General features: G+C 40.8%; 3 protein-coding genes across 4 annotated transcripts; 1 reads left to right on the top strand and 2 right to left on the bottom strand.

Annotated features, from left to right (window-relative positions):
- Nucleotides 1–18,888: 18,888 nt before the first annotated feature.
- Nucleotides 18,889–92,101, bottom strand: NET1 (neuroepithelial cell transforming 1). 2 transcript variants are annotated; one of them, XM_036342212.1, is made up of 12 exons: nt 91,835–91,962; nt 63,825–63,891; nt 49,746–49,805; nt 24,360–24,467; nt 23,763–23,930; nt 23,352–23,414; nt 22,925–23,021; nt 22,711–22,787; nt 21,675–21,932; nt 21,076–21,246; nt 19,989–20,175; nt 18,889–19,524 (listed from the first exon to the last, which is right to left on the bottom strand). In XM_036342212.1, the coding sequence occupies exons 1-12, from the start codon at nt 91,960–91,962 to the stop codon at nt 19,118–19,120; spliced, it is 1,791 nt and encodes a 596-aa protein (XP_036198105.1). In that variant the 3' UTR covers nt 18,889–19,117. The 2 variants fall into 2 exon arrangements, with proteins under 2 accessions (XP_036198105.1, XP_036198106.1); XM_036342213.1 differs by lacking the exon at nt 21,076–21,246 and having other exon boundaries at nt 91,835–92,101.
- Nucleotides 91,303–111,768, top strand: TUBAL3 (tubulin alpha like 3). The gene is made up of 4 exons (XM_036342214.1): nt 91,303–91,545; nt 103,760–104,003; nt 106,911–107,063; nt 108,850–111,768. The coding sequence occupies exons 1-4, from the start codon at nt 91,402–91,404 to the stop codon at nt 109,788–109,790; spliced, it is 1,482 nt and encodes a 493-aa protein (XP_036198107.1). The 5' UTR covers nt 91,303–91,401; the 3' UTR covers nt 109,791–111,768.
- A 3,826-nt stretch (nt 111,769–115,594) lies between these two features.
- Nucleotides 115,595–116,101, bottom strand: UCN3 (urocortin 3). The gene has a single exon (XM_036310003.1). It carries the CDS (start codon nt 116,099–116,101, stop codon nt 115,595–115,597), a length of 507 nt encoding a protein of 168 aa, XP_036165896.1.
- Between the last annotated feature and the right edge of the window lie 28,078 nt (nt 116,102–144,179).

Below are 144,179 nucleotides of genomic sequence, written 5' to 3' on the forward strand. Positions count from 1 at the left end.
GCTAAATTATCCAGGCTGGATTGACTAAGATGACTGTGTTTTCAGGACATTGTTATTGTTTCCTTCTATTCATAGAAAGGGAAGCTTGTTTTCCACTTATAATACTGACATAAAGTGTCATTTCAAACACATTTACTAAATGCAGAATGTGTAGATCAAAAAATAGAGAACAATACAAAAAATGCAACATTGTGATGGTGACTCTCAAGTGACTGGACTTTTGGAAACACGAATGTGACTCAACCTTCCATTATCTTAGGAAGGGCTCACGGCCACAGAGGGATGGCTTGTCCAAAGTTCCAGGAGAGAAAACAGGGTGTGATGGGGACGGGTGTAAGAGAGCTGGAGAATGGGAGAGACAGAGAGCAGAACAGAGAGTGACACAGGCAGAGAATTTCACCCGTGGAGACTCTCCCAGGGAGAAGCCTGCAGCCAGCACAGGGTGGAGGGTGAGGAGCGCAGTCACTCTGGACCCGCAGTGGCCTTCCCTCCTATGGCTCTTGCATCTCAGGAAAGGGCACAGCACTGGTCACCTCCTCTTCCTTTCTCAAGCCCAGTGGGGGCTCAGGACCAAAATCTAGCTGCAGTCACAGAGGGAACCTTTTAAAAATACAGCTTCCTAATCTAATTTGTTTCACCAAAGGTTTTAAAAAATTCCTGAAGGCCTCAACACTTCTGTTTTTTCACATCAAGAAAAGCATTGTGAGCTGTAGATTTCTATCAGCCCAAAGAGAGGCAGAGGGGCAAGGGACTATTAGAGGGACTGGTACTCTCTGTCCTGAAGGAAGGAAAGAAGAGAGAGCACTTCTTGTCCTTTAGGTCCAGCAAAACTAGAGAATGAAGGTCAAGGTCAGTAACTTTGGGAGAAAGTTGGGATAGACATCCAGGAAATGCTGTTGACATGAATGGATGACAACAGACGGATCATCTGGTAAACCTGCATAGGCTCTAAAGCCAGGGCCTTGAGTTTCTGGAAGTTTCTAGTATATGCAGAAGTCTAGGTAGAAGACTAGTGTGGAAGTGTGGAGGAGAGAGCTTTCCCCAAGATTCTCTGCATCTTATTCTCTCGCCGGACTCCCACCACATGTGGAATCATCGTTGTCAGAGGCTGGCAGACAGCACTGGCTCTGATGAAGCTGTGTCTCCGGAGACTGGAGCAGGAGAAAGGGACATCTCCAAACACTGGGTGGTGGGAATCCTGCCCAGGTCCCCAGGGGGTGGGGTGGAAAGGTATGTAGTTGAGTTTAGTGGTCCTCTGGGTTTACCTGGTAGTTGAGTTTACCTGGTGATAAAACCTGGGGAAGATTATAGAGCTGCCCAGGCTGTTTGGGGCAATGCTACCCAGACTGGACATTGAGTTGGCTCCCAATGAAATGCAAGCACTACCAAAGGGCAGGAATGACAGGCCTGTACCCTGCAGAAGCAAGTTGCCTGCAGCCATAGTCTCTATTACAGACATGTGCCTGCCATTCTGTTCTGAGAAGAGCATCCAGAGAGTGACTTCTGATTTGTGGCTAATATTTTAAGCCCTCGTTGTTATCTCAGTCCATGACATCTTGACGTGTACAGCACATGTGTCCCGAAGACAGTGCCTTTGTGGGGGTGGGGGACTGCTGAGAGTCACTGTCAGTCTCCTTGAGATGTCTGTTACATGCCTGCCCCACTCTCCAAAGTAAATTTCAAGAATGCTTAGCCTATGAGTTTAGGCCAGGCCAATCTAACCCCTACTCTGAGAGTCAGTGAAAATAACTCTCTGGCCATTTTCTTGTGATGCAGTAACAGAAGCAGCTTAATTATATTATGAAAATAAAGTTAATAAGCAGGAGCAATGGGGCATTTTGGGGATGCACAGAATTAAAATTGCAAATGATGCACAATGATTGAGAAACAGCTGTGGTCTTCCAAAACACAGGCTGGCAGGGCCCACTTCACAGCCACTCAATCACAGCGGCCTTCCCATTGTGACCTGGCTCCCACACCTTTGACTATGGGAGAAGGGATGTGTAGCTGGTGGGGGTCCCCATTTGGGATCCCTGCAGCCATTCACACACCTAAGCCCAGGGACTATCTTTCTGATGAGGGTTTGGGGGCATGGGTGGTGTGTGTGTGTGTGTGGGGGGGGGGGGGGATGAGAAGAACATGGACATGTGGGCTGGGCACCTGCAAAGACTGACTGGGCTACAGCCTTGACTTGTAGTTTCCCCCGCTCCCCGCCCCCCGATAGTAGGAGTATGGTTGTATGCAATTGGTGGATACCTAATAAATAGTAGTGCTGGTTGCTTGTGTTACTGAATCATGATGTACACCTGTTCGACAAATCTTGCTTGGTTGTTATGCATCCAGGGTTAAGAAGATCTGGAATGTTTTGTGTGGTAGAGGCAAGGGGAAGGAAGGAAGAAGAGAGAGTGGTAAAGAAGAGAGATGGAGAGGAGGAGGAGGGAGTGAGAGGGTTGATGGAGGGCGGAAAAGAAGAGGAAGAGGAGTAGAAGGGAGTGAGAAGGCTGGTGGGAGGATAAAATGAGAGAGCACCTTGTTCCTTCATTTGCCTGAGGCAGTGCAGCCAAAGCAGAAGAGCTGGAGCCGGTTCTCGGCTCCACTGCCACGCAGCAGCCGTATGGCCATCAACAAGTCAGTCTCGCCCTAACCGGTTTGGCTCAGTGGATGGAGCATCGGCCTGCGAACTCAAGGGTCCCGGGTTCGATTCCAGTCAAGGGCATGTACCTTGGTTGCGGGCACATCCCCAGTAGGGAGTGTGCAGGAGGCAGCTGATCGATGTTTCTCTCTCATCGATGTTTCTAACTCTCTATCCCTCTCCCTTCCTCTCTGTAAAAAAATCAATAAAATATATTTTAAAAAACAACAACAAACGAGTCAGTCTCTGTCCCTCACCCCTACCCGACTCCCATCCCAACCCAGTGAAACCAATGATAGGGGATTTTTGGACTGGAACCCGGATTCTTTGTCTGCCGGAGTTGAGGAATGAATCCAAGGACAGAGGGTAGTATAGCAAAGGTGGAGATTTATTGAAGAACAAGTAGACACCCACGTGGGGAGAGGGGAAGAGTCCCACAGAATGGACTCCCATGTGGGGAGGGGAAAAGGGTCCCACAGACTTCCTGTTTCCATGGTTTATAAAGGCTCCAGTTCCTGTGTCCTGATATCCCCTCTGATTGGTCAATATTCCCTCTTGAATTGGTTACTATAGTGACTCCTGAGGCCCTCCCCCTCATTGTCTTCTGGGCTTTCTTCCTTCTTTATTTTGTAAATATAGACCCTTTTTTTGGCTACTTCCAGTTCCCTTGTCTTATGGAAATATACCTGTTGTTGCTTCCTTGTCTTATGTAAATGCAACTGTTGCTGCTCCCTTGACTTATGGAAATGTAGCTGCACCTGGCTTCCTTGTATTATGGAAATGTACCTTCTCCCAGTCTGTAGCCCTGTATTTTTCCATGGACCCCAATTCTAAAAATTCCCTAAGACTGCCTATATTCCCCTAAAGTTCCTGTTTCACCAAGGGAGGTTGAGTAAGACCAAGGCGTTTAAGATCAGCTTATTTGCTTTGTACACTGGGATATAGGATTCAAGGACAAAGAGCATCAGGCCTCAGAACACAGCCACGCCTGGACAATGTTTGTGTGACCTACTGCTCTGCTTCAGGCCCCTGGAGAGCCTTGGTTTCTCTTCCTGAAATTTACTTCTTATTTGCTCCCTCTGGTTTGGTCCAAATCCCAGAGCACTGAGCTCCTGCTGGCCTGGCTCTCCTGTGACTCTCCCCACAATAGCTACAACCCAGCTGAGTTTTTACGACTTGCATTAGTTATCTATTGCTGCATAAAAATTATATAAAAACATTGTGGCTTAAAACAATAATAAACATGCATCATGTCACTATTTCTCTGGGAGCAGCTTAGCTAGTGGTCCTGGGTCAGCATCTTTGGTGAGGTTGCAGTGAAGCAGCCAGTTGGTGAAACTTCATCCTTGGAAGGCTCCACCTGGGGCAGGTAGATCTGCTCCCCCCAGGGGCTTCCTTACAGGTGGGCAAGCTGGTGTTGGCTGTGGCAGGAGGCTCAACCCCTCTCTGAACCTCTCCACAGGCCAGCTTGAGTGGCCTTAAAACATGGTGTCTGGCAGAGTGAGTAACTAAAGGCAGAGCAAGGCAGAAGGAAGTCACATGTTGTCACATCCATCTTACTCTATTGGTTCTGCAGACCAGCCCTGATACATTGTGGGAAGGAACAGGAGAAGGTGTGAATTCCAGGAGGGGGATCACTGGAGCCCACTGTGGGGCTGGCTACCACAGGATCCCACAGGAGTAAAAGTCTGTGAGTCTTTGACTGAGAAGGCTAAAAGGCTAATTCCAATGTCACCCTGATATTTGGGGGGAGGGGGGATAGCAATCTGAATCTGTGCCAGCAATCTATGTACATTCTTGATAACCTATAATTAAGTCATTGCCCCTTTTTCCATAAACTGGTCTTGTAAGAGCTGTTACTTAAATGCTCTCATTTTACAGAGGCCATAAACCATGACACAGCCCCTGGAGGGGGGTTATCAGCACTGGTGCCAGGCCAGGCCCTTAGGTATGGTCTCAAGACCCCTAACACCTGGGGCTTTTTGCAAAGCCCATGAAAGATCCAGAAGTATAATCCATATTTGGGAGACAAAGACACCAAAAGGGGATAAAAGAGGGGCTTCCACCATATTGGTTTACTCAGATTTTGGAGGTGACTCTGCTGAGATCGCCGGCGTAATAAAGCTGTGTAACTCCATTTCTCTGTTGCTTGGGTTTCTTTGGTCTTCTATAACATGACAAGCCAATTCCCGGTGCCATTGACTCTCACTACCACAGAGCTGAAATAATTTAGCCTTTCTTCCTCATTTGGCAAACATCTTTGAGTACATTCTCTGTGTCAGGAGAAGTGATAATCCTGGGGACACAAAGGCCAATAAAATCACAGACTAGTAGAGAAGGTGACACGCAAACTGGAAAGTGTTGAGTCATGGGCACGAATAGATAGCTGGATGGGATGGGTGGGGACCCAGCAGAAGGAATTGGTCAAAGCGGGGAGTCAGGGAAGGCTCCCTAGAACAGGTGAGGCCTAGCTGGGTCTTGAAGGATGAATAGGAGTTCATGAAGCTGAGGGAGTGAGAAAAGGAGGGAGGAATAGCATTCCAGGTTGGGGACCATGTGGGCAAAACATAGACCGATGTCAGCCTGGCTCATCAGGGGGATTCAAGGTCCTGGGCATTGCTGGGTCAGGATGCCACTTCTCCCAGGTGCTCTGATTTCAGAACCTCCCAGAACCAGTGGAAAGTTTTGCATGCTTTGAACATGTGCCATCAAACAGGCAGATGCCAACTGCTGTGCTTGTTTGCCAGTTACTGCAGCAAAGCAACTCAGTGGAAAGTTCTCGGGACTGTCAGCCCTGGAGGACCTGCTGTAAGTTAGAACAGCAGAGAATGAGAGAAATCGTTTCCATTTGTGGAAAAGATTGTTTCATGCTTCATCCCTGTAGGCAAACAGTTTCATGGTTTCAGGGACCCCTCCCCAGTTGCTCTCAGATGGGGTGTGCAGGAGTGTATATATGTCTGTGTGTCATTTTCCTTTGTTTTGGAAAAGTACGCTCCCCACTAGGATCAGCAGGCATACATAGGCCTGAGAGAACATGTGACTCACAGGCCTGCCCGCACCAGTGAGTTGAAAGGCTGTGTTGAGTTTTCAGCAACATCTGCCACCCCGTAAAATGTGCTATACCTCTGATGCTCTGGAAAAGTAATATGCTAGGTATTTATATGTGTAGTTTGTGAGGTTTGTCCTGTGTGCAGCTTTACTGTCTTCAATGACATATTCCTTTGGGGTAGAGACTGTGCTAAGCCCTCCCTCCTGTCCCGTGCATAGACACTGCACATGAATATCTGAAACATGATAGACACCAGGGGAAGAAAGTGGGGCTGGAGGAAGTAGACCCTAAGGTACCTCCTGCCCTTTGCCTTTCCCTCTTCTTCCTCTCCACAGTCCCTCAAGACTTGTTCCCTCCCCTCCACAGTCACTACAGATTCCATGTGTCCCTCTGGACAGTTGGGTGGGGAGCTGAGGGCTGAGCTCATACCTGGAAATCACCCAAGATGGAGAGAACCTATGTGGGCCCAGCAGGAGGGGGTATGTTGGGGGCTGGAGTGGAGTCTGCCAGGAGAAGACAGACAAGGTCTGTGCTTGATGGTTGGCAAAGGTAAATGATGTCAGATAAGAGACTCTTTTCCAGCCCCGGAGCAGTTTCCAGGTGTGGAAGGGGGCCTGATGCCAACCTTTCAAGTCTTGTTCAACAGACAAGTAGTAGATTGAGCTGCAGAGAGTGGGCCTGGGTGGGAGAGAAGTAATCCAACCAAAGTGGTGTAGCCTGATCCTTCATGATTTCATCACTCAGCCCGGCTGGGAGGAGGACTAGAGCTGCAGCCCTGGGCCAATTTCATGTTGGTAGGGGGGAGGGCCCTGCTTCTGACTCCCACCAGGCTTCCGCAGAAGAGAGAAGGGAGGTGGAAAGGCAGTGGGCCTCAGTCTGGGTTGGTGACTCCAGGTTATCTGATAACAGAGTCCAGGTCAGCTCCTGATTCAACTGGGGTGGACAAGAAGTTAGGAGCTCCCCTCCCCACCCAGACAGGGGTGTTGCTGCTGACACTGTGATGTAGGTGACACTGTCACCTTCTTACCCCAGCCCCCACTTGCTTTGTCCGTACTTGTTAAGAGCTGGCCCTATAGTCACATTCATGCCTTAGATTCTGATTCTTCAGGAGTTGGAGGTGCAGTCTGCTCTGGCCAGCTGGGCCTGGGGTTAGAGGCAGATTCTGACCTCTGTATGCACAATTTCCCTTAAGCAGCTACAATCTGAGAGCGAGAGCTTGTGGCCCAAACATCCAGACAGAAGCTCTGGTCATATTGCTAAGCATCTACATTCAACATTTGTCTGTAGAATGTACGGTATTATTTCAGTTTTGTTCTCTGTAGATATGACTTCAAGGATGTGTACTCCTAATGGCACACATCTTTCTTTCTTTTTCAAAAAACAGACTTTATTTTTTAGAGCATCTTTAGGTTCACAGCTAAATTAGGTAGACAGTATAGAATTCTTATATCTCCCCCGCCCTCCCCCCACCCCCGCCCCCACATAACTTCACCTATTTCTTTTGTCTTTAATTTCTTTATTGGTTAAGGTATTACAAATGTGTCCTCATTCCCCCATTAATCCCCAACCTCCCCCCCCCCCCAACTCATGCTCTCATCCCCCTGTTATCCGTGTCCATTGGTTTGGCTTATATGTATGCATACAAGTCCTTTGGTTGATCTCTTCCCCTTACCCCCACCCTCCCCTACTTTCCTTCCGGGAATTGACAGTCTGATCACTGTTTCTCTGTCTCTGGATCTGTCCCTGTTCATCAGTCTATGTTGTTCTCTATTCCACAAATGGGTGAGATCATGTGGTATTTCTCTTTTTCTGACTGGCTTATTTCACTTAGCATAATGCTCTCCAGTTCCATCCATGCTGTGGCAAATGGCAAGAATTCCTTCTTTTTTACCGCAGCATAGTATTCCATTGTGTAGATGTAGCACAGTTTTTTAATCCACTCAACTGCTGATGGGCACTTAGGTTGTTTCCAAATCTTAGCTATGGTGAATTGTGCTGCTATGAACATAGGGGTGCATATATCCTTTCTGATTGGTGTTTCTGGCTTCTTGGGATATATTCCTAGAAGTGGGATCACTGGGTCAAATGGGAGTTCCATTTTTAGTTTTTTGAGGAAACTCCATACTGTTCTCCACAGTGGCTGCACCAGTCTGCATTCCCACCAGCAGTGCCAAAGGGCTCCTTTTTTTCCACATCCTCTCCAACATTTGTTGTCTGTTAATTTGTTGATGATAGCCATTCTGACAGGTGTGAGATGATACCACATTGTCGTTTTGATTTGCATCTCTAGTATAATTAGTGACTTTGAGCATGTTTTCATATGTCTTTTGGCATTCTGAATGTCCTCTTTTGAAAAGTGTCTATTTAGGTCCTTTGCCCATTTTTTGATTGTTTATCTTCCTTTTGTTAAGTTGTATGAGTTCCCTGTAAATGTTGGAGATTAAACCCCTATTGGTGATATCATTGGCAAATATGTTCTCCCATGCAGTGGGCTTTCTTGTTGTTTTGTTGATGGTTTCCTTTGCTGTGCAAAAGCTTTTTATTTTAATGTAGTCCCATTTGTTTATTTTCTCTCTAGTTTCCATTGCCCTAGGAGCAGTATCATAGAAGAAATTCCTTCGGCATATGTTTGCGATTTCACTGCCTGTGGATTGCTCTAGTATTTTTATGGTTTCCCGTCTTATGTTTAAGTCTTTTATCCATTTTGAGTCTATTTTAGTATATGGTGTGAGTTGGTGGTCTAGTTTCATCTTTTTGCATGTATCTGTCCAATTTTCCCAACACCATTTATTTCAGAGACTGTCTTGACTCCATTGTATGCTCTTGCCTCCTTTGCAAATATTAATTGGGCATAGTGGTTTGGGTCGATTTTTGGTTTCTCTATTCTATTCCATTGACCTATATGTCTGTTCTTGTGCCAGTACCAAGCTGTTTTAAGAACAGTGGCTTTGTAATACAGCTTGATATCTGGTATTGAGATCCCACCTACTTTGTTCTTCTTTCTCAGGATTGCTGCAGCTATTCGAGGTCTTTTTTTATTTTTGGAACGTTAATTTTTGGAACGTTCGTTCTAGATCTGAGAAATATGCCGTTGGTATTTTAATGGGGATTGCATTGAATCTATAGATTGCTTTGGGTAGTATGGACATTTTGATGATGTTGATTCTACCAATCCATGAACACGGTATATTCTCCCATCTGTTTATGTCTTCCTCTATCTCTTTTTTCAGTGTCCTGTAGTTTTTCGCATATAAGTCTTTTACCTCCTTAGTTAAGTTTATTCATAGGTATCTTAATTTTTTTGGTGCGATGGTAAATGGGATTGCTTTTTTAGTCTCTCTTTCTGTAAGTTCACTATTGGTGTAAAGAAATGCCTTAGATTTCTTGGCATTAATTTTGTATCCTGCTATATTACTGAATTCATTTATTAAGTCTAGTAATTTCTTGATGGAGTCTTTATTGTTTTCTATGTACAGTATCATGTCATCTGCAAATAAGGACAGTTTTACTTCTTCTTTTCCAATCTGGATGCCTTTTATTTCTTCTTCTTGTCTGATCACAATGGCTAGTACTTCCAGTACTATGTTGAACAGGAGTGGTGAGAGGGGGCATCCCTGTCTTGTTCCTGTTCTCAGGGGAAATGATTTTAGTTTATGACCACTGAGTATGATGTTGGCTGTGGGTTTGTCATATATGGCTTTTATTATGTTGAGGTATGATCCTTCTATTCTTACCTTGCTGAGAGTTTTTATCAAGATAGGGTGTTGGATTTTGTCAAATTCTTTTTCTGCATCGATATGACTATGTGATTTTTATCTCTCAATTTGTTTATGTGATGTATCACGTTTATTGATTTGCGGATATTGTACCATCCTTGCATCCCCGGGATAAATTCCACTTAGTCATGGTGTATGATTTTTCTTATGTATTGCTGGATCCAATTTGCTAAAATTTTGTTGGGTATTTTGGCATCTATGTTCATGAGGGATATTGGCCTATAATTCTCTTTCCTTGTGTTGTCTTTATCTGGTTTTGGTGTTAGGGTGATGCTGGCTTCATAGAATGAGCTGGGAAGTGTTCCTTCCTCTTGAATTTTTTGGAATAGTCTGAGGAGGATAGGTTTTAGTTCTTCCTTGAATGTTTGGTAAAGCTCCCCTGTGAAGCTGTTTAGGCCCGGGCTTTTGTTTGCTGGGAGCTTTTTGATGACTGCTTCAATTTCTTCCATAGTTATTGACTTATTGAGAATTTTAGAATCTTCCGGATTGAGTTTTGGAAGATTGTATTTTTCTAGGAATATGTCCATTTCCTCCAGGTTGAGTAGAGTTGTTCATAGTATTTTTTAACAATTCTTTGAATTTATGTGGGGTCTGTTGTTATTTTGCCTCTTTCATTTCTGATTTTGTTTATTTGAGTCCTCTCTCTTTGCTTCTTGGTGAGCCTGGCTAGAGGCTCATCAATCTTGTTTATCCTTTCAAAGAACCAGCTTTTGGTTTAATTGATCTTTTGTATTGTTTTTTTGGTCTCTATGTCATTTATTTCTGCTCTGATCTTTATTATCTCCTTCCTTCCTTCTGCTCACTCTGGGCTTTTCTTGTTGCTCTCTTTCTAATTATTTGAGTTGTAGAGTTAGATGATTTACTATCATTTTTTCTTGTTTTTTGAGGTAGGCCTGTAGAGCTATAAACTTCCCTCTCAGGACTTCTTTCATTGTGTCCCATAGATTTTGGATTGTTGTGCTTTTATTGTCATTAGCTTCCAGGGTGTTTTTAATTTCTTCTTTGATCTCATTGGTAACCCAATCATTATTTAGTAGCATGCTATTCAGCTTCCAAGTGTTTGAGTTTTTTGGATTGCTTTTATTGTAGTTTATTTCTAATATTATGGCCTTGTGGTCTGAGAAGATGCTTGGTATGATTTCAGTCTTCTTGAATTTGGGGAGACTTTGCTTGTGACCCAATATGTGGTCTATTTTTGAAAATGTCCCATGTGCACTTGAGAAGAACATATATTCCGTGGCTTTGGGGTGAAATGTTCTGAAGACGTCAATTAAGTCCATCTGATCTAGTGAGTCATTTAGGATTGCTATTTCTTTGCTGATTTTTTGTCTAGAGGATTTATCCAATGATATCAGTGGTGTGTTTAAGTCCCCTACTATGATTGTATTGTTGTCAATCTCGCCCTTGATATCTTCCAGGAGTTGTTTTATGTATTTGGGTGCTTCTGCATTGGGTGCATATATGTTTATCAGGGTTATATCTTCTTGTTGTATAGATCCCCTTAGTATTATGAAGTGGCCTTCCTTATCTCTTGTTATGGCCTTCGCTTTGAGGTCTATTTTGTCAGATATAAGTATTGCCACCCCAGCTTTTTTTCCATTTCCATTTGCCTGAAAGATATTTTTCCATCCCTTCACTTTCAGTCTGTGTGACTCCCTTGTTCTGAGATGGGTCTCTTGTAGACAGCATATATATGGGTCATGTATTTTATCCATTCAGCCACATGATGTCTTTTGATTGGAACATTTAGTCCATTTACGTTTAAAGTTATTATTGAAAGGTACCCGTTTGTAGTCATTTCTATTTTTGTGCCTGTGTTCTTTCTTACCTTTTTATTTCTTCTTTTTACAACATTCCCTTTAGCATTTCTTGCATTGCTGGCTTGGTAGTGATAAACTCCCTTAGCCCTTTATTGTCTGCGAAGCTCCTGATTTCCCCTTCAATTTTGATTGATAGTCTTGCTGGATAGAGTATTCTTGGATTCAGTCCTTTGCTTTGCAACACTTTGTATACCTCCTTCCATTCCCTTCTAGCTTGATGTGTTTCTGTTGAGAAATCATTTGATAATCTGATGGGGGATCCTTTGTAGGTAACTCTTTGTCTCTCTCTTGCAGCCTTCAAGATTCTCTGTTTGTCATGTACATTTGCCATCGTTATTATGACATGTCTTGGTGTGGGTATTTTGGGGTTCATCTTGCTTGGGACTCTGTACTTGTGTAACTTTTTTCTTCCCCATATCTTGGAAGTTTTCTGTCATGATTTCATCAAATAGATTTTATAATCCTTGCTGCCCTTCTTGTCCTTCTGGCAGGCCTATTATGCGTATGTTACTTCATTTCATGTTGTCCCAAAGCTCCCTTAGGCTTTCCTCCTGCTTTTTAATTTTTTTCTCCAGTTGCTGTTCAGATTGAGCTTGTTTCTCTACTTTATCTTCTAACTCACTAATTCGGTCCTCTGCTTCTTCTAGTCTACTGTTGAAACCTTCCATGGTGTTTTTGATTGTAGCTATATCATTTTTCATTTATTCCTGATTCTTGTATAGGTTGTTGATTCTCTCATCCATCCGGTGAATGAATTGTACAACCATTACTCTGAATTCTTTTTCTGTCATGTTGCATGCTTCAATTTCATTAATTTCCTTTCTTGGAGACTCCTCATTTTCTTTCCTCTGGGGATTGTGTCGTCTCTCCATTCTCACTATCTCCAGATGGTTCAAACGTTGAGTTGCATGTTGCGTGGGTCTGGGCCATGTGCAGTGGGAGCTTTGCACCACCCTAGTGTCACTGAAGAGCTCTGACACTAAGATGTGTGGTTGTGGTGGGTTGGTGGGAACCAGGCTCGGTCAGAGTCAGTGTTACCAGCACTCAATGTGGCCTCGTGTGCGCACTTAGAATCAGGTACCCCGCCTGCACCGTGCTGAAACAGAGACTCCCCTGGAGTGTGTTGAAAATCAGAGCCCCCTAGTGTGTGCCAGGAGTCAGAGCTCCCCAAGAACCCAGTATCAGAGTCTCTGTTGTTTCGTGTGGCCTCACATTGAGAATCAGGGTCCCTGTGTGCACATGCACCAAGAATTGGAGTCCCTGGCTCTTAGTGTGAATGCACAAGGAATCAAGGATCCCAGGTGCAGCTGATAAGAAGCACAGTCAGGTCACTGGTGCTTGGTGTTGTCTCCCACCAGGAGAATCGGGGTTCCGGAGCCCCTGTTGTGGGGAACAAGCCCCCAGTGTTCATGCACTTCCAGGCCAAGCCTCCTGCAGCCTGTGCTGCAGGGAACAAGCCCCCAGTGTTCACACACTTCCAGGCTAAGACTCCTGTAGCAGCACTGAGGTCCGGGTGAGGGGTGGGTCTATCAGTTACTATGGCGCTGCCCGCGAGCTTGCAGGGAAGGGGGATGGGCTCTGTTACTCACAGAGATCTGCCGCAGGGATGTCTGGATTCTTGGTGTCCCTGGGTCTGTAGCTGTGGTTGCAGGTCTCTGTCCCCAGTGGCTGCAGGGTCCTGGTTTGTGTCTGAGACCAGACTGGATGGTGCTGAGGCCAGGATCTTAGTCTCAAGCAGCTCTGTTTCTCAAGATGGTGTGGTCTCTGTGCCCACGCTGGAAGCCCAGGAGTGTTGGCGCTGGGAGCGGGGCTCCGCTGTCTAAGACTGCCCGGTTTTGCAGCCCCTTAGAAGACCTATAGAATCTAATTGTCCCTAGCTCATACACATGCACACCACATACGTCCACACACTCCTCTATCACTCCCTCACACCCTCACTCTCTCTCCCTCCCTACCTTCCTGCCGGTCGCCATCTTCCTCTATAACTTCACCTATTATCAACATCCCAAATCAGATACAGTGGAACTTAATTTATCAAACTTAATTTGTTCTGGATGGCTGCTTGGGAAGTGATTTGTTTGAAAACTGAGTCATTTTCCCCCATTAGAAATAATGCAAATTGAATTAATCCTGCCCAGACCCCAAATGATTGTTTTAACCTTTCTTTTATATAGTACATGTCTAATGTACTATCTATATATATAAAAGGCTAAGTAACCGACCGTCTGTCCATCCAACCATCTGACTGACCCACTGGCCAGTACATATGATGTGCATTTGCAATTTAAAAATAAATGTTGACTCGCACGTGTGTGATACATATAAAGGTTTCACTGATGCCAATTGCACTTGTGCGTTTCAATCTGTCATTGTCGATCGTGAATTTGGTTGACACTTCTAATATAGAGAAAGGGCATATAGTGATATTAAAATATTTCTTCCAATTTCCTTTCAATGTGCATGAATCTGTGCACTGGCCCACTAGTTTAATCTACGAATAAACACTTCTTTTAAAAATTTATGGAACCACCCCCTCCTAGCCTTAAACAAATTTTTCATATATCACTGCCACCAAAATACTATCACTGGCTAACTGCTTTTCTTGTATCCAATCAACAATTTTTCTACCTAGTCAATTGCCTGTGATTTTTTTTGAGCACTTTCACACCCTTAGATACATTAGCACTCTTTATGTTTTAAAATTGTGCTAATCATAGATTTAGCCAGCAACAAAAGCATTCTCTCCTTTGTTTGTTGCCTGAGAGATGCTTTTTGTCATGCTGAGGTATCAACATGAAAGGGTGGCCAGGTTAAAACTGAAGATTTGGTTGTCAACCAAGACATTTTTTTCTGTGAACAACTTGGTTGAGAACTGAATTGTTTGAGATGGAAGAAGTTCTAGAAATGAGGTTTGTAACAAATGTCTATTTGTTACAATCGATTCACCCAAAGTCCATAGTTGACATTAGGGTTCACTCTTGGTGTTGTAAATTCTGTGGGTTTGGACAAATGTATGACATGTATCCACCACTAGTGTCATATAGTTTCACTGTCCTAAAAGTCCTCTGTGTTCCACCTATTCATCACTCTCCCACCCTCAATTCCTAACAGCCATTCATGTTTTTACTGTTTCTACAGTCTTGCCTTTTCCAGAATGTCTTATATTTGGAATCATACAGTACATAGCCTTTTCAGATTGGCTGCTTTCACTTAGTAAATGCATTTAAGATTTTTTCATGTATTTTCATGGCTTGCTGGTTCATTTCTTTTTAGCACTGAATAATATTCCATTGTCTGGATGAACCACATTTTATCCATTCACAAAGGACATCTTGTTTGCTTTTAAGTTTGAGTAATTATGCATAAAGCTGCAGGTTTTTGTGTGGACATGTTTTCAACTCCTTTGAGTAAATATCGAAGAGCATGATAGCTAAATCATATGGTAGGTTTTGTAGTTTGGTAAGAAACTGACAAACCGTCTTCCAAGTGGCTGTGCCATTTTGCATTCTCACCAGCAACGAATAAGACTTGTTGCTCCACATCCTCACCAACATTTGGTGTTGACGGTGTTTTGGATTTCAACATTCTGATAGCTCATTGTTGCTTTAATTTGCAATTCCTTAGTGATATGGTGTGGAGCATCTTTCCATGTGCATAATTTGCCATCTGTACTAGTATATCTTCTTTGGCGAGGTGCCCAGGTCTTTTGCCTATTTAAAAAATGGTTTGTTCACTTTACAAATATTTTTTCCCTAGTCTTTGGTAAGTGGGATTTGAATGTTTTCTCACTCTCTTCAGGCAATTTATTTTTTATAATTTTCTGAATTTTACAAATTTTCCATAATACAAATGTATACATTTTAGCATCAGAAAATGTAACTTTTAAAGCGCTAACGTTTTACTTTGATATTTTATTATGGCCTGACTTTTGCATTGGAAAGATCATCTGGCTGTGATATGGTGGTGAGAGTGAAGTGTGGCAGGCAGTTAGGAGGCTCTTGTTGTTTTTAAGACCAGAGCTACTGCAGCTAATACTAACTTGGAATAATGAAAGTGATGGGCAATGGTAGGATTCTAAATTGTGGAAGTGGAGTGACATGGCTTACAGATGTAGTAGTCATGGGGTAAGAGTGAGTTAGAAGAATCAGACTGGATGAATGGTCATGACATTTACTGAGTTAGGAATATTAGGGGAGGAAAGGATTAGGGATGGACAGCAAGTTCTCTTGGGTCAAGTGTGAGATATAGACTTCCCAGTGGGCATGTCAGATAGGCTGCTGGGTAGTGAGTCTGGAGCTCAGGGAGGTGAGAACTAAAGATATAAATTTGGGAGTTGTTGGGTGTTGGTGATGTTCAAGTCATGGGAATGGATCAGATGTCCCAGGAGCTTAAAAAGAAGTCTGGGGACTGAGGCTTGTAGCTTTACAAAATTTAGATCTAGAAGTGAAGTGGCCAAAGGAGAGAAGATGCTAGGAAGGTAGAAGAAGAAGAAACATGGGAGCACAGGAGTTGGAGGAAGTGGTATTTTCAAAAGGGAGGGATGGTGGGTTTAGTCAACTTTTCTTAGAGGAAGTTGGAGAGTTATGATGCAGAATGAGCTGGTACTGCTGGGTAGTAGCATAAACTCAAGATGGTTGGGTCCAAGGTGAAGAACAGACAAGCTCTTCCACCAGAGGTGGATCCCTGAGTGGTGGTAGCCTAAGGTGGGATTGGGGTGTGTGTGGGGGGGATCCTGGGGTGACATGCATGTTTGGTTCAAGAGCTACAATGCAGGGTTGGTACATTTCATCTCAGCTTTGCCACATACCAGCTATGTGACCTTGGGCAAGTCACTTGATGTTTCCTGATTTCAGATGCCTCTGCTGGTAAGGAGGGAATCAGAGTAATGATCAGGTGTAACTTAATTAATCTATCTTTGCTTGCCCTGCTCAGTGAAGGAGGAAAATGAAAATATTTTCACCTGCCCCCAGCAGCAGCTATGGAGAAATCGGAATTCCATGGTAGATTATCAAAATTATTTAAATGCAGCTAATTTTGCCTTACTTTCTGGTCTATTCAACAACACAAACATTACCAGATATTTTAATGCTAGTTCCTTTCTTAAGAGGCAGGAATGTAGTTAACAAAATGGTCTTTACTGGAAATTCTCAGGGTTGGGTTTCATGGAATTACTTCATTGGGTGAACTGGAAACATACCTTTCTCTCTGCTTCATTTTATACAGTTGTGGATCCATGTTTGTGTCAGAGAAAAAAGGGTAGGCAAAGAAAACAAGTAGTGGTAGAGGGAGAGAGACATTGGGAAAAGTAGAGAAAAGGGCGTGTGAATTAAACCAGAGTCGAGATTAGTCTAATACTACTGCCAAGCTGTAATGAAGAGGATGTTGAGTGTCAAATTTAGGCAAAAGGTTTGAGTTTCTGTGAGATGGTGAACAGCAAACAGCAAAGGCAGCTGTGTTTGATCAACATTCCGGCCTTACTTTGGAAAGTGAAGGCTGGGGGCTTGGAAGGTGTTAAGAGGTTGAGAAGTTGAAACTTACTAGATACCTGCAATTCCTTAAGTGCTTTTCCTTTTTTAGTGAAAAGTTTCAAACATATACAAAAAGATATGCAAAGACTATAATGAATTCTCAATATATCTCACCTAGCTTCAGAAATTCTCAGCTTATGGCCAATCTTGTTTCATTTTTAGCTCCAACTATTTTCCTGCCCTGTAATTTTGAAGGGAATCCTAGAAATAATACAATTTTATCAATAAATATTTCAGATTTTGTCTCTAAAGGTAATCAGAGTACTACTGTTAAACAGAAAAATAAAAATACTGAACTTCAAATATCCAGTTAATAGTGGATATTTCTGATTGTCTTGTTAAAAAAGTTTGTTTGATTTAGGTTCCAATTAAGTCCATACATTGCAATTCTTTGATATGTCTCAGGTCATAGTTAGAAACCTGAGATACCTAAATTAGAATCTGAAATTAATCAAATTCATCAGAATGCTTTGCTATTAGCCTTACAATCACATCCACAAAGTGGCCAGATATTCAGCTGTCTTCAACTCAATTGCTGTTTGTATTATACTTCATCCTAAATGGCTTAATAAGATGCACAAAATGACCTAACTAAATCTTTCTCTTATTCATCAATTAATTGCAAAAGTTTATGTATAATTTTTAAAAACTTTTGTGAGGTCTGCCAGTACTTCATCATATCAACATATTCTGGCAAATGTCCCCCAAATATCCACCAGCCAAGAAACCTTTAAGGGTGATTGTTTGTGTGCTTTTTTTAATTGTATAATTCATTTATACAGAGAAATCATTTGGATTGATCTATATACAGTCTTTTTCAATTTTCACTTCCCCTGGCCAATTATAGTTCACATACCAATCAACATTTACTTGAATTGATAACCATTATAAATTTGCCATGACACAGGACATTTAGTTCGCAATTACAGACTAGGATCTCATTTGAACAGGAACACTTTATAATAAAAGATTAATCAGTCTTTTCCCCTCTCTTATGAATAAATTCACCAAAATTGATCTAATATGGTCAAAATTTCAACATATTCCATTGTCTTTTCAAACCCATCATATGCAGGCATTATAAACCAAGGCAAATAAAGTCCACTTCCCCCATGCCTTCTACAACTTACTACACACCCTCAAGTTTAGCTTTTACTATCTCCTTTCACATTCTGGCACAACCAGATAGCTTTCCTTTAAGACAAAACTACTCTCTTTTCCCTCATTTTTTTTTTTTTAATACTTATTACCAGTCAACTGCCTTCCCTCTTGCTTCTCAGACAACACTAAAACTTTCAACAAAATTCATAAGGTGTTTTTTCTTTCAGTAATCTAGTATATACTGTCAGTTCATGTGTGTTCATCGCCTCAAAATGCTACACTTTAAAAATGGCAATTTTCTTAATTGGCTCAAAAACAGTATGGCTTGGTTTCACTTGGTAAAGTTAATATGATTTAAAATATATATATTTATATATATACACATATGCACACAAACACATTTTTAAATCAAGGAAACAAAATACTTTAAAGACATGCCAATCTGAAAGGCATCAAAGTAAAAAAATAAAAGCAAATCCTAAACACTACAATAAAAAAATTAAATAACTGGCAGGTTAAATGAACGAAAATGAGGAATGTATAGTGGAAAAACAAACTAACATAAAGCATTCCAGTTGATAAAATGGAAAACCTATTACGTTTTATGGTTTGTTTTCCAAGGAACTTATGTTTCAATGTAAATTCTGAAATATTACATGTATTCCATGTAAACTTTAGATGCCAAAGTTAAAAATTCAAATTCTGCACACAAAGCTTATCAAAATAACACTGGTAAAATCCTAGTATTTGCAAAATTTTAAGTTTTGGCAAATGCTGTAAATTCCACAATTGGTTAGTATTGAAAAGTCATGATGAATGCAGAATGAAGAGAAAACCCATTTCATAAATATTTCATTTGACTGAAAATATCAGGCTTGAATGTTCTAAATAATTTTGAGAAAATATCTGGGGGGAAAAAAAGGATTGCAGTTTAACAGCAATCTGTGTGTGTGTGTGTGTATATATATATATATATATATATATATATATATATATATATCTTTAGCTGCCTTAACAAAAAAAAACAAAACAAAAAAAACAAAAACAAAAAAAAACAAAAAAAAAGGGAACAACCACCAAAACCAACCAAAAACATAGAAAATGTTAAGACTGGTATTAAGTAACCCTGCAATGCTCCCATGCTCACATTACAAGATAAAACAAACTGTACACATTTATAAATAAACAGTTTCTCCACTAGTTAACACTCTTTATACCAAAGTCTCTTTCCGTTTGCCACTAAAGTGGGCTTTGTCCCTTGATTTTCGGAAGCCGGATTGTGTTCGGTGTGCTTTGACACTCTTAATGTTGTCTGCGGCGTGCACTGGGGAGCCACATTCTGAAGTATCTCCATCAACTTCCACCTGAGTCACACTCGACACCGTAGATGACCTTCTCTGGGCTCTGATATTCCCGGCGGCGGGGTTGTTCTCTTCATACTCCTCATGGAGCTCTGGCAAACCTTGCAGCTCAGGTGAACTAGTAGCCTGCTGGAAAGGGGCAATAGCAGTGCGAATACAATTGAACCACTGCTGTTTGTGGAACACATCATTTGCTTGTAGAGTGTGTGACTGGCCCAGAGAGGGATCTTGGAAGCGAACTCTAAAGATATTTTTAGCTAGAGAAATAAAAATGAAAAAAATAAAATAGCAGCTTTAAATAAATAAAAAGATTATTCTAGATAGCATGGTCCTACTATCTTAATAAGGGTGCTGGTTATCCTATATAATAAAAGGCTAATATGCAAATTATCCCCTTGATTGGGAGTTTGACCAGGGGGTGGGGCCAGGCAACCAAACTCCTGTGTCCCCTCCCTCCAGCTGGACCAGCCCCCTAGTTTATATAATATGCAAATCAATTAGGTAGATACATGATACAAAGTTTATACGTACTTATCAGATACACCTGCAGGTGTTAGAGCAGCAAAGCACTTTACACATTAATGAGTATAATAGTATATATAGGACAATGGAACCTATTTCATTTCTAATTTTTTGTGTAGGAACAGAATTCTTAAAGATTAAAACAAAATATATTTAGATTCTGAGTTTGTTTAAACTGTTTTAAAGCTAGTATTTTTACCTTTATCTGAGTTGCTGAAAGCCCCTCGAAAGGATCCTCCCATTCTCACATCTCCGTCCTGTAGGTCTTCCAAGACCAGCTCTTGGACTGGGATAGGCTGCCGGTAAACCTGGTAAGAGTGACGGTCATTTCGTGTAACAGGCCGGGTCAAAACCAAGATGTCTTGAAACAGGAAAATGTAAAGTTTCTGGAGAAAGGGGAAACAAATGCTTCTTAAGTATGGCACTTGGTGACTGTAGGTGATTACAATCCACTCTTAAAATGACTTGATTTGACATTAATTTCATCACATTAATTTACTAAGATATCCTTACAAATGACCCTATAGAGATGGTTATTCAAGGCTGTGCATATTCTACACAAACAGCTCTTCTAATCTTAGACTACATAAAACCTTTACAATTGGTGTGTAACATTAGATTAAGCAGTAGCTGAGTAAATGCTACTCCCCACAAAGACCTGATTATCAGTAGTAACATGACTAGAAACACCATTACTGTATTCCATAGTTTTCTAACAAAGGAAGAATTAAAAAATGCAAGCTGATAAAAATGTTAATTAATGGTTCTGCTTTGTCACAAATAAAAAATCAGAGATATCACACTTCAACTTTTTCCAAAAAGAACCTCAACTTATAAACTGAGCTTTTGGAAAGCACTTCATGAAACAAAAATACTATCTATCCAAGCTTAAACTTAGTTCTAGCTGGTGCTTTTGTAATTATTTAAAAAATAAGTTTGCTTTCATTCAATCTGCTGCAGAAATGTGTTCAGTACTACTAAGAAAGACTTCTATCACTATAAAATAAACTACATTTTTTGAATATTCTTTCTTATTAAATATTATGAAACTAACAATTTATTTAGAAAGGAATCTCCTAGACAAACAAGTTGATGACTTATGCATCAAAACAAAATATTATTGATTCTCCACTAAGGCATTTAAGTAATTCATGAGAAATCATGTTTGCTTTATCAAATCACATGAAATAAAGACCAGTAACCTTCTTTCATTATGTGATAAATTTAAACAGGGTTGGAAAAGAAAAATAACAGCTCACTTTATATTAGCATTCAAATGCACTCACATGTCCATTTTTGTTCTTCAGTTCCCCGTGACAAAGCAATACTTTGCTTGCCTCAATTCTAGGATCCTTCTGCTTTTCATCCAGATATTCCAGTTTGTCAATGTAATATTGGCATTCTGATTCGCCTTTCTTCAAGTTGATATCAGAGAGAACGCCTTGTATTATCAGTATCTAAAAATTACCAAAACACTGATGGAGCATTTTCAGCTTACTAATTTATCCTGCTCCCCTATAAGGCTAAAACATCTTTTAAAATGATAAAATTTTAAAGCTTACAGAGACCCTAGAAATCAGTAAATTCAATCAGTCCCTTCATTCTATATATAAAAAAACACCCTCAGTCAAATTGGGTGATTTGCCCAAAGTCACACAGCTAGCTAGTGAAAGAGATCAGATTAGAATCCAGTTTTGTGATTAAAATATATTACGTCTCTTTATACTATGCAGTGCACTACAATACTGGGTACTAAAAAACAACAAAAACACTTCACTATGCTGGTGTAATATGCATTAAATTTGTGAGTATCACTGTAAATCTTTCTAAGGCAAGCTAATATATAAATTTGCAAAACATAAGTGTCATGTATTTGACTACTTACAGCTTCTTCCAGAAGCTGGACATCAGGGTGGTCTTTTGGAGTATGTCTAAGAATTTCTTTTAACAGTAAAGGGTATTTGACGAGGCGACTTCGAGGAATATCTAGGAAGCTCCAAAGATCTAGTTTTCGACTGAAGGGAGACTCAAGACATCGCTGGAGAAAGTCCTGGACTCTTGGATCTTGTTTCTTTTGATCAAGAAGAGCTTTGGCTGCCAGCTGGTTACTACAATAGCCTTTGTAGGCATTCAAGCCTGGCAACTACAGAGTAATTAAAGAAAACAAAGTATGGTAAGTTTCTGTTACGATTCAGTCCATTAGTAAGCCTGTGAACACGAAACACAAAAACTACAGCTATTCTTAAAAGTTTTAACAAGCTGTGAAAATTTTCCTGCAGGTGACAATGGGGGAAGGATAGTGTTTTGGGTTGACATCAGAACACCCTATTCTGATAATTTGACTAAATTCAACCAAAGACTCATGACTTCCCCCAAATTCAGTTAGATGCTATTCTTCTGTATTCCCAGGACACCTGAGTGTTCCTCTGGCACATTCGTCACCAACCCTGAGACTTTTATATAGTTGACAGATATTCTTTCACTAGATTTTAAATGTACAAACTGTCTTTCATCACTGAATCTCCTGTGATCCCTCCTAGAACAGTGCCTAGTATCTGGCAGGCACAAATGTTAAGCAAAAGAATGAAACAAGTAATTAATGACATATACTGTGGGGATTCTGTCCAAAGAGGGAATATATATACATATACATATACATACATATATATATACATACATATATATATATATATATATATATATATATATATTTTTTTTTTTTAACTATCATTCATGAAGTATTTGTTTTTTAAACAGAGACTATACTAGTAACTTCTTATAGCTACATAAGTTTGTTCAGTTTTAATGTCTTATCTATTTTTATAATCCAGTTACTGGATCAAATCATCTGATATTCATAAAAAATGACAAGTATAGAAAATATGTAAAAAACTATCTGAAGCAAACAACTCGCTACATACCCAGTTCACAAGAATGTCACCAATCTGCTCTATTGTTCCAGAAGGTTTGGTTGCTTCTCCTAATCTTGCCAACAAATCTGAAGTATAAAAAAGCAGAAATACCAATAGTAGGCTTATTTTTAAAGTACTTCAGCATTAAATTAGTAGTTTAGATGTAAAATTATCTGTGTTACTACTGTTCAGATACTAATAAAAATTAAGGGGCATGTTTTACCTTCATGAAGAGGTATATAAGCATCCAGATCACCAAATATTTGTGTTAGTTCCTCTTCTGACATAATAGACAACTTTAACATGGGGTCATGGTAGGCCTATTAGATAGGAAGAAATGTGTCACACAAAGATATTGAGCAAATCAACACGAGAGGATCTGTATTTGAATGTAATTATTCCTTTTTCAAAAACTAGCAGGGAATCCTATTCGTTACACATAAAAGACATTAAGGTATATATTAATCCCCAAGTAGATGCTCTTACTGATATTCATACTTGAAGAGATGTGTTTAATAAATCTCATCTAAAAAAAGTATTCACTAGTAGGTATTTTCTACTTTTCTTCTTGTAAAGGTTAAGAGAACTATCCTTTAGAATTTGTGAAATATTTTTAAAAACTAGGGCATATAATAAAGTTATTTACTGACCTTTCTTGCAAGCTTGAGATCCTCAATTAAATCCTGTTCACCTCGAGACATTTCATATATTGCCTAAAAAAAGTCCAGCAAACATGAAAGGTCATTCCTTTTTTGAGAAAAGAAAATTATATACAATTGATATTTAGAACAGTGCTTTTTAAAGTGACTCAGTCTGAAATCTATAATTCAGAATGGAATCTCAAATAAGAGGCTGCCATGTTTCATAATTTTACCCTCTCCTTAAGAGTTGTTAAGTTTGATGACCATCACCCATCAAAAAGTGCTACTCAGATACAGAAATGCAAGTTGATTTTGTCACAGGCATTAATTTGCTATTCTTCTTGCAAAACACGTTTAAAAAATAGGGACTATTTTAAAAAATATAAGTCAATAAATATGGCCTACTGGATGCCAGCATACCTCCTGACGTTTAATTTCTTTGGTAGTTAAAGACTCCTTCATGCTGACGTCTAACATCTCTGACCACAATACACTACTTCTCCTTTTAGCAGGTGTTGGGACTGTTGATCTGCTAGACCACTTCTGGGCAGAAGCTGGAGATCTATTGTCACCACGAAGGGTAAATGACTTAAAAGAAAACAAACAAACAAAAAGAGGTGGATAAAAGAGAAAAGATTTGGAAGACACAGTAATTATTCCCTTTTCTTAAAAAACAGACAAATTAATACCAAAGTTCTGAGAATTTCTCTATGCATAAAACAGCCATTTATCCAAGCTTTAATCTATCATTTTAAAGTATTTATCAGCCAAAATTACTTTTTGGGAAGAAAAACAATCCAAGACTAAGATTTGATATAAAATACAAAGTAATAAAATGAAGTCACATTAGTATGCTCTGGTAACAATATTTCTTACCAACATATTCCAAAATGAAAAATTATGTTTAAGTATAATAATATAAACCTGTTTGTACAACTAAAAAAAAATACAAATCTGAGGCTTCTGTAAAATGTCCCTGTCACTGCATTACTGCTCCCCATCCCCTCCCTCACTGACCTGTATTGTTTGACCAAAACGTCTGACTGCTCCATTTCTTACGGGAGAGATTAAATTTGCCAAGGATGTGACCCGAGCTAGAGGTCGAACTCTTTTATTGCTTGGCTCCTGTAAAAAAAAATACAGATTATGTTAAAATACTAAGAATACTTATCTTATATAATAAAAGCCTAATATGCTAAGTGTCCGGTTGACCAGTTGGCTGTTCAACCAATCAAAGCGTAATATGCTAATGATATGCTAAGGCTGCTCAACCGCTCGCTATGACGTGCACTGACCACCGGAGGCAGACACTCCGACTGGTAGGTTAGCTTGCTGCTGGGGTCTGGCCAATTGGGACTGAGCAAGACGGGCCAGACACACCCTAGAGCCCTCCTGCGGTCTCTCCCTGGCTGGCCAACCTCCCACACGTCCCTCCCTGGCCCCAATCGTGCACCGAGGGGTCCCTCAGCCTGGCCTGTGTCCTCTTGCAATCTGGGACCCCTCAGGGGATGTCGGAGAGCCGGTTTTGGCCTGATGGCAGAACAACTGGCCGCTATGACACGCACTGACCAGGGGGCAGACGCTCAACGCAGGAGCTGTCCCCTGGTGACCAGTACACTCCCACAGGGGGGAGCGTCATTCAGCCAGAAGCAAGGCTCACAGCTGGCAAGTGCAGTGGTGGTGGCGGGAGCCTCTCCCACCTCTGCAGCAGTGCTAAGGATGTCCGACTGACGGCTTAGGCCCGCTCCCCTAAGCCGTCCGTCAGACATCCCTCAAGGGCTCCTGGACTGCGAAAGGGCATAAGCCGGGCTGAGTGACGCCCCCCCTCCCCCAAGTGCACAAATTTTGTGCACCAGGCCTCTAATTAAAAAATAAGTGGTATAAAAAGCCAGTCAAATATCTGAATTATCACTGGGCACATGACAAATATCATTAAACAGAAGAAAAACTAAAATTAAAACAAATTAGATTCTAAAACCCTATAGAACTTCTTAGTTTAATATAGAGATTAACTTTTAAAAAACCATAGTATTATGAAAATTATCAAACATACATAAGAATGGAGAATAGTATAATGGATCTCATGTGCTTATCTCTCAGCCTTCAACAGTTTTGGTGGAAAAATTTGTTTCATGTCTGCCCCTACTGGAATATTTTAAAGCAAATCCAAAACTCTGTATCATTTCATTCTTAAATACTTCATTTAGTGACTAGCTTTTAAATGAACATGTATGACACTGGAATGGATCATAGGAGGTGTTCAAGCAGAGGCAAGGGTCAGTGGTTAAGAGCATTCAGGCTCTGAATAAGACTATGCCTAAATCCTGGTTATAGCACTTGCTAGGCAACATTGTGGGCCTCAGTTTTCTTATCTGTTAAATGAAGTTAGTATTAGAACTTCTCTTATAAAGTTGTTATGAAGGTTAAATAAAATATGTTTAAAGGGTTCAGATTAGTGCTTGAAACATACTAAGTTTTAATTATTACTAATATTTTTTTCTCAGAAATATTTCCACTTACTATGTAAATTCTGGGATTTAGAAATATTTAGATCCTCTCTTAATTTATTAACTTAAAGGAAAATATAGAGACATGCAGAAGAAATACTTATTTTTCTACATGTATTATTTAAAAAATAACAGTATATAGCAAACACATCACTTATTCAAGGATCTCAAAAGTTTACTAATTTTACTGCTAGGAAAATGGAGGCATACCATTAGGTGACTCATACAACTATTGAAATAAAGGACAGATCATAAAACAGGCCTATCGTTTATGTCTATGGAGTATAATTATTTGTTTGTATTTGATGCCTTTGACAATTGTGGCATCTTGACAAAATAATTTTGATGGGTATTCAGAAGGATCTATAATTAAAAATTTATATTAAAGTTAGCACTTAAAAATAAAAACTACCATTTAAAAATGATAGATGAAATTTTTTTTTTCTAAAAATTCTTTGATATGACTAAAGTCATACAAAAAAAGTAAGGGCTGTGGAAATTGAGTAAAAATAATCTCTTAAAGTAATTTAAGAATAAATTGACAGAAAGTTAAAATTCTCTGGAAAGAAACTTAAATGATTCAAATAGTCAAAGAAGCAATTAGACTTATTAAAGCTACTACATATATTATTAACCTTTTTCTATATATATATATATATATATATATGAACAATACCTACTAAAGTAAGGAGACTTTGTAGATAATCAATTCAGGCCTTTGAAGGCCTTAAGAGGAACTCTAGACCAACCCTCCCCCACCAAAATAATTAACTCCAAAGTAAAACTTTGACTATAAAGCCACTAATGTGCAAACGTTAAATGAACTGAAAAAGAAACCAAGATATGTTGTAAAATGACACACTGTGTGGCTGAGGACATGTGTGAATGCCTTTACAATATACATCTGTGCAAGACAGAAGTGACACATGCATGGGCAGAAGGTCTAACATAAGGCATTCCTTTCTATTTAGTAAAGACAGAACAAAGAATCTTCTGTTTGAATGGAGATACAATTACCTCACAAAGTAAGATATGCCAACATTAACTAGAAACAAAGCAGATGTCAGAAATTCTGTTCTACTTTTTGGAAAAAGGTTAATTCCTCTTCCTTGTTTAAAACATAACAAATTTGACTTCCTAGTAAATCACAAAATATTTAATTTCAATTTAAAAGTCTATGGAAAGTACTATTCCCAGGAATTTGAAAGGAAAAATTAGTTTAACTAGGAAGAAGATAATATTTGATATCTATTTTATTACATAAGATCAAATTAATGATAAAAAGTCTTTATAGGGTCAGTTTACTATACAACTATTTTCCTGATAACTCAAATTATGTGACATTTAAAACTAAAACTACAGAATTTAGATTTAGATAATTAAATGTAAATATATCAAAAGCATCTTTCTGAAACTACTGTGGATTTTGTTATGCAATAGTCTCTTTAGGGTGGCAGGATATCATGCTAAAGCAGTAATCTGGTGGTTAAAAATGTTCCACAGTCCTTTAGAAACCCATCTATAATCTCACTTTTTCACAAAGGATATATTAGTCTTAAGAGTTTAATCTAATCTAAGATGTCCAGGTAAGACTGCCTAGCTAGCTCAGAGCTAGTCTCAGAGCACGGGACTTAAAATGTCTTGTTAAGAAAGTATGGTACTAAATCAGGAAATGTGGGTGGTGGCAGTGGGGGTAATGGGAGGACACCTTTGTACTTTTCACACATACTTTTGGGGATCCAAGAACATACTGAGTGTTTGACAGAAACAACACAAATATTTAGCATATATATTTCAAAAGTAAAAAAAATTTTAATGAATGACTTGGAAAGTGTGATTGAAATGTGAAGATGTAATACTGAATTATGATTCACTACTAATTTCAGGATATATACACTATTTGAAAAAAATATAATACAAAAACTTTTGTGGAAAAGTGATATGGATTGATTAGGCATTCATGAGTCACCCAGAGGACTGGGATGAAAATTTGTCTTTTAAAATACAGTTTTGGATTTGGCTCATGTGAGCTACAACCAGAAATAGTTTTCTTTAGAGATTCAGATGAACCATATTTAATTCTCATAGATTGGTTAATAAAAACCTAAACATTCACACTGTCGAAAACATATTTTGAAGACAAAGTTTTTCGAGAATTGGTATCAAACCTACCCTTTGCATAGATATCAAACCTACCCTAATGATGCAGGTACAGTGTTTGGAGGTGATGAAGGAAGAGAGGGGGCAGGAGTCTACCTATCTTATCATCACTCAAATTAAGGCTTACATAATGGTTTTGTTGCTGCTGTTGTTTAATTTTATTTGGAGTGCTGTTAACAGCATTATGGTGACTACAAGAAGCTTAAAAAACAGGTACCAGATATTGAAACTATATAGCTCTGCAAAAGACAATCTGAAAATCTATGTGAACAAAGAATACCAAGAAGTTTTACATGCTCAAGGAACTTTCTATCACAGGCAACCTTTCACCAGGGCAAAGTTCACTTAGATGGGGAAAAACATTCAACAACCTCTACCATAAATTTATGTTGTTTATTTAGGTTAGCTTTTAATCAAACTATCTAGTTTAGCTAGGGGAATCTGCCTTGAGACTGAGCTTTTAATCAATCTATTTATTTTACTAATCCACCTGTAGTCGGATTTTATGCTTTAAAATATTTTCTAGATATTTATCTATAAACAGAAAAAAAGTTTTACTGGGATGTACCTTGCACATAAAAGCAACAACATGGAAAACTTCTATTGTGAACTGAGTTTGTGTTCTTTTTTGCGTGTGTTTTTTTTTTGTAAAAAGGTTTCTTCTACTAATGGTGTCAAATGGTGTCATATAAGAGGATATATATTACTAATGAACCCAAAACTGTACTTTATAAATAAAAAGAGTACGGGTTTGGTTCATTAGTTTGGGTTACTGGATAAATAATTTTCTCTTCTACTTGGCAAGAACTTTAAAATAAGAAGAATGAAAAAGTTACTTATAAAAAGATAAAAATGAGTTCAGAGCACATAGGATTTATTCCCTTTCTACTTAGTAATTGAAATAGCCAAATTTAGTTATTTATTTAAGGCTGTGTTGCTAGCACCAAAAACCTGACAATATCCCTGTTGTTTTTAATCTTTGGAATAAAGGTACATCAGAAACATGGCTAGTGTCTGATACCAAACAAAAAAGGTTAGTTTTTTTATGGTCCAAAAGATGATTAGTTTCAGTATTTACACTGGTCACCATGTATGACTTGCTCTAATCAATGAAAATGCTTAGATTATTTTGAGAAAACTGAAACATATAAGCAAAAACCAAACAGAGAAACAAAAACCAAAGTTAAACCACACCAAAAGAAAGCATACCTTCTAAAGATGGCAGCTATTTTAACAACCAAAAGGTGTATGTATGTATGATTCACAGCTTTACTTAACCTTAAGAACTGCACATATTTAAAATATGTAATTCACAAGTTTTGATATTTGTATATAGCCACAAAACTATCACCACAATAAAGTGTATACAGTTAATGAAGTACAGAAACATTAAATATACTGTATTCTGTAGTATAAGTGGAATACTCATGATATTAAATCAACTGTCAACATTAAATAAAATAGCATAAAAATCACAACTTATTTTGATAAATGTTCATACAGATTTCTAAAAACCACACTGACTTCAAACAATTAAAGCCAGGAGGGTGGCTGTAGCTAAATAATAATTCACTGGTTTAAATATTTTAACATATTTTTCTTTCTGAAGAAAAAAAAGTTGCATACAATTAACTTATTAGATGTGGAAAGAAAAATAAAAACCAGCACTAGATCAGATCGCATTTTAGTTGAAGCTTGTTCACTAGTTGGCAGAGGAGTCTTATTTATTCCATAAAGTAGTTTCTAAAACTAGATAACATAAATGTAAGTTAAAAAAATAGTAACTATTTAATAAGCATTAGAAATGTGACCAATTTAACCAAATTGAGCAGCATAACACTTAAAATCTTTTTCTGTTTCAAGTTTGCATACACTCATTATATGCTATGTATAAACCTAACTATAACATAGTTCCTACCTAAACTTTACCAAAGTTCCTGAACACATTTCAAACTTGCATTTTAACACTCAGCAAGATCAAAAGTTAACTTTAAAATTATACTGTTTATAAATTATTAAAAATCTTAAAGTTCTGTGGAATTAGAAGACATCCTTTTGGCTTAATTTTTCTCTAAAAGTCTTACCTCTGGTTCTCTGAAGGACTGATTATTCACATCTAGGACTCGTATAGTCCTTTTAATAGGTAGGAGACCGCCAATCTCATCATGAGCCACCATGCTTCACCAAGTATCCCTTAAAATCCTTAGAGTTAATCCACATCCAAGTCGCCCTATAACCAAGCACTACTCAGACACACAGGCTTTTCTTCTGAGTGCTCAGCCACCCTTGGCAGCCATTTGCCCATGCCTCTTCCTTGTGGTGGAGCTAACTGCCTCTGGGAGCAGCAGTGAAAAAGCACACAGAACTCAAGGCTCTGTGGGAGGGGCTTGCTTCGGACCAGGCTCCAGTGGGCGGGCACCTAACAGACACGTGACTACAGCTAACTGACAGCTGGGCACACCTAGGCTTCTCATTTTTCACTGTGCAAGAGAAAGCTCTTTATCAAGAGGTTTGGAATGTCTACATTAAGACCAGAAGGGAAAAGGAAACTGGGTTAATGTAAGGCTTTTCCTGATTTAAAAGCACTCCCAAAGGGAAATTAATTGCTTATTTAGGTTACTTACTCTAGTACTTAGTCACAGACAGGAATCCTTTTTCTATAAAACCCTATTGCCTAGAAAGAAATTTAGTATGGGCAGGTTGACAACTTTAAGAAAATAATAATTCAGAATTAAATAAGTGTATATACTGAAGGAAAGCCTAATTATCCTGGGACCTTGCCTTTATTTTACTTAAGTATATTCACAATTGTAAAATTATGTAAGTCTTTAGAAACTGGTTCCCACCAAGTTTTCTTCAGACTAACAGAGTAAGTGCAGTAGGCACACTTCAGGTCACTCTGTTCTTGAAATAAATGTGAAGTATAATTGGGCTATCTCACAGTTTAAAGTTCAGTATTTCTTAAGACTTAAAGGCAGATACTTTTTCTTTGTTTTAAAATTTTGATATCTGTGTAATAGATTTTTATAACAAATACACAAAAGGTGATTTCTGTTCTAAAAATGTGTAACAGGGTCCTTCTCTATTCTGAATTAACCTTGATATAGTCCTAATAGGGTCAAAAATCTACATAAAAAGTCTTGCATTTTACAGCTGAAGAAATGAAGTTCACAGAGTTGAAGTGAGGTCACATACTAGTGACAGTCTCTAAATTTCTAGTCTAAATCCTTTCTTCTCTGGAAGAACACTACTTCTGTTGGTTTGGTAGTCCTGCTATGAAACCGATTTTCTTCTTTAACATAAAGTACTGTATTCTATTTTGAAATGCAGGATTTTTATCCTAACTATGGGAGGCACACTGCTGGTAATCTGCAAAAATAATTCCATTCTTAGGATTTATTAGGAGCAGAGAAATCTGAAAAATCTACTGTGTAGAAGGCATTATTCTAGATAATGAGGGTGGTACAAAAAACAGGTTTCATATCTAATCCTAAAGTGCTAATAGGCCACTGTGTAAAGGTAGGGCACATGAAGAGTTAACTAATATAAGACAGCTTCTGAAAATTCGAGAATAACCTATATAGCTAGTAAGTGTTACAGGAGTTCAGAAGGAGAAACCACTGCTGGTAGTTTTCTGAGCTGAGATGAGGAAAGATGCTAGGGAAGAGGCTTTAAGATGTTATTTCATGCCTTGAAGGCCATGTTATGTCTTTCATAGGTCTGAGCAAGGGAAGAGTGCAAGGCTTTCTCAAAGGAACAAAATGAGTTCAGTGCGAGGTCACGGGCTATGGATAAAGACAAAGGAGCAGAGGGTTTTATTGAGCAGATGTGAGAGATAAATGAAAGTTATGTTGTAAAGTGGTGTTGAAGATGGTTTTAAAGATGACTGGAAACAATGCAAAAGTCACAATCAGGTATCAAGAACTCTGTGTAAGGTAGGAAACTATATGCAAGAGACAACATATGCGAGAAGTCTAAGATGCCTATGATTTTCAAGTTCAGAGGGGTAACTGTTAATGCAAATAAAGAAATATGGAGGAATGAGCTTTGAAAGAAAATTCTGAGTATCATTTTAGATGAGTCTGAGGTGGTGGAAGAACATGCAATTGAAAATATTGACCTAGTGCTTGGAAATGCTTGGCAAGGACTTGGAAGAGGTCAGAGGATAGATTTAGACTGGGGAGTCAGACACAAAGAAATCAGAGTTGAAGTTTTGGGAGTGAATGAAACATCTGGGAGAGAAAATCTGGACAAAAAGAACAGGGGTCCAAAGATCTAACTTTGGAGAAATGCTAAGGGAAGAAGAAATTTGCAAAAGGAGCAGTCAGAAAGAAACAAAGCAAGATGCCAAAGGGAGAAAAAGTATTAATTACAGCAAAAAGGTTAAGAAGAGTAAGAAAAGATTAATGGATTTAGTTTAATTGATAAGTTTAATGAGGATTTCAAGTGTGCTAGTTCATTGAAATAAAGACAGAAGATTACAGAGGTTGAAGAGTGAATAGAGCAAATAAGTAGTGAACATAGCCCTAGCTGGTTTGGCTCAGTGGACAGAACGTCAACCTATCAAAATAAAACAAAACAATAAAGTGGGCATAGACTATTCATGATGACAATCTATACAAAACAATTTACTAAGGTTTGCCGGACAATGTTACTTCTTGCAGGAAGAGCCAACACTGCTCTTCTGTAAACACCAATGTGTTTTGTATTCAAGATGATGCTAATAATTCATCTTTCTGTATTGAGGCTTTTTTTTTAATCCTCACCTGAGGATATTTTTCCATTGATTTTTAGAGAGAGTGGAAGAGAGAAGGAAAGACAGAGAGAAATATCAATGTGAGAGAAACACATTGATAGTTGCCTCCTGTAAGAGCCCCAACCAGGGCCCAAACTGCAGAGGAGTCTGCAACCGAGGTAGGTGCCCTAGACCAGAATCAAACCTGGGACCCTTCGGTCCACAGGCCGACACTCTATCCACTTAGCCAAATAGGCTAGGGTGTATTGAGGCTTTTTTAAAAAAAGTAATGGTGATTGGTTATATTTCATCATCTCTCATTTATTACCCAGTCACACCTGAGCTATACGTAATGTGGTTGGCCTTAAGAATGGTTGACTGTAGAAGATAGTTCTATATAGTTTTAAAGTGGGATCACCTTAGAGATAATGAAATCCAGATCCCTAACTTTATAGGTAAGAACACTGATGTGCCCAAGCCCTTAGAGATAGTAAGAAAGTAGATTAGAACCCAGTAGTCTGATTCAGTTAGTTTCTTCAGTTCAAAAATGTAAGGTCAATACTTTATGACTACTTAGCTTCATAAAGGAATAAAGAGCTATGAACAGTGAGAGGAAAGAAACTTCTGGGGCATTCTCATGGGTCTCTTACCTAATGTCTTTCTCCAAACTATGTTCTTCTATACAGTTCTGATACAGGTAAGGCCAAGATAATGAGAGGAAGAGATATCTCTCATTTCTCTCTTGTAGTTGAGGACCCATTAGGTAAAGGTAGAAGTCTTTATATATATAAAAATGAAAAGCCTACAGAATCCAAATAAAGTCTAATAGTGATAGTCACAGCACAAAAATCCTGGCTCACCAACTCTAAAATCATATTTTCATTTGGAATGTTCAGGTTTATGGACTAAATATAGACAATCGTAGATAGCATCAAAAAAAGCAACAATGAACACGGCATGTTCAATTAGTACTCTGAATGATGGGCTTGAGACAGTCTTGACTCTAATAATACTCAATGAAAATCAGAGGGCTGGAAAGGTCCTTTGAGACTGTTAACCCATCCTCTTCAGTTTTCTTAGGAGGAACTTGAAAGATATCGTGAAAAAGAAACGGGAAATTTGAGTTTTTACTCTGTGCTAGAAGCTTTATGCATGCTATCTTATTTAACCAGCTTTATAAAATATGTATTATTACCTCCATTTTGCAGGTGACAAAACCAGATTCAGAAAGTTTAAGAAACTTGTCCGAAGTTGCATGATTAATCAATGGCTGAACAGGTCCAATCTGGTCTATTCAACTCATATTAGAATATAGTGACTTCCAGAGAAGTCACTAAATGTAACACCTTTAGTACATGTTGGGTGCATGCTCAGTGCTCACTGTCATGCTGTGAATCAGGGGCAGAGCTAGATTTAAAACCTTGGTCTCCTAGTCTCAGGCCAATGTTTGTGAATAACTACCAGCATTTTATAGAGAAGGAAACTCCCCAAAAGTTGAGAGATTATCTACTCTCTATCCTTTGTATATCAAGGCAGGTAAGTAAAAAGATAAAATAGTTCCAGCTGCTTAAGTTTTAGAAAAGATCCTATTTCAATTGATGATTTATGTAATGATCATATTATTAATAGCAATTATTTATATAACTTTCTACAAATGACATACTTGAAGAAGACTGGTTATGTGTCTTCTATGTATGTAGAAAATCTAGAATTTATAAACTGAAACCTGAGTTATCTAAAAATAATGCAGCTTTGTAAAGGATATCAAGTTTTGGGTAAATCTGGTTTCCAAAGACCAGGTTTAATTATAGCCTATGCTGCTTTATGGGCCTGTTGATGCTTTCTTTCCTAAAAAATGATTAAGGAGAAAGATAACATTGTTTCCCTTTTCCAAAGAAAAAGAATTGTTATGCTGTACTTAACTTTTTTCTCCCTTTAATGTAAAATTAGACTTCTGGAATTTAGAAACAAATGAGAACTGAAGAATAACCTTTGCTTTTTTTTAGTCTAGATATTATTACCTGTTTCCATTTACTTCTGTCTGGAACAAGTAATTAGAAATTAAGCTAGGAAAGCCATGATAGGTAGAGAAAACTAAATCTAAGCTCTCTGCTGCCCTCTACACGTGATAATGTGAAATGCAACTGCCAACCTGCTTTTTTCAACTTTGTCATTGTTTTTAAGGATCTTATATAGAGGAATACATAAATGATCTTTTTATTCTGTAGAGAAATATCGATGACAGTAAAATTTGTATTTTCAGCCCTTGTGTACTTCTCATGTTTTATATTACTAAATTAAACATATATTTAAAAATATATACAAGTGTATAAAAAGATTCCACAAGTTCACAATAAATATTTTAAGCACTTTTTCTAAATATAAGAAAACTATGTTCCACTTTAAAACACTAGAGGTAAAGATACAAATAACTACTATGTATCTCACTTAAAATAGGTTAGTTAAAAATAGAATTTCAAATCTTACTTAAAAGGAGCACTGATTGAAATATTAACAAAATAGAACTTTTTAGAAACCAGTGTTCCAAACTATCTAGTAATGAGTTAAAACAACAACATCAAAGAAGATGTGATAAAGTTAATATGTGGATTTGAGTTTTTAGAAATCATCTAGAATAAAAATTTGATTGTTTCCAAGCTTTACTAAGAATTTGGTTTGGGAAACGATAATTCAGATAAATTAAATACTAAAAAAGACTACAAAAAGAATAGATGAAGACTAAGAAGTCTGATATTACTGAAAACATGGTTCTTTTTACAATTTTAATACAAATAGCAAAGAAAATGGGGTAGTGGTGCTGGCTGTTAGTGGTGACTTTTTACCTCAAGTACACAGGATAACAATAATTTCCAGTATAATAACGTAAAATCACTTATGTTCATGTAACAGGGTGTTGAGTGGGACTTCCCCTTGAAACTAAGGTAAGGCCAGTGCTCAGCCTCCTATTTTCGTATCCCACTTTTTACTTCAGTCAGTTGTTGCTCCAGCAGCTACCAGCTCCAGGACAACTTGCCTCAGCTGCAACATGTATCTCTTGCTTTCCACCCTGGGTTTCTCGGATGCCAGTGTGGCCTTTAACATGTGCAGCCTGGAAGTGTGTGGAATTAATAGCCAATGGGCCTGTGAAATATGCCGTTGGTATTTTAATGGGGAGTGCATTGAATCTATAGATTGCTTTGGGCAATATGGACATCTTGATGATGTTGATTCTACCAATCTATGAACACGGTATGTTCTTGCATCTGTTTATGTCTTCCTCTATCTCCTTTTTCAGTGTCCTGTAGTTTTCCACGTACAGGTCTTTTACCTCCTTAGTCAAGTTTATTCCTAGGTATCTTAATTTTTTTGGTGTGATGGTAAATGGGATTGCTTTTTTAGTCTCTCTTTCTGTAAGTTCATTATTGGTGTATAGAAATGTCATAGATTTCTTGGCATTAATTTTGTATCCTGCTACATTGCCGAATTCATTTATTAAGTCTAGTAATTTTTTGATGGAGTCCAGCAATCCTGAGGAAGAAGAACAAAGTAGGTGGGATCTCGATACCAGATATCAAGCTGTATTACAAAGCCACTGTTCTCAAAACAGCCTGGTACTGACACAAGAACAGACATATAGATCAATGGAATAGAATAGAGAACCCAGAAATTGACCCAAACCTCTATGCTCAATTAATATTCGACAAAGGAGGCATGAACATACAATGGAGCCAAGACAGCCTCTTCAATAAATGGTGTTGGGAAAATTGGACAGATACATGCAAAAAAATGGAATAGACCACCAACTTACACCATACACTAAAATAAACTCAAAATGGATAAAGGTCTTAAACATAAGACAGGAAACCATAAAAATACTAGAATCCACAGGCAGCAAAATCTCAGACATATGCCGGCCGAAGCAATTTCTTCACTGATACTTCTCCTAGGGCAATGGAAACTAAAGAGAAAATAAACAAATGGGACTACGTCAAAATAGAAAGCTTTGGCACAGCAAAGGAAACCATCAACAAAACAAGAAAGCCCACTGCATGGAGAACATATTTGCAAATGTTATCACTGATAAGAGTTTAATCTCCAACATTTACAGGGAACTCATACACCTTAACAAAAGGAAGATAAACAACCAAGTCAAAAAATGGGCAACAGACCTAAATAGACACTTTTTGAAAGAAGACAGAAGGCCAAAAGACATATGAAAACATATTCAAAGTCATTAATCATCCAAGAGATGCAAATCCAAATGACAATGCAGTACCATCTCACACCTGTCAGATGGCTATCATCAACAAATCAACAAACGACAAGTGCTGGCGAGGATGTGGAGAAAAAGGAACCCTCGTGCACTGCTGATGGGAATGCAGACTGGTGCAGCCACTGTGGAGAACAGTATGGAGTTTCCTCAAAAAATGGAACTCTCATTTGACCCATAATCCCACTTCTAGGAATATATCCCAAGAAACTAGAAACACCAATTAGAAAGGACACATGCACCCCTATGTTCATAGCAGCACAATTCACCATAGCTAAGATCTGGAAACAGCCTAAGTGCCCATCAGCAGACGAGTGGATTAAAAAACTGGTACATCTACACAATGGAATACTATGCTGCGGTAAAGGAATTCTTACCATTTGCAACAACATGGATGGAACTGGAGAGCATTATGCTAAGGGGAATAAGCCAGTAAGTGAAAGATAAATACCACATGATCCCACTCATTTGTGGAATATAATGAACAACATAAACTGATGAACAAAAACAGATCCAGAGACAGAGAAGCATCGATCAGACTGTCAAACCTCAGAGGGAAGGTAGGGGAGGGTGGGGGTAAGGGGAAGAGATCAACCAAAGGACTTATATGCAAGCATATAGGACTAACCAATGGACACAGACAACAGGGGGGTGAGTGCATGAAAGGGGGGGGGGGTTGAGCGTAATGTGGGTATAAGGATACATATGTAATAACTTAATCAATAAAAAAAATTAAAAAGAAATAGCCAATGGGGTAACTGTTGTCTAATGTAGCTGGTGGATAAAAGCTCCTTGTTCAGTCCCTTGAGAAGAAAATTCTGCAGTATATTTTACACAGCTCTACAGAAGGTCCCAGCAAGATTAAGCTTCAGTTGTATCCAGTGGTGACCATCTTAATTATTGACACTTGCATAAACTACTCAGGCCCTGATTTCTGGAGGGAATCCTGGTTAAGACACTGACACTGAGGCTAGCCCTAGTGATCACACAAACAGGATGGGATTCTGGAACTAGGTGACTCATGGTAAATGGTGATAACAACTACAGGTGTGGATTGGATACAGATGGAGAGGTGAAGTAATGGCATTTGTAGCAGTGGTGGCAAATGAACAACACAGAGACAATAGTAATTGTAAGAATTGTAGAGTTGGTTGGCTTTGTTAATTGCTTTAAAAATCTTGAAAAAGCAGCTGATAACCTTTATAAAGTTCTCAAAGTCATTATGACCGGAAGCGGAAGGGCCAAGTGGTAACCCCTGAAATTTTATCCCCTAGACCTGGGCCAAGATAATAAATAGAAGCACAATTGCACAGTAAGAGAAAATACAGAGATTGTCATCAAAGTTACAGCAAGCAAAATTGGTAGTCTCCACTGCATCTCCATTTAATTAATCTGTATGTCTTCTACAATGAGAGGGATTATGATGACTAACAGTGAACTACTATAAACTTAAACTTCTTTTCAATCTTTTTTTAATTTTTTATTTTTTTAATTAAATCTTTATTGTTCAGATTATTACAGTTGTTCTTCCCCCCCCCCCCCTCCACACACACACACATAGCTCCCCTCCACCCGGTTCCCACCCCATCCTCTGCCCTTACCCCGCCCCCCACGTCCTCATCCATAGGTGTACGATTTTTTCCAGTCTCTTCCTGCACCCCCACACTCCTTTCCCTCTGAGAATTGTCAGTCCACTCCCTTCCTATGCCCCTGATTCTATTATATTCACCAGTTTATTCTGTTCATCAGATTTTTTATTCACTTGATTTTTAGATTCACTTGTTGATAGATATGTACTTATTTTTCATAATTTTTATCTTTACCTTTTTCTTCTTCCTCTTCTTAAAGAATACCTTTCAGCATTTCATATAATACTGGTTTGGTGATGATGAACTCCTTTAGCTTTTTCTTATCTGTGAAGCTCTTTATCTGACCTTCAATTCTGAATGATAGCTTTGCTGGGTAAAGTAATCTTGGTTGTAGGTTCTTGCTATTCATCACTTTGAATATTTCTTGCCACTCCCTCCTGGCCTGCATAGTTTCTGTTGAGAAATCAGCTGACAGTCTTATGGTACTCCCTTGTAGGTAACTAACTGTTTTTCTCTTGCTGCTTTTAAGATTCTCTTTATCTTTTGCTCTTGGCATTTTAATTATGATGTGTCTTGGTGTGGTCCTCTTTGGATTCCTTTTGTTTGGGGTTCTCTGCGCTTCCTGGACTTGTAAGTCTATTTCTTTCACCAGGTAGGGGAAGTTTTCTGTCATTATTTCTTCAAATAGGTTTTCAATATCTTGCTCTCTTTCTTCTTCTGGCATCCCTATAATTCAGGTGTTGGTTCGCTTGAAGTTGTCCCAGAGGCTCCTTACACTATCTTCATATTTTTGGATTCTTTTTTCTTTTCTGGTTGGGTGTTTTTTACTTCTTCGTATTTCAAATCTTTGACTTGATTCTTGTGATCCTCTAGTCTGCTGTTGTATAATATTCTTTATTTCAGTCAGTGTATGCTTAATTTCTATTTGGTCCTTTTTCATAACCTTGAGGGTCTCACCAGATTTACTGAGGGTCTCACTAAATTTATCGGCGGTTTCTAGAAAATTCTTGAAAAACCTTATAACCGTGGTTTTGAACTCTATATCCAGTCATTTGCTTTCCTTCATTTCTGTCATTTGTGTCCTGTTTCTTTGTCTCCGCATTTTGGCTGCTTCCCTGTGTTGACAAGGTGGCTTTCTGTGCTAGGTGTCCTATAGGGCCTATTAGCTCAGCCTCCCCAATTACCTGAGGTGGACACTCTTGGTGCACCCCTTTGTGGGCTGTGTGCACAGTCTTGTTGTAGTTAAGCCTTGATTGTAGTTGGTATCACTGGGAGGAATTGACCTCCAGGCCAATTGGCTGTGAGAATCAGCTGTGTCTATGGTGGGAGAACTTCTGTCCTGGAGACACCCTTATGGAGCAAGACTTGCTTCAGTGGGGCTTTGGTGCTCACTGAGTCTGCCTACTGAGTGTGTGCCTTATGGATCTGAGGAGTTGTAATTGGATGGTCCCACTCTGACCACTGGGTACACTGGCACTTGGATCTCTAAGGAGGTGCTAATTTAGCCTCTGCCTGAGGCTACCCAGCAGGAGCTACGGAGAAATCTGCAGATTCCTCTTGCTTGGGATTTGGAGGTGCCCAGATGAGGCCCAGCTGTGAAGCAAGGCAAGCTGCTGTGGGGCCTTGGGCCTTCTTTTGGATGTTCTGGGTCTCTCTGACCCATTTGCAGTTTGTTAGGTAATTTTAGATAGCAAAGGGCCAGGTCATTCATATGCAAAAGCCTCTGCGCACAGCTTGGGTGGGGCGGGGTCTCAGGGAATCAACAGAGCGGAGCAAACAGCTATGACTGATCCTCAGCCCTGCCCTAAGAGGCCCCGGGTCTCAGTGTCCTGTGGTAATGGCTGCAAGCACCTCTGAGAGAAAGCCACCCTCAAGTTCTGCCCAATGCCAGACAGTCCAGTTTCTCCCCGTATGAGTCTGGGTCCCCACAGACTCGCCAGGAACTGGAGTTCAGAGCAGGAGCGTGTGTCTCCCTCCTGACTGAAAAAGACAACCGCGTCTTCAGTTGCCACCCTTTCTGCGCGAGCCTCCGTACCTCTGCACTTTACTTCCACACCTCCTCTGAGTCTCAGTGTGCTTTTCTCTTTCCTTCTAGTTGTAGAATTTCCACTCAGCCAGTCTTCCTGTGGTTCTGGATGATGTCCGTTTTGTCTTTTAGTTGTATTTTTGAAGTGGTTGTGCGAGGCAGCAATTTCAGGTGTTTACCTATGCCGCCATCTTGGTTTCGCCTAACTTAAACTTTAATCTCTGCTATTGTGCAAGATGTAGAACCTTTACTGGAACAGATCAATACATCCTCCAGCATTTGGTATATAGCTAGGATCTGGCCCCTGTGTTCTTTTCAATTCCTATTAATAAGGAGGACCAAAAGTAGTTAGCTTTTACATGAGAAGGACAGCAATCTGTATTTCATGTCCTGAGGCTATTAACTTTCTGTTCTCTGTCCCAGAGTGTCCACATGGACTTTGATATCCACAGAGAGTAATGTTAGTCTAATATACTGATGACATCATACTAACAGGACTTGGTGAACAGGAAATGGCAAATATTCTGGACATGATAGGAAGTCAAATGCATGCCAGGAAAATGTAGAGCTACTAGCACACCAGGCCTGGAATCTCCCCTCTAAGGTAAAGGACAAGTGACTGCATTTTGCATGCTCTAGTATTAAGAAAGGGGCATGGTACTTGGTAGAACTCTACCTGTTGGAGGAAGCATATACTGCATTTCCAAATGGAAATTCTGTGGTGCAAGGTGCTCTGCTGCTCATGCCACGTGACCCAGCATTCTGATTAATGTTGAGGTATCTATGGTAGACAAGGATGCTGTATGCTGTCTCCAGCAAGGCCAGGAAGAGGATTGCAATGAAGTCCCTAAGGTTCTGAAGCTAGGCTATGCTTTCCAAGGCAGGAAATACTTGCTGTTTGAACAGTAGAGCCTGGTGTGCTAGCAGCCCAAGTAAACACTGTTTCCTACAGTCCTTTAACCAGCTTTACTATTCTGTCAGTTCACTCATTAATATATTAAACTAGAAGTCTGGTGCACAAAATTTGTGCCCTCGTGTGTGTGTGTGTGTGTGTGGGGGGGGGGGGGGGGGGGAGTCGCTCAGTCCAGGCTGCACTCACCGTGAGCCAGGCTGGCTTCTGGCTGAGCAGCACTCCCTTTGTGGAAGTGCACTGACCATCAGGGGGCAGCTCCTGCGTTGAGCGTCTGCCCCCTGGTGGTCAGTGCATATCACAGCAACCAGTCATCCCACCATTCAGTTGATTTGCATATTAGCCTTTTATTACATAGGATCTTTGACAGGTCTTCACTCTTTAAAGAAAAAAAAAAAAGCAGATAGAGCAATTAGCGTAACAAAACAGAAAACCTAATCTACAACAAAATGAAAAGACAATGTTTCCTCCAAAACCTTTTTTAGTGATATTCAGCTATGCACCCACATGGTATCAGTCTTTGTGCACAAAGAAGCAAAAGTAAGGCAAATGGGCTTCTCTAATGGCCCAGAGAACAGGGGAACCCCAACAATGGCATGCTAGTCTGAGAACAGTGGTCTAACATGGAAAGGACACTAAGGATCAAATTCTTAGGCTGAGGGCAAGAACACTGCTATATAAGGGGTTTATAGGTGTTGAAGCAATCTGGAACATTTATATTCTCAAAACTAACACTGCTATGAGAAAAACTGCTAGGATTAGGATCCAAATTGAGCAGAAGAAGGCAATAACAGCAAAGACAAGAAAAAGTCCAGATAAAAGAGAAGGGAGCAGAAAGGAAAGATCTCAGAAAGCACAAGGATGAATATTTATTTGTTTGTTTATTTACTTATTTATTTTAATCCTCACCCAAGGATATTCTTTTCATTGCTTTTTAGAGAGAGTAGAAGGAAAGGAAGGGGAGGCGGGGAGAGCAACACCAATGTGAGAGAGACAATTGGTTGCCTCCTGCATGAGCCCCAACTGGGACTGGAGATCAAACCTGCAACTCAGTACATGCCCTTGACCAATAATAGAACCTGAGACCTTTCTGTGAGCAGACCAATGCTCTATCTGCTGAGCCACAGGGCAGGGCTTATTTATTTTATCCCTGATCTGGAATCAAACTTTCCATCTTTCGGTGCATGGGATGATGCTCCAACTGAGCCACACCAGCCAGGCTGGGGGAATGAATTTTTAAAAATCATTTGATGAAAACAATAGAAGAGAGAGCTCTAGAGTTATGAAGCTGAAAACAGGCTATCTTGGCCTAAAATTACAGGAAATACAGGCCTTAAAAAGTGAGCAACAGAAAAGAATCATTATTCTAAGTAGCATAAAGCTATTCTATAGCACAAAGAAAATTACAGAAGCTATGAAAGAACATAAAACTCAGAAATTAAGTGAACAGAGAAAGGTGATATAACTAAGAATTAAAAATAAAAAAAATTATTTTAGGATAAGGAAAAAAACCCAATGACTAACACATTAAGAGAAAAATGAGATAAAAGGAAGATGAGTTAAAAAAAAAAATCCAAACTAAGTATAAAGAGCAGGGAGGGAAGACAAAACAAGCCAACTTTTCAAGACTGGCTCTTTATGCCAGAAAACAATGGAGTAAAATATTTAATAAATTCAAGGAAAGAAAATGTGAGGCATGGATCTCATCTCCATTCAAACTAACTTTAAAGTATAAAGATTGCAAACAAACTGATATGCACATTCAAATCACTCAGGGAATATGGTATCCATGAACATTTCTTCTGAATTCACTCAATTCTGAAAGAACGGTCAGCAAACTTTTTCTAAGTAAATATTTTAGTCTTTGCAGGTCATTTAGTCTGTCACAACTAGTCAACTTTTGACACTATAATGTTGTTTTTAAAAATCATTTATTTATTTATGTATTCATTGGTTGATTCTTACATGTGCTCTGTTTGGGGCAACACTGGTGTATTGGGAGAATGTTCTAACCAACTAAGCTACCTGGTCAGGGACTGCCACTGTAGGGTTGCTAAAAGCAGCCATAAGAGACAGAGAGGCCAGTGCACTTTGGAATGGGGGCTTGGAACCACCTGTGCAGAGTGACAGAAATATAGGACATACCACCGCTTGTAGATTTGAGTTTTCTTCCCTGTTTTTTTTCCCCCCTCCCTTTTCCATCTTCTCTCTGCCTCCCCAGAAAGAAAAAAAAAATCCCCTGGTTGTCTTAAAAAAAAAAAAAAAAAAAAAGGAAAAAAATGGTTTTAAATGGAATACCAGAGATTGTCAGATCCCCTGTAACTATAGAGCTAGCTGCCTGTTGCTAGGTGTTGCTGAGGGTTGGTGTGGTTTCTCAGGATGGCAGGAGGCTGGAGTGGAGGCCTGAGATAATGTATGGAAAAGAGCCATTGGTGATCATTCCTCATGCCACTGCCACATCAGAGCTGGTTAGAAAAACCTTTGCTGCTGAGGAGGCTGGAAGCATCTTCCCTGAGAGCCATACCCCAGGTGCTCTCTCCCTCCTGCAAGGGACTGGGCAAGTTCCACCTCACAGACAAATGGAATTGACATTTGCAAGGAGGGAGGGGCACAGTAAATGGATTATAGTAAAAGGGCCTCTACTTTGGGAAGGAAGGTATGTTCTTCTGAGGCAAGTGACAAGGGAGAAGCTGGGGATGGGTGGCCAGCATGTTCTCTCCCAGGGGATCCTATTTATAATTTGCTCCAGATTGTCTAAGGCTCCCTGCACTGTCATGGGTTTGCCTCTCCATCAGGCTGTGTAGTGCTTCCCAGGCCTCCCACCTTCAGGCATAAAAGTGCAGACTGGCCAGAGTCCTATTGCTGTGGCCAAGGCCAAAGCCTGCTCTGAGCCACAGCACTTGAAAGCCCCTTCTGGGGCCTGGTCCCCCAGATAATCTCTTGTCCTTGGCTAGCACAGGGAAATCCAGACTCAGGGTTCCAAAAATTCCCCATTCCCAAAACAAACAAACAAATCATGGACCTTCCCATTAAGAGATAGAATCAGCCTCTTAGAATGCAAGATTCTGGAAAGGGGACATGTCCCATATAATCAGCCTTCCTTCTTCTTCCTTTGGGGCAGCAGTCCTCCTGCCCACCTGGTAACTCTGCAGTCCTTAGAGAAGTGACAATGGCTGTAGGCAATTCAAGGGTACTTTCCCTCAGTAAGCTTTGATGTGGTCCCAAAACAGCCTTAAATCAAGAATATCTGTGGTGGAGGTGGGTCTGGGGAAGGGGTGGATAGTTTAGGTTTGTGCTTTGTAATCTTGGTTGGCATCCATGCTTTGTGCCTGCCTTCCCTCTCAGGTGTAGGGCCATGCTTGGCTCTGCTAAAAGTTGCTAAATAGATTGTGGTGAGTGGTGGGGATGAGACCAGGGAACTCTTCTAACCCTTTCTGGAAGCAGTTCTCCGGTCAAAGACAAGTTCTGTCTCAGGAAGATGGCTCCTATCTGTGCCTGGGTGTGGTGAAAATGTGGCCCAGAAGCTTTCTATGGAGCAACAAGTCTAGGCAAAGCCAAGAGCATCTGAACATGTGTCTGAATTCCCAACGTGTAGTCCTCTGCACTCTGTGTGGTTTTCCCATGCAGATAGGGAGAAGTCAGTCTAATTAAAGACTGTGCATTTCTTAGTGACAGGTGCCAAGAGGTTATGATCTGGGTTTCTTGGGTCTGATGTACACTGGGAATAAATGCTTGTAGCTCTTAGCCCTTTTTTGATCAATGAAGCACTTGTTTAATTAATATTTTCCTTTGTATGTAAAGGAGGACTCTAACTCTCCATAGCTGTACATATAACCTTTTTTTTCCTAAAGAGGGGTCAGTCAGTGTGCTATATTTTCATAGTTTTGTCAAAGCAAGAAGTAAATACTTTAGAAATTCCAAAATGGCAGCGGAGTAAGTGGAGGCTACACTGACACTCTCCCAGGACCAAACTGAAAATACAACTAAAATACAGAAAAACCACCCTGAAAAACCAACTGAAGACCAGCTGGAAAGAACACTGATAACCAAGGACGAAAAGTGGATACCACATAGAGACTGGTAGGAAGTGCTGAAGGCATGAAAAGGCTGGCCGGGCTCCCACAGAGAACTCTGGGATCTAAATTCCAATCTGGGCTCCCCTGCCCAGAGCACCAAAACTGAGAACAGTGCCCACATAACATCTGGTTGTGAAAAGCAGCAGGGTTACTGTCTATCTGGGAGACAGCTGGAAATGCAGGCACCATCTTAAAGGGCCAACACAAAATGTTGTGTGCAGTCACTCATAATCACTGCCATTATACACATAGAAAATAACTAGTTCAGTAATTTAAAAACAGGGATTTTCACATCCTTACTATATATAGTCTGCGTGTCAAAACAAATAAACAAAAACCCCTGAAAAATAAAACATGAAAGGTTTTCAGTAACTGTATCATTTATAGTAATTTTTAGTAATGTACACTGTTGTCCTAGAACCATGGGTAAATCAAATAAATAATTATGTCAGTATTCCCAAAACCAAGATTTTCAGTGCAGTTGAAAGAGATCAATAAAATTGATGAGATTATCTGAAAGATTATATATATTTCCTAGCTCTGTCATTAAAAAGGCCTAGAATCAACAATCAATCCAGTAGCAAGTAGTTCATAATGCCCAGATTTTAACCTCTACCATTTCCCAAGGAAATTAGAACTTTTAAAAATGATCAACTACAGGTGTGGAATAAAAAAATGGCACAAAAAAACCCCTGAAAAATAAAACATAAAATGTTTTCAGTAATCATATCATTTGTATTAATTTGTAGTAATACAGACTGTTGTCCTAGAACAGCCGTGGGCAAACTACGGCCCACGGGCCGGATCCGGCCCATTTGAAATGAATAAAACTAAAAAAAAAAAAAAAAGACCGTACCCTTAGAATTTATATTAGTTCACACAAACACTCCATCCATGCTTTTGTTCCGGCCCTCCGGTCCAGTTTAAGAACCCATTGTGGCCCTCGAGTCAAAAAGTTTGCCCACCCCTGTCCTAGAAACTGGAATAACTTGTCAATCAGGAAGAAAAGGAGGTTATTAAGCCTCTATATATGTTAAAAGGATGTGGGAAATCAACACATTGTACACCTTAAATTTACACCATGTTACATGTCAAGAATCTACACTAATAAAAGAGAAAGATGCAAATTGACCATACTTTGCGACACCCACCAGCCAATCAGGAGTGAGTATGCAAATCAACCGAATAAAGATGGCAGGTTAACTTGCATAGGCAGGCGCTGAGAGGCCGGGGGGTAGGGCAGGACACTTGGGTCATTGCCATGGTGACGACACAGACGTTTCGCACTGTCCCAGCCACTCTGGGCCTCTGGGCAGTGTGGGAAGGCGGAAAGGTGGCTCTGGGCCTGAACAAAGGCAGAAAGGTGGCTCTGGCCGGAGCGAAGGCGGTGCCAGCATCCAGGGGAAGGAAGGCCCATTCTTGCACGAATCTTCGTGCATCGGGCCTCTAATATCTTAATAAAGCTGGGGGAGGCGGTGGAGGGAGAAGGACACAGGAGCCACCATGAGGTAGCCTCTAGTGACCAAAGAAGGGATAATTTGAGAATACTGAGAGTAATAATAAAAATGGGTCAAAATACAACAAATATGTTCACATCCATGATTTCATATAATATTATAAAGAAAAAATCAGTTACTTTTATAGAAATTTAAAAACTCATTATTTTTGAAAAGTGGTAAGGGAAAGGAATCAAGCACTTGTCCTGCCTTTATTATAAACTAGAGGCCCAGAGCATGAAATTTGTGGATGGGGTCGGGGGAGGGGGGTGGGCTCCCCTCAGCCCAGCCTGCACCCTCTAATCCGGGACCCCTCAGGGGATGTCAGACTGTTGGTTTAGGCCCGATCCCCGGCAGTCGAACATCCCTCTCACAATCCAGGACTGCTGGCTCCTAACTCCTCACCTGCCTGCCTGCCTGATTGCCCCTAACTGCCTCTGCCTGCCAAATTGATTGCCCCTAACTGCCCCCCCTGCTGGCCTGGTCGCCCCCAACTGGCCCCCTCTGCTGGCCTAGTTGCCCCTAACTGCCTCTGCCTGCCAAATTGATTGCCTCTGCCTGCCAAACTGATTGCCCCTAACTAACCCCGTGCTGGCCTGGTCACCCCCAACTGCCCCTCTCTGTCAGCCTGGTTGCCCCCAACTGCCCCCCTACTGGCCTAGTTGCCTCCAACTGACCCCCCCACCGGCCTGGTTGCCCCATGCAGCCTGCTGGTTGTTAGTTACTGTGATAGCATCCTGGACAATTTGCATATTCCTGTATTATTAATATAGAGCAGTACCTTGAAGTGACCAAATGGTTGATGAAAGGAATTTTCTCTTTACAGAAATATTCCAGATAATAAACTGAGGACTGATAAAGGCACAATATTATAATATTGCAACCTCCAATAAAAAAACTGATCTAAGCAATAATAATTAATTTTGAAAACATCACAGAGAGACATGATATACCCTCTGAAGGAAGTACACAGCCCAAAACAAACAACTTCTACATCTAACTACCAATTTATCATAAGTACAAGAAATAGAGGAACATAGGAAATGATACCAGGGGAATGCAATCATGAATATTCAGGCTATGGAAAGTTCTACAGGAAAAAAACATGGTTCCTTCAACAACAAAAAATGACAAGAAAACAAAGAGTTAGAGAGGAAACCTACAGTTTAAAAGATACTTAAGAGATATAATCAATCACAATGTATGGGCCTTATGTGAATTGAAATTCAAACAGACAAAATGAAAAAAAAGTTGTATAAGACAATCAAGGAGGAGAGAAAGAGAAAAGAACATAACCATGCTGATCAACTGAAAAAAATAAAGAAAAAAAAGACAATCAAGGAAAGTATGGGCACTGAATCTAATAATACAGATGAAATGACACAATGTCTAGGGCATACCTAAGAATATCCAGGATTGCCATTTCATACTTCTTTCTTTGAGTACAAGATTTAAAAAAGTAATTGAAGCTGTTTTGCAAAAACACACAATTCTATAACATTATGTGTATATATGTGTGTGCACGTGCACAAACGCATGCATGCACACACGCACTCACACCAACTTGCTAAATTTGCTGAAATGTTAATGGGCAGACCTATACAAATTTAAGTTTTAGAAAATACTTTGTCTTTAAAAAGCAACCGCTATCATTGAACACAATGTCAAACTATTTTTTAAAATCTCATTAAAAATGTATACCTTTTTCATAATGATCTTTAAAAAAGGTTCCTTAGCCCTGGCTGGTACGTTCAGTGGTTAGAGCACTGGCCCATGGACTGAAAAGTTGAGGGGTTGGATTCTGGTCAAAGGCACCTACCTCAGTTGTAGGTTGGATGCCCGGCCCTGGTCAGGGTGCATGAAGGAGGCTGCCAATAGATGTGTCTCAAATCAATGTTCCTCTCTCTCTCCCCCCATCCCTTCCACTTCTCTCTAAAAATCAATGGAAAAAATACCCACAGGGGAGGATTAACAAAAAAATAAAATAAAAAAAGGTTCCTTAAAACCAAGAGTTTGATAAAATTTGCCAAATGATAAAAATGTAATAAATAATTCTAAAGATACCAAGCTTTTGGACTTAACTACAATTTTACACCAAAGGACATAATTATTTTCAAGTATGCACTGAGCTTTAGTTTTTCATAGGTCATACACTGAGAACTCATGGATAGCATCTGATTTGTAGATGAGTTATTTGGCTTATATGTTTTTTTTAGAAAAAATTTGACCCAATTTTTAAAATTCAGAAGATTTCACATAAAATCCAAATTTGATAGTTCTACCTGCAGCAATGGGCTTGAGCACAGTAGCAGCTTCCTCTTTCAGGAAGGGTATGGCACTCTTTCAACAGTTCCTATCCTACTTCCTTTCTCTGCATATATTCTAGGCTAGTTTCCTTAGACATTTGAATTTGTTACCACCAGTTATAACCTAACATTGTTCTGAGGGAGGTCTTCTCATTCTTAATAAAGCAGAACACAAAAAAGAGGCTACTAGTATCTATAAGAGCCAATATCATTTAATTTAATACTTAAAAAAATGCAAAAAAAAAGCATTTATTGTTATTATAGCATAGAAATAAATGCTACCTGCATACTGTTAAATGCTTTTTTTTGACAGAGCAGTAAGGCTTACCTTCAGATCAAGGCTGCTAAGGCTTACGACATCATCATCTTTTGCTCTTCGTTTTCTTTTCTGTAAGACAAAGAAAATCTCATTCTTATATAAAAGGAATGCATGTTACCCCATTAAACAAAGACTCCATACAACCAGAGAAATTACTTTAAAAAGTGAAGCCTTTGGCTATATTCAGAAGAATATTTTTTATGAGGAATGTTTATAAATTATCTCTACCATATATACTGTTTAAACAGTACTCCCGGACTAAATTATCTCTTGTGAAGTGATTCCACTCTATTAAAAAACTGATGTAAAATTTTTGAGAACAGTGCTCTTGTGTAAGTCAAGGGCTGTTTGTACTAGTTAGAGAAAAAGTAAGTATATTTTATACATAAAAGCAATTAAGTTTCTTTAAAAAAAATGAACACTTTTATTCTATGGGAGAAAGGAAGTCTTCACTAGAAAAAAATAGGCTTTTTTCATGGCCCCACATAATCACCCACTTTGAGAAGAAACTGGTGTGAGTAGAATCACAATTGAGCAAGACAGGGAAAAAGGGAACTAGGGAAAAAGAAAAAGTCCAGACAGAAGTGGGGAAAATATGTGGAGCCTGAAAGTCTCAGAAGCAAGCCATCATGAAAACAAGAGGGAGCTCCATGAAGTTAGAAAAACTATCTAAACCAAGTCTCTTTGTTAAAAGTTCAGGAAAGCTACATTCACATTAAAATGAACAGGTAATCCTCCAAGTCAAATCCTATACAAAATAACTCTAAGAAGAAAGAGAATAAGGGACAGAGTAACAATCCCACAGGGAATGAAGGAACCTTAGAAGAATATGTCCAAAGAAGCAGAGAAAAACTATAATGTACTACTTCAAATTTAGCTACAAGACATGAAGAAAATGACAGAGAAAACATGAAAGAACAATATAAATCAAAATTAGAAAAACTGCAAAATGAGGTGACAGAATTTAAGAAATCTTAATTAATCCTAAGGTCATATCCAGAAGATGCAGAAAAGTACGAATAATATGATCCTAACTTTGAAAAGCAAACTAAGCAAAAATCCTGCATATGTGTATCTTATTTGTGAGGCTGTTATTTGTAAATAAGTATATGAAAAAAATATTGAGGGATACATAACGGTTTTGTTGACATGGGTTAGAGTGGAAGTTGGGGGATAGAAAGATGAATACAGAGAGGAAAATGGGGGCACAAACTATTGCAAAAGGATTATACTGAGGGGGAAAAAAGCACATATTAGTATATAACCATACTTATGTACTTATATGAAACTGGAGGCCCAGTGCATGAAATTCATGCACTTGGGGGGTGGGAGTGGAAGAAGCCTTCAAGTGGGGGAAGTCTTCAGTCTGGATTGCGAGGGTGCAGGCCAGGGTGAGGGACCCCACTGGTGCATGATTGGGGCCAGGGACATGGGAGGTTGGCCAGCCGGGGAAGGACCGTGGGAGGGCTTCAGGGAGTGTCCACCCCGTCTCACTCAGTCTGAATCAGCTGGACCCTAGCAGCAAACAAACATACCGGTTGGAGTGTCTGCCCCCTGGTGGTCAGTGCATCTCATAGAGACTGGTCGACCGGTCAACTGTCTGCCCCCCTGGTGGTCAGTGCACATCATAGCAAGTGGTTGAGCGGACTTAGCATATCATTAGCATATTACACTTTGACCGGACAACTGGATGACCAGATACTTAGCATATTCGGCTTTTATTATATAGGATTGTATATGTATGTAGGCATATGTATATATATGAATATGTCCATATATCTATACATATACACATATACATATATATATATCCAGTCAGGACAGGATCAGGAGGAGGTTGTGCGTGTAGATGGGTGGGAGGTGATTGCTTGCGCTGTGAGGCAAGTGGGAGCAGAGAGACAGGGGGGTGTGCCCAAGCCGCCACCTCCAAGAGACAGCGCCCCAGCAGGCCCAGAAGCAGGAGTGGAGAGGAAGGAGGGCCTGCCCAGGCTGCTGCCACTGCCCGCTGGCCCCAGCAGGCCTGGTAGCAGGAGCCAAGAGGCGGGGGGGCGTGCCCAGGCCACTGCCGCCAGAAGACAGTGCCCCAGCAGGCCCGCCTCTGTGTGTGAGCTGTAGAGGAAGCACCCTTTCTTACAGCTCATTGGCTAAGTTCCTGGTACACCACTTGCAGTGTTCTTGATAACTTCGGTGATAAGAATCCAAGAAGGTGATTTAGAGTTTTTCTATCTCACTCCTGGAGGAAAAAACGAAGGTTCACTGCTGGAGGGGCTGAGAAATGTCATATCCTGCCCTAGCCAGTTTGGCTCAGTGGATAGAGCCTCGGCCTGTGGACCGCAGGGTCTGGTTTTGATTCCAATCAAGGACATGTACCTAGGTTGCAGGCTCTTCCCTGGCCAGGGCCCACGTCAGGGCTCATGCAGGAGGCAACCAATCGAAGTGTCCCTCTCACATTGATGTTTCTCTCTGTCTTTCCCTCTCTCTTCCACACTCTCTAAAAATCAATGAAAAAATACTGTTAGGTGAGGATTAAAAAAAGAAATGTCATATCCTATGAAAGAAAGATCTTGAAAATGCCTAGAGAAAGTTGTCATTTTTTTCTGGTGAAGGGACTAGAGTCTGTGTTGATGAAAACACCTTGGCAACTGGCAGTGCAGCAGCAGTGGGGTGATGGGGGTGGCGCCTTCCCCTGATCAGCCCGCAGAGGGATGCCAGACTGCGGTTTAGGCCTGCTCCCTGGGAGCGGGCCTAAGCCGTCAGTAGGACATCCCCTGAGGGCTCCCAGACTGTGAGAAGGGGCAGGCTGGGCTGAGGGACACCCCAATGCATGAATTTCATGCACCGGGCCTCTAGTATCTATATATAAAGAAATTTAACAGATTTTAAAACATCCTACTATATTTTCTTTACATTATTTTAAAGGTAAAATAATGTTTTCATATTTATATATTCAATCCATCTAGAATTTTACTTTTGTATGTGGTACAAGGTAATAACTAACATGTCAGTCCACTCCTGATACTATTCATTGATAGCACCATTTCTACATAATGCTTACGATATAGTAAGTTCTCAAATATACATAGGTCAGTTTTTGGGTTCTCTGTTTTGTTCCATCAGTTTATTTATCCATACCTGCACCCATATTATGCTGTGTAATTATAGTACCTTGGTAGTAATGCTTAATAACTAATACAGTAATTCATATGCTCCACAACTTATACACTACATTCACTGTTCTGGGTTTTCTATTTTTCCATGTGAACTGAGAATGACATCTGTTATACTCTAATGGGATTTCTATCAGAACTACACACTGAATTTATTAATTTGGAGAAGAATTGATGTTTTTTAAAAAAAATATATTTTATTGATTTTTTACAGAGAGGAACGGAGAGGGATAGAGAGTTAGAAACATCAATGAGAGAGAAACATCAATTAGCTGCCTCCTGCACACCCCCTACTGGGGATGTGCCCATAACCAAGGTACATGCCCTTGAACAGAATTAAACCTGGGACCCTTCAGACCACAGGCTGATGCTCTATCCACTGAGCCAAACCGGTTAGGGCAAGAATTGACATTTTTATGCTATTGAGTATTTCCTTGTCTGAATGTGGTATATCACCATGTAACTAAGTGTCCTATGTTCTTTACTAATGCTTTCCAATCTATATACATAAAAGGTTAATATGCAAAGTGTCCCTTTGGGAGTTCGACTGAGAGTTCAATCGCTTGCTATGATGTGCGTTGACCACCACGGGGCGGTGCAGAACGAAGATAGGCCCTGGCCGGCAGCCAGGGAAAAAAGGCCCTGGCCAGCAGCCAGAAGGTCCTGATTGGCCCAGATCACCAGCCAGGTCTAGGGACCCTACCATTGCATGAATTTTGTGCACCGGGCCTCTAGTATTTCCCATAAAGTCTTACAGATCTTAAAAAAAAAAAAGTCTTGAAGATCTTTTCATAGATTTATTCCTAGATTTTAAAATTGTTTTTATTATAATAAACTAGAGGCCTGTTGCACGAAGAGATTCGTGCAATAGGCCTTCCCTTTCCTTGGCTACTAGCACCAGCTTGCCTCTGGCACCTGGGACCCAGGACTTCGCTCTGGCCAGGCTCTGGCTGGAGCCAGCCCCGGGGCCGTCAGGCTTAGCTCTGCAGCTTGGAGCCTACATATGCAAATTAACCTCCATCTTTGTTGGGTTAATTTGCATACTCTCCTGATTGGCTGGTTAGCGTAGCGAAGGCACAGTCAATTTACATGTTTGTCTATTATTAGGTAAGATGCATCTTTAAAGTTACATTTAACTGTTTACTGCTAGTATATATACACTAGAGGCCCGGTGCATGAAAATTCGTGCACTTGGGTGGGTCTCTCAGCCCAGCCTGCAAGTTCTCACAATCCGGGACCCCTCGGGTAGGTTCCAGTCCCATCACAGCATGGCTCTGGTTGCCCAGAGCCTACGGGCTGGGTGTAAGGACCAAGAGGCCAGTCCGATGGCAGCATGGCCCTGCTTCCCCAGAGCCTGCGGACAGGGGTAGGGACCCAGAGGCCAGTCCAATGGCAGCATGGCTCCATTCCCACAGCTCCATTCCGCCACCGTGCCACGGGTGGCCGGGACCCAGGACCGACTCCCGCCGTGGGCAGCCGGGACCTGCCGGGGTCCAACCCCAGCGGGTCCAGGGGTCCCCAAAGGTGTGGACGGAGTCGGCGAAGAAGGAAGGACACGGAGACAGCGTTCAGTTGATCAGCAGCCTAGCCAGGATCTCTGGCCAGGATCTCCAGCCAAGTTCTGGTCTGGATCTCCAGCGAAGTTCTGCTGTTTATTGTTTTGTTACATCCGTATTTATACCAGTTGATTTTAATCCAGTCAATTTCTATTACAAAGGTTAGGGTGTTTCTTATCTCCATTCCAGGGAGTAAAGATTATGTAGCTTAAGCATGATTGTTTGTAGTGATTAACTACCCGCCTGGCACTTAGTTAAGGAGTTTCATCCCCTCCCTGACTTCAGGGAAAAATTCCTACCTGGGGAAACAACCTTTCTAGGAGAGGCATCCCCTCCCTGACTTCAGGGAAAAATTCCTACCTGGGGAAACAACCTTTCTCGGAGAGGTGACCTTGGTTAAAACACACAGCGCTAAGGGGAGCAAACATATTAAGAACAGTATGCTATATACGCCAGGTCCCTTGAAACATATGCTGTGCAGATGTTTCTTTCCTGCAGCGACTGTGTCAAGCAGCAAGGATGGACCGGCTTCCGGCAGGGACCCAGGATAGACTCCCATTGTGGGCAGCTGGGACCCAGGACCGACTCCCACCATGGGCCACGCCAACTGGGAGCCTAGCCTGGTGCTCGGTTTTCCATCCTGATGTTTCAGTCATGATGGACCCAGGCTCTTTATATATTAGGATTCTATTGATTTTTTTAAAAATTAAGTTTATTGGGATGACATTGGTTAATAGGATCATATATGTTTCAAGTGTACATTTCTATGATACAAGATCTGTATATTGCACTGTGTCCACACCACCCAAAATCAAACCCTCTTCTGTCACCATTTATTAGGTCAACTCCAACTCCACGATCCATCCCACCACCTCCTTCTCTCTGGTAACCATCACACTCCTGTCTCCATGAGTTTCAGTTTTATATCCCACATATGGGTGAAGTCATGTGGTTCTTAGTTTTTTCTGACTGACTTATTTCACTTAGCATAATATCTTCAAGATCCATTCATGTGTTACAAATAGCAGTATTCTATCTTATATGATGGCTGAGTAGTATTCCATCCTATATAAAAAGCTAATATGCTAATTAGACTGAAGAGCTGAACGACCTTCCAGACATCCTTTCAGACAAACTTCCGGACGAAGCCAAGGGTGTGATGGCTGGGCAAGGCTGCGAGGGGCTGCAAGGGGCAGTGAGGGCGGGCCAAGGCTGAGAGGGGCTGTGAGGGCTGGCCGAGGCAGCCAGAGCTGTGAGGGCCAAACCCCGTGCACGAATTTCATGCATTGGGATTCTAGTTATATATATTTACCACATCTTCTTTATCCAATCCTCTATCGAAGGACACTTTGGTTGTCTCCATGTATTAGCCAATGTGAATAATGGTGCAATGAACATAGGGGTGTATATATCTTGGTGAATACATATTTTCAAGTTTTCCAGGTACATACCCAGGAGAGGGATTGCTGGGTTCTATGGTAAGTCTATTCTTAATTTTTTGAGGAATTGCCAGACTGTTTTCCAAAGTGGCTGTACTAGTCTACAGTCCTAGCAACAGTGAATGAGGGTTCCCTTTTCACTATTTCTCTACAATACTTATTACCTACTAGAGGCCCGGTGCACAAAATTCGTGCACAGGTAGGGTCCCTAGGCCTGGCCAGCGATCAAAGCCAATTGGGGCCTTCCTTCCCCCAGATGCCAGCCAGGGCCTTCCTTCATTCTATGACGCCCCCTGGTGGTCAACACACATTATAGCAAGTGGTTGAATCCTGAGGCGACAATTTGCAAATTTGTTTTTTATTATATGGGATAAGATTTTGTTGATAATAGCCATTCTAACAGATTTGAGGTGGTATCTCATTGTAGTTCTGATTTCCCTAAGAGCTAGGGAAGTTGAACATCTTTTCAAATATCTGTTAGCCATTTATATGTCTTCTTGGAAGATACTGATACCTTTTTTTAAAATATATTTTTATTTCAGAGAGAAAGGGAGAGGAAGAGATAGAAACATCAATGATGAGAGAGAATCATTGATTGGCTGCCTCTTGCACGCCCCCAACTGGGGATCAAGCCCACAACCCAGCCATTTGCCCATAACCAGAATCGAACCTGGGAACCTTCAGTCCACAGGCCGATGCTCTATCCATTGAGCAAATCCGGCTAAAGCCTGATATCTTTTGATAATGTTTATAGTCAGTAACCTTGCTTGAACTCTTTATTAGTTCTAATAGCTGCTATTAATTTTCTCTTATGGATATTCTATGTAGACAATTATGTTTTCTCTAAGAAATGAAATCATACTGTCCTTCCTTTTCTAATTTGTATATACTTGTTTTCCAGTCTTACTGTGCTGGCTAGGAGTACTAGTATAATGCTAAACAGACACAGTTATAGTAGAATTTTTCCTAAATTTGAAAGATATATTTAAACATTTTACCATTACCATCATGTTTGTTGTTTGTGAAAAGTCTCAGACTAAGGAAGTTTACTGTTTTATAACTGGTTTGTCAAGAATTTCATGGGTAAATTTTATTTTTTCTCACTATTACTTTTCCTTCTATTTCCTTTGAGTTACTTCATTGTTCTTTTCCTAACCTCTTGAGGTAGATGCTTAATTTTTGTTTTGTTTTTTAATATTTCAAGAAAAACGATCTTAAATATAATAATGTTACAGCAATAACATTAATATCTCAAGAAAAACAATTTTAAATATGATGTTGCATGCAATAAAAACCAATTATTCATAAAAATGATCTTACAGCCCTAACCGGTTTGGCTCAGTGGATAGAGCATCAGCCTGTGGACTCAAGGGTCCCGGGTTCGATTCCGGTCAAGGGCATGTACCTTGGTTGCAGGCACATACCCAGTGGGGAGAGTGCAGGAGGCAGCTGATCGATGTTTCTCTCTCATCGATGTTTCTGACTCTCTATCCCTATCCCTTCCTCTATGTAAAAAACCAATAAACTATGTTTAAAAAAATGCTTTTACATATAGTAATATTACATGCAATAAACATTAATATTTTAAGAATAAAAGAATTTTAAGAGTAATAATATTACCAAAACTGTACTAACATATTATGATATCACAAAAGTTGTGGGAAATATTAAAAATCTGCAAATAACAGGGTTACTTCTATTATATTCTAGTATATTTTCTCCCCTCTAGTTCTATTTTTGTTCATCAGTTTATGTTGTTCATTATATTCCTCAAATGAGTGAGATCATATGATATTTATCTTTCTCTGACTGAGTTATTTTGATTAGCATGATGCTTTTAAAGTCTATTTTGTTGGATATGAGTATTGCTACTCCAGCTTTTTTTTTTTCTTTTCCATTTGCATGGAAAAATTTTTTTCCATCCCTTCAGTTTCATCCTGTGTGTGTTTTGTTTTGAGGTGGGTCTCTTATAGACAGTATATAGTTGGGTCATGTTTTTGTACTCATTTAGCTACCTTACACCTTTTGATTGAAGCATTTAATCCATTTACATTTAGGGTTATTAATGAGAGGAACTTATTTATAGCCATTTTAATTCTGTATGGCTAGGTTTCTCTGTTTTTTCTTCTCAGCTAGCGGTTCTCAACCTGTGGGTCGCGAACAATGAAAATACATCCTGCATATCAGATATTGACATTACGATTCATAACAGTGGTAAAATTACAGTTATGAAGTGGCAGCGAAAATAATTTTATGGTTGGGGGTCACCACAACATGAAGAACTGCATTAAAGGGCCACGGCATTAGGAAGGTTGAGAACCACTGTCAGCACTTCTTGTAATGCTGGCTTGGTGGTGATGAACTTCTTTAGCCTTTTTTTTTTGGCTGGGAGGCTCTTTATTTGACTGTCTATTTTGAATGATAGCTTTGCTGAATATAGTAATCTTGGTCTCAGATCCTTGCTTTCCATTACTTTGAGTACCTCATGCCATTCCCTTCTGGCCTGTAGAGTTTTGGATGAGAAATCAGGTGTCAGCCTTATGGGAACTCATCTATAGGTAATTTTTCTTTTCTCTTGTTGCCTTTAAGATTCTCTGTCTTTAATTTTTTGGCATGATGTGTCTGGGCATGGGTCTGTTTGGGTTCTTCTTGTTTGGGGTTCTCTGTGCCTGCTGAACTTGTGTGACTTTTTCTTTTACCAGGTTACAGAAGTTTTCTACCATTATTTCTTCAAATACCTTCTCTATTCCTTTCTCCCTTTCTGCCTCGTCTGGCATACCTACTATTTTGTATATCACTTGTATACGTTAAAATATAGTAAAAAACCTATATTTTACTAACATTGTTACATTTCACATCGTCCCACAGCTCCCTTAAGCTGTCCTTCTGTTTTTTAATTGTTTTATTCTTTTTGGTTCTCTAATTGAGTGATATTTTCAATTCTTCTAATTTACTGATTCAATCCTCAGCTTCCCCTAATCTGCTGTGTATTTCTTCCAATGTGTTCTTTATTTGTGTTATGTCATTCTTTATCTCAGACTGTTCTTCCATAGATACTATATCTTTTTTCATACTGTTGAGCATTTTTAACATTACTCTGAGCTTTGTTTCAGATAAATTTCTTATCTCTGCCTCATTTATCTCTTCTTCTGGAGAATTCACTAGTTCTTTCATTTGGGGGTTGTTTCTTTGTTTCCTCATTTTGGTTGTCTGTTTGGGTTTGTGACTATGTTTTATGTTGATCCTCCACACCTCTCAATCTCTAGTGCAGGACAGTGTTAAAAGCTATTTCTGACTAAATGGATCAGGCAAAGACTCAAAGTCTCCAGAGACCACCTCTGTCTACAGACTAATAAGATTCTGACTTGAATTGCCCCCAGGCAATCGTCCTCAGGTGGGAGGAGAGTTTTTTCAACAAGGTGAGGCAGTTGCTTCTGCCTAGAGGCTAATTGTTACTTTTAATCTCTTAAGTGGCCTCAGGGCAAGATGTTTTCCAATAAGGTGTGTCGTCTCTCCCCTCCATCCCCCCTGCAAGGCAAATGTCTGTGTGGGAAAGATGTCCTCCACTGTGTGAGGGAATGACTCAGACCAGGAGACTTGGGGTGTCTGCCTTCTGAGCTCTATCCCCTGAGTCCTGGGTTCTGGTCTCATAGCACCATTCCACTTCCCCCTCCCTCTGCCAGAGCACAAGGTGGGTGGCTCCACAGGGAATTGTTGTGTGCTGACTCTTTAAGAGGGTGCCCAAACTTTCAGCTGCCTCTCCTTGACAGATAGCACCCTACTGTTTTCACAGCTAGATGTTATGTTGGGACCTTCCTCAGTTTTGTGCTCTCTGCTGGGGAGCCCAGCTTTGGGATTAGATTCCAGAATTCTCAGTGGCACCCCCCATAGCTGAGATACTCTCGAGGACTTCAGTTGCCATCTTGTGGGTGCCCAGCCAGCCCTTTTGTGCCTCTGCCCCTCCTATCAGTCTCTATGTGGTTTCCATCTTTGGTCCCTGGGTATCAGGATACTCTCCTGTGAGTTTTCCATTGATTATTCAGAAAGCCTTTCCATGTTTCAGTTGTAATTCCAGCTTGTTCCTGGGAGCATGTCCTTGCAACATCCTCCTACTCTGCCGCCATTTTTAATTCACCAATTTTTGTTCTTTTCTTAAACTATGTATTTAAAAATTATAAACATCCCTCTTACAATTCCTTAATGACATTCCAAAAGTTTTAATGTATAAACAATAAGATATTTCTTTTGTCATGGCAGACCTCTACAAAAGTGTTTTCCCTAGTGGGATGTACCCATCCAGGAGGATATGCAAGATATCTTCCCTGGGGTGGGCAGCAGGAAAATGTTAGAACTTTTATTTTTATGTATTTCTTAATCCTTAAAAATAAACTTTAAATATTTAATATACGAATGATAAGTTAATCAGTACTCACATTATATGGGTAAGAAAAATAGCGATCTAATCAGATCCAATAAGAAGTGAGTCCCAAACTGAAATTATCATGGCTACCTGAAATATATTTTTATGTCCAGTATCATTAACTTCACTCTTAATGTGCATTGTGTTTTGAGATAATCCTATCTAATAAAAGAGAAACATGGTAATTGGCGTACGACCGCTACCCTTCCCATTGGCTAATCAGGGCAATATGCAAATTAACTGCCAGCCAAGATGGCAGCCAGCAGCCAGGAAGCTTGAAACTAACATGAGGCTTGCTTGCTTCAGTGACGGAGGACTCCAACGTTCCCCACCTGCCTTGCCGGCCTCTGAGCTTTCAGTTTAAGAAACATTGTAACAAATACAGAAGCTAAACAAAACCCCAGAAACCTGCTTTCAGCAAGCCCGGGATCTCAGAGCTGGAGTTGATACAGTGTTTCGATTATAGAACCCAAACAAATCAGATACCTTCTTTCAGCAGCAGAGGCCTCAGAGCTGGAGCCAGAGCTAAAGCTAGCCCAGAAAAGAAAAAAAGGAGCAGTTGGGAGCTTCAGTCCCAACCTGAAAACAGCCCTCAGCCCCTCACCCAGACTGGGCAGGCACCCCAGTGGGGACCCCCACCCTGAAGGGTGTGTGACCAGCTGCAAACAGCCATCATCCCCTCACCCAGGCTGGCCAGGCACCCCAGTGGGGACCCCCACCCTTCCAGGACACCCTTCAGGGCAAACCAGCCAGCCCCTCCCATACACCAGGCCTCTATCCTATATAGTAAAAGGGTAATATGCCTCCCAGTACCGGGATCAGCGGAGCTGCGAGGCCTCCCTGAACCGGGATCAGCATGACAGGGGGCAGCACCCAAAGCCCCTGATCGCCCTGTGGCTCTGTGTGTGACAAGGGGCGGGGCCACAACCTCCCTATCGGCCCTGCTCTGCTCATGACAGGGGAAGGCGCCCCAACCCCCTGATCAGCCCTGCTCTGTGCCTGATAGGGGGAGCTCCCCAACCCCCTGATCACCCTGCGGCTCTGTGTGTGACAGGGTGTGGCGCCCCAACCCCCTGATTGGCCCTGCTCTGTGTGTGACAGGGGGTGGCGCCCCAAACCCGATTGGTCCTGCTCTGTGCGTGACAGGGGGTGGCGCCCCAAACCCCTGATTGGTCCTGCTCTGTGAGTGACAGGGGGCAGTGCCCCAACCCCCTGATTGGCCCTGCTCTGTGCGTGACAGGGGGTGGCGCCGCAACCTCCCCATCGACCCTGCCTTGAGTGTGACAGGGGGCGGTGCCCCAACCCCTAATCAGCCCTACCCTGAGCGTGACTGAGGGTGGCATCACAACCTCCCCATCCACCCTGCTCTGTGCATGACAGAGGGCGGTTCCCCAACTCCCCAATAGGCCCTGCTCTGAGCCCGACCAGGGGCTGCACCTAGGGATTGGGCCTGCCCTCTGCCACCCGGAAGCAGGCCTAAGCCAGCAGGTCGTTATCTCCTGAGGGGTCCCAGACTGCGAGAGGGCACAGGCCGGGCTGAGGGACCCCCCTTCCCCCCGAGTGCACAAATTTTTGTGCACCAGGACTCTAGTCCTATATAATAAAAGGCTAATAAGCAAATAGACTGACAGCGGAACAACCAAACATTCGGTCACTATGATGTGCGCTGACCACCAGGGGGCGTGTGGAGAACATGGTGGGAATTGGCCATGGCGGGATGGTGGAGGTGAGTGGGGGCACCAGACCAAGGCAGGGTGCCTGTCACTGCCATCGGGGTGAGCCTCTGTTGGTTACTGAAAATTCTTTGCTCCTGTGCCACGGTCCTGCCTGGCACTCACACCCTCAGCCCGTGCCATAGCTAATACGTGCACCTGCTGCCGGTGCCAATCCCAATCACAAGGCGCCATCAGCGGGTGCAAGTGGCACCTGCTAGCCTTGATCACCCCTGAGGACTTCTCCACCTCCCCTTGTTCCTGAGGGGATATAGGGGCAGCAGCCGCCACTTGTATCCACTGACAGCGCCAGCCCCGCTCACACCCGCTGATGCTGGCCCCAATCACTCCGTGCCATCAGTGAGCGCGAGTAAGGTCAGTGCTGTCATCAAGCCAGGGCCGGCACCATCAGCACGTGGGAGCGGTGGTGGCGAAAATGGGGCTGCCTGCAGACGGGACAGGGGACTGCAGTAGGAGGGGCTGGGCAGGGTCATGGAGGTTGGGCTGAGACCTGCCCCTGTGCCTACCACAGCCTCGTGGCCCACAGTTCCTTTCAAGGTGCACGAATTCATGCACTGGGTCCCTAGTTAACTAATAAAGGTGGTATATACAAAAGTTATAAATAAATATACCAGGGACATATGCTCAAATATTTTTGCTGATAGGTTTGCAAATCAAATTTAGAAACACTTCTAAACTTTTTCTGTTTAAGTGTAGGCTCATCAGATAGTAAGGGAAAAGGATCAAGATGAAAAAAATTGCAAAGGAAATACAGAATTGCATTAAAATCAAAAGATACTTTCTTTGAATGCTTATCTCGCCAATTAATGTATATAATTAGTATAAGAGTACAGAAGTCTTGAACAGGCGTCCCCAACAGAAATATAAATTAAAGACAAAAGAATAGAATACAAATTAAATATGTATTGATGTATCCATCAGCACATAATTACGGGCACACAAGTAAAGTTTAGCATGCTAGAAATAGAGTCACTTTTGCTATTTCAAATAAATAAGAACAGCATAAAAATCATGCTCTATTTGTACATACTTTGTTTAGGTGAGTACTAAGAGGTAATGTGTTTTTAATTACAAAAATAATTAATTTTCTGGTGTCACTTTGCGCAAAGTTAGATGTCTCTATAAATCTCATTCCAAAGATAATTGAAGAAGTCCCTCTATACTAAAATGATTAATAACAGAAAGCAATTCATTCTTCATATCCTACATTTTTATATTTTTCAACCAAGAAAAAAGCTGCTAGAGTATGTAAAAAAAATAAATTAATGTTTCATAACATTCTTTTAACACATTGTTTGCGGGTAGTTTTTATCGCGCGTTAACAGGTGGCGCGGGCCATTTTTGCTAATTTTTTGCGCAAATGGCAACGTTCAGTAAAATTACGATAACTTTAGTTTACGTATTTATACGTTACCCGCATTCTACCGCTAGTCTATAAAAAACGTATTAATACCTGTCCCGCGCTCTACTACACTGGTAGAACGTATAAATACATAAAACGTGTAAACACGTTTCCCGCATACAATGTGTTAACTTTAACACTGGTGGGAATAAGAGAAAGGTTTACATAGAGTTAAAGATGAATGTTTCTTTCCAAAACATGTTTTATATTTAGTTGAAATAAAAATGTCTTTTAGTTTGTTAGCAGGATAAATTAGGATACTAAAGATGTTGAGAGAAATACAGACAACTGAGCTGTACACCAGACTGAAAGACAACCCAGGAAATAATTCTATTTAATGTCTTGAAATAAAAAGCTAGACATCTACTCACCAAAGTGAAGTCCCAGTGGGGTCCAGGTGTTAAAAATGTGAAGGAGCTACCTCTCCTAAGGGAATATCTGTTAACAGAAATTAAAACAACAAATAGAGAATAATGTCAGTAAAATAAAGCACTAGACATATAAAAAACTAATTCTTTTCAGTTTCAAAACTGTTTAATGTAGCCTATTAGTCATTCAATCATAAAAAAAAAAGCAAGGTACAGGTCCTAATTACTTTTAGAATCTTCATAAAATTGACAGAACCTTTATAACATTAGTGAATAGATTGAGTATTTAAAAAAAATAATTACCAAACCAAGCAGTTTATTTTAGGGACATATACAAGGTTCAATTATATGGAATCTCTTTATATATTACACTAATAGGTTAAATAAAAACAGTAAATGATGGAAAAATATTTGATAAAACTTAATATTCATGTTTAGTATTTTAAAAACAATAAAAAGGTATTCTTTTTAAAAAATGTTTTATATATATATTTTATTTCAGAGAAAGGAAAGTAGAGGGAGAGAGAACCATTAATGATGAAAGAGACTCATTGATTGGGATGGGCTGCCTGCATGTCCCCTATTAGGAATGGAGCCCATACGTAACCCAGGCATGTGCTCTGACTGGGAATTGAACTGTGACCTGCTGGTTCGTGGGTTGACACTCAACCAAGGTTGATGCTCAACCACTGAGCCACATGGCCGGGGCTAAAAGGGTATTCTTAACATCCGTTTAATATAAGCCTAAGCGACCGTTACAGCAGAACAACCGGTTAATATGATGCACACTGAGCACCAGGGGGCAGACGCTCAATGCAGGAGCTACCCCCTGGTGGTCAGTGTGTTCCCACAGTGGGAGCGCTCCTCACCCAGAAGTTAGGCTCATGGCTAGTGAGTGCAGCTGCCACGGCGGGACCCTCTCCTGACTCCGCAGCAGCACTACTGAGCAGTGGCAGCACTACTGAGTAGCGGCAACAGGTGCAATGGGCCAGGATGAGCGTGAGTGGCATGATGCCGGGCCCCAATTCAGGCTCCTCCCTGGCTGCCTGCCGCTTGGCAACTGCTACATCCCCCGAGGGGTCCCGAACTGCAAGAGGGATGCCTGACTGCCAGCTTAGGCCCGATCCCGGTGCCGTTCTCTGTAGAAGGAAGTCAGTCTGAACAACTCAGTGACTCAGGGAAGTGCAGGGAACTCAGGGTGAGCCTGCCTCTGCGCTTGACTTGCCTACTCGAGGATATTCGCAGGACAGACCGTGGTGGCCCAGCCCGTGCACATGCAGCAGCTGCTGAAGCTCAAGCAGCAGGCCATGCAGCAGCAGCAGGCCATCCAGCCATAAGCCAGCAGTTGGACATCCCCCAAGGGGTCCAGGACTGCCAGACGGCGCAGACAGGCTGAGGGAGCCCCTCCCCCCAGTGCACAAATTTCGTGCATCAGGCCTCTAGTAATAAATAAAGTCTAAATGTATTTAATTTGCAGTTCACATTAAATTTCTTTCATGTACTGATTTTTTAAAAATTATGATTTAATAAAGCAAATAAAAGGTTCTGAACAACTATATCTGATACAAAGGTCTTACGATTACAATTTGACTAGGATTTTGTTCTTTATTAAGTGACAGATTTTTCTTGTCATCTTTCCATGCAATGTAAATAAATAGAGAGAATCCTTATGACAAAATCCTGTCTTCACCTTTATAAAATATAAACCTTAATGTTTATAAAACATGGAGAAAAATCACTAAACTAGCACAGGAAATAAAAATAGTTTGTAAACTATAGTTGTTGCTAATCATTTCAGATGTAAATAGTTTTTTTTTCTCCTTTGTGGAAATAAAGATGAACCAAATGAGAAAAGTAAAGGCTATCACTTGTATTTGGCAGACTCAAAAGCAGGCTGAGGAGGGAAAGCTTTATAGTAGGAAAAAAGAGACAGCTTTAGATCTGCCCTGGTTTGGAGGCTACTGGCAGGCTAACCAGGAGCAGGTATCCTATATGCTTTATTGGGGTGTAATTTGGCTTGCTCTATCTGGTTGTTTCTAAGTTAGAAGGAAGGACAAAATTAGGGAAGCTGGCAGGAATTGATCAAATCCTGGTCATTTGGGGCCAAATGTTATTAAAGTTACTGTTTGGCTTCCTGGATTACCAGTCCATTCTCCAATTTTATATTCCACTAGAGGCCCGGTGCACAAAAATTGGTGCACTCGGGGAGGAGGAGGGCGGTCCCTCAGCCCGGCCTGTGCCCTCCCGCAGTCTGGAACCCCTCGGGGGATGACCACCTGCTGGTTTAGGCCCGCTCCCCGGGGGATTGAGCCTAAGCTGGCAGTCAGACATCCCTCTGGCAGCCCGGGAGCCCTCGGGGGATGTCCACTTGCCAGTGGCCTAAGCTGCAGTCGGACATCCTTAGCGCTGCTGAGGAGGCAAGAGAGGCTCCCACCACCACCGCTGTACTGGCAGCCGTCAGCCTGGCTTGTGGCTGAGCAGAGCTCTCCCTGTGGGAGCGCACTGACCACCAGGGGGCAGCTCCTGCATTGAGTGTCTGCCTCCTGGTGGTCAGTGTGTGTCATAGTGACCAGTCATTCCCAGGAGTTCTGCTGTTAGGGTCAATTTGCATATTACCCTTTTATTATATAGGAGTGCCTGGCCACCTGGGTGAGGGGCTGATGGCTGTTTTCAGGCTGGCCATGGCCCCCAGCCACCCAAGCTCCCAGTGGAGGCTGGCTGGAAGCAGGTATCTGGGATTTATTTAGCTTCTATAATTAAAACTTTGTTGCCATGAGCGGAGGCCACAGCTGCCTCAGGGCAGGCGGGAAGCTTGGCTTCCTCCATCACCCAGGCAACCAAGCCTCCTGCTTGCTCCAGCTCCGTGGCTGCCAGCCACCATCTTGGTTGGGTTAATTTGCATATAGTTGCTCTGATGGCTGGTGGGCGTGGCTTGGGTGTAGCTAAGGTATGGTCAATTAGCATCTTTGTCTTTTATTAGTGTAGATATCTCATCCTGATCCTCAAGGTCTTTGTTCACTGTAAGTTACAGAAACACAACAGATAGCTATTTTTTCCTACAATAATTCATAAGTTTAAATCAAATACAGGTTCTTGTATTTTTGAAGCTAAATATAAAGAAGTTTGTTTACATTTTGACAAGGAACACAAGGGAAAAGGACTACAATAGAAATAGGATGTCGAACAGCTTCACCGAAGAATTAATATTTAATTAATTCAAAAGCTGCATCAAAGAGAAACAGCAATTAACACAGCATACAAGAGCCAGGAAGGCTCTTTGGACAAATGGAATAGCACATATTAAGGAGGACTGAAATAAATTATATTCAGGAACTCCAAGTAGTTCCTTATGTTTGAGAATCAAAAGAAATAAGGAAGGGGTAGATCATAATAAAAGGCCTTACACACATCCCTTGATCTTAAACATGTATAGCAATTATTAGCTATTGAATTCTAAGTAAGAGAAGCATGGATTAGAACAGCAGTTCTCAACCTGTGGGTCGCGACCACTTTGGTGGTCGAATGACCCTTTCACAGGGGTCGCCTAAGACCATCGGAAAGCATATATAATTACCTATTTTTTTTTTTATTGATTTTTTACAGAGAGGAAGGGAGAGGGATAGAGAGTTAGAAACATCGATGAGAGAGAAACATCGATCAGCCACCTCCTGTGCACCCCTCACTGGGGATGTGCCCGCAACCAAGGTACATGCCCTTGACCGGAATCAAACCTGGGACCTTTCAATCCCCAGGTTGACGCTCTATCCACTGAGCCAAACCGGTTACGGCTACATATTGTTTTTGTGATTAATCATTATGCTTTAATTATATTCAATTTGTAACAATGAAATTGGGGTTACCAAACATGAGGAACTGTATTCAAGGGTTGCGGCATTAGGAAGGTTGAGAACCACTGGATTAGAAGAAGTCTTGGTCAGAAAGACCAGTTAGGAGGTTACTCTAATACTGCTTACAATAGATGGTAAGGGGCTGAGGCAATAGCAGCAAGGTTTAGAAAGGAAGCAAATTAGAAAGGGTTCAATGACAAAACAGATTTTTCTTTTTCCTTGCTATGCCTGTTCAGTTACTACCAAGGTTTTTGGCATAGTGAAATATGATGCTACTAATTAGAACTAGATACTATTAGTAAAGAATACATTGTTTCAGGCAAGGCTATTCTCTGAAGGGAATGGAAGGGACCTACAGGCAGATTATCTCATTAGTACTGATCAGGGAATTCCTTGTGGACTGGTTAAAGATTACATTCCAGGAAAGCTGAAACTGCAATTAGATTAAGTAGAATATCTTGGTCTGCTGAGGTGGGGCTTGGCACAAGTGACTCCATTTTGAGTCTACTGTTTCTCTTTAACAGATTAAAATACAGTAAGCCTTTTAATACTCTCTCTTTTAAAATATGTTTTTATTGATTTCAGAGAGATGAAAGGAGGAGAGAGACAGAAACATCAATGAGAGAGAAACACTATCCAGCTGCCTCCTGCACACCTCCTACTGAGGATCAAGCCTGCAACCTGGGCATGTGTCCTGACCAGGAATGGAACTGGTGACCTCCTGATCCATGGAATGACACTCAACCAACTGAACCACATTGGGCAAGTCTTTTAATACTCTTGGAGCTCCTTGTTACTTTTTTTAAAGCCTCTTTAAGGACAGCAAGATAACTTAAGGAAATGATTTTGCCACTGCAGAGAAGTCAAGCCACAATGAAGAAAACAGTATGATTTTTGGATAAAACAGTGGAACAACGCGTTTAAGTTAAACAAAAAGGACATCTGAACTATATTATAAGTCTTATGACTAAACTCTATAAAGGTATAATATTATAAACAAATGGTACAAGATTATAGAAAAAACAGGACCTCCATACTATGACTTACCATAGATCACACTTGTTAAAAACACTGAGATAGGTAAGTGCTATCATATACTACATGACTGAAAATAGCCTTTAGTGGGAATTGAGTTGAGAAGCAGCAATTATGATTTCTCAGATTATTTTTAATCTAATACAAATATTTATTCCAAAGTAGTAATCATAGTGGCACTTAAAATGTTCAATAAACACTGCCATTCAGATATAAGACAAGTGTTAAGAACACAAAACCAAAGCTATTTTTTCTCTATTCCCTAAAATCGAGCATACAGGTCACCTCAGAATAAATTTGATGTCTGAAGGCTGAAAAGAAAAATACTTCTTAGGAATTTAAACAGGTTAACAAACTGGAAAAATATTTCCAACTGGATGGCAAGATTCTTTCCAGCACTAGCTATAATCAGCTTTATAGTAATGCTATTTTTTCCCATTTCAATAACAAGTATCTATTTATTTTGAAACCCATGGAAAAAAGTAACCCAAAACACAATTTTTGCCCAGAAAGCATGGGAGACAGTGCCAACTTTGAAAAAATCATTGGAAGACATAGTCATTTTTCACAGGGGTCAGACTCAAAATGTAATAGCTATTTTAAATCCTTGTGGAAAAATTTTTTTATTTCACCAAGCAAAAAGATTGAAACTGTCCTTTTAGAAGACACCCAATAGAGTCCATTTAGAGGGAAGTTTAAAAGATAAAATAATAAGTGACAGTTTTTCATCTTATCAATAATTATTGTCACATCCCTTTTTTATACATTCAAGTAATTATAATATAATATAATATAATATAATATAATATAATATAATATAAGGCATAAAATAAATAATACATTAAGAAACCCGCTTGGTATACAAAGTTATATTTCCTATTAAGCCCATTGTGATTATTCCTTGGCCTCTAACATACTTCCTTTTGTATTTGGTGTGTTTTTGAACAATGTATATTATTTTTGCATTAAGATAGTTTTAGTTTAAACAAAACATAATTACAATGACAAAATTGATGTTAAAAAAGAGAATCATTGTTAATTCATCCTTAAGCCAAATTATACTTTCAGAGATTATGATCTGTGTCACCGTACTCCCTGTGATGGAAGATAATTAAGAACTGAATTGGAACTATAAATGGCAGAAAGGTAGCTCAAAAAACGATTTTTATAAAATATACCAGACAATATAAGTGAGGTAACTCTTCTAACTGAAAAGGAAAACAAACTACAAAAACAGAAAGATACTGGCTTAAAATAAGGTAGATATTTAGGGGTTTACAATGAAAATAACTAAAATGATTGAGAGAAGTTTTTAAACAGCAAGCAAAATGGACTAATGATGGAAATATAGCAGAGTAGGTAATTGACATTAGCAAGAAGAAAGACTTTGAGGCACAGGGACACCTAAAATATGACAAAGTGTAATTGAAAGTTGTTTGGGATGCCTCCAGATATGTTAAGAAAAATTACTCCCTATCTGAAAACAAGAAATGCAGCTGCTCAGCTAAAAAAGTTGCTCCCACACACGAGCAAGTACAACTCAAATAAATGCCTCAGCATAATTACAAACTATCACTTGTAACTCGAAAATAGCTAAAGTTAAAAATGTTAACCTGTAAATGCTCAGGTACTATTAATGTACAAATAATTATGTAAACTATGCTCTATAGTTAACACTTGTTGATTTGGGGAGGGCACGCTAAACTATTCAGTTCTCAATTTCTTTGCAAATTAGACAAAAGAGAAAAGACAATTATCACTGAAACAGTTCATTTATTTGAATCAAATATCTGATGAATTTGATACTACTCTTTTGACACTTCAGCATCTTTGCTATTATGGAACTGTCTCTTTTCCCACTTCATAAAGATTTTGGAGGAGCTGATAATCATGTACACTATATACCCATTTATATAGGTTTCTCATCTGCGAGTTCCAAATAACAGATAGTTCTTAGAAAACCTCTAGTCTAGAACACAGCTGAGCATCTACCAGTAGACATCAGCTCACACACATTCCAAACATAACATTAGTGTTTGTATTACACAATTTTAATATACTTATCAGATTGCCTTGCCCACAGTATCAAAATCAGGAACAAGGGTACAGGGGGTAATGAAAGCAGCAAGTTAACAGTGAGGGAAGAGAAAAACACCTACAAGCACACATCATTAAAAATCTAGTAGCTTTTTTATCACCTCACACTTGCTAAAATAACTACCATCAATAAATCAACAAGTAGTAAGTGCTGGAGAGGATGCAGAGAAAAGGGAACCCTAGTACACTGCTTGTGGAAATGCAAACTGGTGCAGCCATTATAGAAAACTATGGAGTTTCCTCAAAAAATTAAAAATGAAATTGCCATTTGACCCAGTGATCACACTTCATTTAGAAAGATATATTCTTAGGAATATATCCTAAGAATCCCAAAACACCAATCAGAAAGAATATCATATATGCACTCCTATGTTCATAGCTGCATTATTCACAACTAGAGGCCTAGTGGACGAAATTTGTGCACGAATAGGGTCCCTAGGCCTGGCGGTGATCAGGGTCAATCTGTGGGGCAAGTGGCAGGGTGATCGGGGCCCTCCGCTTGCACCCGCATTGGCTGGTCTGATGTTGCCCACTCTCTGGCCCCGCCCCCCCCATCACCGCCAGTCACCTCCCTATGCAGGGCGATAGGCAGGGCCCCCACTGGCACCCACCTTGGCTGGCCTGGGGCCTGCAGAATGGGGGTAGCTCCTGCGTTGAGCGTCTGCCCCCTGGTAGTCAGTGCACATCATAGCAACTGGTCATAACGCCGGTTGTTCTGCCGTTTGGTCAATTTGCATGTTAGGCTTTTATTATATAGGATAGCTAAGATCTGGAAACAGCCCAAATGCCCATCAGTAGATGAGTGGATAAAAAAACTGTGGTCCATTTACTAGTACACAGTGGAATACTATGAAGCTGTAAAAAAGAAGGATCTCTCATACTTTGAGACAGCATGGAGGGACATCAGCCAGAGAAAGATAAGTATCACATTATCTCACTTATATGTGGAATCTAATGAACAAAATAAACCAAATAACAAATAGGTTTAGAGATATGATGACATGCAACAAACTGAGATCTCAGAGGGAAGTAGGGGGAGGGGATGTGGGAAGAGAATAACCAAAGGACTTATATACATATATGCATAATCCATGGGCACAGACAATAGTGTGGTATAGGCCTGTGGTGAGATGCGAGCCGGGTGGAGAGGGACAAAAAAGGGGGGAAATGGGGGACCTCTGTAATACTCTCAATAATAAAAATGAATTTAAAAAAATGAAAAAAAAATCTAGTAGCCTTTGAAAAACAGTTTGGCAATTCCTTAAAAATAAGCTTACCATATGACCCAGCAATTCTACGCCTAGAAATCTACCCAAAAGAAATAAAAACATGTCCACAGGAAGACTTGTATGTAACTGTTCATAACAGTATTATCCATAACTGGAGGCCCAGTGCATGATTTGTGCACAGGTGGAGTCCAGCAGGCCCACCCTAATTGGGGCATATTGGGCCAGGCTGGCTGGGGGGAGGGGCTGCGGGTGGTTGCCTGACTGGCCCCACCGCCTGGTCAAACTCCCAGTTGAACAATTTGCATATTAGCCTTTTATATATGGGACTAGAGGCCCGGTGCACAAAAATTTGTGCACTCGGGGGGGAAGGGGGGATCCCTCAGCCCGGCCTGTGTCCTCTCCCAGTCTGGGACCCCTCAGGAGATAACAACCTGCTGGCTTAGGCCTGCTCCCGGGTGGCAGAGGGCAGGCCTAATCCCTAGGTGCAGCCCCTGGTCGAGCTCAGAGCAGGGCCGATTGGGGAGTTGGGGCGCCGCCCTCTGTCATGCACAGAGCAGGGCGGATCAGGAGGTTGCGATGCCACGCTCAGTCATGCTCAGGGTAGGGCCGATTGGGGGGTTGGGGCACTGGCCCCTGTCACACTCAAGGCAGGGTCGATGGGGAGGTTGTGGCGCCACCCCCTGTCACGCACAGAGCAGGGCCAATCAGGGGGTTGGGGCGCTGCCCCGTCATGTACAGAGCAGGGCCGATCAGGGGGTTGGGGAGCTCCCCCGTCACACACAGAGCAGGGCGGATCAGGGGGTTGGGGTGCCGCCCTCTATCACCCACAGAGCAGGGCAGATCAGGGGGTTGGGCGCCGCCACTGTCACACTCAGGGCAGGGCCGATGGGGAGGTTATGGCTCTACCCTGTCACACACAGAGCAGGGCCCGTGGGGTGGGGGGGTTGGGGCGCCGCACCCTGTCACACACAGAGCCGCAGGGCGATCAGGAGGTTGGGAAGCTCCCCCCTATCAGGCACAGAGCAGGGCGGATCAGGGGGTTGGGGCGCCGCACCCTGTCACACACAGAGCCGCAGGGCTATCAGGAGGTTGGGGAGCTCCCCCCTGTCACACACAGAGCCACAGGGCGATCAGGGGGTTTGCGCGCTGCCCCCTGTCATGCTGATCCCGGTGCCGGGAGACCTCGTGGCTCCGCTGATCCCGGTGCTGGGAGGCATATTACCCTTTTACTATATAGAATAGAGGCCTGGTGCATGGGTGGGGGCTGGCTGGTTTGCCCTGAAGGGTGTCCCGGATCAGGGTGGGGCTACCCACTGGGGTGCCTGGCCAGCCTGGGTGAGGGGCTGAGGGCTGTTTTCAGGCTGGGACTGAAGCTCCCAACTGCTCTTTTTTTTCTTTTTCTTTCTTTTTTTTATTCTGAGCCAGCTTTAGCTCTGAGGCTCCAGCTCTTAGGCCTCCGCTCCTGAAAGCAGGTATCTGGTTTGTTTAGGTTCTACAATCGAAAATCTGTATCAACTCCAGGTCTGAGATCCCAGCTACCTGAAAGCTGGTTTCTGGGGTTTTGTTTAGCTTCTATTTTTGTAACTATGTTTCAAACTGCCTGCTCAGAGGCCTGTAGCGGCAGGCGGGGAACGTTGGAGTCCTCCGTCACTGAAGCAAGCAAGCCTCATGTTAGTTTCAAGCTGCCTGGCTGCCATCTTGGATGGCAGTTAATTTGCATATCACCCTGATTAGCCAATGGGAAGGGTAGCGGTCGTACGCCAATTACCATGTTTCTCTTTTATTAGATAGGACAGCCCAAAATGGAAAAAATTCAAATCTCCAACAACTGGTAAATGGATTAACAAAATGTAAAATAGTCATTTCATATAATGGAATACTATTTTGCAATAAAAAGGAATGGGGTAATTGATGCATGCCATATGAAAGAATTGTAAAAACATGCTGATGCAAAAGATTACATATTGCGTGGTTCCACTTATATGAGATGCCCAGAAATAGAAATTTAGGGAGATGGAAAGCAGATCAATGGCTGCCTAGGCCTGCAAGTGCAAATGGGGACTGATTGCAAACAAATTTAATATGGTAAGCCCCATGTCAGTCACCGGTGACTGACACTGTACTCTCTGTACAGAAGACAAAACAGGCTGGGTGCTTAACGTGTTAAGGTAATCTTTCAGGTGATGAAATGTTCTAACAGTGGGCTGTGGTGATGGCTGCACAACTCCATAAGTTTACTGATAATCATTAAATTGCACACTTACAATGAGTGAATGTTATGATATCCAAATTATATCTCACTAAAACTGTTAAAAAATGCAGTCATTTGATGTGGAAGCAAATAGTTTTAGAAGTTAAAGTGGGACATGCTCCCAGGACCAAACTGTATTACAACTAAAATACAGAAAAACTTCCTGAATAATCAACTGAAAACTTGCTGGAGCAAACCCTGATAACCAAAGACAGAAAGTGGAGATCGCATAGAGACAGGAAGGAGGGGTGGAGGCGCAAAACAGCTGGCTGGGCTCCCACAGATAGCAACTGAAGTTCCGGAGAGATATTTCCGCTATGGGGGATTGCCATTGAGAAGTCTGGGGTCTAATCCCCAAGCTAGGCCCCCCAGCAGAGAGCACCAGTTTGGCAATTCCTTAAAAATAAGCTTACCATATGACCCAGAACTGAGAAGGATACCCACATAAGATCTGGCTGTGCAAAGCAGCAGGGCCGCTGTCTGGCAGGGAGGGACAGCTAGAAATGCAGGCACCTTCTTAAAGGGCCCACACACAAAATTCCTTTTGCAACCACTCACCTTGTGCTCCAACAGAGGGAGGGCAGAGTATACTGGAGCTCTGTGAGCAGAAGCCAGGGTTGGGGGTTCTGGGGTTAGAGCTCAGAAGGCAGACATCCTGGTTTTTTGTGCTGAGTCATTCCCACATGCTGCAGAAGTTATCTTTCTCACATAGACATTGACTATCCAGGCAGTTTTGGCTGGGGAAAGACAGTTTACCAACCCTATTGAAAACACCTTGCCCCACAGGTATAAAGATTCTGAGGCCCATTAAGAGATTGAGAATAACAATTAGCCTCTAGGCCAGTGATGGTGAAGCTATGACACTCCTGTCAGAGGTGACACGCAAACTCATTTTTTTGGTTGATTTTTCTTTGTTAAATGGCATTTAAATATATAAAATAAATATCAAAAATATAAATCTTTGTTTTACTATGGTTGCAAATATCAAAAAATTTCTATATGTTACACGGCACCAGAGTTAAGTTAGGGTTTTTCAAAATGCTGACACGCCAAGCTCAAAAGGTTTGCCATCACTGCTCTAGGCAGAAGCAATTGCCCCAGCTGCTGAAAAAACTCTCGCAACACCTGTGGACGATTGCTGAATCTGGAGGCTTTGAGTCTTTGCCTGATCTAATTAGCCAGAAATTGTGTTTGACATTGTCCTGCACTAGAGATTGAGAGTCATAGCAGATCTACCTAATACACAGTCACAAAACTAAACAGGCAGCCAAAATGAGGAGACAAAGAAAAAAAAAACAAAAGAAAGAAGAGAATTCCCCAGAAGAAGAGATAAATTAAATGGATAAAAAATTTATCTGATATGGAATTCAAAATAATGATGGCAAAAATGCTCAACAGCATAAGAAAAGATATAGTAACTATGAAAATAGAAATAAAAAATGACATAGCACAAATAAAAAACACACTGAAAGGAATACAAAGCAGATTAGGGGAAGCTGAGGATCAGATCAGTAAATAAGAAGAACCAAATAGGAAACCAAATAGAAAAATAAAACAATTAAAAAAAACACACAAAACAAAACCAGGAGGACAGCTTAAGGGAGCTGTGGGACAACATGAAATGTAATAATATTTGAATTGGCATATAGGCATTCTCTATTACTTCAAATAATATTCAAATAGGCAGAAAGGGAGATATGGATAGAGAACGTATTTGAAGAAATAATAGCAGAAAACTTCCCTAGGTGAAGGAAAAAAATCACACAAGTTCAGGAGGCACAGAGAGTCCCAAGCAAGAAGAACCCAAAGAGGCCCATGCCCAAACACATCATAATTAAAATGCCCAAAATTAAAGACAAAGAGAGAATCTTAAAGGCAGCAAGAGAAAAGCGAACTGTTATCTACAAAGGAGCTCCCACAAGGCTGTCATCTCATTTCTCATCAGAAACTCTCTAGGCCAGAGGCAGTGGCATGAATTACTCAAGGTAATGAAAAGCAAGTTTCTGAAACCAAGATTACTATATCCAGCAAGGCTAGCATTCAAAAAATAGATGGTGAAATAAAGAGATTTCCAGACCAAAAAAAGGCTAAAGGACTTCATCACCACCAAGCCAGCATTGTAAGAAACGCTAAAGGGAGTGCTGTAATGAGAAGAAGTACGTAATAGAGAGAGAAACCTAGGCATACAGAGTTAAAATGACAATAAATACCTATCAAAAATAACCTTAAATGTAAATCAAAAGACATAGGGTAGCTGCATGGATACAAAAACATGACCCAACTATACTCGGTATACCAGGTTAATAATGGCAGATTTTGTAATTAAAAAAAAAAGATAATTTCAATAGAAACATTAAAAGTGCTTTATTCAAAGTAATGTCCATGGCTAGCTACACATTTCCTCCATCTTTCAGGTAATTTGTGAATACTGTCCCAATAGAACTTTTCTTGTTTTGAGGCAAACCATTCAGAGATCCAATTTTCCACTTCTTCGTATGTTTTGCAGTGCTGCTCAGAAAGTGCGTGTGTCATCAATTGGAAGAAGTGGTAATCTGAAGGAGCAAGGTCTGGTGAATACAGCGGGTGGGTTAATACTTTTAACATGTCTTTAACTGGTTTTAAAGCGTGTGATGGTGTGTTATCCTGAAGCAAAATTCTTTGCCGTGTCTTCTGGCACATTCTGGACGTTTCATGATCAAAGCATGCTTCAAATTGATTATTTGTTGTTGGTAGCGATCAGTATTAACGGTTTCACCTGGTTTTAGAAGCTCATAATACACCACACCTTCCTAATCACACCAAATTCAGAGCACTGTCTTCTTTCCAAAGTGATTTGGTCTTGCAGTTGATATTGATGGTTGACCTGGATCAACCCATGATTTGTGCATTTGGGATTCTCAAAATAAATCCACTTTTCATCGCCAGTCACAATTTGATGCAAAAAAAGACTTTCTTTCATGCTGTTGAAGCAACATTTTACTGATGACTTTTTGGTTTTCCATTTGTCTTTTGTTCAGTTGATGTGGCACACATTTCCTTCCTTCAAACTCTTTCCCATTGCTTATAAACAATCAGAAATTATTTGCTGAGCAACTTTTAATCTCTCTGCAGGTTGTTTTTGAGTTTGGCATGCATCTTCATCTAATAATGCTTGTAATTGTTGGTCTTCAAACTTTTTCGGCTGACCTGAATGTTGTCTTTCACATCAAAATCATCACTTTTAAAGCGTTTAAACCAGTGTTCACAAGGATTTTGAGATGAAGCATGTTCACCATAAGCTTCCTGAAGTATATGATAACTTTTTCTTCAAATTAAAGTAATGAATTAATACTTACCGCCAATGCTCTTTTTTTTTTGCATGAAATTTGACATTTTTAAGTGTAAAGATATCTATGATGTTAACACCTTCAGCAAATTTGACATATGAAGTTTTGAAGCTTGCTGTCAATAAAACAAAATAGCATACATATAAAATTGCAAATATATCAACATATGTGTAATTCCATCTATTAAAAAAAAATGCATTATTAACTGGTACACCTAGTATGCTGTCTACAAGAGACCCTCCTCAAAACAAAAGACTCACTCAGGATATGAGTAAAGGGATGGAAAAAATTTTCCATCCAAATGGAAAAGAAAAAAAAGCTGGGGTAGGAATACTCATATATGACAAAATAGACTTTAAAATGAAGGCCATCACAAGGGAGAACGAAGGTCACTACATAATACTAAAGGGATAGATCCAAGAGGAACCGTGTATCGCAGGGAAACCCAACACTCTCCTGAATACCTGGCAGGTCTAAGGCGAGCCACACTGAAGAATAGAAGAACCGAAGGACCTTCACTACTGCAATTTTTTTTTTCTTTTTTCACCTTTTAACTAAGAAACCAATTTTTTTCTTCTTCTTCTTTTTTTTCTTTTCTTTTTTTTTCTTTTTTTTCTTCTTTTTCCATCACCTGATTTTACCCTTTTAATTACTACCTTCTTATTTTTAACCAGTATTATTACTGCCACCATTTTACCATTTTTTTAAAGTGCCATTTTATTTTCTCTTTATTTTTATTTTGGGATTAGTGTTCTCCATTCTATTTTCATCGTTATATTATTGGTTGTTTCTAGTGTGCATTCATCTCCAGGGAGCTGTTGCTGGAATTTGTTGGGATTAATGGCTGTTCTATAGGAGTATTCTCCTCATATAAAAAGTCTCTTCCCCCCTTCCACTTCATTCTCTCTTTTCGCTCTTTTTTTTTTCTCTTTCTTTTTTTCTTTTCTTTTCTTTTCTCGCTTTTTTTTTGCCCCCTCCTTTTTCCCAATTTCATTTTTGTACTCCTTTTTTTTTGGTCCCTACTTTTCTTTTCTTTTTTCTCTTTTATCTTTTTCCCTTCCTTCCTCCTTATCCCCTAATTCTCTTAATTCGGGTGGTCACCTGTATTTGGGGTTATTAATATTGTGAATATATTTGTGTATACTGCCTGGTACGTGGTGCCTTGTTGTGTTGTATTTTGTGCCTTTAAATCAATACAGCAGATCCAAGCTACAGCAACCTCCTGAGCACCACACCCTCTGCTGAGGAACAGCAGCTGTACCTGAAACCTCACCCCACCAGCCAGAAGAGCCACCACTGCTGTGAACAGCACCCACCAGAGGAGCTGCTGCCAACTGAAGAGCAACCACAGACCAAGGAGTCACTGCCACCAAGGGAGCAACCACTGAACGACTCAACGTCTAGATATGTCAGTGAGATCAAACATGGGTAGACAAAGAAACCCCCAAAGGAAAGAGAAGGAGGACTCTCCAGAAAAGCAGCTAAGTAATACAGAGGCATGCAACATGACAGAAAAAGAATTCAGAATAAGGATCCTAGAGTGCATAAACCGGATGGAAGAAAAAATCGACAACCTCTGCAAGAAGCAAGAAGAAACAGATGAAAAAATCGATAACATATGGAAGAAGCTAGAAGAAACAGATGAAAAAATCAACAACTTAAGTAAGACCCAAGAAGAAATGAAGAGTGATATAGCTGCAATGAAAAACTCCATTGAAAGTATCAGCAGTAGACTAGGAGAAGCGGAGGACCGAATTAGTGAATTAGAAGACAAGGAAGCAAAACACACCCAAAATGTGCTGCAATTGGAGAAAAAAATTAAAAGACAGGAGGAGAGCCTAAGGGAGCTTAGGGACAACATGAAACGAAACAACATACGAATAATAGGGGTACCAGAACAACAGAAGGATGAACAAGGATTAGAAAACCTATTCGAAGAAATAATATCAGAAAACTTCCCTGAGGTGGGGAAGAAAAAAGTCACACAAGCCCAGAGAGTCCCAAACAAGGTGAACCCGAAAAGACCCACACCAAGACACATCATAATTACCATGGCAAATGTTCAGGACAAAGAGAGACTCTTATAGGCTGCAAGAGAGAGACGGAAAGTTACATACAAGGGATCTCCCATTAGATTGTCAAATGATTTCTCAACAGAAACACACCAGGCCAGAAAAGAATGGACAGAAATTTACAAAGTGATGCAAAGCAAAGGACTGAATCCAAGAATACTCTATCCAGCAAGGCTATCATTCAAACTTGAAGGGGAAATAAGAAGCTTCACAGACAAAAAAAGGCTAAGGGAGTTTATCACCACCAAGCCAGCAATGCAAGGAATGCTAAAGGGACTGGTATAAAAATAATAAAAAGCTCAGAAAGAAAACAGCCACACAAAAAAAGAAATGGCTACAAACAAGTACCTTTCAATAATAACTTTAAACGTAAACGGACTAAATGCTCCAAACAAAAGACATCGAGTGGCTGAATGGATAAAAAAACATGACCCGTACATCTGCTGTCTACAAGAAACCCACCTCATTAGAAGGGACTCACACAGACTGAAAGTGAAAGGATGGAAAAATATCTTTCAAGCAAATGGAAAGGAAAAGAAAGCTGGGGTAGCAATACTTATATCGGACAAAATAGACCTCAAAGTGAAGGCCATAACAAGAGATAAGGAAGGCCACTTCATAATACTAAAGGGATCAATACAACAAGAAGATATAACCCTGGTAAACATATATGCACCCAATGCAGGAGCACCCAAATTCATAAAAAAGCTCCTGGAAGATATCAAAGGAGAGATCGACAACAATACAATCATAGTAGGGGACTTTAATACACCACTGACAGCACTGGATAAGTCCTCTAGACAAACAATCAGCAAAGATACAGCAATCCTAAATGACTCACTAGATCAGATGGACTTAATAGACATCTTCAGAACACTTCACCCCAGTGCCACGGAATATACATTCTACTCAAGTGCTCATGACACATATTCAAAAATAGACCATATATTGGGTCACAAGCAAAGTATTCCCAAATTCAAGAAGACTGAAATCATAAAAAGCATCTTCGCAGACCATGATGGCATAATATTAGAAATAAACTACAATAAAAACAACCCAAAATACTCAAACACCTGGAAGCTGAATAGCATGCTATTAAATATTGATTGGGTTACCAATGAAATCAAAGAAGAAATTCAAAACATCCTGGAAACTAATGACAATGAAAACACAACAATCCAAAACCTATGGGACACAATGAAAGCAGTCCTGAGAGGGAAGTTTATAGCTCTACAGGCCTATCTCAAAAAACAAGAAAAAATGGTAGTAAATCAGCTAACTCTACAACTCAAAGAATTAGAAAGAGAGCAACAAGAAAACCCCAGAGTGAGCAGAAGGAAGGAGATAATAAAGATTAAAGCAGAAATAAATGACATAGAGACCAAAAAAATAATACAGAAAATCAATGAAACCAAGAGCTGGTTCTTTGAAAGGATAAACAAGATTGACAAACCTCTAGCCAGACTCACCAAGAAGCAAAGAGAGAGGACCCAAATAAACAAAATCAGAAACGATAGAGGCGAAATAACAACAGACCCCACAGAAATACAAATGATTGTTAAAAAATACTATGGACAGCTCTACTCCAACAAACTAGACAACCTGGAGGAAATGGACAAATTCCTAGAAAAATACAACATTCCAAAACTCAATCAGGAAGAATCTAAAAATCTCAACAGGCCAATTACTATGGAAGAAATTGAAGCAGTCATCAAAAAGCTTCCAGCAAACAAAAGCCCAGGACCAGACGGCTTCACAGGGGAGTTTTACCAAACATTCAAGGAAGAACTAAAACCTATCCTCCTCAGACTACTACAAAAAATTCAAGAGGAAGGAACACTTCCAAGCTCATTCTATGAAGCCAGCATCACCCTCATACCAAAACCAGGTAAAGACAACACAATGAAAGAGAATTACAGGCCAATATCCCTCATGAACATAGATGCCAAAATCCTCAACAAAATCTTAGCAAATCGGATCCAGCAGTACATCAGAAAGATCATACACCATGACCAAGTAGGATTTATCCCAGGGATGCAAGGATGGTACAATATCCGCAAATCAATAAACGTGATACATCACATAAACAAATTGAAAGAAAAAAACCACATGGTCATATCAATTGATGCAGAAAAAGCATTTGACAAAATTCAACACCCATTTTTGATAAAAACTCTCAGCAAGGTGGGAGTAGAAGGATCATTCCTCAACATAATAAAAGCCATATATGACAAACCCACAGCCAACATCATACTCAATGGACAAAAACTAACACCATTTCCCCTAAGAACAGGAACAAGACAGGGATGCCCCCTCTCACCACTCCTGTTCAACATAGTACTGGAAGTGTTAGCCATTGCAATTCGGCAAGAAGAAGAAATAAAAGGCATCCAAATTGGAAAAGAGGAAGTAAAACTGTCCTTATTTGCAGACGACATGATATTATACATACAAAACCCTAGAGACTCCATCAAAAAGCTACTAGACTTAATACATGAATTTGGCAATGTAGCAGGATACAAAATTAACCCCAAGAAATCTGAGGCATTTCTATACACCAATAGTGAACTTTCAGAAAGAGAGATTATAAAAACAATCCCGTTTACCATCGCACCAAAAAAATTAAGCTACCTAGGAATAAACTTAACTAAAGAGGTAAAAGACCTCTACTCAGAAAACTACAGGACGTTGAAAAAAGATATAGAGGAAGACATAAACAGATGGAAGAACATACCGTGTTCATGGATTGGTAGAATCAACATCATTAAAATGTCCATACTACCCAAAGCAATCTATAAATTCAACGCACTTCCCATTAAAATACCAACGGCATACTTCAGAGATCTAGAACGAACTCTCCAAAAATTCATCTGGAATAAAAAAAGACCCCGAATAGCTGCAGCAATCCTGAAAAAGACCAAAGTAGGTGGGATCTCAATACCAGATATCAAGTTGTATTACAAAGCCACTGTTCTCAAAACTGCTTGGTACTGGCACAAGAATAGGCATATAGATCAATGGAATAGAATAGAGAGCCCAGAAATCGGCCCGAACCAATATGCTCAATTAATATTTGACAAAGGAGGCAAGAACATACAATGGAGCCAAGATAGTCTCTTCAATAAATGGTGTTGGGAAAATTGGACAGATATATGCAAGAAAATGAAACTAGACCACCAACTTACACCATACACAATAATAAACTCAAAATGGATAAAGGACTTAAATGTACGACAGGAAACCATAAAAATTCTAGAAGAATCCAAAGGCAACAAAATCTCAGACATATGCCGAAGCAATTTCTTCACTGATACAACTCCTAGCGCACTTGAAACTAAAGAGAAAATGAACAAATGGGACTACATCAAAATAAAAAGCTTCTGTACAGCAAAAGAAACCATCAACAAAACAACAAGAAAACCCACTGTGTGGGAAAACATATTTGCCAATGTCATATCTGATAAGGGCCTAATCTCCAAAATTTATAGGGAACTCATACAACTTAACAAAAGGAAGATAAACAATCCAATCAAAAAATGGGCAAAGGACCTAAATAGACACCTTTCAAAAGAGGACATTCAGAAAGCCAAGAGACATATGAAAACATGCTCAAAGTCACTAATCATCCGAGAGATGCAAATCAAAACAACAATGAGGTACCATCTCACACCTGTCAGACTGGCTATCATCAACAAATCAGCAAACGACAAGTGCTGGAGAGGATGTGGAGAAAAAGGAACACTTGTGCACTGCTGGTGGGAATGCAGACTGGTGCAGCCACTATGGAAGACAGTATGGAGTTTCCTCAAAAAACTTCAAATGGAACTCCCATTTGACCCTGTGATCCCACTTCTAGGAATATATCCCAAGAAACCAGAAACACCAATCAGAAAGGATATATGCACCCCTATGTTCATAGCAGCACAATTCACCATAGCTAAGATCTGGAAACAGCCTAAGTGCCCATCAGTAGATGAATGGATTAGAAAACTGTGGTACATCTACACGATGGAATACTATGCTGCTCTAAAAAGGAAGGAACTCTTACCATTTGCAACGGCATGGATGGAATTGGAGAGCATTATGCTAAGTGAAATAAGCCAGTCAATGAAGGAAAAATACCACATGATCTCACTCATTCATGGATAATAGAGACCATTATAAACTTTTGAACAATAATAGAGACAGAGGCAGAGCTGCCTCAAACAGATTGTCAAACTGCAGTGGGAAGGCGGGAGAGGGTTGGGGGGCAGGAGAGAGGGGGGTAAGAGATCAACTAAAGGACTTGTATGCATGCATATAAGCATGACCAATGGACATAAGACACTGGGGGATAGGGGAGGCTAGGGGACTGTCTAGGGCGGGGGGATAAAATGTACACATATGTAATACCCTTTGTAATACTTTAAGCAATAAAATAAATAAATAAATAAATAAATTTAAAAAAAAAAAAGGGGGATCGATCCAACAAGAGGATATACCCCTGGTAAACATATATGCACCCAATTTAGGAAAAACTAAACACAATAAGGAAAAAAAAAACCCCAAAAACTTCTGGAGGACTTTAAGGGAGAGATCGATAGAAATAAAGTCATAGTAGGGGACTTTTAACACCCCACTGGATTGACTTTACTGGATAGATCTTCTAGACAAAAACTTAAGAAACAGTGACTTTAAAGGAAACACTAGATGAGATGGACTTGACATTTATAGAATATTTCACCCCAAAGCTGCAAAATATACATTATATTCAAGTGCACATGGGTCATTTACAAAAAATAGACTATATGTTAGAACACAAAACAAGTCTCTACAAGTTCAAAAAGACTGAAATCATATGAAACATCTACTCAGTTCACAGTGGAATGAAATTAGAAATCAAGTACAGTAAAAACGCGCAAAAACATTAAAACACATGCAAGCTAAATAGTATGTTATAAAACAACTAGGGGCCCAGTGCACGAATTCATGCACCTTGAAAAGAACTGTGGGTCGCAAGGCTGCGGTAGGCACAGGGGTGGATCTCGGCCCATCCTCCGCGCCCCCGCCCAGCCGCTCCTGCCACAGCCCCTGCTCCCCTCTCTACTGGCAGCCCTGTTCCCACTGCCATTGATCCCACGCACTGATGGCACTGGCCTCAATCAATGTGTGCTGTTAGCAGGTGCGAGTGGGGCTGGCACCGACAGTGGGAGCAAGCAGCAGCTGCTGCTCTGATTGCCCCTCAGGAGTACGGGGAGGTGGAGAAGCCCTCAGGTGCAATCAGTGCCGGCAGCCACTAGCAAATGCGAGTGGCAGCTCCAGGTGCAAGCAGAGCCAGCGCTGGCAGTGGGTGCGATCAGCGGCTCTGGGGCCAGCAGTGAGTGCAAGCAAGGACTTTGCCAGCAGTGGGTGCGAGCAGCGGCTGATCACCCCTTAGGAGCAGGGATAGGTGAAGAAACCTTGAGGGGCAATCAGGGCTGGCAGCCGCTGCTCACACCCGCTGATGGTGCAGAGCAATCAGGACCAGAGCTGGGTGCCAGTAGTGGGTGCGAGCAGGGCTGGCACCAGCAGCAGATGTGAGCGCCGAGCGAGATTGCAGCGCGTGTGAGTGAAGAATTTTCAGTAACTAGCAGAGGCTCTCCCCGATGACAGCAACTGGTGCCCGCCCTGGTCTGGCGCCCCAGCTCACCTGCTCCATCATCCTGCCATGGCCAACACCCGCCATGTTTTGCGCTCTGCTGCCTGCAGCTGACGCCAGCCATGTTCCATGCGCCCCCCCACCCCCCCAGTGGTCAGCACACGTCATAGCGACCGGTTGTTCGGTTGTTCCACTGTTCAGTCTGTTTGCATATTAGGGTTTTATATAAATAGATGATTGGGTTGACAACAAGATCAAAAAAGAAATAAAAAACTTGCTGGAAAGAAATGAAAATGAACACACAACAACCCCAAATCTCTGGGACACAGCAAAAGCAGTCCTGAAATGGAAGTTCATAACACTACAGGGCTACCTCAAAAAAAAAAACCACAATAAAAATTAATAATAAACTATTTATCACTACAACTTAAAGAGAACAACAAGAAAAGCCCAGAGTAAGTAGAAGGAAGGAAATAATCAATATTAGGGCAGAAATAAATGACATACAAAAAACAATACAAAAAAATCAATGAAATCAAAGGCTGATTCTTTGAAAAGATAAACAAGATTGATGAATTGTTAGCTAGACTCAAGAAACACAGAGAGAGAACCCAAATAAGTAAAATCAGAAACGAAAGTGAAGTAATGACTGACACCACAGAAATACAAACGATTTTAAGAAAATACTATGAACATATGCCAATAAACTGGACAATGTGGGTGAAATGGACAAATTACTAGACAAATGCAACTTCCCAAAACTGAATCAGGAAGAATCAGAAAACCCAAATAGGCCAATAATAACTGATGAAATAGAACCAGTAATAATAATAAAAAAAAAAACTCCCAGCAAACAAAAGCCTGGGTCTGGATTGCTTCACAAGAGAGTTTTACTAAGCAGTCAAAGAAAAACACCTATACTCCTGAAACTATTCCAAAAAATCCAAGAGGAAGGAACACTTCCAAGCTCTTTTTGTGAGGCCAGTATTATCCTAATTCCAAAACCAGATAAAGACACTACAAAGGAGAATTACAGGTCAATATCCCTGATAAACATACACGCTAAAATCCTCAACAAAATATTAGCAAATTGGATCCAGAAATATATTGAAAAGACCATACAACATGACCAAGTGGGATTTTTTCCAGGGATGCAAGGCTGGTACAATATTCACAAATCAATAAATGTGATAGATCATATAAACAAATTGAAAGACAAAAATCACATGATCAACATGCAGAAAAAGCATTCAACAAAATCTAATACCCATTTCTGATAAAACCTCTCAGCAAAGTGAGAACAGAGGGGGGGATATCTTAACACTAGAGGCCTGATGCACAAAATTCATGCAAGGGGCTCGGCTCTCACAGCCACAGCGGCTGGTCTTGGCCCTTGCAGCCCCGGCTTCGCCCGGAAGAATATCCAGTCTAATTAATATATTATGCTTTTATTATTATAGATGATAAAGGACATATATAACAAACCTACAGCGAACATCATACCTTATGGGCAAAACTAAAAGCATTTCCCCTAAGAATAGGAACAAGACAGGGATGTCTACTTTCACCACTCTTATTCAACATAGTACTGGAAGTCCTAGACACAGTCATCACACAAGGAAAAGAAAAGGCATCCAAATTGGAAAGGAGGAAGTAAAACTCTCATTATTCACAGATGATATGATATTGTACATAGAAAACCCTAAAGACTCCACCAAAATACTTCTATCTCTTATATATAAAAGGCCCGTGTCTGTCACGCCGTAACACCATCATGACCAAACAAGCAGCGACTCTCATGTCGGGCAGAAGCTACTAGCGGCGGAGAGCTACACGCAGCGGAGGGCGGGGCAGCGAGCTACTCACCCATGATTTTGTGTGCGCTGGGCCTCTAGTATTTAATAAATGAATTTGGCAATGTAGCAAAATACAAAACCAAACCCCCCCATAATTGATGGCTTTTTTATACACCAATTAGAGGCCCATTGCACGGATTCGTGCACCAGTGGGGTCCCTCGGCCTGGTCTGCTCCCTCTCATAATCTGGGACCTCTTGGGGGATGTTGGACTGCTGGTTTCATCCTGATCCCTGCAGGCAGGCCGAGGGACCCCACCCCATATGCCTCTAGTATGCATATGAGATCTTTGGCTAATCTCTTCCCGTCCTCCCCCTCGCCCCTGAGATTCATCATTCTGTTCCATGTTTCCATGCCCCTGCATTGAGCGTCTGCCCCCTGGTGGTCAGTGTGCGTCATAGCTAGTGGTCAAACAGTTGCTTAGGCATACACACACACACACACACACACACACACACACACACATACTAGAGGCCCAGTGCACAAAAATTTGTGCACTCGGGGGGGAGGGGGTGTCCCTCAACCTGGCCTGTGCCCTCTCACAGTCTGGGACCGCTTTGGGGGTGATCACCTGCTGGCTTAGGCCCACTCCCCGGGGGGAATGGGCCTAAGCTAGCAGTCAGACATCCCTCTGGCAGCCTGGGAGCCCTCGGGGGATGTCCACTTGCCAGTGGGGAGCAGGCCTAAGCTGCAGTCGGACATCCTTAGCACTGCTGAGGAGGCAGGAGAGACTCCCACCACCACCACTGTACTGGCAGCCGTCAGCCTAGCTTGTGGCTGAGCAGAGCTCCCCTGTGGGAGCACACTGACCACCAGGGGGAAGCTCCTGCATTGAGCGTCTGCCCCCTGGTGGTCAGTGTGAGTCATAGTGACCAGTCATTCCCAGGCATTCTGTTAGGGTCAATTTGCATATTACCCTTTTATTATATAGGATAGAGGCCTGGTGCACGGGTGGGGGCAGGCTCGTTTGGCCTGAAGGGTGTCCTGGATCAGGGCGGGGGTCCCGCTGGGGTGACTGGCCATCCTGGGTGAGGGGCTGAGGGCCGTTTTCAGGCTGGCCACACCCCATTCAGGGTGGGGGGGTCCTGCTGGGGTACCTGGCCAGTCTGGGTGATGGGCTGGTGGCTGTTTGCAGGCTGGCCAAGCCCCCCAGCGGGGACCATCACCCCATGAGGATGTGGCCATCCTGGGTGAGGGGCTGATAGCTGCTTTCAGGCTGGTCACGGCCCCCGGCCACCCAAGCTCCCAGTGGAGGCTGGCTGGAAGAAGGTATCTGGGATTTATTTAGCTTCTATAATTTAAACTTTGTTGCCTTGAACAGAGGCCACAGCCTGTCAGGGCAGGTGGGAAGCTTGGCTTCCTCCATCGCTGGGGAACCAAGCCTCCTGCTTGCTCCAGCTCCGTGGCTGCCGGCTGCCATCTTGGTTGGGTTAATTTGCATATAGTCGCTCTGATTGGCTGGTGGGTGTGGCTTGGGGCATAGCACAGGTGTGGTCAATTTGCATGTGTCTCTTTTATTAGATTAGATAATTAAGTATCAAAAAGAGAAACTAAACAAACAATGCCATTTACCATTGCAACAAAAATTAAGATAATTAGAAATAAACTTAACCAAGGAGGTAAAAGACTTGTACTGGGAAAACTACAGGATGTTGAAAAAAGAGATAGAAGACATACACAAGTGGAAGAATATATAGTATACATGGATTGGTAGAATCAACATCATTAAAGTGTCCATACTACCCAAGGCAATCTTACAGAATCAATGCAATCCGTATTAAAATATCAACAGCATATTTCACAGATCTAGAACAAATATTCCAAAATTTTATATAGAACCAAAAAAGATCCTGAATAGCCACAGCAATCCTGAGAAAGAAAAACAAAGTTGGAGGGATCACAATACCAGATATCAAGTTATACCACAAAGCCACTGTAATCAAAACAGCCCGGTACTGGTCGAAGAACAGACATAGAGATCAATGGAACAGAACAGAGAACCCAGAAATTGACCCAAACCATTATACTCAATTATTATTTGACATGGGAGGCAAGAGTATAAAATGGAGTCAAGACAGTCTCTTCAATAACTGGTGTTGGGAAATTTGGACATACACATGCAAAAAATGAAACTAGACCACCAACTTATACCGTATGCAAGAATAAACTCAAAATGGATAATAGAATTAAATGTAAGTCGTGAAACCATAAAAATCCTAGCAGAAACCATAGGCAGCAAAATCTCAGCCATCTCTAGTAGCAATATGTTTAAGGATATATCTCCTAGGGCAAAGGAAAATAAGGAGAAAATAAACATATGGGACTACATCAAAATAAAAAGCTTCTGCACAGCAAAAGAAACCATCAACAAAACGAAAAGGGAGGTCACTATATGTGAGAACATATTTGGCAACGATACATCTGATAAAGGGTTAATATCCAAAATATATAAGGAACTCATACAACTTCATAAAAGGAAGACAATCCAATTAAAAAATGGGCAAAGGACCTAAATAGACACTTCTCCAAAGAGGACATACATACAGATGGGCAGGAGACCTATGGAAACATGCTCAAAGTCAGTGATCATCAGCGAGATGCAAATTAACAATGAAGTAGCACCTCACACCTGACAGAATGGCTACCAGCAACAAGTCAATAAATGACAAGGGCTGGCGAGGATGTGGAGCAAAGGGAACCCTAGTCCAACGCTAGTGGGAATGCAGACTGCTGCAGCCATTATGGAAAACAGTATGGCTTTCCTCAAAAAATTAAATATAGAATTGCCATTTGACCCAGTGATCCCACTTCTAGGAATATATCTTAAGAATCTTAAATCAGAAAGAATGTATGCACCCCTATGTTGGTAGCAGCACAATTTACAATAGCTTAAGATCTTGGAAGAAACCCATCAGATTGGATTAAAAAAAAAGCTGTGATACATTTATAGCATGGAATACCATGCAGCAGTAAAAAAGAAGAATATCTTATCCTTTAAGACAGCATGGAGGGACCTGGAGAGAATCATGCTAAGTGAAATAAGTTAGTCAGAGAAAGACAAGTGTCACATGACCTCACTCACATGGGGAATCTTAGAAAATAAACTGTTGAACGGAATGGATCCAGAGACATGGAAGCATGGAACAGAGTGCAGAATCTCTGAGGGAAGGCGGGGGAGGGAAGAACTTGTATTCATATATGCATAACCCATGAAAACAGACAATAGGGAGGTTAAAGCCTGGGGTGAGGGGAGGGGGTGGGCTGGAGAGAGTCAGTGGGGGTAAAAGAGGGGACATATGTAATACTCTCAACAATAAAGATTTTAAAAAAATAAGTTAATGTGAGCATTCTTTTATTTTTAGCAACTATCACTATAAATAGTAATAATAATGACAGTCGTGGCTTATCAAGAACTGGCTCATTTGTTTAAAATAGGTTTTGAAAAAACGGTCCACCCCCCAAATTAAATTCCTTTAAAGGGAACAATAAACCTCAGATCTGAGTTTATACAACAGCTAGCCTGACTTGAGAGTACCTTTAATCTTGGCTATCCAGTCTACAGATTCATTGATTTTACTGGAAAAACAAAATTCCAAGATTAAGTCCTATCACTATCGGTATATTACAGCTCACAGTATTATTATCTTTCTACCCATGGATAGCATTACTCTTAATCCGTTTAAAAGGAAAATATTACAAAACCCTTAAAAGGGTATGCACTTATATTCCTGCCATACAGGTGATATGTAACGTTCAATGGATTTCCCTAAAGTCACACAGGGCAAAGATAGATGAAAACGCTATTTCTATTCGATATTTATAGTACTTGCAAAGAAGCGCTCCTTAACTGTGGCTGTGTGCGTGAAAATAACTGTTTCACTGGTTAAGATTACTAACAGAACTCTTTAGAGACCTTCAGTGGAGGGAGCATGGCAAACAGCACGACATCAGGAATTAGGAAATACAGGACGGCACATTCCCAGTATCCAGCTGTGAAATTTCACTGAGCTTCAAAAAGCCTAATATATAAAAGAAGCTGTACCACTTTTTAAGGCTCTCTCTCTTACAACACCAAAATGGATGAATCAATGATTTTCGTTTGTTTAATAACAGCAAAAATGTGCTGAATGCTTATTATGGACCAGACACTCTTCTCAGCATTTGAGATGCCTGTGTGAGTGACAAGCTTTGACTCATGATCCCCACGGCGACTCCACAGGGTAGGGATGGATCATCACTAGCCTCACTTTATGGATGAAGCAGCGGGGGCCGCGCACTCACTAACTGGGTCAAAGCCTCAGAGCAGGCGGCGGCAGAACCAGGATGCAAATCCAGGGAGCCTGGCTCTGGAATTATCACATGGCCCTGGGAGTGTCAGAAGTCCCCGCGCTCAGGTAACATTCCGCTCCCCCAGCCCCGCGGGCTCCAGGGCGGGTTCGGCCTCCTTCGGCACTGCCCCCTTCCGGTAGCTGCCCAGCCGGCGGGGACTACCGGCCTCCGCGGCGCGGCCCGGCCCGGCCCGCCTCCCGAGCGGGGAGGCGAGTGACCAGCCGGAGTCCGCAGCCCCCGCCAGAGGGAGGCCGAGAGGAGGAGGATGACCGCCCGCCACTCCTGCCACCTACCACCCTCTCGGGTCTCGGACCAGCGGCCCGGGTCCCAGTCGTTGCCGGCCCCCGCGTTCACCTGCGGTCCGGCTCCGGCCCGGGGGTGTCAGGTGAAGGCCCCGCGGCGCCGCCCGCGCCGAGCTCGGAAGTCCGGCGGCTTCGTCTCGGCGGCTGGGGTGGCTTCTGGGCCGCCAGCTCGGGCTCCATGGCGCGCAGGGGGATGGGGCAGTGGCCGGGTGCCCGGGAAGTCCGCCGGGACGGGCACCGTGCCCAAGCACTTCTGTCCGGACAGAAGTTTCTGTCAGGAATGAGCCGCCGCCGCTGCCGCCGCCATCTTCCGGGGTTTGAAAATGGTGGCCGCTCTGCGGCCAGCCAATCATGGGACAGCCCGGCGGTTGCTAGGAAACGTGAATCCCGCCCCCTCCCTCTCCCCGCCCCTCCTGGCGCCCTAGAAGCGGGAAAGGGAAGAGGGTTGGAAGGAACAGCCCTGCAGATTAGTTGGGTGGCCTTGGATTTTATTCTATTCCTGAATCCCAAGGCCCGATACCTATTTCACTGTTCATTAGGACTTTCACCGCAGGCCAAGGCACAAGAAAGGTCGAAAATAATGACCTAAGATGAGGTTTGGGACATGTACGCTAAATTATTCATGTAAAATAGCCCCCCAATTACCAAAGGTAATGGGAAGTATTAGGGCTGTCTCTAGGAAACCATTAAAATCAAATGATGAGCCCTCTTCTCTCCCAGAGTGGAAGAGACAGTCTCTCTTCAGCAAGAGAGTGAAGAAGGCAGCGAAAGAGTGAAGAAGGCAGAACATCAAAATAAGGACCTTTTCAAATAAAAAAAGACAATTCTTAAGTAGCACATTGTTTCCTATTTTAAACATTGCTTTTTATATGTACAAGGCTTTAAATTAACCTCTCCTGTGACACTATGATTCCGTTTCTGGGAATCTATCCTAGGAAATAGAACTACATGTACATTGAAGGGTGGCAGAATATGTCACCCAAAATATGCTACTTGGAGATTAGGATTATTTTGAGTTACAGGCACTTGAAGAACACCGGGTGCAAGAAGAGTACGCTCACTTTCCCCTTTCTTCCTGAAAGTGGGAGATAGAACTCCCATGTGAAAGCTGCCTTCCCTGTACCTGGAGGAGAGAAACATTATTCCTGGAATGGGAGGAGCCAAGAGAGAGTGAATTCTGTACAAAAAGACTTTATTAAAATAACTCTTATCTTCTTCTTTAGTCTCTCTCTCTCTCTCTCTCTCTCTCTCTCTCTCTATATATATATATATATATATATATATACACACACACACATATATACATGTATATGTTCATTTTCCCCAGTTGCCTCTCTTCCTTTGACCTAGCATATACGCACTAAGATTTTGCCTCTTCTTTGGGTCTTAATTTTCCTATGGGGGCTCCCATGTACATGTAAAAGTCTGTTTGCTTTTCTCCTATTAATCTGTCTTCTGTCATTTTAACTGAAATACTGAACCAGATATCCTAAGAGGACAGAAGTAAAGTTTTGTTTCCCCTACAATATGAAGATGTTAATGGCATTGTTATTTAATGGCATCAGAAAAAGTAAAGGTTATCTAAATATAAAATGATAGGGAAATTGTTAATTATGGTGGATCCACTGGAAAGAATATTTTGGGGCAATAGAAATTAACTATGGCCCTAAACGGTTTGGCTCAGTGGATAGAGCATCGGCCTGCGGACCAAAGGGTCCCAGGTTCCATTCCGGTGAAGGGCATATACCTTGGTTGCGGGCACACCCCCAGTGGGAGGTGTGCAGGAGGCAGCTGATCAATGTTTCTCTCTCATCAATGTTTCTAATTCTCTATCCCTCTCCCTTCCTCTCTGTAAAAAAACAATAAAATATATTTAAATAAAAATTAACTATGAAGTGTGTACAGAATAGTATATTGTGATTTTTAAATTAAAATCTGGTATATAGAGGCACATTAATATATTCAGAGTTATGAAGTATAAGAGATTTAATAAAGGAAAAGATGAAATCAATATATTAAAATGTCTGTAACCAGTATCACAATTTTCTTCTTATATTTATAATTATTTTTTAATCATGTGGCACTGAACTTGTATTACATTTATAACACAAGGGAAACAATTTTAGCTTTAAGAAAAGCTTAAGAAGTTAAGAAAGTAAGATGCCTATAGTTAAGAACCACCTCTTTTCTACCTTATCCTACCTTCACCCCCAAAATTAAAGAGGAAAGTATTGCTTTTTAGCAGTTGGAGTAAAACAATACAGACATACAGTGTGGGGAGTTGGTCTCCACCCGACAGAGCTTCATAGGATGCACACTTTTAGATCATACCATGTGAAGTCGCTGAAATTTGACCTTTTAAAACTGCAGTAACGTCATTCTAACCCAGTACTTCAGTAAGGTCTTCAGAAGTTAGAGTGTCAGTTCTGCAATTCTTAAAACTGGTTCTGATAGTGTAATTGGAGATAGGCAATCTGTAATAATCAATTTGCAAAGTGACAGATAATCCCGGATGTTGATGTGGGGATTCTCAGTGGGGAGAGATTTCTTTCCAGTGATCAGAATACTGTTGTTTTCTGCAGAGCACTTCTTTTCAATTTTCAGATACTTGGGAACTTACTATTTTGTTTAATTATTCACAAATATTTATTGAATTCCTACATATTATGCCAGGCCCTAGTGCTAGATACACTAGGGAAACTATGAGTAGAAGACAAATTTTAATAACAAAATAGCTGGGTATCCTAGAAGCAGAGTGAAAGAAAGTGGACCATTCTGAGGGTTAGTCATTCAAGACATGAAAAAAGCCATGCGAACTGTCTTGATTCTACAAGATATAAACTTTCTGGTGTCAGAATGCCCCTGCCCCCAAAGGCAATGCTTTACTCTGCCTTAGAACAGTATTGAATATGTGACAAATGTTCCCTGAATCCTCTTTTTCTCAGCTCCTTGTAAACTCCAATAACAAATTCTTCAGAGCAGAGGTTGAGGGAATCGATTAAATTTCAGCTTTTATAGTATACTAGAGGCCCAGTGCATGCGTTCATGCACCAGTGAGGTCCCTCGGCCTGGCCTGTGCCCTCTCGCAATCTGGGACCCCTTGTGGGATGTCAGAGAACCAGTTTCAGCCAGATCCCTGCAGGCCAGGACGAGGGACCCCCACCGTGCACCAGGTCTCTAGTACGCATATAAGATCTTTGGTTAATCTCTTCCTGCTCTCCCCCCTTCCCCCTTCCTTCTGAGATTCATCAGTCTGTTCCACGTTTCCATGCCTGTGGTTTCCACTCCTGCATTGAGCATCTGCCCCCTGGTGGTCAGTGTGCGTCATAGCTACTGGCTGGTCAGCCAGTCACTAAGGCTTATCTATATATGCTAGAGGCCCGGTGCACAAAAATTTGTGCACTCCGGGGGGTGGGGTCCCTCAGCCTGGCCTTTGCCCTCTCACAGTCTGGGACCCCTCGGGGGATGACCACCTGCTGGCTTAGGCCTGCTCCCTGGGGGATTGGGCCTAAGATGGCAATCAGACATCCCTCTGGCAGCCCAGCAGCCCTTGGGGAATGTCCACTTGCCAGCAGGGAGCAGGCCTAAGCTTTAGTCGGACATCCTTAGCGCTGCTGAGGAGGCAGGAGATGCTCCTACCACTACCGCTGTACTGGCAGCCATCAGCCTGGCTTGTGGCTGAGCAGAGCTCCCCCTGTGGGAGCGCACTGACCACCAGAGGTCAGCTCCTGCACTGAGCGTCTGTCCCCTGGTGGTCAGTGTGAGTCATAGTGACCAGTCATTCCTAGTCTTTCTGCTGTTAGGGTCAGTTTGCATATTACCCTTTTACTATATAGGATAGAGGCCTGGTGCACGGGTGGGGGCTGGCTGGTTTGCCCTGAAGGGTGTCCCGGATCATGGTGGGGTCCCCACTGGGGTGCCAGGCCAGTCTGGGTGAGGGGCTGAGGGCTGTTTTCAGGCTGGCAGGCCACTGAAGCTCCCAGTCTCTCTCTCTTTTTTTCTTTTTTTATTAAATTCTGGGATGTATTTACCTTCTATAATTGAAGCATTGTTGCCGTCACTGGCGCTCCCAGCTCTGAGGCCACGGCTGGCTGAAAGCAGGTATCTGGGGTTTGTTTAGCTTCTATAATTAAAACATTGTTGCTTCCGGAGCTCAGAGCCGGGCGGCGGCAGGCGGGGAACCTTGGCTTCCTCCATCACTGGAGCAAGCAAGCCTCATGTTCGCTTCAGCTGTGTGGCTTCCGGCCGCCATCTTTGTTGGCAGTTAATTTGCATATCACCCTGATTAGGCAATGGGAAGCGTAGTGGAGGTACGGTTAATTACCCTTTTGTCTTTTATTAGATATTTAGATAGATATTTAGAATCTAGACTTCCCTTCCTAAGAAGGTATTCTCATTATCTTAGTTAGACCTAAATATGTTCCAAGTTTTTCAACCACAGATTTACTGCCATAGGTATGCAAATATTCTCTTGGGGGACTTCCTCAAAGATTATTTTTAAAATCTTTGACTATATGCAATGACACTACTCATCATGTATGTTGATATTAAATTGATATTTAACAATTTGTATACTAATATCAATTAATATGTAAATCAATAATTCTAAAATCTATTTTTTTACATTATCTAAACAAATTAAACTCTGTGTTTGTAAAACTCTTACTAAATGATACATGTTCTGGTTTCAGCAACCAGTAAAGCCACATGGTATGTACCAACTGTATATAACTTGGGTTATAGAAGAAAGATGCTGGGGATGGGTAGTTCTTGCCAGCTCCATGTTCTTTTTTTTCTGCCACTTCCAACAATTTGATTTACCATTTTGCATCACAGACATTTCAGTTCTTTTATCAAACCCTCAGATTAATGTTTTGCAGAAAAATCAGAATTGGAAGAATGACTTAAAGATATGGTAGCTATGATTTCTTAAGCTTCCAAAGGGAAGATTCCTCTTATGATAAATTTATTTTAAAAAGAAAACTTTCTCTTTTTTTAATCCTCACCTGAGGATATTTTTTTCCATTGCTTTTCAGAGAGAGTGGAAGAGAGGAAGGGGAGGCAGGAGGGAGAAGAAGGAAGGAAAGGAGAGAGAGAGACAAACATCCATGTGAGAGAAACAAATCAACTGGTTGCCTCCCATACGAGTCCCAACTGGGGGTGGGGAGGGAACCCACAATCCAGGTACCTGTCCTTGACTGTGAATCAAACCCAAGATCCTTGAGTTCAAGGGCTGACACACTAACTACTGAGCACACTTGCCAGGGTGAAAACTTTCTTTTTAAAACTAATTTTATTGAATGTATTGTAGTGACATCTTATATAATAAAAGGGTAATATGCTAATTAGACTGGACGTCCTCCCAGACGTCCTTCTGGACATCCTTCCTGATCAAGCCAGCAAAGGATGGATCCAGGCAGCCTGCCCACAACTGCGAGGAAGGGATCCAGGCAGCCACTGCAGCTGCGAGGCCTACTCTTGCACAAATTTCATGCATTGGGCCTCTAGTTGTTTAATAAAATTTTATTAGTTTCAGGTGTACAATTCTATGAGCCATCATCTGTATATTGTATTGTGTGCTCACCACCCCAAATCGTCTTCTTCTATCACCATTTATCCCACCTTTACCCTCTTTAACCTCCTCTCACCTCACAACCTTTGCACTATTCTACTTCCTCCCACACCCCTTTCCCTCTGTCAGTCTGTTCTCTGTATCTATGGGTCTGTTTGTATTTTGTTCATTAGGTTCTACATATAAGTGAAATCATATGGTACTCGCCTTTCTCTGACCGGCTTATTTCACTTAGCATAATATTCTCCAGGTCTATCAATGCTGTAGCAAAATGTAAGATTTCCTTCCTTTTTAAAAATATATTTACCCAAGGATATGTTTACTGATTTTAGAGAGAGAGCAAAGGAGAAAGAGAGAGAGAAAAAAATGTCCATGTGATCGGTTGCCTCCCATATGCGTCTGATTGGGGACAAAACTTGAAACCTAGGTATGTACCCTGACCAAGAATCAGACCCACAACTTTTAGTGTGTGGGACAGCACTCCAACCAACTGAGAAACCCAGCCAGGGCAAGATTTCCTTCTTTTGTATGATCTCATCATATTCCATTGTGTAAATGTATCACAACTTTTTTTTATCTATTCATCTACTGATGGACACCCTCAGGCTGAAATCAGATTTGTTTCTTAAAATCTAGTGTGTGTGTGTGTGTGTGTGTGTGTGTGCGTGCGCCTCTGTTTTTTTGCTTCTATCTATCAGTTATCTATTTATTATATAGGATTGTTTTCAGATATTGCAGTAAAAATACAGAAAAATTAGAAACTGGGGTATTAGCTGTAGGGCTTAAGAGGGAGAATTAAACTATAGAAGAAAATGTGTGGCTAGAAAAAGCTCTATTAATTAGAAGTAGATTGAGACTAATTTCTTTTATGCTTAGACTATCTTACAAAGAGATTACTGAAACTTTAAAATACGGAATTATGTCAGTAACAGGGGAGGAGAATAGAGGAGGAAAAGGGAGAAACATGGACATTGTGGGTGTGGCAATGACAATGGAAAACTATTTGGGTTGGGGCAGCCAGGGCTGCCAACAGATAATTAGCAAAGATAACTTCAGAAATGTCAGAACATCCATCAAAATTATTTCTCAGAGCTGAAGATTTCTTTCTTTTTTTTAAAGAAGAATTTCTTGCTTAGATTTTCCTTTTCTCATTACTTAGCAATAAATTGCCTAGTCTATATTAAAAAATACCTAAGAAAGGAACTTTCGAAAGAAAGGAAATCATAACTAAACATCAAATTTATATACTTGCATTATATTACACACAAATACTTTTTTCTTGTAAGACTTCTTTATGTGTGTGTATGTGTATGTGTGTGGATATATATATTTAATAGAATACTATCTTGGACACTTAAAGTCTGAAACTGGTGGATCGGATTGGCAACTTGCTTAGGAGCTGAAGCTAAAGCTGCTTCTTTTCTTAAAGCCTTTCAAGTGATTAAATGAGGCCCACCCACCATATCAAGGACAATCTTTACTTAAATTGAAGTGATTGTCAGTGTAAAACCACATCTACAAAATGCTTTCACAGCAATACCTAGATTAGTGTTTGATTGAATAACTGAGCACTAAAGGCTAGCCACCTTGACACATAAAACTATCACATCAGAAAACTTCCCCGGACTTGAAATTCCAATTATTATCACTTGAGGAAACTTTTTCCTTTAAGACTTAATTTTTCAAGGAAAAAAAGGAATTACTAAAGAAATGATGCATTTTAAAAATTATATTACAAAAGAGGTTTTTCTCATTTTCTTCTAATTCCTTTGCAAATCTCGGTTAATCATAGCATTATCTCAGGGTGTTTAAGCCACCACAGCCACATTGAGACTGAAGAGCTAAAAAGTGGCTGTACTGCTTTAAGTGACGCCTGCAGCTCAACTCCCAGGCGGAGTCATTTCCTGCCCTGTGATAAAGCTCACCTGGGCATACTCTGTCACTCATTACCAGGGGGCACCTTCAACTCAGCATGGTAAGTGACTACTGTGCTTGTACATTGTAGACAGTGTTGCTTTGGTGTTGTAGAACATTTTACTCATCAAACTTGGCCCTCTTCCCTTCCAAGAAATTTTTAATAAATTCTTCATATGAGAGAATACATTTTTAAAGAACCATTGTTTCTCTTAACATCTCTGTTTGAAGCTGATTTGAATAAGCTCTCCTCTTTTCAGCTTTAGTTTTGCTGCTTTTAGCAAAAGCATAGTTGATTTTCAGGTGTTTATTGCCTTTAACTGAAGTGCTGAAGCAAGAACCTCTCCTTCCTTTAGTTTTTACATTGGTTTTAGACCTGGTGTGCTGATTTTTTTCTGTATAAATCAATTGCTTCACTTCCAAATATGGTTTTAGAGTTTCTGGGGACCTCAGACCCAGGTTACCATTGTTAATCTCATAAACTGACAGGTAAAGTGCAAGGACATCTTTGTTCTCTCTTGAGTTTAGTCCTTTGGGGACCACCCTTTAAGATTCACTTTCTTTCTTTTTTAAAAAAATATATTTTTATTGATTTCAGAGAGGAAAGGACAGGGAGAGACAGAAACATCAATGATGAGAGAGAATCGTTGATTGACTGCCTCCTGCACATCCCTCACTGGGGATCGAGCCCACAACCCAGGCATGTGCCCTTGACCAGAATCGAACCCGGGACCTTTCAGTCTGCAGGCCAACACTCTATCCACTGAGCTAAACTGTCTAGGGCCACTTTCCCTTTAATCGCTATGTACCAGTCACAGTAATTTTTAGTATCTCAGCATTTTTAATTCTTAAGTGGAAGCAACCTTTCAAATTGCTTTTTCATCTTTGACTTTCTCACCCCATGGAACTCTGTCTAACATTTCTAGGACATTTAGATTGTTTTTCTCTTAAAAATGATGCCTTCCTATATGAAAGATCCTCATGGTAATGGAAATGGTGTGTCTTGGCTATATTGATTCATATTCTGGTCATGGTATTTACTATAATCTTGCAAGATATTTCCATTGGTGAAATGGGTAAAGCATACAGGAGATCTCTGTATTATTTCTTGTAACCACATATTAACCTGCTGTGATTTACCAATATTGATATTTAATTGGCATTTTGCAATATTTTATTATTTTATAGTTTGGTTAATATTTTAACAGATGGCTTGGGAAGGAGGGGAAGGCCAAGAGAAGAATAAAGTGAAAATAACATTCTGTACCCTGGGACACAGTTATGTTATAGACTCAGCTGCTTCTCAAACCAGTAAAGACAAGATTGGCCCTTGTTGGGCCTAGTATTCCTGCTGAATTAAAAAAAAACAACTGTATCACTCCTATGTCTTAACCACTTGCGTAACAGGCCACATAGCAATTGTTTTTTTATGTTGGTGATTTTTTTTGGATCTAAATATTGTGAGCAAATATCACATGTGCATCCCATGGGGACTGGGTGATCAATAGCTGAGAAAGGATGTTGTGAGAGAAATCTACATGTAAGTGGTTTTCATGATGTAGAAGTGTGAGCCTCCCCCCTTTTACATTTTTACCTAAATATAGGAATTTAGATGAGTCTTGATCTGGTTACAGCAGCTATTATACTGAGATAATTTTTAGTCCAACAGGAGTAGAAGAGGCTGTTTATGGTAGAATGTGTTGTTTTGATTTTTATGTGCCCAAGAGTTTGGAATATTGGTTGGTACTAATTGAAGAGCTTTCTAAATTGAGTTCACAGCCTTTGTTGGGAGAGACTGATACTTGCATAGAGAAGAAACAAGAGGGAAGTACTCAAGTAGTGAGCTTGAATTCCTCATAAAGCAAAAAAGGGCTGTGTTATGTCTTGTGAGTCAAGGAGACAAAGTGCAAAGTTTGATGTGCTGAGTGAGAACAGAGTGCAAGTCAGATTGCAGGGATGTGACCTCCCTCCCTCTGACAAGAGGTCTTTTTGTAGTTGAACCTCAGATCTTGGGAAAGGACAACCCTGGACAGGGGCAGGGTTGCCTATCAGCTTATCAGGCAAACAACTTGAAGGGCCCCACTGGTACAAAAGACAGGCTTCTCCCTTATATGACCACTACTTAGACTTGGCCCATGACTACTGGCAATCAAAACTCAACTATATTAAAATCAGCAATTGCTATCACTTCAGATTTTTAGGATTAAGTTTTTCTTTTCCTCTCTTAGATGAATAGATACTTGTCTGTTTAATTACAAATAAAAAGGTTGTTTGGCTTTTTAAATAATATGAATGGTGATTTAAAAGTTGGATAGGAGAGTAGAGGCTGATGAAGAAAATTGAAAGTTTGAATAGGAAAAAAAATCACTACCCAGATATAACTACAGTTATATTTTGATACATTTTAAAAACACTTTTTCTAACTTATTTTTAAATGTACTTAACATCCTATATCATGTACAATTATACAATTGACATAATCTTTACTTTATACTATATAATAAAAGCCTAATATGCTAAATGTCCGACGGTTCAACTGTTCGACCAGTTGCTATGATGTGCACTGACCACCAGGAGGCAGATGCTCTAAGCAGTAAGTTAGCTTGCTGCTGGGGTACAGCCGATCAGGACTAGGTGAGAAGGGCTGGACACACCCTGGAGCCCTCCTGTGGTTTCTTCCCGGCCCCGATTGTGCACCTTTGGGGTCTCAGCCTGGCCTGCACCCTGTTGCAATCTGGGACCCCTTGGGGGATGTCAGAGAGCTGGTTTTGGCTCAATCCTCTCAGGCCAGGCCGAGGGACCCCACTGGTGCACAAATCCATGCACCAGGCCTCTAGTATAAAATATAAAGTAAAGATTATATCATTTCCCATGTCATAGCTTTTTTTGTGTGTAAATATTTAAGAGTTGGATAACATGCCATTGTGTTCATATATCTTCCTTTAAATGCCCAACAATAGGTAAATGGTTAAGTATATTGGTTCTTGGTTTTTACTCTTTTATATTTTAATATTGTGAATGCCATTGTGCCTAAATCTTTACATTTTATTTTATTTTTTTTAAAAAATATATTTTATTGATTTTTTTACAGAGAGGAAGGGAGAGAGATAGAGAGTTAGAAACATCGATGAGAGAGAAACATTGATCAGCTGCCTCCTGCACATCTCCCACTGGGGTTGTGCCCACAACCCAGGTACATGTCCCTGACCGGAATCAAACCCGGGACCCTTCAGTCCGCAGGCCGATGCTCCATCCACTGAGCCAAACCAGTTTCGGCAAAATCTTTACATTTTAGATTACTTCTTTCTTTTGTAATTATTTGTTGATGCCATTTGCCTATTTATCTAGTAGATATCTCAAGGGTGTTTTAGAAAAACTTATATATATAAAAATTTATATATATATATATATTTGCTGGGTTGCTAAATCTATTGCATGTTCCCTTGGTAAATTTTTAACTTTTTAAGCTTAGAACATCCTTCCTTATTTAGAACCCATAAGAATAGTAAGTGTAAAATCTCAAGATATGTAAAGGCACCCTGGTGGTGTTGTTAAATGGTTAGAGCATCAACTCCCACACTGAAGGGTTGTGGTTCAATTCCCAGTCAAGGGCACATATCTGGGTTGCAGGTTTGATTCCTGGCCCAGGTCCAGAGGCATGTGGGAGACAACTAATCAATGTGTCTCTCTCACATCAATGTTTCTCTGTCTCTTCCCTTCCTTTCCCTCTTCTTTCCCTTCCTCCCTTCCACTCTCTCTAAAAATCAGTGGGAAACCCTAGCCGGTTTTGCTCAGTGGCTAGAATGTCGGCCTGGGAAATGAAGGGGCCTGGGTTTGATTCTGGTCAAGGGTACATGCCCTGGTTGTGGGCTCGATCCCCAGTTTGCTGTGTGCATGAGGCAGCCAATCAATTATTCTCTCTCATCATTGATGTTTCTATCTCTCTCTCCCTTTCCCTTCCTCTCTGAAATCAATAAAAAATATTAAAAAAATAAAAATCAATGGAAAAAATATCTTTGGTGAGGATTAAGAAAACAAACAAATAAGAGATATAAAAAGATAACAATATTTATTTATCTGATATGGATTTCAATATGTGTCAGAGCTATACATTGACTTTGGTTTTATTCCTTTCCAATAACCAGCTAATTTTTTTCTTGGTAAGATAACTTGCTTTTGTACATATATTATGTATAAAACTATATAGATAGTCTTAATTCATTCTTCACCAATTACACAATAGGTGCTTAATTTATGTTGTCAAAAGAAACCTCTTAATGGAATTTGAGTCCTTGGTTCAGTTGTTCCTAATGCTTATCTGTATCCTGCTGTTTGGTTTCCATGAGATGTTTTCATTTTGCCTTATAATAAATTTCCCTTATTACATAAGCTAGCTTGGTTTCTGCCCGTTGTAAGCAGAAGTGCTGAGTGACATGGATCATGAGACCTAAGGAGGACTGCTCGGTTCTAACTCATTCTGGCTTATTTCAGAGGGAGTGCCTGTCCATTCACGTGGGCCAAGCTGGCATCCAGATTGGGGATGCTTGCTGGGAACTGTATTGCCTGGAACACGGAATCCATCCAGATGGTTTTATTCTTGACAATAGAAAGGATCAGTTGGAAATTGCTAAAACAGAGCATATGGATACCTCTTTCAATACCTTCTTTTGCGAGACAAGAGCTGGGAAGCATGTGCCCAGAGCACTCTTCATTGACCTAGAGCCAACTGTTATAGGTAAGGTTTTACATTCCAGTGTGCTTAACCAGGGTCATAATCAAAGCAAACAAATCAAGTATCAGTGGGTAGGACTGGCAGATTTTACAGTCTACCTGAACAGGAAGGCTCAAGCGATCTTTCAACAACTCCATTAGGAAATGTGGTTGTCATCCTCGATTTATGGATGAGGAAACTGTGTCTTGGGAAGGTTATAGAATTTGCCTTAGTTAGATCACTGAGAATAATTGTCTTTTTTAAAAAATATATATATTTTATTGGTTTTTTACAGAGAGGAAGGGAGAGGAATAGAGAGTTAGAAACATCAATGAGAGAGAAACATTGATCAGCTGCCTCCTGCACACCCCCTACTGCGGTTGTGCCTGCAACCAACCAAGGTACATGCCCTTAACTGGAATTGAACCTGGGACCCTTCAGTCCGCAGTCCGACGCTCTATCCACTGAGCCAAACCGGTCAGGGCGAGAATAATCATCTTTGTTTCCAGGTATGACTTCTTATAAGAGCCATTATATTTTAATAGAAAACCAGCATAATTGAGTGCAGAAGAAAATATAAATAATTAATACAACACTAATAAATGTATTAAGTTAAGCCATACAAAATTGCCAATGGATGATTTTTTTTTACCTAAAAAAATGTCAGTTTCATATGATACAACCTCATAATAGAAATTTCTGCAAGGTACAGCAGTATTACTGAAGCAGAATAAGTAACTGGGGAGTCATCAAAGCTCTCCTCCCGGGGAACAACATTTGCAAATTCACCGAGGCATGGAGGAACATGCAAGTTTAACAGGAGTTCAGTGTGGCTGGAACTCCCAGTATGAGAGGGAAAATGTGGGAGAGAAGACTAGGAAGATAGTTGGGGCTAGGTCATCAGCTTAGGTAGGGGGAAGTAAGGAGGTATGGTCATGGAAAAGATTTTGCAAGTTTAAGATTTGGCGGGAGACAGTTGTGAGTGATGGTGATTTAAGTGGAGTGGAGCTGAATGGCACTGGGGGAAAGGAAGCAAAGGAATCATCAAATAATTGTGTTTTAAAACCATGGAAGTCACAGAGGATTCTGGGCCAGGTACGTAAGTCTCTTATCAATGTGAAAAGTTCCAGAAAGTTGAGTGGACAGTTTTAATGGTACTGTAATCACTGATTTACAAGAAAGTGGATTTCACTGAAATAATTTATGGAACTAATAGTTTCAAGATCTCAACTGGACATTATCATGAAGAAGCAGGCTTTCATAAATTCCATAAACTCCCTCCTTAGACTGAACTCAGCCTTAGAGCTTCAGGTGAGAAGCAGAGTCTACCCAGAATTAGTTTCCTGCTTATGTCTTATTTATAAATATAACTTTAAAAAACCGCAACTTTGATAGGTTTTTTTTTTGTGTGTGTGTATATGTCAGTTAAAAGTCATTTAAACTCAAAATTAGTAAATTTCAACATTTGGGGGTGTACAAAATTCATGGTCATATCATATACAGGAGAGCAAGACAATCTGAGAGAATAATCTTGCTCTTAGAAAATTAGTGCATTTCCTTGTAGTCAGTGAGCTTCTGTGACTATCTATGAATACCTGGTGCCAAGGCATGATGTGTAATAAGATAAATCTGAATAAATGCATGTCATGAAGCCAATTTTATCATTATTATTTATAATTCTTATTATATGGTCCATGCATCATGCTCTATGATCTCATTTAATACTCATAATAACTCAGTGGATAGGTCTTGTTATTATCCTTATTTGTGAAGTGAAATAATAACTGAGGCCTAGAGACAAAAGTACCTGCTCTATAGCTAAGTGAGGAAGGCAATATAGGAACAAAGGAAATTAATTCTTGAACTCATGTTCTTCACTACTATGGAATGCAGCACCCAACTATATCCAGGGCAACATTCCAAAAGCCTACTTAACCTTCAAACACCACTGTATAATTCTTTAGTAGTCACGCTATTTGGGTAATTCTAAGGTAGGGATGTGGGACATGGGCCTCCAACATGCTGTGTTTCTCCAGCTGCCCAGGGTTTTTAAAGGCAATGAAACCAGGCAAGGTTTGCACCTGGTTGTATTGAATACTGCCAACATCTTACCATTGATTTCCCTGCCTCATGCATTTATATTAACTGCATTTGAGTCATTTGAGCCACACCTTCTTTGTTAAAGTCTCTTTAAATTATACTAATAAAAATTTAAATTGGTATCCTCTTCCATGCTTTTCAAGGACAGTGTTGGCTCTTTGTGGCTAGAAATACTTGTTTTAAAATGCCAAAGTGCCACAGGGTGTGGGATGGGTCGAATAGTATCTCCTAAAAATCTACATCCACTCAGAATCACAGAATATGACTTTGTTTAGAAATAGGGACCATGCAGATGTACTTTGTTCAGATGAGTTCATACTGGATTAGGAAAGGCCCTAGTCCAATGATCCATGTCCTTAGAAGAAGAGTGGACCCCCAGGGAAAAGGGCATGCGCAATGGAGGCAGATAGTGGAGTGATGCAGTGGCCACTAACTCCAGAAACTGTCAGCAGCTATCAGAACCAGGAGACAAATGCAGAACAGATTCTCCCTCAGAACCTCCCAAATGAACCAACTTTACTAACACCTTGATTTTAGACTGCTGGCCTCCGAATAAATTTCTATTGTTTTAAGCCACCCAGTCTATTGTAAGTTGTCATGGTAACTCTAAGAAATGAATAGAGAATATATGATGGAAAAGCAAACTTTCAATTGGTGTGGAAATAGTTATACCTTTTCCTAGATTAAGGAAGGCCCAGTCAGCAGTTTAAATCCATTGCTTTACCACAACATTGGGGAAGAAGGGAGGTTCATGGTCCAGGGTTGTATGAGAATTAGCAGAGGGCTAGCAGTTGATGGAGTGGAATGACTGACCTGCTTTTCCCTCTGCAGATGGGATTCGAACAGGCAAGCACCGCTCTCTCTTTCACCCAGAGCAGCTTGTTAGCGGGAAGGAGGATGCTGCAAACAACTATGCCCGAGGACACTACTCTCTGGGGCCAGAGATCATCAACCTTGTGCTAGAGAGAATCCGAAAGCTGGCAAGTGGCTCTCTTCTCAGCAGGTTGGGGGAAGTGTGCCTGAGTGCCTGGGATTCTGTGAAACACCTCCCAAGCATCAATAGCAGTTCTACCATCAACACCATCATCACCCAACCTCTCTTCTCCAAACCTCTTGCCATGCTCAGAGCTGGGAAGTGTCCCGATGTGGGCTTTGATTACACTTTGTTAAGGAGGAAAGGCCACAGAAGCCTTTGCACTTTCTGTACAGCCCCATTTTCTTCTTTTTTGTTTAGATTTATTGAGGAAATGTTTTACTTTATTTTCCTCCTACTTTATTGAAATATAATCTCTCTATATAAAAGCCTAAGTGACCAGTCAACCAGTAGGTATGATTCACACTGACCATCAGGGGGCAGACACTCAATGCAGGAGCTGCCCCCTGGTGGTCAGTGTGCTCCTTCAGTGGGGCCAGACCCTGGGCTCATGGCTGGTGAGTGCAGCTGAGGCTGTACGAGCCTCTCCTGCAGACACTTCCTCTGTGGGCCCCTCCCCCATCTGGACCAGGACCAGGATCAGGACTGGCAGGGATTAGGACTGGCATCAGGACTGACTAGGCGTGAGCCTATGGCTGCTTCTTGGTCATAGGTCATAGGCATGCCAGACCACAGTGGAGTGGCAGCGAGCCTACCGAGCTATGGCAGTGGCGCCAGGTACAGTGGGGCCTGGATGAGCAGGAGCGGCGTGGCACCCAGCCAGGGCTTGGGCTCCTCCCCCGGCCACCTGCCGCTTTGGCACTACTACATCCCTCAGGGGATGTAGGACTGTTGGTTTTGGCTGATCCCTGCAGGCCAGGCTGAGGGACCCCCACCTGTGCATGAATCTGTGCCCCGGGCCTCTAGTTGACATATAACATTGTGTAAATTTAAGGTGCACATATGATAGATATGATACACATATATGTTGCAAAATGATTACCACAATAGGTTTACACCTCCATCCCCTCACCTACTTAACTTTGATAAATTTTGTCATGACAACACTTAAGATCTACTCTCTTAGCAACTTTCAAGTAAACAACAACTATTATCACCATGCTGGACATTAGAGTCCCAGATCTTGAATTTATCTTATAACTGAAAATTTCTACCGTTTAACCAAAATCTCCCCAATTTTTCCCACCTCCTAGAGCTTGGCAACCACTATTCCACTCTCTGTTTCTACAAGTTTTACTTTTTTAGATTCCATATATGAGTGAAATGATACACTACTTGTCTTTCTCTGATTGACTTATCCTACTTAGCATATGTAAAATTAACAGAGGCACATTCTACCTGAAGATTAGTTACTCTATTTACTGACAGTTAATTCTTTAAGGACTTGTGTCTGGAGAACCTTTGTCGAGGAAATATTTTGGCATTTGCCATAACATTAGGTAATACAGTGCCTTTACACCAGCCCAGTAGTCTGGGCATAGAAATGATAGGCACTTCATCTACTATTGGGGAAAATATATTGCTTCAATGTTTTGCTAATCATTTTCATTGCTATTGATAAAGACCCTACTTTAGATCACATACAGATATATTCATGGAGGGCAATGCAAAACTGGGATATTTATCCTTTTCTTATAGTAAGTCTCTAAAGTGCTTTGCCACCCCAGAAGTAACCACTCAAGTATGTTTCAAAGTAAATGTTTTTGTAGAGTTGATAATGGTAAATCAGTTCTTTCTGAAAGTTTTGGTTTGTTTTGGGAACTTGTGTCCCACCATTACCACGGCTTCTGGCTTTATTTGGCTGAGTTCCTACATCTTGTTTTCTTTCCCAGGCAGAACAGTGCAGTGGACTACAGGGATTTTTGATTTTCCGAAGCCTTGGAGGAGGCACTGGATCAGGATTTACATCTCTCTTAATGGAGCATCTCTCGATACAATATGGCAGGAAGACTAAATTGGAGTTCTCTGTCTATCCAGCCCCCAGGATCTCCACTGCTGTAGTAGAACCTTACAACTCCATCCTTACCACCCATTTCACATTAGAGCACTCGGACTGTACCTTCATGGTGGACAATGAGGCCCTCTATGACATATGCCATCATAAACTTGGTGTTGAACGCCCCTCTTACACCATCATTAATAGGCTGATAGGTCAGGCAGTATCTTCCATTACTGCTTCCCTCAGGTTTGAAGGGCCCTTGAATGTGGACCTAAATGAATTCCAGACCAACCTAGTACCTTATCCGAGAATTCATTTCCCTATGACAGCCTTTGCCCCCATCATTTCTGCTGACAATGCCTACCACAAGGACTTCTCTGTGGCAGATATCACCACTGCTTGCTTTGAGGTCTCCAACCAGCTGGTTAAGTGTGATCCTCGACTGGGGAAGTACATGGCCTGCTGCCTACTCTATAGAGGGGATGTGGTCCCTAAGGATGTCAACGCAGCAATTGCAGCCATGAAGTCAAGGAACTCTGTTCAGTTTGTAGATTGGTGTCCAACTGGTTTCAAGGTGGGCATCAACAGTCAACCACCCATGACGATGCCCGGGGGGGAAATGGCCAAGGTCCAGCAGGCTGTCTGCATGCTGAGCAACACCACAGCAGTTGTAGAGGCCTGGGCCCGCTTGAATCACAAGTTTGATCTCATGTATGCCAAGAAGGCATTTCTACATTGGTACATCAGAGAAGGCATGGAAGAAGAGGAGTTTTCAGAGGCCAGGAAAGACCTGGCATGTCTGGAGAAGGATTATGAGGAGGTGGGGCAAAGTTTCTGAGGTATATGTGATGGTGAAAATAATGTTAAATGCCATGCTTACTTTATAAGACATTTTACAGTTGGTGGGTAGAGTTGCTTTGATTAGAAGAAGAAAGAAATCGAATGAAGCAAGAACATAAGTTCCACACTAAATTAAATCAGCCAATATTAACAATGAGAACATCTTTTCTTGTCTGTTAGCATAATTCAGCACTGCTACCTGTGGACCTTCTAAGCTTTGGAGTCCTTTCTGGGTCGTGTCATTTGTGTGTTTGTATGTGTGTTTTGTCAGAGTGGAAGCCTGGCTATATATTTTTTGCTTTTTAACCATGACACTATGAAGCACCAAAGTTAATGCTTTCCCTATCCTATACCTGAGGTGAAAAACAGAAAAATATTGATTATTAATGTTATCCATGTCTATATTTTGTACTTTGATTAAATTATGAACATTTTCAGTATAATTCTTTTTCTTCCAAATGTGGCCTTAAAGTCTCAGTTTGCTTTTTATACAAACAAACAAACAGGAATATTCTTGGGTCTTTCATAAATTTGAATCTGTGTGTCCTGTTGGTCAGAGGGTGAAAGTGATCTCTTTTCCATTTTCCTTCCTTGAGGAGGTATTCTCAAAGTGTGGCTGCAGAACCCTGCACAGAACCATTCCACAAGTTTAGAAAAAAAAGGCAAATTCTTGACCAGCACTGCAGACTTGCTAAATGAGAAGCCCTGGGGATTGGAGGGGATGTGACTTGAGGATTTGAAGTTTAAAAAAAAAAAGACTTAATAGAATTAATTTTTGGTATTTTAAACAGTGTTACTGTTTAGTAGTAACCCATTTTCAAATGAGTATTAATTTAAAATGGACAAAATAGCTATAAATGCATTAAAATCACTAGCTGGATTTTTAGAAGCCATGTTGTATAGCCTAATAGTTAGAATTAAGGTGAACTAGATACTGCAAAGATTTTCCCTCAGTCTTAGTCTTCGTCCTGTCTTGGCATAACCATACTTCCACCTGGCATCATTTTCCTTCTGACAAAATAACTCTGTTTACTCTTTAAATGTGTATCTAGGGTTGAGAGGGTATATTTGCCCTTTCTTCCTCAGAGAGTGAGATCACCTGAGCTAATGATTGAAATAACTCTGAGGAGTATAAGCACTAATTAAATGTGATCTTGAGGCAGGGTCTGTCTTATTCATCTGAGTCTCTACAGTGACAGGTATAGAGTCAGTACTCAATAATTATTAGATTGAAAAACACCAGGAGATCACCTTATATCCTACTTCATATAAATCACATCTATTTGACTTTAACTTTTTATGTTCCTCTTTGATCTCCCCTTAAAAATTACTTTGAATCTTCACATATCCTCTTATCCCAGAGGAAAGACTTCTTCTTTCCAAGGTCACTTATGATTTGTGTACCTTCTCCCCTTGACTGCTCTAGGAGACCTTGTTTCTTCAACCCCCTGCATAGTCTGTCTCTCTCCATTGACTTTTTTTCTTCTTTCTACTTGTATGTCGAGGTCTCCTCATTCCAACATTCAACACTCTTTTCTGGATTCTATTACTTTTAAAATTTACTGTCACATGTTTGCACTCTATCAAACTTTTCAAAGAAATATACATTTGATGCGTATACCTCATCTTCTGCTCACTCCTTAGCCTTTGTGATTTAGTGAACTCCCATTATTCTACTGAAACTATTGTTTTGAAGATCATTGATCATACTAGATTTATCAAAACAATGACTTTATCAGTTTCAGATTTCTTGAGTTTAAGCATTTGGTAATTTTTGTTCCTTGAAACTTTTCCTTTGCCTCCTGTAGCACTACTTGGTTCTCCTCCTCAGATTCCTTTTTTCCATTGTCTGTCCCTAATGGAGATACCCTTGGTCCTTTTCCCTGGTCTTTATTTTATTCACAATCATATCAAGTCTATATGGATGACTGAGAAACTCTATGTTTCCATTCTCTCTTGAGTTTTTTTGTTTTGTTTTTTGGGGTTTTTTTTTTTTTTTGCTAATTCTCACTTGAGGATATTTTTCCATTGATTTTTTTAAAAGAGGGAGTGAAAGGGAGGGGGAGAGACAGAGAGAGAAACATCAGTGTGAGAGAGATACTTTGATTGGTTGCCTCCAACACAAGCCCCAACCAGGGCCGGTGATTGAACCTGCAACCGAGGTACATGCCCTTGACCAGAATCAAACCCAGGACCCTTAAGTCTGCAGGCCAAAGCTCTATCCACTGAGCCAAACAGGATAGGGCCTCTCTTGAGTTTGATACTAGAACTTTCACCAGATATGCTGGACGTATCCTTCCAGATGTTATGCCTATGCTTAAATTTAACTTCTTTCAAGAAAAACATAAATTTCCTCCAAAGAAATCTGCTCTTCCTTTGGTGTTCTGTCTTGTTTATTTATGTTATCATCTCCTCACTTAAGCAGAGTTTAACATTTTTGACTGCTCCCTCCTGCTCCCTACATCCTAGAATTAAGTCCTATCAATTCTGCTTTATAATGTTTTCAGAATCCCTTGTCTTTTCTTCTTGTTAATTCCATCCTAGCTCAGGTCATCAACTCCTCTCTTTGTCCCCAGCACAGCTGGCATGGCCCAGTGGTTGAACATCGACTTATTGAACCAGTAGTCACGGTTTGATTCCCAGTCAGGGCACATGCCCAGGTTGTGGGCTTGATCCCCAGTGTGGTATGTACGTGAGTCATATCAGTGATACCCTCTCATCCTTGATGTTTCTCTCTATCTCTCCTTCTCCCCCCATCTCTGAAATCAATAAAAATGTGTTAAAAAATAAATGCTTTCTGCCTCTCACTTTGTCTTCTTGATCTATCCTACTCATTACTCTGTGACTGTTCTGCTGCACAGCTTAGATTATTCTGCTCCCTATACAAAGCTTTGATAATTCCCCATTGTCTTAGGCATAAAGTGTAAACTCCTGCATGTTACATGCAGAGCCTGTCACCACTAGTTGCAGCTAAAATTTAAAATCCCAACCTCTACTTTGCTGTCATACATTCACACTAGACTCTCACCACTCCTCAGCACAGATTCTCTTTTCTCTCTCCTATACCTTGGCTCCTTCTCCTTGCTGTCTCTCTTACTTCCTCTGTGACAATTGAATGTAATTTCTATTACAAATCCAGTTCAGATGTCACCTGTTCCATGTAGCTGCTTGGGACTCTTCTTCCTTGTGCCCCTTCCAGCTACCAGATTGATCTGTAGTATTCACTTACTTCTACCTCAGGATTCAGGGATGGTTGGGGTACATTAAGAAATCTCACTGTACAGGGTGGGGAAAAATTAGGTGTACAGTTATGGGTACACAAAACAGTTTATTTTATTATTATTTATTAATGATGGTATTATTTTCCATATGAATAGCTGTAAGCCTATGGAAGTGTGCCACACCGTGTATTGCAGCAAGTACTCAGTGATGAAACTTTTTTCCATGTGCATATTCTGCTTTGAACTTTTATTAGGCTCTTACTAAGTACTTAAAAAAAATTTTTTTTAAAATTTTTGTATATGTATTGTTCCCCCCTTCAGACACTGGAGGGCACTGGTGAAATGCTTAAAATAACTGCTCAGTTGCTCAAATGAGTATTGATGTTCTGGACGGCATTTGTATGTGTGTGCATGCATGTGTGTGCATTCTCATACCCAGAAAAGACCATTAGGGGTGGGGAGGATGACAGGTTTTTCTACTGTCTTAAAATTTAATAATCAACTAAAATTAAGATAAAGCAACAAATTATTTTGTAAAATTTTAAGTTCAGCTTGTGAATCTCATTATTTCTAAGTCTAGAAAACTTAAATAATCACTTTTAAAGGAAATAGATATGCCTTTTTGGTCTCCTTTGCATTCTCAGATACACATTCTAATCCTGTCTAATAAAGAAGGAATATGCTAATTGACCCTCACACCATCGCAAAGATGGCGGTGCCCACAGCCAATAAGGAGGGAATATGCTTATTGACTGTCCTGCCTTCAAAGATGGCAGCGCCCACAGCCAATAAGGAGAGAATATGCTAATTGACTGCCCCAACCTCAAAGATGGCAGCACCCAGTCCCCTTGGCCCTGCTGGGGTGGCAGGCACACAGCAAGGCCAGGCCTGCCCCCAAGCAGGCCCGGGCACTCCATGTGCCTGCGTCTGGAGACCCCCAGTCCCCTCAGCCCCCCAGCCACCCAGGGCCACCCAAGGCTCAGGTAACCAGGGCCGGCTGAGGCTTGCGCTGCTGGCAGTGGCAGCAGCAGAGGTGTGATGGGGAGTCACCTTCCCCTGATTGCCGGGTCCCCTCCCACCCCTGAGGGCTCCTGGAGTTTGAGAGAGGGCATGAATTTTCATGCACCAGGCCTCTAGTATATTTCATATTTCCTTTATAAATTTGATATATTTTCTTTTCTCTTAAAGACTAATTGTCTGACAAATTTTCTCAAGTGACCTATTTAGATCATTGCTTATTTCTCTTTTGGGTTTTTTCTTTTCTTCTCAATTTTTAGTAGCTCTTTATAAATTTGATCAATAAGCCATTTGTCTCTTATATGAGTGGCAAACATTTTTCTAAATTTGTCATTCATTTGTGTTTTTATTTTGCTGTTGCTGCTGGTGGTAGTGTCAACTGCTGGTGTGTGTGTGTATGGGTTGTTTACTTCACTATGTAGAAATTCAATTTACATATTTTTGACTTATCACCATGCAGAAGTGAGTGGAACCACAGTTCCTCTCTGGGAAACTGCCTCTTAGGCTTTGCTGGAGGAGGCTATCAGAGTTCTTCCTGATGTCTGTTGTTAGTGGACTTTTACTCATATTAAACCCCTCATCTCTGAATTCCTCATATATTCTTCACACTAATTGCTATCACTTTGCAATTCATCACTTACATATTCCCTGGTGGTATTTGCTTTTAATTCCATTTTGGTTTTGTCTATTTGCTTAGATGTTGACTCGTGGAGAGCAGCGGCCTTGCCTCAAACATCAGCATCTCCCAGGTGCTTAGCACCATGCTGGGCAGTTACCGTGGGTTCCGTGAGCACATATGAAAGGCTTCCCAGCCCTATGCACTAGCAGGCCATGAGGATGTGGGGTGTCCCATCGGGGATACTGAAAGCTCCTTCTCCTGTAGAGCCCAGGTATCATCCTGGCAGCAGATCCCTGCTGGATATACCCTTTGGGTGGGATCAAGCCATCGAGATGGCTCTAGGTTGAATGATAGCTGACAGAATCCTGTCAGTTTGATCTTTCCCAAGCTCTTCTTTACTCTACCTATGACACCCAAGAACCATTCCCATCTGGGAGAGATGGGGAATTGACTTATCTATATCCTCCCTCATTTGCCTTCCCTTTTTGAGTTCAGAGGAACTGACACAAGCCAAAGGTTCAAGAAGTCACTTGATTTAATGGAAGCGAGAGGGTAGGGTAGGGATCTAGTGGCAGGATGGTAATCAGTGTGTCTCTTAATCTTCCAGCCTTGGCTGGGGTTGCTGTGTGAAGAGAGGAGCCCTAGGTGCCCTCTTCTCAGGCCTGGGATCTTCGGGGAGAAGTGTGGGGAAAGAGAAAAAGTGACACAGAACATAGGGAGAGGCCTTAATAGCTTCATATTTGTGAAGTTGGGACAATTCTGCATGCCTGTGTATTGTATAGAGAAAGCTGGGCTGGAGCTAGGAAAGGATCAGAGGGGTTGAGCAGTGAGGCGGCCTGTAAAACTGGACTGCCCACAAAATAAAAACCAGTTGGGTGGGCAACTTCTTACCCTCCACCTGACCTCCATCCTTGTCCTTAATGGGCTGCCTTGCTGTCCTCAATTCTACTTCTTTCGTCCAATCTGTGCCATCAGATGGGCATTGGCAGCTGCCTTGGCTCTCAAGTTCTTGGCCTTGGCAATGTTTAAGAGGACATTCATGACATTAGTGGGGACATCAAGGGATAGAGTGAACTTGGTGTGCCGGTCACTCTTGGCCTTGTTCTGGTACAGCTTCCCTTTGAGCTGTGCTTGGGATAAGTACTTGTACCGAGAGCTCCCAGCTCCACCACTGCCCCTAGGAGCCGAGAAGGCCCTTTTCTTCTTGTCTTCTCCCTCCTCATCCTTTTCTTTGTCCTCATCTGAGGATGGGTCCTGGCTGGGTAGGTAGGGGAAGCCTCTCTTGCTCAGCAGGGGTATATCCTCCAGCTGGTTCTTCTTGGCCTCAGACAGGGCCATGTTGATACAGCAGAAGATGGACTCGGCTTTGGAGAACTTATGGGACAGACTCATCCTGGGGGCCCCTTGGAGCAGCAGCAGCAGCAGCAGCAGGAAGTGGGCTGGCACAAGCATCTCTCCCTGTGGTAGAAATGAGGGAAATGGGAAGGGGCGTGAGAGGGGCTCAAGACTCAGAAGGACATGGGGTTTTGTCCACGCCTTGCTTACTAAAATGGTTCTCTCCACCCACAGCAGCACCTGGACATTTATTAGAAATGTAAATAATTCTCAGGGGACTGAGTTGCAGATGTCATATTCTCTCTCTCTCTCTCTCTCTCTCTCTCTCTCTCTCTCTCTCTCTCTCTCTCTCTCTTGTTTGCAGGGTAAAGGAAAACAAACTCTCCACACAGAAAAGTCATCATCATCATTTGCTTCCCTACTGACGTCTAATTCCTAAGCAAGTTTCTCCTCTTCTATTCTTTGGGTGCTTTTGCCACCATCTCTAGTGAAACACCACAAACATTTATATTTCTCTGCTACCTGCTATGAAAACAAGCAAGACTTATCTACTTAGATTTAAAGTAGAGGGGTAAAACTCTACATCTATATTTTTCTTGTTTGTATATCTGAAACTCAACCATTCTTTAAGGTTGTTACAGCAGTACCTTCTCTGGGTGATTTAAAGATACACACTTAATTTTGAAATCTGTGACAGAGTCCAGTCCTAGGAACCTGGGCCTGCCTGAAATTCAGAGCATCTCTGAGGGAGAGGGTACTGGAAGGGAAAGACTTTGGGGTACTGGAAGGGAAAGAGCTCCATTATATAGCTGTGCCCCCTGCTAGCTCCATTTTCCAGTGGGGAAGGGGTGGAAAGGATGACAGAGTTATTCCCTATTTTACCCAGTTTGTCTGCAAACACTGTTAAGAAGTTGAATTTAAAAAAATTAAGAATTTAGCCCAGCTATTGTGGCTTGGTGGTTGAGTGTCAACCTATGAACCAGGAGGTCACAGTTCAATTCCTGGTTGGGCACATATCTGGATTGTGGGCTCGATCCCCAGTCGGGGGTGTGCAGGAGGTAGCCAATCAATGATTCTCTATCATTGATATTTCTATCTTTCTCTCCCTCTCCCTTCCTCTGAAATCAATAAAAATATATTTTTTAAAAATGAAAAATTTAAAAACATTTTAGAAAACAGTGTCTGCATAACCTAGGGAAGCTTTAATCATTTTAAAAGGAATAGTAGTGAGTGTAGCAGTAAGCTGTTTTCTTCTTGTAGACTCGTGTTAGTGTTGTGTGACCACAGACAGACACACACACACACACACACACACACACACACACACACACACAGACACCTCTAAGCAGTGCACTCTCAAAGTGAGCAGTGAAGGTTCTATGTGAAAGGCTCTTCCTCCAAAGAGGGGGGAACAGCCAGAGGAAAGATGACATGTTACAGAATTGGCAGAATTTGTTTTATTGCCGTATTATTTAATCTATTTAATCTATTATTGTAGGTGGTGTGTGTGTGTGTGTGTGTGTGTGTGTGTGTGTGTGCGCATGTGTGTGCGTGTGTGTATCTGTGCCTGTTTGCTAGATTGCTATGCTTGAGGAGAAAATTGCAAACAGGATTTCTCAGAAAATTTTGGGCATCAAATGGAGACACCAAACATCCATCTTTATGGTTTTTCCCTTTCACAGGTAGCACCTAGTCCTTGGAGATATCTGTCCCCTTCCTCCAAAGTCCCTAGTGTAGCAAGAGGGAAAGGACTCCAGGTTTTGAAGGCAAAGGACCTGGCCTGGGTTTGAAATTTTCCTCACTTTCTTAATTATCTTGGGTGAAGCTCTTAGTCCACACCCTAAAAAGAAGACATTACCTGCCTCACAGGTGTATTGAGAGAATGAAAGGTGACAGAGGTTAAAGATGATAAACAATAATTGCAAGCATCCTACTGCCTGCAGGGATATTCTGTAGGGATATTCTGTAGTTTCTATCTCCTTTCCCCATTGGTAAACTATTACCAAGGGCCATTTTTCATGTTCATGACTGAATTCTGTTCAGAAAAATAGATTTGTATGAACCCATTCTGCCTTCAATCTATTACCTTTTGCAAAGCCTGTGTGTCTGTATCAACAAAAGGATTATTTTGCCCTTCCCTCCCCACCCTGCTTAGAAACTTCCCCATGGTCTCATATTTAAAACATCGTGGCATGCAGCACTGTCTTTCAATTTTCATGTCTCACGCTTGCCAAGTCCCCAGCACCTCCTGCCTAATTTAGGGCAAATAAATTTATTCTTCATAGAAAAGCCTCTATCCAAAATCTTACCCGAGAATGGACTCCGGAGTGGAGATGCTCAGTGAGGCAGGTGCAGCTTCAGGACCAGGTCTGCCCTGGGAACATCCCCCTGAACTTCTGTCTCTGCTGGGGTTGCCGGCTCCTTTTCTTGTATTGTTTCCTCTCTATGGAGACTGCTCCACTCCCTCGTGTGTGTATGGAGAAGTGACAGATCACAGGGTGGGTCCTAATTCCAGACGTAGTGTCTACACTGGGATGCGATTTCATTTAAAATACAACCAGAAGCAGCTGTCCACGTCATGGATACAGCACGCACTCTGTATCCTTGACCCCTCCTACCTGCCTTTCCTCCCAGCCCTCCCCACCTCTCCCTTCCCCTCCTGCCCTAGCAGCTTGCTTCATTGATAAAAAGAAAAAACACTGTTAAACTGAGAGGCAGTTTCTTTGAAAAGTTTTATTACTGATCTTAGTTCTTACTAATTTCAGGCTTTCTACATCCCCATCATCCTAACCTGACTTTTGGAAATCTAGAGCTAGGACCTGCTTTGAAAACAAATACGGCGGCTTGAGCTTTACCTGTTGTCTTAAAATTCTTGTGGATTCTGACTTGCAGTGTTGTCACACAAACTCAATATATTTGAGCTATCTAAGGGCACATAGGGGCAGGCACAGTATACCCAGAGCTTTTGGTGGCAAAGCACTTGATTTTACCTATTTATTCATCTATTCATTCAATATGGGGGGGGGGGGCTGCTGAGTACTAGGTATTGCCAGGGCCCTCAGGAATTCAATGGGTAACTTGTAGTCCCTGTTCCTACAGGACATTCATAGTTTGGAAAGACATAGAAACAGAGCCTACCTTCAGTGTGGCAAACACCACAGCTCAGAAGGGAGCATCCTGGAGATAGATTCAAGATAGGTGATGTGTGCCAGGAGAGGAGAACATAGGGTTCAGACAGAAAGGAGGTTTGGGTGGAGAGAACCAAGGACCAGAGAGACTGGTGGGCAAGAAGGTGAGAGATAGGTGAGCAGTGGGTGTTGGGAGATTGGTTCATCCTGGGATCTACTCCGAACACCAGTTAGGATTTTATTCCTAAAGCAGAAATTTGGAAAGAGAGACAATAAACATTGGCTTCTTTTCTTGTTTATGGGCACTGTTTCCTTTCAACTTCCTAGAAAACTTCTCCACCTGAGGCCAAAGCTCCACAGGACTAAACAACAGCTTTTTTTCTTTTCTTAATTTTTATTGTTGAAAGTATTACATATGTCCCCTTTCCCCCTATTGGCCTCTTCTAGCCTACTCTACCCCCACCCCCACCAGAGGCCTTCACCACCCTATTGTCTGTGTCCATGGGTTTTGCATATATGCGTACAAGGTCTTTGGTTGATCACTTCCCACCCACGCCTTCCCTTTGAGGTTCAACAGCCTGTTCCATGCTCCTATGTCTCTGGATCTATTTTGTTCATTAGACTAAACAACATCTTGGTGTCGGTGGCTGGTGGCTGTCCTCTGAGTCCACTTGGTATCCTTTTCCAGATAGGCAGACCCATGGGTTCCCACTATACCATCTTGGGGTGGCCTTGGGATTGGCTGATGCTCCCAGGAACTCCCCCATGTGAGTAGGCAGGGTGCCCCCTGGTATGCTTGCAGGCCTGGGCAGTGGTTAAGGCAGCCATCTTAAATGTACATGGGATTAAAACCATAAGAAGCAGTCTATTTGCTTTGTAGCTTGGAACTGGCTCCATCTAATGGAGGATTAGACAGAGTCTTGGAAAGAGGGTGATTAGTGAACAAAAACCACCAGAGTGTCGTTTCCAGTAAATGGTGATTTCCCTTCCCACTCTCTCAGAAGCGTGTGTATGGCATTCTTCTCAGCTTGCACTTTCTCTGACCATGTGAGCTACTGGTCTCTTCTGTGAATTCAGCATCAGAAGGTTGTGTAGGGGTGTAAATAATCTACAGAGGAAGTGGAGAACCAGGATGGGAAGAAAAACTGATTGGCTTTGTAGATGAATTGCAATGGCTTATCTACACTAATAAAAGAGAAACATGGTAATTGGCGTACAACTGCTACCCTTCCCATTGGCTAATCCCCCTGTCACTCACAGAGTAGGGCCAAGATATGCAAATTAACTGGCAGCCAAGATGGCGGCCGGCAGCCAGGCAGCTGATGCGAACAGGGAGGCTTGCTTGCTTCAGTGACGGAGAACTCCAACGTTCCCCGCCTGACTTGCCGGCCTCTCAGCTGCAACTCTAAGCAACTATGTTGCGAATAAAGAAGCTAAAAAAACCCCAGAAACCTGCTTTACTCAGCGGGGCTTCAGCCAGCCGGACCGCAACATTGTATCAAATACAGATGGTAAACAAAGGCCAGAAACCTGTTTTCAGCTGGTGGCTGTCCTCTGAGTCCACTTGGTATCCTTCTCCAGATAGGCAGACCCATGGGGTTGCTTAGAGTTGCAGCTGAGAGGCCGGCAAGTCAGGTGGGGAATGTTGGAGTCCTCCGTCACTGAAGCAAGCAAGCCTCCCTGTTCGCATCAGCTGCCTGGCTGCCGGCCGCCATCTTGGCTGCCAGTTAATTTGCATATCTCAACTGCAAGAGCTAAAGCTGGCCCAGAATAAAAAAAAAGAAAAAAAGAAGCGGTTGGGAGCTTCAGTCCCAGCCTGAAAACAGCCCTCAGCCCCTCAGCCAGACTGTCCAGGCACCCCATTGGGGACCCCCACCCTGAAGGGTGTGTGACCAGCTGCAAACAGCCCTCACCCCTCAGCCAGACTGTCCAGGCACCCCAGTGGGGACCCCCACCCTGAAGGGTGTGTGACCAGCTGCAAACAGCCCTCACCCCTCAGCCAGACTGTCCAGGCACCCCAGTGGGGACCCCCACCCTGAAGGGTGTGTGACCAGCTGCAAACAGCCCTCAGCCCCTCAGCCAGACTGGCCAGGCACCCCAGTGGGGACCCCCACCCTGATCCAGGACACCCTTCAGGGCAAACCAGCCAGCCCCACCCATGCACCAGGCCTCTATTCTATATAGTAAAAGGTTAATATGCCTCCCAGCACCGGGATCAGCGGAGCCGCAAGGCCTCGCGGGCACCGGGATCAGCGTGACAGGGGGCAGCGCCCAAACCCCGATCGCCCTGCAGCTCTGTGTGTGACAGGGGGCGGGGCCCCAACCCCCCCGCCCCCCACGGGCCCTGCTCTGTGTGTGACGGGGTAGAGCCATAACCTCCCCATTGGTCCTGCCCTGAGTATGAGAGTGGCAGCGCCCCAACCACCTGATCGGCCCTGCTCTGTGGGTGATAGAGGGCGGCACCCCAACCCCCTGATCTGCCCTGCTCTGTGTGTGACAGGGGGCGGTGCCCCAACTCCCCTATCGGCCCTACTCTGTGCATGACAGGGGGAAGCTCCCCAATCCCCTGATTGACCCTGCTCTGTGCATGACAGAGTATGGAGCCCCAATCCCCCTGATGGGCCCTGCTCTGTGTGTGACAGGGGGTGGTGCTGCAACCTCCCCATCGACCCTGCCTTGAGTGTGACAGGGGGCGGTGCCCCAACCCCCCAATCGGCCCTACCCTGAGCGTGACTGAGGGTGGCATCGCAACCTCCCAATCTGCCCTGCTCTGTGCATGACAGGGGAAGGTGCCCCAACTCCCTAATCGGCCCTGCTCTGAGCCCGACCAGGGGCTGCACCTAGGGATTGGGCCTGCCCTCTGCCACCCGGGAGCAGGCCTAAGCCAGCAGGTCATTATCTCCCGAGGGGTCCCAGACTGCGAGAGGGCACAGGCCGGTCTGAGGGACCCCCCATTCCCCCGAGTGCACAAATTTTTGTGCACTGGGCCTCTAGTGTTTTTATAAAACTCATTTATCCACAGTGCTTGAAGGACTTATAAATAATAACATAGTCTATTTTCTCAATGTTTGAACTAGGCAGTAAGAGCAAAAATAGGAAAAAGGAGTTAGGGAGCTGTAGAATGCTTGATTTATAGGAAAGAGGTTTTGCCTTGATGTCAGGAAGGAGCGTTTGCACTTCCTCCTCTGTTGCTAACTTGTTTTATTGGGATTGTTACATTCTTTACTCCTGTTTCTGGTTTTAGGAGAGGTAGACCAGTGTACCGTCTCTATTTTCTAATCAGGGTGATGTCAAGATGGTATTTGTAAGAACTTGATAAAGTTTTACATGGGCACAGAATATTATTATCATGCTTATTTTTCAGTTCTTCCCTTATTTTACTGATTTTTAGTTTGACTCCTCAGTTGTTGAAAAGTGTGTGCTAATCTCCCACTGTGTTGTGGGTTTGTAAATTTCTCCTTTTAAATCTGTCCATTTTTGCTTTATGTATTTGGAGTGCTAAGTACATATAAATGCCCCCCCCCCTTTTTAAAAATCATTTTACTGCAAACGCTTTATGCAAAACAACATTTTTTTGTGGTCTTAAAGTTTGCTTTGCCTGATATCAAAACAGCTATCCCAGGTTTTGTTAGTTAACATTTTTCCAGGTGCATTTTTACCAGTCTTTTTTTGTGTCAAAATTCTCTGGAGTGGTATTTATTTACATTTTAAAAATCTACTCTAACAATCTCCATTTTAACAAGGCCTTTAACAAATTTATACTAATAGTGATTATTAATGTACTTGCATTATTTTCTGCTGAATTACATTGTGCTTTCTATTTGCCCAGTTTTTTTTTTCTTTTTTCCTATTTATTCCTGTTTTTTTTTTTTCTTTTCTGTATTAATCTGTTGGATTGATTAATTCTTTTAAAATTGAATTTATTGGGATGACATTGGTTAACAAAACCATACAGGTTTCAAGTGTACAATTCAACAAAGCATCATCTGCACACTGCATTGTATGTATGCCCATTACCCAAAGCAAAGTCTCATTCTGTGCCCATTTTCTCCTCTTTACCTACCACCGCATACCCTTTCCCTCTGACTATCACATACTGTTGTCTGTGTCTATGTGTTATATATATGATTTTGCTTAACCTCTTCACCTTCTTTCATCCAGCCGGCCAACACTTTCTTTCTGACAGCTGTCAGCCTATTCCACGTATCCATTTTATTTGTCTGTTTATTTTGTTCATTAGATTCTACATTTAGGTGAGATCATATGGTATTTGTCTTACTCTTACTGGATTATTTCACTTAGCGTAATAATCTCCAGGTCCATCCATAAAATTTTCTTCTTTTTTATGATTGAGTAGTATTCCACTGTGTAAATGCACCACAGCTTCCCCCCCCCCCCCCCCGCCAAACCCCCCTCATCACAGATGGGTACTCAGGCTGTATCCAGATCTTGGCTATTGTGAATAATGTTGCAACAATCATAGGGGTATATATATTCTTTCAAATTAGTGTTTCAGGCTTCTTCAGATACATTCCCAGAAATGGGATTGTTAAGTCAAAAGGTGTGCCATTTTTAATTTTTTGAGGAAACTCCATACTGTTCTCCACAGTGGCTGTACCAGCCTGCATTCCCACCAACAGTGCACAAGGATTTCCTTTTCTCCACATCCTCACCAATAGTTGTTTGTTGATTTATTAATGTAGCTATTCTAACAGGCATGATGTGGTATCTCATTGTGGTTTTAATTTGCATCTTTCTGAAGATTAGGGATGTTGAACATTTTCTCAAATGTCTACTGGTCATCTGTGTGTCCTCTTTGCAAAAGTGTCTATTCGGGCCCTGTACCCATTTTTTTTTATTGGGTTGTCTTCTTGGTGTTGAGTTGTAGAAGTTGTTTATATATTTTGGATTATAACCCCTTTTCAGATGCCTCATTGGCAAATATGTTCTCCCATTCAGTAAGTTCCTTTTTCATTTTGTTGATGATTTCTATTGTTGTGCAAAAGCTTTTTAGTTTGATGTAGTTTATTTGTTTATTGTTTCCTTTGCTTCCTTGCCCAAGGAACTATATCAGCAAAAATATTGCTCTGAGACTGATCAATGCAGAACCTTGTTTTATGTGTGTTCTGTCTAAAGACACCTTACATAATAGCTATTATTGATTAATTAACATTGAACTCACAGCTGACAGTTCTATAATGCATACTTGAACAAAGCTTATCTAACACACATATTTTATCTATAAGCCACATAACAGTCTTCTCAAACTTAGGAACAGTAGGCAGTACTTTAGTACTATGCTCAGGGGCCACTTTAAACAGTGAAATTACCAAAAAAAACACAAAAATGCAGAAAACATGACAATAAATAACTGCAAAAAGGACTCCATTTTACAGTTTGTGCTAAAACCAGAAGACAGAGCATTGCCTTATTCAAACTTAGATGGGAATATGTTGTTGAGTGATTTAAATTTTCACAACTCTGCAAAGGTGCCTGTCCCTGAATGACTGTGAAAGTATTTCAGGCCATGGCTGGTTTGGCTCAGTGAATAAAGCATTGGCCTGTGACTGAATGGTCCCATGTTCAATTCCAGTCAGGGGCACATGCCTGGGTTGTGGGGTCGATCCCCAGTGGGGAGTGTGCAGGAGGCAGCCGATCAGTGATTCTCTCTCATCATTGATGTTTCTCTCTCTCTCCCTCTCCTTTCCTTTCTAAAATCAATAAAAACATATTTAAAAAGAAGAAAGTGTTTCAGGTTTTAACTTGGGAGTTACAGATAAATTGTAGGAAGTGAATGTTTTGTATTCTTTTGTAAAATGGTCAGTCAGGTATGGTCACAAAGGGAGACAGAGTAGGGGCTCAGGAACAAAGTTCATTATACTCACAGGTGCTAGAGACAGGAGGCATGCCCATCACTGCCTATGTTTTCTTCTAGGATTTTTATGGTTGTGTGACTTACATTTAAGTCTTTAATCCATTTTGAGTTTATTCTTGTATATGGTGTAAATTGGTGGTCTACTTTCATTTTTGGGGCATGTTTCTGTCCAATTTTCCCAACAACATTTACTGAAGAGACTGTCTTTACCTCATTGTATGTTTTTGCCTCCTTTGTCAAATATTAATTGACCATAAAGGTGGGGGCTTATTTCTGTGCTCCCTATTCTATTCCATTAATCTATATCCCTGTTCTTGTGACAATACCATGTTGCTTTGATTACTATGGCCTTGTAGTATAGTTTGATATCAGTTAGTGTCATACCTACAACTTTGTTCTTTTTCCCCCCTCAAAATTGCTGTGGCTATTTGGGGTCTTTTGTGGTTCCACATAAATTTTTTGGAATATTTATTCTAGATCTGTCAGATATGCCATTGGTATTTTAATAAAAATTGTGTTAAATCTGTAGATTACCTTGGGTATTAAGGACATTTTAATGATATTAATTTTCTCTACATGATCATTGTATATGTTTCCACTTATTTGTATCTTCTTTAATTTCTTCCTTCAGTATCTTACAATTTTCCTTGTACAGGTCTTTTACATCATTGGTTAAATTTATTTCTAGGTATGTTATTTTTTGTTTTTGCAGTAATAAATTGGATTTTTAAAAATTCTCTTTCTGATAGTTCATTATTGGTGTATAAAAATGCCAATGATTTCTGAATATTAACTTTGTATGCTGCTATTTTGCTGAATGTATTTATTAGACTAATAGTTCTTTGGTGGACTCTTTAGGGTTTTTTTATATATGTCATAGTCCCCCTTTTACAGTTTAATGATAGTTTTACTTACTCCTTTCCAAATTGGATGCCTTTTATTTTTTCTTCTTGTTTGATTGTTGTGGTTAGGACTTCCAGTACAGTGTTGAATAAGAGTGGTGAAAGCGGACATCCCTGTCTTATTCCTAATCTTAAGGGAAACACTTTTAGTTTTTGCCAATAAGCACACATTTTGGAAAGATGAATGAATTTATTGAAGTGTGCTGATATGAGAGAGAGAGAAAAAATACTTTAATAATAGTTGTGTGTGAGCAAGACACGTGCTCAGTAAACTCTCGCCCTTATTTCCTTAGAAATCCCATTTGGTTGCCAAGTAATTAATTTCCTATTGTTGTAAAGAAATTATACCTTAACCCATATGAAGAATATCAATTGTATGGACAATAGAGTGGAAATACTATGGAGAAAACTCTTGTCTTATCCTCTGAAAAGAGAATGTGTGGAGGCACCAGTAGAGCAGGACTCATGTTTGTTCGCTTACTACAGATTGGGAACCCAAGTCTAATGATTATAAGCCTACTTCCGTAGTTAGTAAAGAAAAACAGTAGGAGCTTAGTGTTCCATCTGAAAGATGGACCCAGGAATGCACTGCAAAGATTAAAACACATATTTATATTTGCAAAGGTGCAGGATACTTTTATTTGTAAGGTTTTTACTATTAAAAATGCTTACATTCCAGTGTCCACATTAAGAGAGGAGAGAAAAGCTCTAGATAATAGAATAGTGAAAAATGCAAAACTCATTTTACTTGAGAATTCTGTTGAAGGTTGTATGTATTGAGAATATGTTTGGGTTGGTTTTTTGTGTGTGTTATATACTTAAAGTGATGCTGATAAACTTGAGTTTGATTTGAAGAGGCTAAGATGAAGAACCTGAAAATATGCCACAAGAGCTAAATAAACTGGTGAAATTTTATCTGAAGAAACAGAGGAGAGAAATGTTAACTCACATCAGAAGGCTTTTGTGTGGAGGAGGGAATAGATTTTTGTGAAAATGTTATTGCAGTTGATAGAAATAGATTTAATGAATAAAAGTTACTGAGGGACATAATTTTCTTAATCTTGAAACCATTAAACTTCCCCCTCACCCCCCCCCCCCCAAAAGTGATAAGTATCCTATAACTAGAAGTGAACAATGATGAAATGACAATTAATCAGGATGTGGAAACTTTGGGCCTCAGTGGAATGTTTCTTAGTTGGGGGTATGAGAATGGGGGAGACTGGGGAGGTGGATTTTCAGGTTGCCTTCCATGCTGTCTACTTTTATTTGTTTGGTATACTGGGGTTCTGAACAAAATTTTGTTGTGAACAATTACTTTTATTATTAAAATAAATAAAATGAAATAAATTCAAACACTCACCATAAAACCCTTCCAAGCCACAAGTCTATAAATGCCATAGTTAAGGAAAGGATTGAGTCAATGGAAGCAGAACAATGGTTGGTGCTGGAGTTGGTGGTTGCGGTGGTGCTGGTGTGTATGTTTGTGTATATGTATGTGTTTGTGTAACTCTTACTGAATATTACACTGGGAATTCAGGGCTGATTTAGGACAGAATGCAAGTCATTTAATTCCTAGAATTTTAGGCTATATATTTTAATCTGTGAAATCTAGAACAAGATAGAAGTAGCAACACTTTGTATATATATATGTTTTAGTTCATAAAATTATGTGTATCTGAAAATATATTCTTTAGGCATTTTAAATGCTTTTGTTTTTGTAAACCATTCTAGAATTATAGAATGTTTGGCTTAGAAGAGACGACATAATTTAGTTTAATCTCTTCATTTTTCTTAACACAGATAATGGTCAGAGTTCAGGCCTCCTGATGTGAATATTCTTGATGGTCTTACTTTTTACAAAGCTGGATGCGCTGCATTTCTGACCACAAGGAGGAAGCAGAACTTTGCCTTTAGACATTGAGCCTATAATCCTATATAATAAAAGCCTAATATGTTAAGTGTCTGGTTGTCTGGTCATCCGTTCAACCAATCAAAGCATACTAGTAATATGCTAATGATATACTTAGGTCACTCAACCACTCGCTATGACATGCACTGACCACCAGGGGGCAGATGGTCTGGCAGGTAGGTTAGCTTGCTGCTGGGGTCCAGCTGATCAGGATTGAGCGAGCTGGGCTGGACATGCCCTGGAGCCCTCCCGCAGTTCCTCCCTGGCTGGCCAACCTCCCATGTCCCTCTGGCCCTGATGGTGCACCAGTGGGGCCCCTCGGCCTGGCCAGTGCCCTCTCGCAATTTGGGACCCCTCAGAGGATGTCGGAGAGCTGGTTTCAGCCCGATCCTGCAGGCCAGGCTGAGGGACCCACTGGTGCACGAATTTATGAACTGGGCCTCTAGTTGAAGATAATATTATTGAAATGAAATAAAAATGAGAGATTATTAGTTATTTATTTGAAAAGACAAGTGTAGGGAGTCAGATTACATTTTATCTCTAATAATAAAAGAAGGGTGAAAAATGTGTGTTTTTTTCCTATGCCAGAACTAGGTTAGAAGACAGTTATACCACTAATAGTTAGTTTTTGATAGTGTAAGATCATATGATTAATTTCCATTATTAGAAGGAGAAAGAGCAATTTAAATTAAAAGGAGTATGGGTGTGTGTGCATGCATGCGTGTTCAGGGAAAGTGGGGGAGAGTAAACAACACATAAATCTACAGCTCTGGCCAGTAATGGTTATGAAGGTAGGGTTGGAAGCTGCTACATGTAGAAAAATAGGTTCACTTTGTGATATCAGATCACTGAGGTGAATGGATAGGATCCTCAACTTGTGATGCTACTTCTTGTTTTGCTTCACAGGCCAAAAGACACTAGTAAACCCCTTTGCCAGTTCTACTACCACCTAATAATGCCCCAGCCTTCCTACTCTAAGAAAAAAAAGGAACATTGAGTAGGATAAAAGACAGATACCTTGTTGAAGCTTCTTTTCTTCATTCTACTATTGTAGAAACAGTCAATAAATTAAAACATCCCTCCAAAACATGTATATATATATATATATATATTTAAATATATTTTATTTTTTTTTTATAGATAGGAAGGGAGAGAGATACAGAGTTAGAAACATCGATGAGAGAGGAACATCGATCAGCTGCCTCCTGCACATCTCCCACTGGGGATGTGCCCGCAACCCAGGTACATGCCCTTGACCGGAATCGAACCTGGGACCCTTCAGTCTGCAGGCCAACGCTCTATCCACTGAGCCAAACCGGTTTCGGCAAAAAAATGTATATTGAATACCTAGTAAATATGAGGAACATAGGTGCTTAGTACTATAGTACTAAGTACTATGTACTTCGTACTATGAACTATAGGAACCTGCTGTTCAAAGTGTGGTCCAATGACCAGCAGCATCAGCACCCCTGGGAGCTTCTTAGAGATGCAGAATTTCACCTCCCAGAGCTAATGAGCCAGAATCTGCATTTTAACCAGAGCCCCAGGTGAGTAAAACGCTATTATTTCTACATTAAATGACATCACTATAAGAATATTTTTGTAGACAAGTTTGAAGAATCAAGTGATTGAATGGGAATTGACCCTTTCCAGATTAGAAATTATTGGTTTTTGATTCTTTGTGGAATCCAGCTTGACTTCACCACAGTGAAAGCTGAGGGGAATAATGTCCCTTCAGTCCCATTAGGGTCTGTGGCTTTGGTCAGGATATTCGTGTTGTCCTGATTGGGAGCTGGAAGTGGAAGAATAAAAAATACTGCTCAGTAGTTCATGTAAAACATCCCCAGAAAAAGCTCTTTGGGGTTCGGAGTGGTGTGGCACGTCAAATCCCATGTCATACAAGACCAGGGCATGAGCACCTGGATTTGTAGCCTGGGAAAACTTGGGTTACATGTATTTGTAGCCATAGCACATATTATTTCATATTCTGCCTCTCCAACCTTCCCCTGCATTTTCAAACATTTAAAAAGTCTGTTTCTGCTCAGTGGAGACATTTTTCCACTCTGTGTCATGGGGATAATAACTTGACCATTCGCATTTCACACTCTCTATATTGTGGGATGGCTCGCTGAGCTTCACTGGGTTCCTCAAGTTCCCCTGTGAGAAAGGGAGGTTAGAGCAATCATCTTGAGTATCAGGCAGGCACTCAGGTCCTGGTGTTTGCAGAAAATATTGCTAACACCATACATATAGAATGAAGAGAAATCTGGGCTGATCCTGAGCTGCTAATGAGAACATCACTGCTCTCTAGAGTCTTTCTGCTGTAGCTCAAAAGTGAAAATGAGATTTTCCCCAAACAATAATTCATTGTTCATTCCCAACTGGCTGATCCTTCTCCACTAGGCTTATTTTCAAACATCCAAATGTTGTTATTGAAGAGATGGCTTGCTTCTTAGGGCTCTATCATGAAGGTAATTCCATTTTACCCTCTGTAAAGTAAGCAAGTTGCCCAAATGACTCCCTATGCACACTTTTTTCACCCCATCTTTTTATTTGGAAAGTTTTCTAATCTCCAAAAAAGTAGGAATAAGAGTATAATGAACACTGGTGTACTTTTACTAGTACCTAAGTTAACCAGTTGTTGACTGGTGTGTGTGTGTGTGTGTGTGTGTGTGTGTGTGTGTGTGTATGTGTGAAGAATCCAGGTAGGCCAGGTATCTTGTAGAACAACTCACATTCTGGATTTTTTGTTTCCTCATGTTTAGATTCAGGTTAAACATTTTTGACAGGATTACCACATACGTGATGTTATGTCCTTCTTATATCACATCAGGAAGTGTATAACAGTTTATTCCATCACTAGTCATTTTAATTTTGATGACTTAGTTAAGATAGTTTTGCTAGATTTCTCCACTTTAAAGTACCCAAAGCAAGCAAAAGAAATTAGGTAGTAAAAATAAGAACATATGTAAATAAAATTGAGACTAGAGAGAGAATCAATAAAAACAAAAACTGGTACTTTTAAAAGATCAACACAATTGATAAGCCTCTAGCTAGCTTGACCATGAAAAAATAGAGAAGACACAAATTACCAATACCAGGAATGAAAAAAGGACATTTTTTAAAACTAATCCTTCAGCGTAGTAATGTATATTACAAACAAATGTATGCCCATAAATTCAACAAGTTAGATGAAAATAAAAAATCTCTTGAATGACGCAAACACCTATCATTCACTCAAGAAGAAAGAGATACCTGGAATAGTTTTATATCTGTTAGGGAAACTGAATTTGTAGTTAAAACACTTCCAACAAATAAAACTTCAGGTCTAGATGGATTCACAGGTGAATGCTATCAAACACAAAAAAAGCAATAATACTAGTTCTACACAAACTATTCCAGAAAATAGGAGCAGGACTGGGAGTAGGGTGAGGCAAGAGCACACCTATGCAAGTGTAGAGTCAGCATCTGTAAGTGATTGCCTCCATCTTGGTTGCCTCACCCTCATCCCAGCACTGTATAGAAGAGGAGGAAACACCTCCTAACTCATTATACACGAATGAGTCTTACAAGAAAAGACAACTATGGAGTAATATCCATCATGAACATAGATGCAAAAATTTTCAAACAAAAACTAACAAATCAAATCTAAGAATATATAAAAAAAAGAGTAATACATTATGACTAAGTAAAATATACCCCAGGAATGCAAAGCTGTTTCAACATTTGAAAATCAACCGACTAAATAAGAAAAATCATATAATCATCTTAGTAGATGTATAGGAAGCCTTTAGAAAAATTCAGCATCCCTTCATAATAAAAACAAACAAACAAGCAAACCAGTAATAGAAGAGAATTTCTTCAACCTAATAAATGTTATCTACCTTAACATATTTTATGGTAAAAAACTAAATACTTTCCCCCTAAAATTGGAAACAAAGCAAGGGTGTCTGCTGTTACTCTTTCTATTTAACATCACACTAGAAGTCTTGACCAGTGCAATAAGGCAAGAAAAAGAAATAAAAATCACACAGATTGTAAAGGAAGAAAATAAAACAATATTCACAAGTGATATGGTTTCTGTTTTAAAAATCCCAGAGAATCTACATAAAAACAACTAAAATCAATGTTAGTTTAGTAAAGATTACAAGATACAAGGTCAACATACAAAATTCATTTTATTTGTACATATTATCAATGAACAACTAGAAATCAAAATAAAAAGTACCATTTATAATGGCACCAAATATTAAAAAAAAAACCCTGACTTAGACATAAAACTAACAAATTATGTGTGAGATGCATGTTGAACACTGATGAAAGAACTCAAAGAATGCCTACATAAACACAGAACTCTACCATGTCCATGGATTTGAAAGACTATCTTAAGGATAGTAATTCTCCCCCATATTGACCTATAGAATCAAACAAAATTCCAATTAAAATCCCACAAGGATTTTAAAAAATTGACGAGCCATTTCTAATGTATGTGAAATGTTAAGAAGCTAAAATTGACAAACCAAATTTGAAAAGGAAGAAAATGGAGGATTCACTTTACTTGATATCAAGGGTTACTACAAAGCGATGGTAATCAAGAGGACATGATTTTAGAGAAGCGATAAAGATATAGATTAATAGAAGGGAATTAAGTCCATAAATTGATTTATAAATGTATGATCAATTTATAAAGGAGCAAAGACAATTCAATGGAGAATGGACAGTCTTTTCAACAAATGGTGCTGGAACATTTGGATATCATGTAAAAACAAAAAGACTATCGATTTATACATAACTCCACATAGAAGATTTAGCTCAAAATTAACCATAGATCTAAATGTAAAATCTAAGACTTTAAAACTTCCATAAGAAAACATAGGAATGACTTTCTTATGTATTTGGGCTAGGTAAAATTTTCTAAGATACAGTATCAAAAGCATGAACCATTGAAAAAATAATAAATTGTACTTCATTAAAACTGAGACTGCCTATTCTTTAAAGATCACTAATAAGAGAATGAAAAGAAAACACAGACTAGAATAAAATATTTACAAACCATATTTCTGACAAAGCAGTTGAAGCCAACATTTATAAAATAACTATCTCAAATATTAACAAGATTTTCAATACTATAAAATAATGGCACTCTTGTCACTAAATTTAGTGCTTATTTTGAATTATATAGTTATTTTTCATAAGGTAGTTTTATTTAAGTTAACAAGGTTTGCTAGTTTTATATTTAAATGACTTAACACATATTTAATTTTTTTTCTGTTTTACTGTTGATTATGATAAACTTTGATAGATATAACTCACATAAATAAAAACTCTTTGTCATTCTCCTTAGAATGTAAAGGGACCCCGAGACCAAGAAGTCTGTGATTTGCTGTTATAGACTATAGATGTAGGAGTTTAGCACCAGCATTTTTTGTAGCTATACCAGCCAGGTGTTCTATGGGAGAAAGGCTCTTGTGCAAATTAAGGCTGTTTTCAAATCACTTTGGTTTCATTAAATGCCTGGGTTGGCTCAGGCTCTCAGATGGCTTATTGGATCCATAGATAACTTATTAGATCCATAGGCAGCACCACGTACTGCAACAGATGCTTTAGAAGCACTTTATTCTAGAATGGTGCTAGGGAAAAGGAAGATGTATTTTCCCAGATGAGTTGGGAATGCTCCGGTCCTAATCATATTTGACGAGTGTCATCCTGTTGTGCTCACCTGTTCAGGTGTTAGCTTAAGGCTCTTTTCTGGCTGGGCGTGTGTCCACAGATCTAGAGTCCCAGAAGCCATTTTTCTGTGTTCTTTGCAACTATCAGTCATAATGGATAGTTCTCTGCCACATGTTAGAACAAGCATCTGGTTCCTTTGTCTCTTTTTCCATTCTGACTAATTGTCAATTAATACTTTGCACATGCTTGATTCTTTGGTTGTCACATTTCTCCAGTGCCCTAACCTTTTCTGACACTCCTCTACTGAGTGTAATCTGAGAATTAGATGTAAATGAGGATAAATTCCTTCAGAAATAGATTTTCTTCAGAAATATTTGCAAGGGGGAGTAGGTGGAAGAAAACCTTAAATGTCAGTAATAAATATGTTTCAGTTTTCAACAAAGGAAGTGCTTCAGAGATGCCCTGCTTTGTCATTTCAAAATTATAGGACTGGTTAATTGTCCCATTTGGAAGAGGAGCATGCTGGGTTTTTAAAAGTAGACGTTACATCCTGACGAAAAACTGAATTTTTGGTAAGGTCACTTACTCACTTAAATATTTATTGAATGCCTATGAGTGGGAAGGACAGTTTTGACTGCTGGAGATTGAAAATGAAGTGAGACAGTCATGATTCTTGCTCTCAGAACAACATCCCCCAAAGAAACGTTTCTCAGAATAAATGATGAACTCATTTCCTGCTGAGAATGGATAATTCCTATTAGTTTTTCAATTCTCAGATTGTTAGTCAGGTGTCTAACAACTGCTGGATCAAAGGACCTTTGTAGTTCTATCATTTTTAAAGATACAATATTTGAAAATTATTGCCCATTGCCCTTCTATAGCGATTGTACCAGTTTATACTCTTAACAGCAGTATATCAGAAAATGGATTAGGGTCCACTGATTTTGATTCACCTGCTGGGTGAGTTGGTGTGGGCTGAAGATGCATAAAGAGTCAGTGGCAGGACAGAAAGCAAAGCTACAAGGAGGGAAGCCCAGGGTGCTGTGAGGACATCATGAGGAGTCCCTTGTTGGGGGCCACAGAAAGATTCTAAGACACTGAAGCATACACTTACTATGGGCACATCGAGACTTTCATTTTTTTCCCACCCAGATCCCAGACGAAGATAAAATTTTCCATCTTTCCATAAACAGTCATTGTTTTCTTCTTGTTTCTTGATCATGCACTTCAAAGAAAGCACTTTTAACAAATACATTTATTATGATTGGATTTCCCTCAAGCAAATACCTGTGATGGATGATTTAATATTCCTCCAAGCATCAGCTTCTGATACAATGACTAGCAAAGCAGGATTCTGTGAGCTCCAGACTTACAGAACTGTCTCTAAATCTGTTTTGTTGAACCTCAGTGACAAATCTTGGTACAGCCCTGACACAATTAGGACGTCCAAGAATCTTTGCCCTAACTGGCCTGTGCAGAAATAAACCTGAACAAACTGTCCTGAGAGCAATAAGGAAATGGCGGGGTTGAGGTGGGAGGAACACTGTCAGTGCTGGCTGACCCTCCCTTAGAAGCTTCACTGAGACACGTGAGTGAGAATCTGGGCCAGCGATGTTCAGAAAATATTTTCTGGATCACACATTTGTACCAGGTTCTGTTTTAGGGTCTAGGAACCAAAGCAAATATGATAGGGCCACTCCAGTGTCCTTCATGCTCCACAGACAAATGGAGAAAATAGAAATCACATCACCTAGCCCACAAGAAATATATTAAGGTGTTTAAATGTTATAAAAATGGAGCAATTATTATACCAGTTGGGTGTATGCTGGTGTTTTGATTAGAAAAAGACAATACCTCTCTCATCACCAACAAACTACGCAAGGAGGAAAAAGAAATTTACAAAGGCTAGGTGTGTCAACAAGGTAGGTGAGTTATTAGGGACAAAAAATAATCACCAGAAAAGCTATCATGCATTGGACATTTTCTCTATGCCAGGCTAACTACTCAGCTATTTAAATATCATTTAATCCTCTCAACAACCATGTAAGGTAGTTATTATTCTTTATGGTTAAATGCTTTTCCCAAGTTCACAAAACTAATAAGAAAAGGATCACAGAAGAATTCCAAACAGAGTGATATGGGGGCTCGAAGGAGGAAACACCACATTTGAATAAGAAGATATCAAAGGCTTCCTAGTGGAGGGTGTTTTTGCATCTGGGAAGAATTCTGAAAGGCAGAGATTATAAATGTGGGAGGTGGGAAATAGTCTCAGCAGAGGGAAGGATATAAGCACAAGCCCAGGGTGTTCAGGGAATAGCCTAGTATGTTTCGACTGGTGTGTTGAGATGTGCAGTGGTGTGATGTAGATAAGGCTAGAAACAAAGAACTTTGGAATCTTTCTTTTGAGGCTGTTTTTTTTTTTTTTTTTTTTTTTTTGAATGATGGCTGAGGAGTGTACAATGTAAGAGATATTAACAAGCAGAGGAGTGAGCTTTGTGGTGTGGGCATAGCTGTGCTTTAAGAAGATGACTGGGACTAGAAACAGGAATGTGAAAGCAGTGAGATCCCTTAGCAAAACACCACAAGAATCTCATGAAAGGTAATGAGAGTCTTAAACAGGGCAGTGGCTTTGGTAATGGACAGCAGTATGTCTTAAAGATGAGCACCATGGGGGTTATTTTGTTTCAGGATTCTTAAGGAAGAAATTGTGCCTATTTTTACTAAGTAAACCCATCATATACTTTGATTGATAATAATGATCCTACTAAACATCTAAAAATGATATAAGCCAATACTTTCCAAGCATCATTGTTCCCAAAGAGCTCCTATAGCTACCTGCTATTCTTAAGGCAAAGCACAGGTGGTAACATCAACCCTAGTAATCAGTCCCATGACACACCCCTATCAGCTTAGCCCCTTACTCACAGGCTGCAGGAGGTGGATGGTGGCAGATGATGTACCTCCTGGTGATTACATCACTCAAGGATTTGATCACAGGGAGATCATGACAGGTCATATAGAGGTACTTCTTCTTTTTTAAAAAAATATTTTTTCTACTTTTTAAAAAATTATTGATTTTGGAGAGAGGAAGAGAGACAGAGCAAAATATCAATGTAAGAGAGAAACATCAATCAGTTCCCTCTTGTATGCACCTACACTGGGGATAAAACCTGAAACTTGGGTATGTGCTCTGACTAGGAACCTAACCCACCATCTTTTTGGTACATGGGACAATGCTCCAATCAACTGAGCCACACTGGCCAGGGCTAAAGGTCTTCTTTTGAGATTAATCAGACAGGTTTTAATTCCCTTGGTTAGATGGGGAAAGAAGTGATGCATGACATTAGGGGAAAAGAATCACCCTTTGGTCAAATTGTCACCCCAAACTAAGCAGGGAGTTAGTACAGACAGGTGAAGTGCATAGATTGGGTAGTCAGACAGACCTGAGTTCAAATGCTAGCTCTGGTCTGACTGGCTGTTTGACTTGGGAAAAGATGGATCATTCAGTCTTAGTTTCCTCTTTTGTAATGGTATTAATAGTACCACTACCTCAATTTATTGAATACTAGTGGCCCGGTGCACAAATCCCTGCACATTGAAAGGATGATATTAATTAAAAGAAATATTTTATATTGTTATTCGCCCTTTCTCTATAATAGAAGTGTCAATCAAATTCACGATCGACAATGACAGATGGAAACACACATGTGTGATTGGCACCAGTGAGAGCTTTATATGTATCATTCATGCATGAGTCAACTTAGCCATATATATATATATATATATATATATATATATATATATATATATATAATAATCTTGCTTAATTAGATCTGCTTTCTGATTTAGCTAAACTTTTTCCAGCCCAGTGAAGCACCCCAACTTCTCTTTCAGGTAATTGTCAACAACACAGCAGTAAATATCAGCACAAAGCAGATTATTATTGTAGATCACACAGGGAGAACAAGGGTAAATATTTAACTGCAGCAGTGTTTGATTGTATTCTACACAGTGAGAAAACCTGAAGTCATTTTCAAGGTCCACAATTTCTTACTACTTTTCAGTCGGGTCAAGTTTTTAAACCTCCTAAATTTCTGTTTTCTGGTTAATGAAAAGAAAATAGGACTCTACTGAGTCTTCTATTTACCTACTCCAGGACTTCTGTGAGGATCAAATGAGATGAGGCATGGGAAAATGCTTCACAGACATTTGGTTAAAGTGTGAAACATTTGCACTTGTCTATAAAGCAAATCGTGTTCCTGGGCTGAAGAAACTGCAAGGAGGTTAGTCGTCGCTAGGGAGAGGAAGCCAGGCATTGCTATGTGATCTCATTATCCGGTGCCCACAGCAACCTTTTCTGGGCTGGGCTGGGCTATGGGCCGCATTTTGCACTATGGCAGCGTTGGCTGGGATTTGGTGGTCTGTTGCTCCAGGGTGGTGGTGGGGCCTGTGTTCCACTTGGGGGAAGCTGAGTGTTGTTTTGTTGGCACCAGGTCCGCAGTGCTGTTTCTCTGTAAATGTCCAGGGCGTGTCACAGCAGCTCCTGTGTTGAGCATTTGCACCCTGGTTGTCAGTGTGCATCATAGTGACTGGTTGGATGGATGGAGGGACACTTAGCATATTAGCTTTTTATATATATAAATAACATTGTCTACTCAATTTCCATCTCTTCCACAAGACCCATTTCTTTAATCTATAAATACCTTATAAGGTTGTTGAGTAAAGTGCTAGACACATAGATGTGTTCAATAATTATTTGATATTATTAGCTATATATATATAGACTAAAATGATGGTGTCAAAAGCTCTAATAGGGTAAGAACTGTTAAGACAATTAAAGCATGGAGCTTGGTCGCTCAATGCAAAGAACAAACTTCCTGGGAGTAAATGTCCACCAGTGAAAGAAGCCATGATTATGTGAGTTTAATACCATTGGCCACAACTGTTTAGAAACTACTTGGATATATGGATTACCACTTGGAGGAAAAAGGTTGTTGTATGGAATGATTTAAGATGCCATCATTCATTTCAGTAAGGATGAACATGCTCCTGGTACATAGCACAGTGCTATAAATATCTAAGGGTTCAATGCATGTACCATGAATCAGTGGTGATCTCCTGTGGAGGGGTGGAGAGAAGTGGTCTGGAGAGTGTACCTACCACCTAGTTGGCAAGATACATTTGTGCCATAGTGGGCACAAAATACATTAAAAAGGAAGGAAGGAAAAGGAAGAAGCTAGGATCCTTAGTTTTCTTACACAGAAAGGAAGTTTATTGAAGAAACCTAAAAGGGAATGTTACAAAAAAATGTAAATCTCTGGTTGGTCATCAATAGAATTAAAAACTCTGGGAGTTGAGGACAAGGAAAGGGCCCTGTCCCCAAAGGGACTTCCTCACATATGTATCGTGTAATTTCAGAGCTCCTATGAGAGACTATTTCTGTCTATTTAATCACCCACTTGTAAGACTGCTTTCCTTGGGTAGAGCTAGGGGAAAGGTACCTGGCATCTGGGATGAGACTGATGCAAGATGGGGTCTGGGAAGAAAGATTGACAAACAGCATGTTGGGTAGCCATTGCCTTCTGTACTATTTTCCCTAGAATTGACCTTTAGTCACTCTCTCTATCCTTAGATAGGGTTTACTCCTTTGGGTGGATTCCTTGTCATGGCTTTTAAAGGTCCAACATCTGTTTCATCATATTTTTTCATTAGGTGCACAAACTTTTCAGGGAGATAAAATTCTTACTTGCTGTTGGTCTTTGCAGCCTAAAAGTAAAAATATTTCACTTGGGTTCATGTGTGCTGAATTGTTTTCCTACCATGAGATTGACCTAAAACTTTGAATTCCTTCTTAGGGCTTCAGCATTTCCAGACGCCTTTATGAGATGCCCTGCCTGGACACCCACAGGGCTCAGCATAGATAAGAGAAGGAAGATCAGATACTTGAGCTGGCTAGTACTAGTAATTATTTGGTTCCCTTTCAGAACTCCTGGTCCCTGGCTCTACTCCATAACCACCCTTTCTGTCTCTGCTGAGCCCCTTATCCTCAGGGACCCTTGGTAATCAGCTATGTAAGAAGCTCATATATTTCTTCCTATACAGAATGGCTCAGGCAAAGAAAGAAGATCAGTCTTTATGGTGGAAGTGGATCAGACAAAGGGTCACTGGAAAGCTAAGAAAAGAAAAGTTTTCTTGTTACCCAGGGAACTGGCTTGGCACTTGAGATCATGAACAACCATGAGAGAATATCTCTCTCTCTCTCTCTCTCTCTCTCTCTCTCTCTCTCTCTCTCTCTCTCTCTCAAGCATGCCAGATATATTGTCAAAGACCTGCTCTGACTTACTGGATATCAAATATATGTCTAACAAACCTACAAGGAAATTGTAAATAACTTTATCTGAGGAAATAAGAATAACACAAGAACTTCTTTTCTAGCCAAGCCTATTTTTGTACCTGCTGATGCAAAGACCATCTTCTCAAACCATTGAGATTGGGAGCATTGTCATTTTTCAAACATTTAGACCCTTTCAGATGCCGCCTGTGAAGGACTTGATGGAGAACATTCTGTCAACTTGATTCCTCAAACAAGGTGGATTTTTCAAGATTTTCAGAGGATTAGGGCTGCCTCTGAGAACCCAGATTTGAGAGGGCACATCTAATCAGAAAACTTAATAAGTACCAGGCACCCCTTCTTCCCCATTACTGCCTGAGCAATGTTAGTGCTTTTACTTCACGGAGAAAAGAGTAAATTTCCTCAATTCCAACCCGTTTTCATGCTGTTAGACACAATAGTCTCAAGTACTAACCAATTTGTCACCCATTTCTTACTCCTTTCACTCTTGCTGCTCCTGTTCAAAAAGGTCACTTCTGTGCTCTGATCCCTTCATCTCCCCAAAGATCCCCTTCCCTCACTCTTTCCCTCTGCACCAGCTCCTGGAGCTCAATTTATGCTCATAAGCAAGGTTTCCAACTTAAACAATAGAAAACTCCCTGGGCTCTGGGTCTTGCTTTAGTTGCTTTCCTATCATTCTCTTCTTACCTTAATATGCATGCTTTCCCAAAAATAAATGAGCATTTTTGCTAATTTGTTCTTTATTCATTCACTCATTCATCAGCCTTTGGTTGGGATCCTCCCATGTTCCAGGAGCTGTGCAGGGTGCAGGAAACATGAAGATGAACATGACCATTCGTGCCCTTAAGGAGTTCACAGTCTGGCACAGGATACCAGTTAATTAATGACCACACAAAGGGTGGTCAGTGCTACCCCAGAGAGATTTACAGGTTCTCTGGGTGTACATAGCACCTTCCAGCTTATCCTTCAAGACATGGTAGAAAAACTACTTCCTCTATGAAAGCCTTTCATGTCTTAAGGATCCCATATCACCGTGTATTACTATTATGATAGCATTTGTCACATCTCTGTGCCCAGCTAACTCCTCTGATATCTTGTGAGTTTGCTTAAGTCGGAGGCTATGCCCTATTTACCCCAGGACCTTTATCCCAAAGCCCAGTACTTATCATGTTGAAGTTTTCAGTAACTAAGTGCTTATTGAAAGAGACTGAATTAGAAGGAGCACAATATCTTTGGATGCCAACTTTTATGGTGGTGACAATGATAAAGTTAGAGAAGCCTAGGGCAGAGGGCAGAGCCATGGGAAGAAAGCACCAAGAAACATTTGCACATTCAATCCATTCTCTTTTCTTATCATCTGGAACTTCTAACCACCATGTTTGTTCAAACCTGGGAGGGTTTTGAGTTTGATTTTTTTCACAAAGGGCATTTCCCTTTCAAAACTGGAGGAGTTTGGCTGGTTGTGTATGGAAACCATGCTTTTCACTCTGGTGCAGCCAAACTCCTCCAGCCATTGTGGCAGGAAGTATTAGACCTTCTGAAAATGAGGAGGGATGCGAGCACTGGAATTAGGGGAGCAACCAAGTGAATCTATGGGCTCCCACCTCTGAAATAAGCCAGTCAGAGAAAGACAAGTATCACAAGTTCTCACTCATATGTAGACTCTAATGAACAAAATAAACTAATGAACAAAATAGATCCAGAGACATAGAAGCATGGAACAGACTGTTGAATCTCAGAGGAAGGCTGGGGGTGGGTGGATGGGTGGGTGGGAAGAGATCAACCAAAGAACTTATATGCATATATGCCTAACCCATAGACATAGACAATAGTGTGGTGAAGGCCTGGGGTGAGGGGTGGGGGCAGGCTAGAAGGGGTAAATGGGGGAAAAAAGAGGACATAATATATTTTCAGCAATAAAAATCCAAAAAATAATGGAAAAAGAAAAAAAAAGATGGAGGAGATGCTGGACAGAATTTATCTGATCAAACTTTGTTCTTGGGAGCAGAAAGGGTTTATTATCCTTATGTATTTTACTGAAGGCATAATTTAAATGAAGGTAAGAGATTAGATGGTTTGCCCAATAGTTAGTAAGAACCTAGATAGATCTTCTGACTTCTAAGACAAGTCTCTTTTCTCAAACTTTCTGAAGCCACTTGAGCAGTAAAGTGAACAGATCAGTTTGATGTTTCCCTGAGTAAGTCAACTTCACAAAGATTTCACTTTGACATAAATGCCTTTCTTGTTTTGAGCTGTGAATTTATCAGAAGTCATCCTGGATGCGGACAAAGCAGGTAGTTAAAGTTAAGGGAAGGGGGATATAAGACCACCCTCCCACCGCCCATGTTTAAAGCAACTTCCTGCTCCCACCTCTTTCTGTATGAAGGCATTGTACAGACAGTGCTCTGGACTCCCTGTGGGTTTATTATCCCAAATCTTGTCTTTTCTGAAAGTTTAAAACTTTTTAATTTTGCTAAATACCCACTAGTTCTGTCATTAGTAGCTTGTTACCCAAGACTGTTGGAGCTGAGCTGATGCTAGTGAAAGAAAATTAGTTAGCGGAACTTAAATCAATGCCGGAAATGATTCCTGTACAGACTATCAAGAGTTTGATAAATGTCACAGCACAAATGCCAAATGCCGGCAATCAGAAGCAATAAAACCATTAATGGATTTCAATAATTCAGTCCAAAAAGGTCACACATCAATCAGGGATGGGATAAGAAGAGGGAGGATGTAGGAGGTAATCTCATCAGGAATCCAATAAATTTGTTGGGTTTGGGGAAAGGAAACAAAATAATGTTGAAGACAATACTATAGGGTAACTATGAATATATTGAAGTAATCCTGCTAAATGACAACTTTTTTGACCTTGGGCTTCTTACCTGTATGATAGAAATGATTGGTAAGTTTGGATTCACAGAGAAAGGTATGAAGAAGAATGCTTTTAATGGTTAAGGTGATTTACTCCAGAGTGGCTTAGATGTGTTACTTAGAGGCAGGACAATGAATGGATTAGAGGTAACTGCAAGCTTTGAAGGCCACTTACAACCTTCAGTTTTATGTTACAAATTTAGATCCAGGAACCTGTAGAATGGGAGGACATTGTCTTTTGCTCAATCAGATTCCACATAGTTTAATATAAGTAACAAGAAGCCCATAGTCACAGGCCACCCCCCTTTTTAAATACCAGCACCTTCCATTTTACCTGAAGAGTCCATTCCTTCTCTTTAGACTGATTGGTACCTTTGGAAAACTTCAAAGGCAGAACTTCTGAAGCTGAAGCATTTCTATAAAATATTTTAACTTAAATTTATATGTAGAAAATTGATAGAGAGAGAGAGAGAGAGAGAGAGAGAGAGAGAGAAAGAAAGAAAGAAAGAGAGAAAGAAAGAAAGAAAGAAAGAAAAAGAGGGAGTGAGATTTGTATATATTGTGAAATGATCACCATAGTACTGGTAAGTCTAGTTAACATCCATTACCATAGTTACAATTTATTTTTCTTGTGATGACCAGATCAATAGACTCCTGAAGGCAAACTAGCCATCAAAATTACAACTCACAGAAAAATTTTACATATGTGATGGGGAATATCACTGAAGCCGGAGCAAAAGGATCTGCTGGATAGTAACACATGATAGATATTCTGCCTATATGTGCACTTTCTCCTGAGGAAGAAAAGGGGCAAGCATTATACAAATAATTTTGAGATTTATTTACTCCTGTATATGTAGGTTTTTAAAAGATTTCCTTCAGCTCAATTTCCACAAACGTTGATGATTCCCAAACTTGTATGTTCCTATCTTTGGCCTGTGCCTTTCTCTTCGGTGTATCCTTTACGTCCAGCTGCCTCGTCTATATCTCCATTTGATGTCTTTCAGGCATCTCACATTTCACATGTGAAAAACTTACCTTTTGATTCAGAGTACCTTCCCTTTCACCCCCTTCAGACCCCCTACCCCACAAATCAAACACTCTCCCTATAGCCTTCCGTGTTTGGATAAATAGAAATTTTATTTACTCACATGCTTAGGCCAAAACCTCTGGCATCATATTTGACTTTCTTTTAGTCTCATGGCTCAAATCGTGTAGATTTGATCTTCAAAATATATACAGAATCTTTAAAAAAAATCTATAAATGTAATTCATCATATGCACAGATTAAAGGATAAAATGATATGATTATCTCAATAGCTACAGAAAAAGCATTTAATAATACTTAACATAAATTTTGATTAAAAACTTATTAAATTAGAATTTCTTTAACTGAATAAAGGGTATAAAATCTATAAAAGTCATCAGTCTAAATTGAGAAATAATAGCAACATTCTCTTTAAAATCAGGAACAAGACAAGAATG

The sequence above is a fragment of the Myotis myotis genome, unplaced genomic scaffold, assembly GCF_014108235.1.
Source record: "Myotis myotis isolate mMyoMyo1 unplaced genomic scaffold, mMyoMyo1.p scaffold_m19_p_1, whole genome shotgun sequence".
In the NCBI taxonomy this organism is placed as follows: Eukaryota; Metazoa; Chordata; class Mammalia; order Chiroptera; family Vespertilionidae; genus Myotis; species Myotis myotis.

Coding starts and splice junctions, on each gene's coding strand:
- UCN3 (XM_036310003.1), bottom strand. CDS start 116,101: ATGCTTGTGCCAGCCCACTTCCTGCTGCTGCTGCTGCTGCTGCTCCAA.
- NET1 (XM_036342212.1), bottom strand. CDS start 91,962: ATGGAGCCCGAGCTGGCGGCCCAGAAGCCACCCCAGCCGCCGAGACGA. Junction 63,892..91,834: donor GGGCCGGAGCCGGACCGCAG/GTGAACGCGGGG, acceptor TTCTGTTAACAG/ATATTCCCTTAGGAGAGGTA. Junction 21,247..21,674: donor TCCAGCTTCTGGAAGAAGCT/GTAAGTAGTCAA, acceptor GGTAATTTTTAG/ATACTGATAATACAAGGCGT.
- TUBAL3 (XM_036342214.1), top strand. CDS start 91,402: ATGGATGAAGCAGCGGGGGCCGCGCACTCACTAACTGGGTCAAAGCCT. Junction 91,546..103,759: donor TCAGAAGTCCCCGCGCTCAG/GTAACATTCCGC, acceptor GGCTTATTTCAG/AGGGAGTGCCTGTCCATTCA. Junction 104,004..106,910: donor CCTAGAGCCAACTGTTATAG/GTAAGGTTTTAC, acceptor TTCCCTCTGCAG/ATGGGATTCGAACAGGCAAG.